Source organism: Eleutherodactylus coqui, chromosome 5 (assembly GCF_035609145.1).
Source record: "Eleutherodactylus coqui strain aEleCoq1 chromosome 5, aEleCoq1.hap1, whole genome shotgun sequence".
Taxonomy (NCBI): domain Eukaryota; kingdom Metazoa; phylum Chordata; class Amphibia; order Anura; family Eleutherodactylidae; genus Eleutherodactylus; species Eleutherodactylus coqui.
Genome location: NC_089841.1, coordinates 89499221 through 89631742, shown reverse-complemented (window position 1 = coordinate 89631742; position 132522 = coordinate 89499221). Strand labels below are relative to the sequence as shown.

General features: G+C 44.0%; 1 protein-coding gene across 1 annotated transcript; it reads left to right on the top strand.

The window, feature by feature from the left end:
- The first annotated feature begins 11086 nt into the window (after positions 1 to 11086).
- CMYA5 (cardiomyopathy associated 5) lies at positions 11087 to 74689 on the top strand. Its single transcript, XM_066602834.1, has 14 exons — positions 11087 to 11303; positions 14384 to 14979; positions 17271 to 19183; positions 22045 to 22140; positions 26686 to 26919; positions 27938 to 27960; positions 31837 to 31958; positions 40195 to 40344; positions 42943 to 43089; positions 62923 to 63070; positions 64173 to 64306; positions 66522 to 66621; positions 66762 to 66938; positions 68609 to 74689. The coding sequence occupies exons 1-14, from the start codon at positions 11185 to 11187 to the stop codon at positions 68859 to 68861; spliced, it is 4212 nt and encodes a 1403-aa protein (XP_066458931.1). The 5' UTR covers positions 11087 to 11184; the 3' UTR covers positions 68862 to 74689.
- The last annotated feature ends 57833 nt before the right edge of the window (positions 74690 to 132522 follow it).

Below are 132522 nucleotides of genomic sequence, written 5' to 3'. Positions count from 1 at the left end.
GCAGAGGGAAATATACCACGCCATAACCTGCTTATAAACCGCAGCCCCCCTCATGAAATGGCGCCAAGTATGTCACAAACCACCTATCCTGCTTCAAACAGCCCAGCCAAACAGGGGCAAAGTTTGCCTGATGATACAGGGGGAGAGCACTCTGATGTAGCCCCTTTCCAATTTGCACAAGACGGAGAAATCGTTAAATTACCAGCCTCAGATAAACCAGCCTCAGAATCATATATTAAAGAGGCGATACTTGCTTTGAGAAACACCTTACAAGTAGACCTAAAAAGCCTGTCTCATCATGTAGACAAATCAATCTTTGAAGTCAACACCAGATTAAAGAACACAGAAAGCAAAACAGAGGAGCTTGTGAAGTCGCATAATGAGCTTATTGACGCACATTACGAACTCGAAGGGACTGTTATTAAGCTCCAAAACAAATTAAATGACTTGGAAGATAGGAATAGACGTAACAACGTCAAGATTCGCGGCGTCTCCGAAAAAATCACCAACGACAAAATTCCTGAATATGTTATGCGATTGTTTCAAAAAGTGCTTCCAAACCTTCCTGAGCGCGACCTTAAGATTGATAGAGCCCATAGGTTGCCGCTACCGAGATTCCTGAAAGACAATAGTCCCAGAGACATTATAGTGAGAATTCACCATTTTAGCACGAAGGAGGCTCTTATGCAAGCTGCGAGAAAAATGCAAACTTTACCAAGCCCGTATGCCGACATTCGCCTATTCATCGACCTTTCTCAAGCAACTATGGAGGCCAGGCGAAATTTCGCCCCCATAACTTCAGCCTTGAGAGAGGCGAATATTCCCTACAGGTGGGGATTCCCCACGAAAATTATCATTAACAGAGAAAACAAAATGCATGTGTTTCATGATGTGGCCTCTGCCAGAGTAACGCTGTCTTCGTGGGGACTGGATATGGGGGACCCCCCATCTGCCTGCACGAAGGACTCCATAAGAAAACCTAGAGAAAGAAGGTCATAACTGCCTACCCCGTCAGACTCCGGAAGAGAGGAGTTTTGTCTACATCCCACCCGCATTTACTTCCGCTGCCATAGGACATGGCAGACTAGAGAACTCTGCTGATCACTCAAGTGAACTGTTTTCTACCCCCCAAATGTATCAGCAAGCGATAGCTTGCCACTCTTCTCTCATTCTTTTTTGCTGTTTTTTTTTTTTCTTCTTCTTCGCCTACAGCAAGCCTTTACTATGCAGTTTCATATCTTACAATTGTGTGGCTTTCTGTGTAACAAATTATTCTTTCTTACTCAGTTATGTTTTGTTAGGCATCACCTCCACTGTACGGTTCCTGTCTCTTAGCTCCAGAGTGCTTAGTCCAGTATTATGGCTTTGAAAATTTTATCGTTGAATGCCAACGGGTTGAATCTCCCACAGAAAAGAAACTACGTGTGGAAAGAGGCCAGTCGAAATAACATCAATATCGTATGTATACAAGAAACACACCTGATAGATTCAGACACACACCGCATGTCACACAAGAAGTTCCCGCACGCCACGTTTGCATGCGCTCCAAAGAAACGAGCGGGTGTGATGGTGGCGTTTGGAGAATCTACCCCATTCACTCTCACGAAACAAATATGTGACCCAGGTGGCCGATATATAGTCTTGGTGGGGAAATTGAGAGACGATCCAATCACCCTAATTAACGTCTATGCCCCTAATAAAAAACAAATAAGTTTTTTAAACAAGCTTATGAGAGTAATACGAAAGGTAGCGGAGGGCGCATTAATATTCTGCGTCGATTTTAACTCAACCCCCGAAAGTTCTATTGACTCCACTCACCCCTCCGGGAGAGCGGGTGGGGATCTAAACCACTGGCTGCGTAAACACGCGCTTTATGATACCTTCCGCTGTCTTAATGCTGCGACCAGGGAATATACGTACTTTTCTCCCCGCCATCGATCGTTCTCCCGTATCGATCTATGTTTGGTGGACAAGCACCTTATTACGGCAGTAACGAAAGCAGAGATAGGCACAGCTACGTGGTCGGACCACGCCCCAACAGTGACCTCAATTGCCCTGGGCGGGATTAGACAACCGAGAAGAACGTGGAGAAATAATGTACACTTAATGAAACTGCCAGATTATAAACCTGAAATTCTAAAAAATATGGAGGAGTTTTTTACTTTAAACGACACTCCTGGCGTAGACCCTCGCTCTGTGTGGAACGCCCATAAGGCATTCATGAGGGGGGTACTTATTAAACTGGGCGCCAGATACAAAAAAAAGAAAGCAGAAAGGACAGAAGCTTTGGTGTCGGAAATACAGCGACTAGAAAGAGAAGTACGGGATAACCCCGCCTCACAATCCCATAAAGAACTGTTCAAAGTAAGACTTGAATTACGCAAAATTCTTCAAAATGACTTTGACAGAGAGGTAGCATCCCGTAGGGCTAATATTTACTCGTCATTGAACAAACCATCTAAATGGATGGCCAACCTACTTAAAAAAAAGACGATTAGATCCTCCATACCTTTCGTGTGGAACTCAAAACACAAGGAGTCTAAGATTACCCACCCAAAGTCGATAGCGGATAAGTTTCGTTTGTACTATAGCGAACTATACAACCTAAAAGAGGACCCAGCCTCTACCCAACCTAGCAAATTAATGATAGACAACTTTCTAAATAAGCTAAACCTCCCGAAGATCACCGATGCTCAAGCGTCAGAGCTAGATAGAGAAATGTCGGTTTCAGAAGTGACCGAAACAATTGCAATTATGAAAAACCAAAAGGCTCCCGGGCCTGACGGATATTCGTCAGAATATTACAAATTATTTTCCGAGGTGCTGTCCCCGTACCTAACTAAATATTTTAACAATGCCATGAGTAGTGGAACCTTTCCAGAAGAAGCCCTCCAGGCTACTATTGTAGTCTTGCCTAAGGCGGGCAAGCCCCCGGATGACCCTTCTAATTTCCGCCCGATATCTTTGCTGAATTCGGACATAAAAATTTACTCCAAGATTCTTGCAACTAGACTGCTCGGGATTCTCCCCGAGATTGTACACTCCGACCAAGTCGGTTTTGTGAAGGGGAGGCAGGCCCCGGATGGCACCCGCAAAGCCCTCAACCTTCTACATTCCTTGAGACTCTCGCACTCCCCGGCGGTCATGTTGGCCCTTGACGCCGAAAAGGCTTTTGACCGTGTCCACTGGGATTACGCCTTTCAAACACTGGCCAGGTTTGGCTTTGGGGAAGGGTTGCGGCGTGCCATCCGGGCCCTGTACTCTAACCCGTCGGCGAGGGTTCTGGTGGACGGCATGCTCTCTGAGACTTTTAAAATATCTAATGGCACGAGGCAGGGCTGCCCCCTTTCTCCGATCCTATATGTTCTTTCAATAGAGCCCTTGGCGGAAGCAATTAGGCTATCCCCTGAGATAAGAGGTATCCCACTGAACCATCGACAACACAAGATTGGCTTGTTTGCGGATGATGTCATCCTCACTTTGACACGTCCTCTCAGCTCCCTGAGGGCAGCCCAACGTGTTCTCCAAACTTTCAGCGATATCTCGCAATATAAACTCAACATAAATAAATCAATAATATTGGGAGTTAACACTTCCAGGGAGCTAAAAAAGGCAATTATAAAAGAATTTCCCTACGTGTGGAAGGAGGGGGGTCTCCCATACCTAGGCATACACCTAACCCCCAACGCGGCTGATCTGGAAAAAATAAACTACCTCCCTTTGATAACCCAATTGCAGAAAGAGTTAGATTACATGGCAAAACTCAATCTCTCATGGTATGGCAGAATAATGTCTTACAAAATGAAGCTCCTCCCTAAAATTCTCTATTTTTTTAGAGTTCTGCCGATTACCCTATCCCAGAATATTCTAACTAAGCTACAAGGGCAGATGTCGAGCTTTGTTTGGGGCGGTAAGAAACCCCGTCTGGCACTCTCTATCTTATCCATGCGTCGGGATAAAGGGGGTGCAGATATCCCGAACCTGAGCAAATACTACAGAGCGTCACTTTTAAACCAGACCAGACACCTAATTGCGGGAGAGGATAGGACAGGGTGGGTAGGAATGGAAAGCAGCATCGCCAAAACCACATCGAGCAATTCGTTGCTTCTCGCAGCATCTCTGGAGGCTATGTCAGCGGCACTCCCAAATAATGCAAAACTAAAAATAAATACTCAAGTGCTTTCCCCTACCACACTCACATCTCTTACAGTATGGAGTGAACTGACAAAAAAAATGGCTACATCCAGCACCTTGAAGGCGCCCAACATTCCTCTTGAGACTTTGGGAGCGTTTGTTCCAGAGTTAGACCTGAAAGATTGGAAAGAGAAGGGGATATGTATGGTGTCCGACCTGATGTCAGAAAATGGTGTGAAGCCCTTTACAGCACTTAACACTACATACGGTCTGGATGGCCAAGATTTATTCAAATATTCTAGAGTCACCCATTTCATTAATAGATCATTAATACACACTGTAAAGATCCCATATGACATTATTAACAGACTTAATTCATCGCCTAATCTGAAAAAATCAGAAATTAGGCCCTTCTACGACATATTGACAGGCAATAACGATATCTCAAAGAAATCCCATATGTTGAGCTGGGAACAAGAGTTAAAATCGGACATCCCATTGGATCGCTGGAAAAATGCCCTTAAGCTGGTTGGAAAATCTACTAAGGGGTTAGGCATAATGGAAGTCCAAATAAAGGTTGTAATGAGGTGGTATTACTCCCCGGCGCTTCTACGCAATAGACTCAAGAGGGGCGACGGCCTGTGTTGGAGGGGGTGCGGACAGGTGGGCACTCTCTCACACATCTTCTGCTCATGCCCTAAATTATCTATTTTTTGGCAAGACATATTGAACCTACTTGATAAAATCTTGAGGATTCGTGTCCCGAGAGCGGCCAAACATATTTTACTTCTAGTGGGCTTGGAAGATATCCCCATTCCAGCTAGGTTTTTGGTGGGACACGCCTTCATGACCGCCAAGACTCTCATCGCACAACACTGGCGTGGCCCGGATCCACCAGGCATTCACGAATTTAAAAACCGAATGGCGGAGCAGAGGGTGTATGAGAGATGGTTGGCATTCAGAGAAGACTCTTTGGCAGGGCACGAGGAGATGTGGAGCGGATGGAGGGAACCATTATAAACTTTCTTGTAGTATAATTCACTTAACGATGCCAATGTTAAAGTTTTTATGTTACTTGGTTTGATGCTAACGAGTATCACGAGGAGGATATCAAGTGTTTGCAGGACTGCTTTCAAAGACTGTGTCCCAGGAAATGACTTGCCTACAGCTGGTCCCTTTTAGGGACTCATAACACTACTATAAACGGAACTCCTGAGAAGTGATACAGTCTACACTCTAGAGTTATCAAACTGCGCTCCTCTACTGTTTACTCTTTGTATGTATACAATGCGAGACATGTTGTTCCCTATGTACCATTTATTCATGTTCAAATGAAAAATGACAATAAAAAAAAAAAAACCAATGTTTAAAAAAAAAAAAAAAAAAAAAAAAAACTGCTTGGATTTCTGTATTGATTACTGGTAAATTTTGGTCTGATTATTATCAAATTCACAATTGTAGAGAAACGCAATCCCACTGAATTAACCCCTGGAGGACATGTCCTATTTTGGCAATGAGGATACAATGATTTTTTGGGGATTTTCATCTGCATTTTTGAATGCCATAACCCTTTTTTAAATTTCTTTTCCATTGACATGGCCATATTATGAGGGATTGTTTTTTGCATGGCGGAGACTATAATTTTTATTGGTACCATTTTTTGGGTGCATATAATGTATTGTAAAACTTCTTTCCATCCTTGCCCTCCAAAAAAAAAATTCTGCCTTTTTTTTTTTTTTACAGCGTAAGGGCTTGTTCACACAAGCGTATATTGGCCGCGGTTTCACGGCCACCCGATATACGCTCCCTATCTAAAACATTGAAAACCAATGCATTAGTTCAGATGGGCGTATTCCCAATGCTTAAAAGCAGCTGACTGGCAAGGATAGCGTATATGGTGCACATTTCCTCTGGCCAGGAAAGATGGTTCTGGAACTATGTTTTTGGAAGGGAATACAGCTGCTGCCATAGACTCCTGCCGGGGAAAAGCGTGTGAGAGGGAGATAAGCAGTGTGACTGCTAAACTCTCATCCCCTTCCCTCCTCCTCTCTGCCGCTTGCCGGCTGTCTGCAATGGGAGGGGGCGGAACTCTGCAGGAGCTAGTGTGCCCTCCCATTGCTGGCAGATGACAAGGTACAGAGAGGGGAGACAGTTTAGCAACCCCCCCCCCCCCCAAACGGTATTCCTGTTACAGCGTATAATCGCCGCACTCAGACGTCTGAACGGGCGTAACAACTAACGCCCGTTCACGCGATTTTCAGCTGTGCTGTGGCCGTGACACGCTTCATGCTCATGTGAAGCAGCACTAAATCATACAGCATAAGGGCTTATTTAGCTGACCGTATATCGGCTCGGTTTTCACGCCGAGCCGATATACGGTGTCCTTGTCTGCAGGGGGAGGAGGATGGAAGAGCCAGGAGCAGGAACTGAGCTCCCGCCCCTTGCCACTATTTGCAAAAGGAGGGGGTGAGATGGGGGAGGAGCTAAGTCCCAGTGCAGACCCCTCCCATTGCAAATTGGGGCGAGGAAGGGGTGGGAGCTCAGTTCCTGCTCCTGGCTCTTCCATCCCCCCCCCCCCTGCAGACAAGGACACCGTATATCGGCTCGGCGTAAAACAGAGCCGATATACGGTCGTCTAAATAAGCCCTAAATGACATGATACATTTTTTTCTGCCGGTCGGTACTATTACGACAATACAAAAAATAATATATATATTTTTTTTTTTTTTTCACTTTTGCACAATAACAATTTTTTCGGGGAAATTATTTTTACATTGCCTCATTCAAAGTCCTATAAATTCCCCCCCCCCCCCCCCCCCCCACCCACCCATGGTCGGAGCTTTGTTAGGGCTTGATTTTTGCAAGACAAGCTGTAGTTTTTATTTTGTACCCTTATGGAGTACACGCGGCATTTATGATCACTTTTATTGCATTTTTTTGGGGAGACGAAACAAGGAAAGTAAACATTTTGCCTCCCTTTTTTTTTTTTAGGGTTTTATTTTTAGGTTTTTTGTCGTGCAGGATAAATACTGTGTTCAATTTATTGTACAGGGAATTACTTATGCAACGATAACAAACGTGGCATTTAGAAAAAAGAAAATGCACAACCAGGGGTCAATGCGCAAAAAGGGTTTAAAAAAAAAAATTTTTTTTTTTAAACTTTCCACTTTTTTTTTTTGCTTTATTTATCGCTGCAGGAAATGTGAACCATAACAGCGATGATAATGCATTGCAGGACTTCTGTGCTACAATGCCTTATCGCTCACAATAGCAATCATGGGCAATGGCAAGGCGAGATGCTGGTATTTGGCATCGTGTTGCCATAGCAACCCATCGGCCCTCCGCGATTACATCACGTCAGAGGGGGAGCGTGTTCCCTCTATAAACCCTTTACATGCCACAATCTACATAGATTGTGGCATGTAGGGGGTTTACAGCGGGGATCGCTGTTTTTATGTACCCATGCTGTTGCAGAGGGAGACCGGTTATCGGTAACAGCTGGCTCCCGCTGCGGGCTCAGCTTCTGATCCCGTGCCATCTACATGACGTAATTTTAAATACCCCGCAGACAGGATGTAAACTTAACGACCTTTGATGTTAATACACAAACTGTTGTACAGTTCATGTCTTTTATTGAACACAGTGAGTAATCATCCGCAGCGCAAGGAGAAAAGTTAAGTGTGGCTTTGTATGGGATGAGTATCCAAATTATTGCTCAAAATGCAAATGACAGCTGTTGTGTGTAAACACGGCCACCAACAGGGCGATGAGCGATACATCGCTGACTAGTCATTTCATTTCAGCTCATTGGTTGATCAAAAGTCACCTGGTGTAAAGTCACAGCCATTCGTATTTGAATGACTTGTAAAAGATTTTGCATTGAAATCCTCGTACAATATGCACTTTGTGTAAAAGTCTTCAAACAACTGTTGTTTGTACGCTCCAGTGACATTTCTATCAACTATCTGAATAAGAGTTGTTCAGTATAAAGGTATGCTAAGTGAACTTCTGTGTTAATGACTTTTCAAAGTGCTAATTGGCAAAAGTGTGGGTTTTACAGGTGCCTCGCCCATTAAATAAAGGCAAACAAAGCCTGGTTACTGCTAAACTGTTCTTTTCAAGAAAGATCAATTAGTGTGAACCATGCAAACAACTTTCAGAAGATGTGCTATAGAGACACTTGAAACTGTACAATTCTTTAAAAGCATTGCTTAAAGACCTATGTGCATTCTAATAATCCACAAACAGAGAAAATTCAGGACTGTTGCTGCTCTCCCTCAGAGTGGACATCCTTTTAGCATCACTCCCATAGCACAACAGGCAATCATGAAAGAAGTGGGAAAAAAACCCAAAGGTAACAGCAAAAGACTTACAGAAGATGCTACATACTGCAAAAACCTCTGTTTGTGTTCACTATTAGAAAATAGTGAACAAGAATAGCGTTCATGGAAGAACACCGTGAAGGAAGCTGCTGCTGTCCAAAAAACATTTTGGATCTGTACTGAAGCTTGTGTATAATCACAGATTTAAAGGAGATGTCTCGAGGAAGCAGTGAGTTTTTTTTTTTGCCCAGTCCCCCTTATTCAGCATACAAAACTAAGCACCCGTTTAAATGACTTTTAAAGCCGGTTTCTACTCACTGTTCCAGCGTTTCAGCAACTTTTAAAAACTTTTCCAAAGATGGCCGCCGGTTCTTCTCCCAAAGTGTACAGCCCTTGCTTCAGCCCGACGTGCGCGCTCCCGAGACGCCAGTCACGTGATTCTGTTGATGACGTCATCTCTGGAGGCGGGGAATTCAAATGCTTGTAATCTCCATGGCAACCGGACGCCCCGCAGCCGCCGACCAGTCACCCACCGCCAGGCAGCAGGTAACCGGCGCTAGCCCCCGGCTCCCCAGCGCTAGACCCTCAGCCCAGGTGAAGGCCCCGGAGCCCAGCGCTAGGTTCCGGAGCCCAGGTGAAGGCCCCGGAGCCCAGCGCTAGTTTCCCCGGCCTAGCGACAGCCCCCCCGGCCTAGCGACAGCCCCCCCCCGGCCTAGCGCTAGTTCCCCCGGCCTAGCGACAGCCCCCCCATCGCAGCGACAGCCCCCCCCGGCCTAGCGCTAGTTCCCCCGGGCTAGCGACAGCCCCCCCATCGCAGCGGCAGCCCCCCCGGCCTAGCGACAGCCCCCCGATCGCAGCGACAGCCCCCCCCGGCCTAGCGCTAGTTCCCCCGGCCTAGCGACAGCCCCCCCAGCGCAGCGGCAGCGACGACAGCCCCCCCAGCGCAGCGGCAGCCCCCCCGGCCCATCACTTACCTGGACGGTAGGACAGCTGGACGGCAGGACAGCTGGGCGGCTTCTCCGGACAGCTGGGCAGCTCTGCACCTTCCTCTAACAGAGGATGGTACAGAATGGCCGCTCCAGCGCGCTCCCGAGCAGTGACAGCTCATCTGCGCATGCGCAGAAGAGCTGTAGCGGGGAGCACACTGAAGCGGCTCGTGCTGAAAGGAGAAGACCGGACTGCGCAAGCGCGTCTAAAAAAGCAAGCTGCCAGCGAATTTAGACGGAACCATGGAGACGAGGACGCTAGCAACGGAGCAGGTAAGTGGAATAACTTCTGTATGGCTCATATTTAATGCACGATGTACATTACAAAGTGCATTAATATGGCCATACGGAAGTGTATAACCCCACTTGGTTTCGCGAGACCACCCCTTTAAGGCCCGTTTACACACAACCATTGTTGCTCAAAATTCATTTAAATGAGCGAAAGTGAGCGATAATTCAATATGAAAGGGAAAAAAAATCACTCACTTGTTCGCAGTTGTTTAAGTTGACACTTCAGTCAGCTTCAAAAACCTTGTTGGCATTCGCTGGCTTGTCGTTCTGTGTGAATGCTTCAGGCTCAGCACTTCCCATAGAAGGCGGAAGCACTGAGCAGACGGTAAGTCTTTCTGTTTGAATGCGCTGATGACCTTAGCGTTTACATCAGCGCTCGTGCAGTGGTCCAAAAGACTGTCAGCATGTGTAAAAGGGCCTTTAAACCCTTAACCCTTAATGGGATTATCTGCTTTAGACAATACCTACTTGTGATAAATGGTGTGACCTATTGGTGGTGAAGATATCTTAACTGAAGATACCAGTGATAACCTAATAAGAGAACGCTTGTTGTTAACACCCAGCAGGTAATGCGTTCCAAGGCAAATACATTGTCTGTCTGTCTGAAAAACCGGTGTATCTGATAGTTGATCAATCCATCTGAAATGCATAAACAGTCTGAAATATAGGTTTGTGGCTTTTTAAATGCATTAAAATAAAGTTTTACATTTTCAACCTATCATCTGCATGATGGATCATTTTCAAGTACAGGAGTTGTGCCGTGGTCGGAACGGGATCCATGCCTGATCAGGCAGGTATTTCCTTAGCCCCTAGAAGCTGGCTTCCTCCCCCCCTTACAAAACCTGTAAGTAAATGTTAATTTTCCCTGCAGCGCCACCACAGAGAAAAATAAGTATTACACGATGTGCATGTGCTGTCTGTGTGATACAGGACAGGTCAGGTCCTCCAGTACAAGAGACGCTCTTTGTAAACTCTCTCTACTCTGGCCAACAAACTTGGATCCTATAAGCAGATCCCCCACATTTAACTAATACCTTTTTAGTAGAGTGTATGAAAATTCGACAACCCCTTTTAATGCGCTCTGTAAATATACTGAATGCTTTAGGACCCCTATAAACATTTTAGTGGAATGTATTATTTTTTATGAGAAATTCTTAATAGTTTTCCTTAAAAACAAAAAATGTGAAGTATTTTGCATTATACAACACCTCTAGCCCTAGGACCCAGCACAGGGACAGGAGGGGCAGGTCAAGCAGTACTTGGTGCTCATAGCATGTGTGCGTTTGACTCTGTTTTCTTGCTGTCTATTTTAAGACTCCCCTTAGTCAGGAGAATAGAAGCCACTGACTGCCCCTCTCGCTGCAATGACACCAGTCTCCCCAGTGAGATCAGGAGAGAATTGATCTTGGGGAAACAATCAGCACCCCAATTGAAGACGTGACCGCAGAAGAATGGAAAGTTTGTGCCCTCCTGAGTCTGATAAAGCTTCTGACGTCTCCTTCTGTTTTGAGGAGGATATTGTACCTGAAACTATCCTCAACAATGAAGAAGCCGAGGATCTCAAACAGAGGTATGCTGACGTAGGCCCCCGAAAAATGCCCTTGGGGAGCACTGCACCTGTTAGAGTAGTAGCACTGAACCTCGTAGATCCCCTTAACAAACAACTGGCTGAATGTGAACTGTGCTACTTCAGGGCTAGTACTGTCTGTAGAAAGGTTTTCTTCTATTTAAAGATGCATCAGAAGTGACAGCTGGGGAATATTTTCCTGCCCCTCCCCTGCCATTCTGGAAGCTGGTCACATAATGATCCTATGCTGTCATGTGTGATGTGCCAGTTGTGTGTACTGCTTGCAGATGAGATTTTGGTGACATAATGTATGCTACTCATATTTCCGGCATTGTGTCATAGCTATGCATTTGACTTTTCTGGTTTTCTAAAGCAAATGTGAAACTTAAAGAAATTGTCAGATAATACATAGAGTTAAAAAATTTGTATTTAGTTCTACAAGCACTCTATATTATTTCCTATCACTATAAGGTCCTTGAATATTTATTATAGGGTCTAATGACCAGTAAGAACTTATTCAGACAAATATGAAAAATGCACAGCTTTCAATCCGTGCGTATGCCCATTTGCATCTGCATGCATTGTGTGTGTCCTTTTTTTACTTTTGTGCATCATCTATTTCTTAGTCATGTCCAAAAAAAAAAAAAAGAGAAGGAGACCCAATTCTCTTTCTAGCATGGATCAGGAATAGAGATGAGCGAGCATACTCGCTAAGAACAATTGCTCGAGCGAGCATTGTCCTTAGCGAGTATCTCCCCGCTCGGAAGAAAAGGTTTGGCTGCCGACGCGGGTGACAGGTGAGTTGCGGCGGTGAGTGGGGGGGAGAGAGGGAGAGAGGGAGAGAGAGATCTTCCCTCCATTCCTCCCCACTCTCCCCAGCTGCTCCCCGCCTGCCGCCGGCAGCCGAATCTTTTCTTCCGAGCGGGCAGGTACTCGCTAAGGGCAATGCTCGATCGAGTAATTGCCCTTAGCGAGTATGCTCGCTCATCTCTAATCAGGAATGATCCAAAAAAATGGGTGACGGATGTGATTTGTGTGTGCTTTATTTTTTCATTTTGGTATACCCATTGGTAGGACATACCACTTTTTTTTTTTTCACATAGACTGTCAGTCCGTGTTAGAAAATGCATGTCTGCATAGCACCATTGACTGTACAACACATGGATGCTATTGGAGAGGGCATGTAAGCATTGTTGCACTACAACTGTAGACTCCTTGATCAGTATATCTCGGGCTCTGTTCACATCTGCACTGGAGACTGTTTGGATCCTCTGGTGCAAATCCGGGACAAAATTCCGGCCAGAGCAGTGCAGCACACTATGCTATTTTCTCTAGAAAAATATCGGAAAGCAGGATGGAGCGCATTGACTGTTTTTCCATTGCTCAGCTCCTAGCACAGAGCCGAACAATGGAAAGTAATAGCACTGGTGTGAACCTTACTATGAGATGACCATTGATTATTTACAAAAATTCACCTAGAACTGAATATATATGTAACACTCCAGGTGACATGTATAGAATAGGTTAGAATAAAAAAAAAACATTCTTGCCTGCTAATTTATTTCCAATCATTAAAAATGATAAAGCCATTCATTACAAAGCACATCTCTATCACAGTACTGTAAGAAGCTGTGCACTCGAGTGTCCATTACATGACCGGGACTGATTTGGATGCGCATGGAAGGAAACAATGAAGGTTTCTAGTGAATACCAGCTAGAACTGATTTTGAAATCTATGAGGAATTAAGAGAGAGTACACTGAGAAATTGTAGAAAGAATATCCTTTATTTGCTGCGACTGTCATACCCCTTTAAGGTAGTAAATTCTAAGTAACATGAGTGCATTGACGTTTACAAAGATGAAATATTACATGTTGACTAAGGCTGAGGGTACTGCGTGTTCCAATCAGTTTTGTGGATCTTGGCAGCCTTAGATCCTATTTGTTTTTGTCTATCTCAATCACCGTAATTAATGTTTGAACACCAATAAAGGAATTTGCCTTTATAACATGTATTACCGCAGACCAAATTTATATTGCTGTCTATACATCAACATGAGCAACTACTCCACTTTTCACTTGTACTTGTTTTGATAGTGACTTGGAAGCAACTTTAGTCGCACAACATCTTAACCAATTCTCAGAAAAGCCTCAAGAACAAGAGATCTCTGTGACATGTCTGCAACTCGCTGTCATATACTAACAGTTATAAAGCTGTGATTTAGCTGCTAAAAGACAGGCAAATTGCACGCAGGTTGCGGACACATGCGACTTGCATTGGAGTCTATGTTGATAAACTTGCATGCAACTTTGAAAAGTTTGGGATTTTTGTGACTGATGATGATTCGCAGTCACGTAAAATTGCAAGTGACCTCACTGATGATCATTAGATGCAATGTTGGAATAAGACATTGCGATCTTCATGTTGTATGACCAGAGTCGCTGTGTAGCTCTAGTCTAAATGATCAGATCATTGTCCATGTTGCTCGCTTGCTCCCAGAAATGGGTAGCTAATATATGGTATTAAAGGGTTTGTACTGAATTACAAGTTATTCCCTATCCATGAGATAGGAGATAACTTGCTGATTGCTGGGGGTCTCACTTCTGCGACCCCCACTGATCCTGAGAACAGGGGTCCTATGTCCCCCCTCTTCTCATCACTGTGGGGATGTTTCTCCCACCTGTAGTGTTGTCATAATGAATGGAGCGCTTGAGTGCTTGCTGCTTGGCTATCTCTGCAATCCAATTGAAAGTGAATGAAGCTGCAGCCCGCTTGCGCAAGCAGTACTACAATAATGCTTCTCCTCACTCTTGGTGTACAGTGAGCATACACTGTGGGGGACACATCTTGGGATCAGTGGGGGTCTTAGCAATGATATGCCTATCAATCAGCAAGTTATCTCCTATTCTTTGGATAGGGTATAAAATTGGTAATATTTGTACAACCCCTTTAATAACTATCAATGTACCCTACTGTTTCTCTAAGTATAACATATTTGGCTTCTTGATTAATTAGTATGACCGATTAATAATGCCTGTCTTCTTCTCATCACTGTCCTAAATTTTCACCTTGACTTTGATCCAGTTTAAAGGAAGCTGTAAACGCTGACGAAGTGAAACCCAAGCTCCAATGCCTCATGTCAAATCCAGCCTTCTCTATGGTCACAGTTCAGTGTGAAGACAGTGGGATACATTGGGAGACCGGCTCAAGTCGATGCTCTACACCATGGGCATCAGAAGCCAGCACCACCTCGGATGTCTACAGCATGGAAAGTTCATCAGCTGGAACCCCCCCTGGAAAGGTTATCTTCATTATGAACGAGGGCAAGCTACGGAGAAAGAGAATCAGACCTTCAACATCAGCAAAGTTTGCTCGGCAGTCATCACATCATAAAAAGAGCAGTGAAAATCCTAAAGCATCTGCTGATAATATGGGGGAATCTTTTAAGCAAGCCCTGGAAAAAGCAAAACGTCATCTGTCCACCCACACAGAAGAAGCTGGCAATCCGGATCCTTCTACAAAGGATACTAAAGACTGTAAAGGAGAAAACCCTAATGTACCAGAAAAGGACTCTAGTGCAGAAAATAAACCACCAGATGAGAAAGCAGGATCTTCTGCAGTCGAGGCCTCCAACACCTTACCAGACAAGGTAGCAGAAGAACCAACATGTGCTGTTCCAGGTAAGTAAAAGCCAACAGTGTTTGAGTTCAAAACTTGATATTCTGATATCATCCATTAATATCTGTTCTAGAAAAACAGATGGGATGAACATAATGTCCCCTTTAAATAACAGGGTAAATGACCTGTCAAAGCAGTAAGCCACTGTCTTGTCTTATCTCATTAATCAAGTGGAAAAGTAAACAGTTCAGCCTTTTTCATCAAAGACTGCAAATTGGGTGTCAAACCAAAAAAGGCTTCATTTTTCATATTTTTTTGCAGCATCAGACCAATAGGATGTCTATTCCATATGCCACATAAATCACCTACGGTATTATGTTATATGGGCAAAATGACGCTAGACCAAAAAACTGCGGCAAATAATGTATTTTTCATTTGTTTATACTGTTCATTTTAAAGTTCTGGAGTTATAAAGACTCTTCTGCCTAAAATAATGAAGCGATCACCTAAAAGAGCTAATGTGGGTTTATCTTGATTTTTGCATCAATTTTTTGCAGTTTTTCTCTGTTGTAGTTTTGCAAAAATTATGAAAAATAAAACTGACAGGTGTAATAGCGCTTTTCTATTTCAGGTCCCCATAGTGTGAAAAGAGCCGTAGCTACCTCCAATATGTTGCATTAGAGAGACTGTGTTCCTATTTTCTGGAAAAGAGCCAATTTGCATATCTTTACTTCCAGGAAGCATTGCCTGACCTGGCAATCTCCACAGCTACCAAACCTGTCAAGAGTCTGTAACCCAGACATCCAATGCCCTGATCTGCCCTGATAAAGGGCAAGAACCCTGAAACAACTTTCCGTGGAGCCATTACATGCATATGTAGAATCCACATCCGTTACATTAGCTGGAGGTCAATCCTCACCTGCAGCATACATAACACATACATAGAGTTATAGAGGTGCTCTATCTTTAACCAAAGGGAAGTACACATCAAATCTCTTCTATTGTTTCTGAACTTCATGGCAACTGCATGGTACAAGGGACACGTCCAAACTACCAGAAATGCTGTGAATTTGCTTTGCAAATTTGTCCACAGGGAAAACTCACAGTGAACTACAATAGCAGCAAAGTAGAAAAGATTTTAACAACTCTTGGTTGGCTTTTCATCCCCACTTTTCCAGAGCTATAACTTTTTTTTAAATTTCAGTAGTAATTTTTAATGGTACCATTTAATGCACCATGTAATATAATGATAAACTTATACATTTTTTTTAAGTGAGGCAGAATGGAGAATAAAAGGAATTCTGCCATTTGATTTTTACGGTTTTGCTTTTTGTTGTTAAATTTGGAGCCCCATTACTTTTTTACATTTTTTCTCAATGCAGTTTTTTGTAGTTATCTGTAGTTTTTATTTGTACAATTTGGGATACACACAGCTTTTGGGGGCTCTGAGGTCTCTTCCAGTGACCAAAAAATAGAAATTCTGTTTCTTGTTTGCATAATTCACATGAAAAGCTGCAGTGGCATATCCACACATTTACATGAAGATTTTTCTTCAGATTTCAGTAGTTTGCTGTGGAAAAATTTCACATCTAATCTAACCCAAGAGGCATTACCCTTATAAATTGTCAGGGTACCTAGTTCCTTAAATGCTTTATTTTCTCTGTGGAGATAAACACACGCGTGGCCATGTTGGAAATGGAAATGTTGTGAGGTACAAATAGGAGTGAGGGTGCCATTTATTCATGATCATTCACACCAACTATCAACTGATCATAATATATGAAGGATATCATGCAGTGGATGTGGACCCACTGTTATTCTGCCACTAACTGATTTGACTTTGGGCTCCTTCTGAGGGTTGTGCCTAGGGGACCAGAAGAGATGTAGTCAATATCATAGTCTGAGGTCAAGACAGACCGAGTTCTTGCAAAACAGAGAGATAGGCAGAGGGTTGGGTCAGGCAGCAATTGCGCAAATCATAGTAAAAAACAAGCCAAGGTCAGGATAGGGGAAGTCAGGAAAGCTGGGTGAATAAGGAAGAGTCAAAAACAAAAGTTAAGGAGGAATGAGCAACCCCACCTTCACAGAACCTATTGCTCAGGCAGGATCCACTGGGGAAAAAGGTGCCTTAAATAAACTGGGAAGCTATAGGATTGGTTAAAGACTGGAAAGCTGGGTGTGCATGCTGGCCCTTTAAGATGTGCATCAGCTTTACATGCATACCCTATGGGAGATACTGGATGCAGACAGAGCAGTATAGCAACACTGTAATTTAATAACATCCAAAAATATGTAAGAAATGTGTGATTTGCATTTACTCTTTTGATTTCTTTATTATTGATTTATCCTGCAGAACCGGACAAACCACCCCCGCCATCTGAATTAAACAGTAACAGTGGAGCTCCAGCCATGTGCCCAACAAAGAGTGTGCCAGAAATGCAAACAGTGGCAGAGACAGTGAAACAACATCCTCAGAATGACACCAAGAGTGCCACAAAACCAAAGGGACGTGTCCTACAATCATTGGATGAAAGTAGAAGTGAAATGACATCAAGTAAGAATGATATTGACAGCTACCCACCATTTGTACTTTTAGAATTAAGCAGTGTTTTAGAAAACATAGATAGATTATGCAATCCTCAAAAAGATGCCTCACAAAAAAACCTAAATGACCCTCCTAACACAAAATCAAACGTGTTTAGTATCGTTTCAGATGGGTCAGAAATATTAAACATCATGGCGCCAGATCTTATATCTTCTGTAGATCAGGAGGCAAGCAAAGAGATGGAAGATAAACTAGAGTACTTAGAAGAGAACCCTTTACTCATACCCAAGCAGCCCTGTATTGAGGATGAATCACTACCAGAAACTTATGAAGAACCTGACGAAAATGTTGATGAGATAATAAACGAAGAGATGTCTGTAATTCCTTTAGATATACAAATAGATAGAACTGTTAATGAGATAGATTACTTTGAAAAGTTTACTTTAGTTGACCCCAAGGTATCAATAGAGCCTTCTTCTGAAAGCTTGAATAAAGAACATGAAGCGGTCAAAGTTAAAGGAGAACAACAAGGTCCTTCCATTAAGAGTGAACCATCATTTGACAACGAAGACTCTTACCTACTGCAGCATCTAGATGAATCGTTTTATGGTGTATTTTTGGATGATAATGCAATCATATTACAGCAAGAGGCTCCTGATCCAGGAAAATCTAACATAGACGAAGATGCAGAAAAAAAAGTGAAAAATGGAGCATCCTTATTTAGTGCCGAAGATGGAGTATTGACAAAGTCATTTTTTTTCCCAACTTCTTATCCATTGAACCCTGAGCTCCTAGAAGAACCACCTGCCTTGGCTTTTCTTTATACAGATCTTTATGAACAAGCCAGAGGATGTAAATCCAAAGATGAACATGACCGATCAGATGCAGAAAGTACCACTTCTGTACAGACTTTCCATAGCAGAATTTCAGATGATGATGGCACAGGAGTATATTTTGAAAAATTTATCCTTAAGGATGAGATCCCAGCGGGAGGTGAAAATTCAGATGAGGACGACGAGTTCTACAGTGATGAAGGCAGTGAAGAGGAACAGTATTTAAGTTATGAAGCTTTGTCACAAGGGTCACTTGTTGAGAAAGACACAAACCAGAAAGAAGTATTCCTTGAAGACAAAAAATCACCTTCACTACTCGATAGTTTAGATCATGTGCAAAATGTTAATGTTGATTTAAAAAAATCAGTAGGTGATAAGCACAAAGTGAAGATGGGAAATCAGTCATTGCACAGGCAAGACGAGATTCAGCTGGATGATGACTCTGATTTGGTGAATAATACTTATAAGATACCACCAGCAGAAAACGGGCTTGTATCGGTGACTACGGAACAGAAAAGTATAGGACATGAGGAAAATGCTGAAGACTTAGATTATGTCATTGTGTCTCCTGATGACCTTGATGAAGATGACATTTCCATAAAAGAATTAACATTTGAAGATCAAGAGTCTTTGGGACAAGGGAGTGAACTGCTAATTGATGCCACCCAACGAGCCACACCTGAACATGAGCAATCTGGTTTTGTGATGGTGGAACATGAAAAGAAATCAGAAGATACATTAGAAACTTCCTTATCTGAGGAGAGAAAGGCTCAGATTGATACGTATTGCAATACTTGCAAAACTCCAATAGTTGCCATTGATAAGGTCTTTGGAGACCACAAGAACCACGATGTCACGGCATTAGACACCACAGTGAATGAAATGACGGTGAGTGTTCCATCTATTTATATATGTATTCTGATATAATTCACTCATTTCATACATATAATGTATGTACATAATGTGCTGTATTCTTAGAGTTGTACTTTTTAGGAAGATGGAGCCTGTACATCTATTCTAATTACATTAATTAGATTTCAGGTGTTTTTTCCTATTCTAGAGATGTACAGATATGCAGCTGAAGTTGTCATTTATTTTTAATTAAGTTATTACATTGTAATAACATACTGATTTAAAAGGGCTGTTCCAAGAAGAGAACCTATAATGGCATAAGGATGCCATTGAATGGGGTCCCCCATGAGCTGCAATAGGTGGACTTTTAGCTGTCCTTGTATTGCAAAGACAGCCTGAATGGCCATCATGTAATACTACATTTCTCCTGCAACAGCCATGACTTTTCCCCAGCTAAATCAGCATTCTGGAAGGGCTGGTCTATGATGGGATAACCTATTTAGAGTGGTATTTCGGGCTATTTGAACTGATGACCAATTCTCTGGATAGGTCATCAGTAGTTGATTGACAGGAGTCCGATGCTCAAGACGTGTCCACAGCCCATCATGCGGCCTGCTGCAGGCTGAGCGTCATCATTGGTGGTCCCAATAGGAAGTAGGAGTACAGGCTTCACTCCCATTGAAATCAATGAGAGCACCGCACTTCTCTTACACATCCTGCTTCTCTTATGGACAGGAAGCAATTACTACAAAAAGTATTTTGGAAAAATGTTTAACTTTTCATTATTCAATAACCAAGTTTTTTTGCTATAGCTATTTCCAGTTGCTTATATAGCACCAACTGGACAGAGATTGTCACCATTCACATCAGTTTGTGTGTCCAGTGGGGCTCACAATTTAATTTCTCTATCTTAGACGCGCACACACACACACTAGGAACTCATTCACATGGACGTATATGCGCTCTGTATTAAGCACTGAAACCCATTGATTTGCATTGGAGTATTCAAACATACAGCATGTCCTATTTCGGTCTGCATTATGCACCGAAATATCCTATTAAAGTCAATGGAATCACATTTTAGTCTGTGAAAATGTTGCTTATTTCATGGATTGAAACTGCATATGCCTGTGTGAATGAGTCCTAAAGGTACCTTTATCGGAGGTGACTGTTTTTACACAGGAACAATAGTCGTTCTGTGAATGGAGGTGGAGTGGCCGGAGATCTCCGCTGGCTGACTGCCTCCATTCACTGTAAATAGGAGTTGTTCATAGATTAAGTGACTCCTTTTTTTCACAGTGCCACCCAGGTATGTCGGCAGTGCCGTTGAAAGTGAATGGAGTGCTAGTGCGTCTGCATGCCCGGCACTCCATTCAGTCTCCTCTTCACTGCAGGGGGTGCAGTAACCCTGCAGTGAGGAGAATGGGGAACACTGGACTCCTGATCTCGAGATTGGTGTGGGTCTCAGCGATGAGACCCCACTGATCAGCAAGTTATTCCCTATCAGGTGGATAGGGGATAACTTGTAATCTTTGAGCACAGCACCCATTCCCATCACCTTGGATACCATCTTCAATAGTATCTCTCTCATTGTCACGTATGGAGAGCACCACATCACAGTACTTAAAAAGTAATTTTTACATTGCCTCTCACATTTCCCTACATGCCTTTCTATTACAATGTATGAGGGGTCTGGGATAGTGTTAGACAATATCAATATTGACAGACTCAATATTGATTGGATGCCACATCCTATACATGTGACACTAACAGGCAAGAGGATGACTTTTTGTTGCATGATAACCACTAGATTATCGTCTCCCATGTTCTGGCATGTTAGTCATCATTGAGTTATATGACTATATTACAGATAAGTGCCTTACCAAAAAAGGTACCGTATTTTCCGGACTATAAGGCGCACCGGATTATAAGGCGCACTTTCTATGAGCGCATTATAAGCAATCTTGTTTCATATATAAGGCGCACTGGATTATAAGGCGCAGCACATTAGTGCTGTGCAGGGGCCGGAGAGGCTTCTATCAAGCCTGATAGAAGCCTGTCCGGTCAGATCGCGGTTGCTAGGCAGCCAGGGGCCTTCTGAAAGGCCCTAGGGCTGTCTATGCAGAGCGCCTAGCAAGTCGTGCGCTAGATGGGCACTCTGCATAGACAGCCCTGGGGCCTTTCAGGAGGTCCCCGGCTGCCTAGCAACCGCACAGCGTCCCGCGATCTCATCGTGGGACGCTGTACGGGCCCCCTGAACATCGGTTGCAGGCTGTTCTTACAGCGGGCACCCGGCGGCAGCAGTTCTGATGAGCCGCGCCGCTCGTTAGAACTGTTAACACTTTAAATACCGCTGTCAGAGCAGTATTTAAAGTGTTAACAGTTCTGACAAGCGGCGCGGCTCGTCGGAACTGCTGCCGCCGGGTGCCCGCTGTAAGAACAGCCGGCACCCGACGTTGTATGGAGCAGGATCCACCCGCGATCCCGCTCCATACTACTACTTGTTTGACTTGCGAACAAAACGGACTTGCGAACGGGCTCCCGGAACGGAACCTGTTCGCAAGTCGGGGAGCACCTGTACTGTAAAAACCCAAGTGAAGAATAAATTCATAGGCGCACGGGGGGGGGGGGGGGGGGGAGGAGCATGGTGTGTGCTGTGGTATGCCGCCCACGATAGAGGTAAAGGATCCTGTATGAACCCCTTTCTTTACTGTCGGGTTCATATATAAGGCGCACCGGATTATAAGGCGCACTTTCTATTTCTGAGAAATTCTCAGCATTTTATGTGCGCCTTATAGTCCGGAAAATACGGTAAATGTAAGAGATTGTTCACCAATTTTTGTGAATGGTGGCAGGCATTATACAGTACTTACAATAAATGGTTGCTTTATTCGCAGAGTAACCTGGAAGGTCTCCTGGAGAAACTGCAGAAAAGTTCATTGAAAACAGAAGATTTTGTTACTAGAGTAGAAGCGTTATTTAATGAAGTTGAAGTAAGTAGTTTTCTTACATCATTTTCTTCTTTGTGGATAATCTAGTCACCATTTCATGAGCTTGTCGGATGGGTGTAGTCTTGTGTTCTCCAACATTGCCTAGTCATACAGTGTCATTGTGTAGTGAGACCATGGAGGGGTTTGAGAACAGAGAATCCAGAGGCATACTTTGCAGTATTTACAGTAGTATTCAATACTAAATAGATTCAAAGCAATAGGGTTTGACAGTGATACAATTAACCAAGTTATATAACAGTGTTACAGATCCTGAAGTTCTATTACAAGTATGATTCGCCCTAGCCGAAAGTGACCGCCATGCTGTAGACAACCTAACATTGTTAGCATAAGTTCTCTTTGAATAGTCTTTGGTTATTTACAATGTAACCAAATCTGAGTTTTCTCAATCCTAAGGGTATGTTCCCACGGCGGAATCGATTGCATAATTTTCTCATGGTGAATTCTGACTGAAAATTTTTTGGCAGAGATCCACATGTGGAATTTGCCCTGTCAATGGGCAAATTCTGCGAGCGGAATTCTGCCATGGAAACTGCTATTTCTGCAAGTTTCTGAGTCAAAAAGTGACAAGTCATCTTTCACAGCACACTGCTGGGGGACAGTAGCATATGAGCAGGGAGAGAAGTAAAACCCCAGGGGGTGATGGGACACAGGGCTAATAAAAATAAATTGTATATAATAAAAAACTGAAATATAGGAACAGTTGTGTCTGCAGCTGATCTATAGAGAAGAGGTGCAGACACAGCTGGATGGAGCACCCCCTACTGTTATGCCTTTTATGCAGTGAGGTGAAGATGGATTTCTCAGCCCGATCTGCAGGTACTTTTTAAGTGTGCACTTCTCTGCCCTCAGCAGCTCCCTCACCCAGCAGAGTCAGCTTGGAGGGGCCCATGCTCACTGCCTCTGTATCACTAAAACTTATCTGCGTCACACACTCATTCTCAGTAAGTTGCAGGACCTAAATCACGGGACCTGCAACTAACTAACTAATTAGAGAATATGCAATACTTTGCAATAATACACATTTGCTACTAGAGGTCATTATAACATCACATTTTACATTAGTCTCTATACATTTGCCAACTATGGCTTTGTGACATAACATTCATCAATATGAAGTGAATGTATAACTATTAGCTGTGCACTCTTTTTTTACGTCCCAACATAGTTCAGTATGAACTATGAAGATATACTACAGTAAGGGTACTTCACACTGTTGCAAATATTGCTAGGATATGCATTTACATGTTGATTGCTGGGATCCTCGCCGCATAGCTCAATTCAAATCAAAAGGGCTGTGCTTCAGTTCTCTGCATTCTGTAGTAACATGGTGCCGAACCTGTGATGCATGCCGACCGCTGCTCACCACGATAGTGATTACAAGCTGGGGTGCTGCAGCTCCCTGGTCAGTAATCACTCAGCAGCACTGCTATGGGTGCACACACTGACGTCAGTGTGTGCACCTGGGATCTTCATCCCCTGACCTCACCTCCTTAATTCCGCAGGAGGAGAAGTGAAGGGAGGAGGAGTTCAGGCGCACACACTGCCATCAGTGTGTGCATCCCGCAGCAGTGCCGAGAAGAGAGGCAGCGTTGCTCAGATAACAAGGAGGAGGTAAGTATATGATTCTCAGGGCAACACTATTACTTCTGGGGCCAATATAAGGGACACTATTATTACTGAGGCCACTGTACATGTGGCAGCATACCTCAGAAATTTCTGTGGCAAATTATGCAGCATTTCCACATCCAAAAACAGTCAAAATTTGCTCCGTTGGTACCCAGCGGCCTGGTTAAGTGTGGTGCCGCTGGTCAAAATCTGCACTAATGGTACCCCAGGGCTCCAGCTAGGGAAAAAAACACACGGCATTCCTCCCTGTCTATTTTGAAACAGCCTGTCCTTTTTATAATGACGGAGGTAAAATCATATGTTTGATAAGCCCCGCCCCCGATGTGTTGGTGCTTTGTGATAAATAAGTGAGTTTTGGGTTGCAGTTTGGGCACTCGGTCTCTAAAAGGTTCACTAGCACTAGTCCAACTGTGTTGTTGTACATGAAAAAATCCAAAGGACTTTGCTGCCCCTTCTTTCTTGTTGGGATTATCAGAGACTGGACCTATCATCTTAATATTATGACATATTCTAGCAATATGCCATAACATTATGTGATGGGAATACCCTTTCTGCTTTCACTGTATCAAAGATACATCTTGGCTCAGTTGAAGACACTGAAACACCATCTACAATTTTAGCACAATATCTTGATAGCTCGGGCAGATTAATGTATTCAGAACAGTCCTATTCTTGCCCCCCAGTCCACACAGTACAGTACTTTGTATATCTGCTTGTAGAGGCAGTTCTAAAAATTTTCCATACTTTACTAAAGGATGTTAGTTATCAGGAAAAGTTATTTTCAATTTGACATTTTGAATGCGGTCTATGACATCCTAAGTAGTGTTAAAGGGGTTGTCTCGCGAAAGCAAGTGGGTCTATACACTTCTGTATGGCCATATTAATGCACTTTGTAATATACATCGTGCATTAAATATGAGCCATACAGAAGTTATTCACTTACCTGCTCCGTTGCTAGCGTCCCCGTTGCCATGGTTCCGTCTAACTTCGGTGTCTTCTTGCTTTTTTAGACGCGCTTGCGCAGATGCATCTTCTTCCTTCGGCTGGTCTTGGAAGCATCGGCGTTTTGGCTCCGCCCCCTTTTCGCGTCATCGCGTAGCTCCGCCCCATGACGTGTGCCGGTTCCAGCCTCCTGATTGGCTGGAATCGGCACATGATGGGGGCGGAGCTACGCGATGACGCGAAAAGGGGGCGGAGCCAAAACGCCGATGCTTCCAAGACCAGCCGAAGGAAGAAGATGCATCTGCGCAAGCGCGTCTAAAAAAGCAAGAAGACACCGAAGTTAGACGGAACCATGGCAACGGGGACGCTAGCAACGGAGCAGGTAAGTGAATAACTTCTGTATGGCTCATATTTAATGCACGATGTATATTACAAAGTGCATTAATATGGCCATACAGAAGTGTATAACCCCACTTGCTGCCGCGAGACAACCCCTTTAACTACTGTTAAGAGAACCGAAACAGCAGAACCCTGTTTTGGTTCTAAATTTGCTAAACGTTCGGTTTGGGTAGTTCATCTCACCCGGACTCTCTAAAATGGCTTCATCTTCTTTTCCTTTCTCTTCCTACTCCTTTTCTCTTTCTCATTCCTTTTTCCCTCTTCCTCTTCCTTTTTATCTTCCCCTTCCTATTACCTATTACCTCTTCCACTTCTTCCTATTTTTTTGTTGTTCTGCTCCTTAAGCAGTAGAAAGCCTAGTGCAGATGTGAATTCACCTTTAGTTTTTATTCTGTAGAGTTCTTAAACAAGACATAACATTACCCATTTTCTTCTCCAAAAGACCACCTCTTTGAGAAGACTACCCCCCCCTAGATGACCACTTTTCATGGCAATTTCTGGTGGTTAGCTCAAAGACATTTCACAGTAATATTAATTTCTTTAGTATTTCCTGAATTAATTGAATTATTCTTACACTAACATCTCTACTTTAATATCTTTATTATATCAACCCTCTGGTCCCAGAAAAACCAAGATGGTTATATTGCCTTTCTGTCTACCTGATACACACTGTGAATTGGTAGTACTTCGGTAGTCTAAGACACTACATGCTGCTCTGATTGGCCACCTCTGCTCATGTGAGCAGTGCTAGCTAATCAGAGTAGCTTATAATGTTTTAGACTACCAATGTACATGTGAATCAGGTAGTCAGAGAAGCAGTATAGCCATCTTGGTTTGTCCAGGGAAAGGAGAGTCGCTTTAATTTTAATGGGTTTTTCTTTAGGCAAATGTTAATGTTTAGTTTAGTTTGAGTTAGCCTCTGTTTCATCAGGTTTCTGTTGTTTTGTGCTGGTCTGCTACACAATTCTACCTCCTAAACCCTGGTTGGTCTAATCAATTGTTCACACTACTGCTGAGTGGCTCTTTTTCCATTGTTTTCTCTGTCTTAAGAGCCATACAACAACAAAAGCGGAAGTATCAGATCCCATACATGTCTGATCTAAACTGTGCTTGACAGCACCCATTGACTGTAATGGCTTCTGTCCAGCTGCCGTTATGCAATCTGACATTCTCCCCAGACAAAACAGTGCTACATGCTGTGCTATTTTGTCCAGGACTTTTGTGAAAATGGGCAATGGAGTCTCTGACACTGATATCAACAAGGCCTTACTTTGCAATTGGGTTGCAGCGACCTGTGCAAGACACCTCTATCCAAATAAAGGGATGGGAATGGACCCAAGGATCATGAAAAGTTGGACTGAATGGGGAGTAAACGTTAGACTCTTCTGTCCAAGATGGGCTTTATTTGCATGATTTGCTAGATTTTCCGATATACATAATCCGTGCACATTCTCTTTGTTTTGTTTTTTATACTGTTTTGTTGATAAGTCGTGCACTGTCATTTATTTTTTTCCCCACTGAATTCTACTGCAATTAAGACAATCCATATTATATAAATAGAAAAACTGTTCAGAAGGTGAGAACTATTTGGCAGACGAGAATGAAAAAATGGTCCAAAAAGTGATTGACCAGCACAAACAGAAGAGAGAAAGTTTTGAGGATGTGAAGAAGATGAAGATGGATTACTTGTATGATCAGATGGTCAGCTTCCAGCAAAGTGTCGATTCAGCAAAAGAAACTCTGGAGAAAGTTGCTAAGGAGCTTGATGAGATTGATCCTGTCGTGTTTCTGAGTGTAAGTTCAGCACACTAGCTGTATACTTTACATGTAAGATGTCTGCTGCTGTATAGGAACTAGAGATGAGCGAGTATAGTCGCTAAGGCACATTACTCGAGCGAGTAGTGCCCTAGCCGAGTATCTCCCCGCTTGTCTCTAAAGATTCGGGGGGGGGGGGGGGGGGGGCGGGGAGCGGCAGGGGAGAGCAGGGAGGAACGGAGGTCTCTCTCTCCCTCTCTCTCTCTCCCTCCCCCCTGCAACTCAACTGTCACCGGCGCCGGCCCCCAAATCTATATAAATAATATCACCACATCCATAACAACCCGTACGATATAGTGAACATGTTTTTTATTCTGCATGGTGCAGTTACAAAAATAAATAGTGCTAGATTTGCCTTCTTTTTGCTCTCAAAAAAGCAGAATAAAAATATCATATATCTCACATGTACTAGTGACAACTACAAGCTCTCACACAGCTCCATTTGAGTGTTTGAATGCAGTAAAACAAAAGTAAAAACAAAAATTAAAAAATTATATTTTTGGTATCACAGTAATCACAATGACCCACAGATTAAAGATAACATGATATTTCTACTGCCCTGGAACCCCATAGGTTAAAAAAAATGGTAGATTTGCAGTTTTTTTCACCGCTCCGTCACCTTCAAAACGAATAAAAATGTTAAAATATAGTTTGTGCGATACAAAATGGGACATTAAAAAATATAATTTGTTCCGCAAAAAATAAGCACTCGTATGGCTACACTGATGGAGAAATAAAAAAGTTATGGTTTTTAAAATGTATTAATAAAAAAGCTAAAAATAAAATCACCACATCATTAAGTATTAAATTAGGCCACGTCCTGAAGAGGCCATCATCGAGTAGGTCAAGCACATAGTATTGATATTTACTAATGCAACAAATCTATACATTGTATATTTCACATTGTGCACAATGCCCCCCCCCTTCCCATGTGTAGATGATATGTGACAATTACGTATGCTTGTTCTATAAATCTTTTGCATTTTTCTCTTTCCAGACTCATAATGATATCAATAGCAGGTAAAGTGGCTCTTGCTTGTGTTTTGTGATTAACATCTTTTTATAGAACTGGAGACTAAACCTTTAGGCCGGCTTCACACGAGCGTGACGGGCTCCGCTGCGGAATATTCCGCAGTGAAGCCCGTCACAGCGCCCCCCAGAGACCCCATACTTACCAGCGGAAGATAGCGTGAAGACGCTTCCCCGACCACCGCCGTCGCGTCATGTGACACGCCCACCGCGGCGGCGGTAGGCGGGGAAGTGTTTTCACGCTATCTTCCGCTGTGTTACAGCGGGAGATAGCGTGAACGGATGGCTTCCATTGACTGCAATGGAAGCCGTCAGCGCGTACACCCGCGGCAAATAGAGCATGCTGCGGGTGAGGACGGGAGATTTCACGGTGCGAAATTCCGCGGTGGAATTCTGCATCGTGAGCATTGTGCTATTAGGTTCAATAGAACCTAATAGCAGGGGGCAACGCAGCGGATTTTTGCCGCGAATTTACACGGCGTAAATCCGTTCGTGGGAAGGAGGCCTTAGGGTATAATTTCTCCTGGTACATTTATATGACTGTTTCATACATTTGAAAAGGGTTTGTAATAATCTTTCTTGGTGTATACTGTACGGCAAAACCAACCCTACACATATGTATGGAGGAGATTATTGCAGAAATTTTGGCACAAATCTGCTGTGTGAACCCTGTCCCCCTTGTAGGTGTTGGCTCGATGAAGACAGTAAAAAGTTGTATACTACAATATTTGTTATACTCCCTCTATAGTAGTACTGAAACCTGTTAGAACTATTACATGTTGACTATATGATAACACTGTTGATTTAATTAAAGAGAGGCAACCCCGTTAAGAGTGCAGGTGATTGCCCCAGGCACCTCTCCTGGCACCCTAGAAAATCGTCTACAGCCAGAAAGTGTAGTATGACATGATGGCCATTCAGAAGGATGGGCATCCATGTAATAAAAGGCTCTCTGTTCTGGCCCATAGAGGGGAGTTCTGAGCAAGGGACTCCACTCTATGACATCCATATGCCCTAATAGGGTACAAAAACAGGTGTAGTCTTTAAAGGGGTTGTCTGGCTGCCTGACAACATTCCCCCTATACCACCAACTGTACTAAAATAACAAAATCAGCTGTACTTGCCCGTACTCTGCCACAGTGATCCAGCACTCCAGCCCTGCCAATCTACCAGTGTTTGTTCTTGAAGTTATCATCACCGGATATCACATGACTACTGCAGCCAATCATAGGCTGCAGTGTCACCATTCTGAACATCTGTCATCGTGGCATGCAGGATATAAGCCCCGATACCAGAAGAACTGGCGGTAATGCTGCAACCTCTGATAGGATGCCGCAATCACATGACATCTGGTGACATCATCTTCAATACAATACACTGGGAGAGTACGGGTATGTACAGCTGATATTGTTATTTTAGCACAGTTGGTGTTACAGGTGGAATGTTGTCTGGTAACCGGACACCCCCTTTAAGTACCATTTACAAATCATAAAATGCAATAGATTTCTATTATGTTATTGCAAATACAGGTAGATCATAAAGTAAAATTGTCTGGCCAAGTGAAGTGTAATTCATTAATGGTTGGGATATTATTTTGGATCAAGATAAATTGTATTAGTTTTGCTTCATAGTTGGTCTAAATTCCTGGTGGAAGTAGCCAGTGGTGGACATAATGTACCATTTGTCCAACCTGTGCTCCTGCACAAAGGCCCCATTAAGGCTCATGTACCAATCTGTATTACATTTGCAAAAAGATGTGATAAGGGAGCCTTGTATAGTTCCTCCTAATGGCTCTAAATACAAATGGCGGCATACGTTTTTTTTACCATTGGATTCTGTGCTAATAGGAGCACATGAACTGTACAGAGTTATTCCTTCTAGAAGTGTAGCTATTGGAGAACAAGGGCTTCGTTTACTAACTTTGTACAGAGCCCCTCTTCAGAGTTAGTCTGCATCAGTCCTAGACAAAAATTAGTTCACTGCAATCCCAGAATTGCTCCCCAGGTAACAGCAGCCAAATAAAATGCAACGGGGGAGCTGTATGAAACTGGAAATTTTAGTGAATGCCAGGCTCTTTTTCTTTTAAAGATTTCTTTGGCTGCTAAAAGAAGGAATTCCATTAAAATGAAGATATTTGTGTAAATTCATGGTAATATAAAGTACCAACAACACAGAGGAATACATCAGCTTTCAGAAACATGACATTTCCGGTAACTTCTCTATAACAGTCACCAATGAGCAAGTCTGCATGCATCATTAATTGAGTATGCACTAGTGTTTTAGAGTTTTGGATACCATTTTTTATTTCAACATACAGAGTGTTTTGTTCAAACCTCCCACGGTTCTCGCTGATTATGTAGCACCAAAGTTGTATGAAGCAAAATGGTGATACGACAGATGCGTGCACAAGCAGTAGTGTGGTATGCCGACACAAAATCAATCATTTCAGTGCAAAGTAATGACCAATGGGTGTACAGAGCAGTGTGGTTCGAAAAGTTTCTCGCCACTGGAAGTGTTCTGAAACAGTTTGGGGGAGTTCGACAAAGTGTTTTCAATGAGTAAGTGGAAGTAATTCGAATGGGGTTTCTGAGAGGTCTGGGGAAATCAATTTGCTAAGCAGCAAGACAATTCAACATAATGCCAACAACAGCGTATGAAGTACTGCATGAGTGGCTTCATATGTATCCTTGTAAAGTGCAAATTGTCCAACAGTTGAAGTTAGACGAGAAGCTGCGTAAACAGGAGTTTGCAACCAAATGCTTGATTGTATCAACACTGACAGTCACTTTCTTGGAAACCTCTTGTTCTCAGAAGAGGTCATACTTCATCCGTTAGAATATGTCAATCAGCATAATGAGTTCATATTGGGAATCGAAAATCCCTATGTCTACAGAGAACATGTCCGAGATAGATCTAAATTGAATGTTTGATGTGGTGTTATGAAGGACAGAATTAGAGATCCATTTTTTTTTTCTGGTAAATATATCTCCAAGTAGCTGATTTGCAACCTGAAATCAGTATCCAGGAAGATGGGGCTCCTCCACATTGGAATATGGATGTTTGGAGTTCCCAAAATAACACTTTTCCAAATTGCTGGATTGGACGCGGTGGACCAATTTAGTGGACCCCAGTGGATTTCTTTCTCATTGGTTACATGAAGGACTGTGTATTTACAACTAGAGTGAAATATCTCCCAGATTTGTGAGCCTGCATCCTTAACAGATTGCTACTTAACAGTGGGCAGGTTATAGAAAATGTGGCAAGAAATTGATTCCAAACTGGATATTCTTCATCCTACCAATGGGGCACATGTAGGGTTTTTTAGTGTGTGCCAAAAACATTTTGAGTTATTACATTTCCTGTAATTCCATTTTCATTCCCCCCCCCATTCATACTTTCTGTTCTGTAAAATGGTAAAAGGTTTGAACAGAACACCCTGCATATGGCTTTGATCATAGTCCTGTAAAATTCTTTTAATCTGGTAGCAACAGGTCTTATAGGTGGAAGATGTTCTGGATGATTAGATGCTCCTAGAAATTATATACAGTATATAGTACTTTATTTGTGAAGCTTAAAAACTAAAAGAAAGTCCAAAATAATATGCTAATATCGAATATTATACTATCCCTCCAATTTGGTTATCTTGAAGTATCCAGCATTTCTAGACTATTGGACACCAGATCAAAGAAAATTTACCATGTTGGTCTTGTTCTAGAGCAATCCCACTAATGTCATTTAAGAATCACCATAAATGTTTAAGTTCCTGAAATACTTCACCATTGTAATCCATCTCGTATAGTATAAATGAATGTGGCATCTTGGCCATAGTATCTCTACTTATAAAGGTATCTCTGTTTAATTGTATAGGTTACTTAAAGCAATAGAGAATACAGTGTCACTAGACAAGATGCCCAGCGCATTCTCTCTCTTCAATCATATTGCTGCAAAGTCTTCTAAGGCTGATCAGAAGACAGTCAAACAGTTGCCAGGTACGAGAAATACTTAACTTATCATACATTGAATGTAAATGGCTATTTTGTATGGATCTTATATGAAATGGGGTGAACATCCTATGGTGTCCAGGAAAGTATATTTTAACAGCTACGAAGCACATCTGTCAGTTGTGACATGACTCCAGGATGACTTATCATTTATCATCTTAGAAGACAGCACATGCTAATTCTAGAAGATTGATATGTAAGATAACCTGTTTGGAGTCACAAGATATTGGCTGCTGCATCTAAAACACATTTATCAAGCACATGTTGTTCAGTGTGTTTGTGGTGTAGATTTGTTAGGAGCGGAATATAAGAATTATGTTCTACTGTTAATTCGGTTTCCATGAATCCATCATGACAATACACATGGAGGTTGCCCTCTGACTTCTGTAGGGACAGGAAGATGGGGAGTTTAAAAGCACTTCTCCCCACTAAGTGACTTCAAATAACTACAATGGATATAGACTTAATTATTTATTACCAGAAATAATATTACATCAGATGAATTAATATTACTACAAAAACAGTTATAATGTAAGAGTGGGTAAGTAGAGACGCTATCATGATGGACTTGTGGAAACCGAATTATTGGTAGGACATCATTCTTATATTCTGCATCGTCTAGTCATGACAGCACAAATGGAGCAGTACCAAATTACTATCTCTAGTGGGGAACTACAGCCTGAAGGACTTTTCATCCAAAACTTAGATCTCTATTGGAATATATGTCCAGTAGGTAAGGTTTTGTGAAGGTATGAATGTTAGACGAGGCAGTTGCCTGGCATATTTGCTCCATTGAAACCTCTGCACGTGTGGGCCAAGAAGATGAGAGCCCTCGTAGTATGAGATCTAAGACCCTCTGGAGGGGGTATGTTCTGAGCCTTGTAAACCTCTTGGACTGTCATCCGAATCCATCTAGCGATGGAGTCCTTTGAGGTCGCCTTTCCCCTATTTGAAATTGAACAAAGAGATTATTATCTTTCCTAGTAGTCTCTACAGCCTGTAAGTAGGTAAGCACTGCTTGTCTTACATCTACTTTATGCAAGTATTCCTCTCTATCATTTTTAGGGTTGTGGCAAAATGAAGGTAGAATTCTTTCCTGTTTCCAGTGGAACATGGAAACCACCTTGCGAAGAAAGGAAGGATCGAGTCTGAGAATTATTCTATCATCTAATATTGAGAGATAGGGCATCTGGCAGAAAGGGCCTGGATCTCACCAATTCTTCTAGCTGATGTATTTGCTATCAATTATATAACTTTCAGGATGATTAATTTTAGACAGTGTCTCTATGGGTTCAAGGGTAGAACTGCAGAGACTGTTTAGAACTATGTTGAGATCTCAGGTAAAAACAGATTTCTTAAAAAAGGGCTGAAGCCTATTTGCTCCCTTGATGAATCTCGGAATCCATCAATGTTCTGTTAAATGGACATCAAAAAAGGCACTCTGAGGGAAAACCTTACTTTATGGGATCTAGGATTCAGCCGTTTATCTAGACCTGCTTGAAGAAAATCTAGTATCCTAGGCAGGTTAGGGTCATGCATATTGGGCTGATCTGAGCTGCATTGGGTAAAAAAAATGCCTTCCATACTCTAGTATATATGGTGGAAGTAATGAATTTACAACTTTCGAAGAGGGTGGTTATTACCTTGTTAGAGAGACCCTGATGTAGAAGTCTTTGTTTTTCAGTATCCAAACCATCAGTTTTAATATTCCAGATCCCTGGTACCAAATTGGACCCTGAGTTAGAAGGTCCTGTCCTGGAGATACAGGTATATAGGGTCTCAGATTGAGAACAACTTCAATAGAGGGAACCAAGGTCGCTTTGTCCATGATTGCGTAATCAATATTACTGTTGCACTGCCCTCCTGTATCTTCCGCAGGACTCGGGAAATAAGGGTAATTAGGAGGAGAGCATATGCTAGGTCCATGCCCCACTGTTGAGAGAGGTCATCCAGGCCTGCCAGGTTGTCTCTGTGATTTACCAAGAAAAAATCTTTGGCATTTGGTATTGTCCTTTGTGGCACCTGACATTTTCCCCATTGGTCTATTATGGAGCTGAAGATCTCGTGGTTTAGTGCCCACTCTCCTGGGTCCAACTTCTGTCGGCTCAAGTAGTCCACTATCATGTTCTGGGATCCTTTCAGATGGACTGCTGAGAGGGATAACAATTTTGTTTCTGCCAAGGAGAAAATTATTTTCATGGATTTTTGTAGTTGTGGATTACTGGTGCCTCCCTGATGGCAAATAAAGGACACTGCAGTTATATTATCCAAGAAGATTTTGACATGCCTTCCACTAAGTAACTCCTCTGCCTGATAGAGTGTTTCCCATATTGCTCTTAACTGTCTGAAATTTGATGATTGGGAACTAGCATTAGATCCCCAGAAGCCCTGAAAAATGTGGTCTGCTACTTGCACTCCCCAGCCTGTCTAGCTTGCATCTGTAGATACTGATGGGACCACTGCAACCCCTTATTGAGGTTAGAAGGTGACATCCACCAAGCAAGGGATCTCTTTACGTAATGTGATAGCCTGATTTTCCTATTTATGGAGGATGGATCTCTATCCCATGTTGACAGAATACATTTTTGTAAAGGTCTAGAATGGAACTGTGCCCAGAGGACTATTTGGATACATGATGCCACCTTGAAATGGAATTGAGCAAAGTTTGTTTTAGGAGGCTGTGTCTCCAGACCAAGACCATAGTGCTCATCTTGCTGAGTTGCCTAGTACAGCATTGAAGCATCTAGTAGAAAGCCTGCAGCCATTTTAAGTAACAGGAGGCACTTGATTATGTCCTCTCTAAGGGTTTTCTGCCTCAGATGGTTATTCAGCTGGGTATGCCAGATATACATTGAGTGTGTGACAGAGGTTGCAACAATATTTGCTTCCAGGGTGTAGGAAGTTTTCTCCCAGTAGTTGCTTAGCTAACACACAAAAAGTAATACACACAAAAAACAACAACCCTGTACTGCGCATGACTGCTGGTGAGCCGCTGTGGTCATTCGCAATACAGTGAAAACAGGTACACCGGGTCGCCATCCTGGCTCACAGCTGGAATCCACTGTGGGACTCCCGCATGAGGAATCTAGTCTGCCCATGTGAGCCCTGCCTTGGTGTTTCATTTACAGGAAACACAATTTTGCGCCAAGATCTTAGGCCCCCAAACATTTCCTCCTGAATGGACCTAGGCTGTTGTATTTCCTCCACCTACATTGTATCTCTGACTGCTTTGGGGAGTTCTTCTATATTGTTTGCGACAGTCATTTTGGTGACATAGTCTAATGGTTTCCCCCTTCCCCTGCAGCTTGTATACAAAATTGGATAACAGTCTGTCAAACACAGTCTTTATTCTATATATTGGTGTTTCCACACTTTTGAGACACCATGTATAGTAATTTTACAAATTAAAAAGCTCACATAATGTGCAAATATGGATCCTACAGGGAATAAACTTTACAGAGAGCCTGTCCAACAGCGTTTAGACCCTTAACCCCTTAGTGACCACCCATACATTAAGGGGTGTATCTTTTTAAATGGAGTCATTTGTGGGGGTATCTATCATTATGACACCTATGAGCCTTTGCAGTCTTGGCTTGGTGTAAGAAAACCAAATGTTCCTCAAAATGTTAACAAATAATGTTAAATTTGTACATCTCCAAAATGGTTAAAAAAACCTAAAGTTTTTCAAATCTGCTTCCAGAATAATGTAAACAGATGGAAATATAAATCTTATCAAAGGTTTGTGCCGTATGTTTGTGCATATTTTTTTGTAAACTTTTTTTTTTTTTCATTGTCATTTCCAAATTATGTTTGCACATATTTGACATATTGCAGTTTTTTTCTATCAGTCTTTTTCTACCACCTAAATGAAGTACAATATGTGGCTAAAAACAATGTCAGAATCACTTGGATATGCAAAACCTTTATGGAGTTATTCTATGTTAAAGTGATACATGTCAGATTTACAAAATTTGGCCTAGTCAGTAAGGCACAAACCGGCTTGGTCACTAAGGGGTTAAATGGACAGTGCACAGATACAGCACTTGAATCTTTTATTGCACATATTTTTTTTAAATCGACATTATGTGTATTAAGGCCCATTTACATTGAACGAGTGTCGGGCAGACGATGCCCAACACTCATTCCTGTATCCCCGCGCTCCTGTGCTCCTGCATGGGAACTAGCACAGCTGGCTCGCACACAGACCCGCCAGCAGGGGGGCGGGGCAGTGCAGGAGATTTCTCTCCTCTCGCTTCCCCGCCCCTCTCTTTTGGGCTACTAAAAGATGAGCGATGACGATCATATGCTCATAGTGCAGTTTAAACAGCCGCTGTTCCATAGCGAACGTCGCCTGTGTTATGTGAATGGAGAGGGGCGGGGGAGCGAGAGGAGAGAAATCTCCTGCACTGCCCCGCCTCCCTGCTGGCCGCTCCGTGTGCGAGCCAGCTGTGCTAGCTCCATGGGAGCACGGGGATACAGGGACGAGTGTCGGGCATCGGGCATCGTTTGCCCGACACTCGTCCAATGTAAATGGGCCTTTAGTCATAAAACATACTTTAATTGTAGCGTGTTCTGTTTGCTAGTTACATGCTAGAGTCACCTGGGCATTTCTCACAGCATCTTGAGTAATGAAGTTACTCCTCTGAACACGCCGCCTCCCCTTGGCAGACATCCCCTAAGGTGGACAGACTGATGTACTACCAGATTTCAGTGATGCTTATGCTGATATAAGTAGCTCTGCCAAGAGGAGAGGAGTGTGTTCAAAAGTAACTCTTGACTTTTAACTCATGACTTAAGGTATGGATCATCCAGGTGACTTTGGATGTGTAATTAGAATAGATGTATGAGTGTACTACAATAAAAGTTTTATGACTAATAAAGACATTGTCGATTTCAAGAAAATCATGTGCAATGAAAGTTTCAAGTACTGTAGTACCATGCTGTCAGTTTAAAGTGCCAAACACTGCTGGCAGGTTGCCTTGACATAACAATGACAATGTTTGGGGAGAGTAGCCAATGAAATGTACGGCATAGCTACTTTCTTAAAAATATTTTCTTCACTGAGTAGCTACCTAGACTGATAGGAATTTTTAATGATGAATAATGGAATAATCCAGCGTAGCTACATTATTTTCCCTTGGACTCACACTGATGGCTTCTCATCTAGCCAACCAGAATCCTACTATACACTGATATGGGGTAAGGACCCTGAAAGAGCTATACAGTGATACTCTGGTTTGGCTTACTTCCCTAGTCTAATTGCTAGGCCTGTTAAAAGATCGGATATAGAATCATAGGGCGGACAACTTCCAACAGGCAGCAGTATGGAGGATTATTCCATCACTCATTTGCATGATCAGTCAAGAACCTTCAGAAACTGCTATGTATATTTTACACAGAACTGACCCAAGAGGTGTATATGATTCCTTGGGTGTAATAGTGGGCTCTCTGCCTACCATACGCTAAGCTTGAGAACTACTTAGAAAGTGTACCCAGATTGCCTTGGGCCCACCAAGCCCAGAGGTCCTTAGCACCAGCCGAGGTTTGCAGCCCTGATTTTACACATGGTGTCAAGATGATATTATAGATGGGATTTTCTTTAGTTTGACTCCTAATGTGATGTGATATCATGCTGTGCTGTGCTATCAGGGTGGTTTATTTATACTTTGAATTACTTTGCAATGGGTTTTGTTGTATTAAGATAAGAAAACAATATGTTTTTAATGGGTTAAGATAAAACAACTTTCTGCTCTGTGCAATCACAATGGCGGTAAAATATGTTGCATCTGTATATTTAAATAGCTGCTGTTTTGTACTGCACTATAGTGCAGAAAATACAGGGTTTATCACCAGATATAATAGTGGACATGAAAACTTCAAATTGTTCAAGTAATTATATACCATAAATAATGTAGTGGATTTCATTATTACCTTAGCAGTAATATATTTGGGAGTTACTATTAATGGGGGCTCTTTTGTAGAAGTTGCTCCACAAAGGGCCATATTGCACCCAAGTAGTGCAAAAAATCCCAAGAACAGTTTAGGCCGATTGAGTTATCCTAAAACAGTGTGGGACATCTTTTATTTTTTTCTAATATTGGGAGGGAGGGGGGGGGGGTTACTATATTTTACTCATGATGACTATACAGTAACATGAAGGATGACTGCAGATTCTGAAGCTTCTTGAACTCCTTTTATTGCTCTCTTACAAGGGCCCATGAATACCCCCAGCTCGTCTTGCTGGGTTATGGCTTGTGCGGGCTCATTAATGGAGGTCTCAGTGTTACTGCTCATATTTTCCTGTGCGTTTTACCTGTTTACTCAGCAATTACCCACAAGTGTAATAGATATTATCCATATTACTTGTACGTCGTGGCTCTGTATTGCTGACCGCTTGAGTTTTTAAGCTGCATTCCATGTATCACAGGTCCCCAGACTATTAGCTTATTGAGCTATCCTGGTCCTGAACACTTTTATATATCCCCGCTGTGATGTGACATTTCTTAAATAATCGTATATATGAATTTTACTACACTTTCTTAAGAGCTGAGGCATCGACACAATCAATTTATCCCATCTTCTTTCATCATTGCTAGACAACTATAAAGCTTTTATCTTCCCTAATTACTAAGATTTTTGGGCTAAGGGTACCCCTGTGCCCAGTTCTAGTGTTGTGATAAGCAGAATACAACTTGTATGTTTAGAATAACTAATATCCAACCTGGCTTCTATCATGGATGTGAGGTAATATGGAATACAAAATACAAATAAAAGAAGCAATCATTTCAGAATGATTTGTATAATCTATAATATCAGAGGCGTAACCTGAAGCTTCTGGGCCCCAATTCAAAAATCTGTAATAGGGGCCCCCAACTATAATGTTTTATTCATAGTACTGGGCTCTCTATATGGAGAAGAGAGACATTATGCGCCCCCTAAAGCTCATAGGCCCTGGTGCAACCGCATCCCCTATAGTTACACCCATGATATATATATATATATATATATATATATATATATATATATATATATATATAATACACACACACACAAACTACCTTTCATATAGTTGTCTCTTATTCATGGATGTACGCAGAGGCGTAACTTGAAGCTTCTGGGCCCATGTGTGACTGCACCCTCTGTACCCCCTATGCCTACACCCCTGGATGTACGTACCATAGAGGCAAACCATGCTGCCTCTGGTAGCCCCTTTTAGAGGTCCTAAGACCAAAAAGGCGGTATTAATCCATCATATGAGGTGCATTCAAGTTTTAAGGTCTCCTAATTTTTCTCTTAGGAATATAGCGGATAGCAAGATGGGTAAAAAGACGTAGGCAATCCTTAGGGATGAGTGAAAGTCAGTATCGTCCAGTGCATAGAACACACGTGACAGCAAATTGAGTTACAAGCATCTTCAATACTTAAAATGGCGATGCTCACGTTCCAAGAAACAAGTTTCTTTACTTGCATTCATTGTCAGTTGAAAAAAATATATATCAGGAATAGCGCTCAAGGTATATGATTTTCAATATATTCAAAAATTATTCAAAAAGTAGAGGAGACTCACCTAGTGCTCGCGGTCTCATCTCCCAACTGAAGGGGAAACTGACCGCTGCACCTCAGAAGTCGATCCTCCACAACGAAGATTTCCAAGCAGATCCCTTCCTTTAACCAGATAGAACCCTCTGGTGAGCTGCAAACACCTAAAGCACCAGGTTCAATAGCAGGAACCCAGGAGATACAACCAGAGAAAAAACAGACAATGTGTGTGTTCTGCGCTCCTTAGTGGATGGGATATGTATGAATTTTCTTCTTTATTAATTCGTAAGAAAAAGCGCTTATTTCGTGGGGAATTCCCCTCCCTGGAGACCCCCCTTATGGATGAAACAGCCTTGAAATTATCCCTCAAGCAAGAAGTCCAAATCACGATCTTCCAAGATGTACAAGCACTTAATCCATATGCAAATCAGTAATCGGCCATAATTGGCAGGAGGAACACAGAGACGTCATGCATTTTAGCAAGCTTGACCTAGTCAAAAAATTAGGAGACCTTAGAACTTGAATGCAGCTGGTATAAAAAACATATACATCCATTGGGATTGACATGACTAGAATAGTTGCATGGGCCCCAGGGATTCCTTGATGCCTCCTTCATGTAGATGCCATTCTATGCTACTGTAAGAATGATGTTTTCCTTAATATCATTGTTTTATTTTCACTGCAGTTCCTCAGACACCAAAGTTAAAGCCACAAGAGCACAACTCTGCAACCAGCACTTCAATTACTGTGTACTGGACAATCAGCGAGGATGACGTCATTGACTGTTTTCAGGTGTACTGCATGGAGGAACCTCAAGGGAAAGGTGATGATAATGGTAAGCATGGGAACATGAGTGCAACCAGAGCCCAGTCATTGTTGATATTACATGGTTATCTAATCTTTCTCTCTATACCAGTCAGCCATAACACTAAAGGCCCTTTTACCCAGGCCGACAGTCTTTTGGACAACTGCACGAACAGTGATGTCACCGCTAAGGTCGTCAGCGCTCCTGCAGAACATTCAAACAGAAAGACGTGGCATTGGCTCGCTGGCTTCTCACTCAGTTCTTCACCTCCTATGGGACGTGCTGAGTAGGGAACATTACATGGACCGGCAAGCCAGCGAGCTAACAAGGTTTTTTAAGCTGACTGAAAAGTCAGCTTAAGCAACCGCTAACGACATGTGAGCAATTTTCTTTTCTTTTTTTGCATACACACTGAACGGTTATCACTAAAGTTCATTCGTTTGAGCTAATTTTGAGCAATAATAGTTACTTTTAAATGGGCCTTTAAACCCTGACAGGTAACATTGACTATCTTGTGACAACCAAAAACTGGTCACAGTGCTCATGTTGGCCCTTGTCCATCGCCTACATTGGGTATGGGCACATGAGCGTTAGAACTCAACTATGAACCTTATGAGTGCAAGTTCAAGGTACTGAATTGCCCTCCAAATTCCCCAGTTCTTAATCTATTTGAACAACTGTGGGATGTGCTGGAATAATATTAGATCCATAGAGATCCCACCTCACAACTTACAGGATTGAAAGGGTACTTGCCATCACCTTTGTCCCCTATAAACTATGTTATGGGGGCTCAAAGATGAGGGAACGGGGAGTCCAGGGAAATGTGTTTCATACACACAGGGTGCCCCATTCCTGCATTGTGTAAACAAGACGTTGGCACACAGGATGACTGTTTTCAGACAGCTTTGTGCATGTGCTCTCCCATTCATCTCTATGGTAGAGCGAGCACACAGAGCCATCTGAAGAGAGTCACTCTGTGGGCGAGTACCAACTTCAAGTGGGACCCGGTTAGTATGAAACACGTCTTTTCGTACTCCCCTTTCCCTCACCTTTGAGCCCCATAACATAGTTTATGGAGCCCAAAGATGACGACAGATTCCCTTTAACCCCTTTAGTGGCATGCCCGGAATATCTCAGGGGCTTGCTGCACTGAAATATACTGAAGACTACCTAAACCTGCCACAGAAGGGGTTAAAGAAGTTGTTACTAACATCTTGAGCCAGATACCACAGGTCACCTTCAGAGGTCTTGTGGAGTCCATGCCTCAACAAGTCAGAGCTTTAGTGGCACGAAGGGGATCTACACAATCAGTCTACCTACATATTTATCTCTTTTAGGTCTGGCCATGCAAAGCAAACATGCAGCCTTTCATCATTTAAACCTGTTCAATAGATCAATTAAAGAGCCATTCTGATGATTTCTGTTTCCCATTCATTATATAACTAGCTCCCCAGTATATATGTCAGCTAGTATTATCTTGGTTAGTTATTACTTCCTATCTGAAACATCCTGGAGTCCTTCTCTTCAGTTGAGTCATATCATCTCATTCTTACCACCTGAGATATACTTGGCTTTATCTCTCAAAAAGGCAGTTTTTCAGTCCGCATAATACCTGTGTGATGAACCCTACCATACAAGCTCTTTAGAGGGGGGCACAGAAATTCCCATCACAGTTATAGAGGATGATTAGAGACTCCTGTTACACAGTTAGAATGAAGGAGGTCACAGTTCGCCCTTCTGACGGTATTCTTATGGTCTGTAGTTTATTTAGGTGAATATACAGAGTTGTGATAATCATGCGGTTGTTCCAGCAGGCAGAGATGGTACAGGTTCTATTTTCTCATTTGATGCTGTACTGATGCATCATGGGATTGATAGCAAAGGATATTAAAAGAGAAAGCAGGGACAAATCTTAACACGAAGATGCTGCCTGATAAGCATCAGTCAGGAGGCTGCACTGCATGGAAGAGAATGCAATATACAGAGGGGACCTGTGACAGACAATCAGGTGAGGGGTGCAGTGATGGAAAAAAATTGTTCTAGATGGAATGGCCCTTTAATTACATCTTAATGTATAGTAAAATACTGGATATGCCCGATTCAACATTAACTTAGAGGCCAGTGCACGGTGGCTCATTGACTAGCAATATTGTTGTGCAGGTAGAAATAAGCAAATCAATCCTCCACATCCACATATCAACAATTTGTAAATCAATGCATACCTTTAGAATACATGAAATTGAGTGAGTTGCCTTTTCCTGTTTTGTATTCTCTGGTCGGCAGATTGCAAAATCGATCATATGACTTGGTAATCTTTTCTTGCAGTACTATGTACACACACACCAACACAGTACTGGCTTCATATGAAATCATCCCTAGGAAAATGAGGTGACTGAATAGATTTTATGCCCAGGCCAGCAGAACATATTGGTACTTTATTATTTTTCCAGAGTTCCAGCCTGCATCTGCACACAGAGAAAAATACACAATATATAACCGCCACATATAGTCTATATATGTAATATTCGCCTGCAATCTTGTGAAACACAATCCATTGGCTTGTGCTGTCATTCTGTATTAATAGCAATGAGATTTATAGTTGCCTGTTGAATTATGTTATTACTCTAGGTCTCTTGGAGGAATACAGAGTCACAGTGAAGGAAAGTTTCTGCATCTTGGAGGACCTTGAGCCAGATAAATGTTACAGTGTCTGGGTCATGGCTGTAAACTACACCGGCTGCAGCCTACCCAGCGACAAGTCAATATTCAGGACTGGTAGGTGCATTACTGAGCATAATTAACACCTAGAAACTTTGGTTAAGCAGCTGGAATACCAATTAGGTCTGTAGAGAAATCACTCTTAAAAAATGTTAACAATTTTGCTGACTTAATTTTTAGAGCTGTGTTTATTTTGTATGGTCTGAAGATAGGTTGCATGGTCAAAAAAAGACAATTATGTGAATAGGCATAGGAAAAAATCAGTAATCTAACACCTTGGTCAGTCTGTGCTCCTGGACTTGGACCATTACCTAAGTAGCAGAAGCATAACATAAACCTCGTGGGCTCTGGTGTAAATTACCTTTTGTTCTACCAGCCAGCAATAACTTTGTTCCACCATATGTGATACTGCATGAAGCATACCGTTTGTATGGTGGGGCAACACCATTAATAGCAAGATCTTATACTATGCCAACTTCTAGTTGATGCTGTGACTCACTCAACCACTAAAGTTTCATGGCCTTTCTAATTTGTTCACTTGCTTATAGGCAGCAGCATTGCTGTATGGCATACAGAGGCAGCAGTCAATGCTAACCCTGGAGCTGGTATTATTGTATCTTGTCGCCACCAGAAACACTGGTGGAGACAAGACTGACAGGCTGCTCATGCCCCCTGCATCTGACTGGGTGGAGAGCTGGGTGCCGTACAGGTCCTGGCAGGGCACTAAAGGTGTCCTACATCGTGAAGCCCGCTAGCGCCAGCGCCTGCAGGAGATCGACAGGATCCAGAGCCGGCAGAAGGAGGCGATAGCGGCCTGGGACCCGTGGCCGCGGCAGCACATCCACATACACCGGCGCCCAGTAAGGGTGTCCTACAGGGTGAAGGCTAGGAGCACTGGCAGGACATCTTGACCATCCAGAGGCAGTGGCGCAAGGGTCAGTGCCTGCAGATGCACAGACAGCAGCAGCTGCAGCTAGGAGATCCACAGGCAGGGGAGCGGTGGCAGCAGATGCAGAGGAAGCAAAAATCGCCCAACTGCAGCGCTAAGGTTAGGTGTGTGGGGGCAGCAAACACACCGGCAGCAGCAGTGCAGAAGCAGTAAAGGGGATTGCTCCCGCGGACCCTGGATGACACACTAAGCGGAGGTGGCGGCTATCGGTAGGGCAGGGGACATGGAAGGGGGACGGCAGCGTGTCTATACATTCAAGCAAGGAGAGGCGGGTTAGGGTTCATTTTCATGTTAAGTTTAGATTATTAACTATTAATACTTTGATGTTACACCTGTATGATGGAAGTTGTTACAGCTAATAATGTACGCCTCACATGAAAAATAACACTAACCCTGCAGCCATGGCAAAAATCTTTACAGACGCTGCTGCTAGGACTTTACTGAAGTCTACCAATCAGGAGCTAGCGGTGTGACAGGGGCGTTCCTCCGTGCAAGCCCTGTCAAACCACTAGCTTCCGGTGGTGTCAAGGTACAGTAATACCCCTGAAGCCTTAGGGCCCCTTTAACAAATACGAAGACACCAGTATTATAAGTGGGACATGGGCCTATTATACATTTTTCATTGGGACACAAGAGCTTCTAGTTATGTCTCTGCTTATAAGAATCCATCCTGGTGACATATTCCCTTTAAAGGGGAAATTAGGGGAAGGCTGTTATCTTAGATCCCTACTGACTTTTAGAATGAGAGAGCCCTATAGTACTCTTTAAATTAGTGTAATCAAAGTGGTAATAATAATCTTTGTTTAGCACCAACTCATTCCGCAGCGCTTTTAAGGCACAGGGGAACACAAACAGTACAACAATTACATGCAGTATCCAATTAGTTGGAAACAAAGTGGCGGGGGTAATACAGGAGGTTCCCGGGTGCAGGAGATGAAGCACGGGGGAGTGCACAAAATACAACAAATTGATATTTACAGACTGTTAAAACTGCTCCATGACAGCCATGTACTAATATGAATTTATAGGACACTGCTTTGCGTCTTGGTATAATATTCCTTTTTGCTGCTATGATTTTTGCACATCTACATTGGTGCTTGTTAGATAATAGTGTCTCCAATATCGACTCCTGGATAATTTCCTTACCGCTACTTATTGCATTACTCCAAAATATTTAACTGTGACATGCAAGTGTCCAAGCGGTGGCATATGTCCCATGACATCTTCACATCTAAACTATAGGATTCATTTATATATTTACATTTACTGTCTCTTCATACTTAGAACATAAAAACAGCTTACGGTGAGGATACTGTGAGTAATTCAAGGCAGTGGGTCTCAAATAGCAGACAAGTGTGGGGTGGCTGGTTATGTGACCGTAGAGCTATTCCTAGGGAGGTGCTGAGTGAGAATATATGGCAGACACAGTGTGTATTTTGGCTTACGATCTATCATGGATTATACATTAGAATCTACTTTGACTATTACAATACTCAAAACACAAGCTACATTATATCCAACTAGCAAATGTTTTACTTTGGTAAGGAGAAGCCTAATGCAAGTCATGTTATAATCTGCTGGAGGCCAAAGATAAAAAGAATGAAGAAGGGATCAAATAAGGGCCATTTCACACTGGAGTTTTGCTTTTCTTCTAGCTCTTCCATCGTGGGAGCAGCAAAATGGAAAGAAAACATTTCCGTTATGCTGCCCATAGAAATGTATTGAAAGTGAAGACCTTCAGTATTAATCCATTTCCTGGTTTTTATCCTCATTCCATTTTTTACACAGGAACAAAAGTGCAGACTGCTGCGCTATTGTTTCCAGTTCAAGAAAAAGAACAAAAACAGTTTTTTCTTTTACATTGTAGTCAATGGGAGACAAAGAAGAATCAAGCGTGTTAATGCTAGAACTAAGTTAATTACATAACTACAATACTAGAACCAAACTCGATACAGAGATAAATTGCAAAATCCATTTAGCGTCTGCTTTATGCCGAGGTTCCTTAAAAAAATAAGACCTACCACTACCATGATAGTGTTTTGGGGTTTTTTTTGGATCGGGGGGGGGGGGTCCAAAATATAAGCCCTCCCCCAAAGTAAGCTCTAGCTAGACTACATGAAAAAAAATAAAATACTCACTTCACAGACCGCGTCCCTCTCACTGCTCTCCAGGCGGGCTGGCATTCTCTGCGCTGAAAGAGCATTCTCTTTCTGGTAACGTGGGCTGAATACCCTGCCTCCAGCAAGAGAATGCTGTGATTGGCCGAGGGCCGCTGCCTGAGCCGGCGTTCGATGAGCCAATCACTGCCATTCAGTAATGTCATTCACTGAATGGCTGTGATTGGCTCATCAAGTGCCGGCTGTGATTAGCTCAGGCTGCGGTCCTGAGCCAATCACAGCATTCTCTTGCTGGAGGCGGGTATTCAACTCACATTACCAGGAAGAGAATGCTCTTTCAGCGCTGAGGACAACAAGGAAGAATGCCAGCGCATCTGGAGAGCAGCGACAGGGACGGGGACAACGCCTGCAAGGGAAGTATTAAGACACCCCCCGAAAATAAGACACTGTGCCTCTTTTGGGGCAAAAATTAATATAAGACAGTGTGTTAATTTTTGGGGAAACACGGTATGTTTGTGCCATGTGAAATTAGGACCTGAACAACGTTAAGGGTGTGCTGGGAATTGTTACTTCACAAACCAGAATGATATCACTCATAATCTCTTTCCAGACAATACAGTATATTGAGTTCTGATACAACACAGAGAGAGAAAACAATTACATTGTCAGCTGACATCTTCTCGAATTGCTTTGCTAACTCAAACCTCAATGACTACTTTTCTGGGCCACAACTCGTTTCTGCAGGATTTGACAAAAAAATGTCTTTGGCTTCCTTACCTTACCCTCTGCGCCCTGAATATAACAATGCCATACACCGTGTCCACTGAATATAACAGTGCCACACACTGTTCCCCCCTGAAAATAGTGCAATAGTGCCCCCTCAAAATAATTGTGCTACACACTGAGCCCTCTGAAAAATAAAAGTGGCACACGTTATACTGCTTCCTGAAAATAAGTGTCATACATAAGGCTCCTGAAAGACAATAGTGCTTTTGCATAGTGCCCCTTAAAATTAAATGCAACCCACCAATGTGCCATCCCCTAAACAAGAGAATTGCTCACCTGTTCCTATTCCTGCGCTGAACAATACAGGCAGTGCAATGACATCATTGTGCCACTAGCATCACAAAAAGGGAACTTGGCATGCCTCCCCTGCATCCACCAGTGTCTGGCGTAGTGTATACTAAGGGTGCAGATACATTTAAAACCAGTGGGGACCCGGGTTGGAATACCGCTTCTCAAACAGCATTGCTACTCACCACTTCACACTCCAGCACTGTCCTTTCATTTCCTTGCAGCAGTTTCCCTAGCCATATGATGGTAATGCTACAATCTATTAGCATTTTTTGAACCAGTGTTTCATCCAGTTTGAACATTGTTTTGCTCATTTTCCCTCAAACAATGTAAAGATTGCCTACATCATTTTCATGTTCTCTAGAAATGCCCTGTCCTGGGCATCACCTTTCTAAGAACTTGGTGATCCTGTGGTCATGTCATTTTAGTGCTTTCTGTTGACCTTCTGAAAAGTTTTTGAGGAACCAGGTCGCATTTCCTTCACCATGTCAGCTTTCACATGCCTGAGACAAGGAGCATCCACTATCAGCCAATATGCTATCAAATTTTGTACTCTGGCTTTTGATATATCTTGGAACATCGGATTTCTGTGCACTACCTTCTGAGAGAAACTGGAAGCTCATACCAAAGATGAACTGGCTAGGTGTAAAATTCCCACTTCCTTGTATGAAATAATTTCTCTAGCTACTTGGATAGATCTTCGATTCAGAGAAACAACTACAGAGAATGGGTGATATCCACTTTTATCACCTTAGATTCCTATTCTGGTCAGTCCAGAGATGATCTTCGTCTGATGAGCCACTTCTTCCTGATGAGCCTATGCAGCTTAGTTGTGTTACTCTCTTCCCAGAGGAGAGGCTTAGGAGATTGTCCTAGGGCCTATGTCTTTACTTCAGTCAGGGGGTTATCTAGGTCACAAGTGCCCTACACATCCTCTCAAGCCAGAAGAATGGTCTGGCCAAAGTTTGAGAGGTAAAGTTTTGTTAGACTAGTTTGATTGGAGTAAAAGAAATGAAAAAGAAGGGTGGAGCAAGACCCAGTGAGGGTAGTGGAATATTTATGGAGTACAAAGAGTTTTCAATGATTGAGTATTTAAAATGGTGGAGGTGCTGCCAACCAGATGACGCTCCACCAGTGTGGGCGTAAGTGTAGCGAAAAGGATGTGAAAAGAACTGGTATGGAGGCGCAACACTCTAAGCTACTAGAAGATGTAGATCAAAGTCCAATGTGTGATGGTGAAAGCACTTCTTTTTTATTATTATTTTTTCAGAAATTAAAAACCAGCAATGGAATACGCGTTTCAGGGAAGAACCCCTTCGTCAGTTCGGCTGGATAGGACACCAGGATGCCTAGGGGTGACACGATTCCAAAGAAAAAAATTGCTTTAACGTTAAGCACTTTTTTCTCCCCTGTCCTCCTGCACACAGGACCTGCGACACATCCGATACATCTTTGGAATCGTGTCACCCCTAGGCATCCTGGTGTCCTATCCAGCCGAACTGACGAAGGGGTTCTTCCCCGAAACGCGTATTCCATTGCTGGTTAATTTCTGAAAAAATAATAATAAAAAAGAAGTGCTTTCACCATCACACATTGAACTTTGATCTACATCTTCTAGTAGCTTAGAGTGTTGCGCCTCCATACCAGTTCTTTTCACATCCTTTTCGCTAGTTTGATTGGAGACTCCTTTCTGCAATTCTAAATATTGGTGCAATCTTCATCTCCCTGAACAGTCCTGTCAAATTTCTGAACTTGCTTTACTACCAGCTCGGCGGTGCTTCAATGGATATCTTCAACCCTGCCATATAGATGTTTGCTATGGGAATAGCACTCAGGACAACATTCTTGTCACTCCTCACGTGTGGCAGCAGTTCTCAGTAATTTATTAACATCTTCTGAGCCAACTATCTACAGCAAGCCTTGCCAGTCTCAGCAAGAAGAGTATGACTCTCTGGTCCTACCATCAACTTATTTTCCAGCAAACTGAGGCACTAGCTCAATCCTGAGATTAGTTGGTCTACCGATCAACTGCCTCAACAGGATTCTTCCAACTCTGTGACATGTATGCAAGTTGTTGGCTCACCTATGGCACTGACCTCTGTCAATAAAGATTATGATACCAATTTCTCTTCCTACATCTCTGATTATTCAGATTTCAGCCCGGAGAATCATGTTTGTTTTTCTTGTTCGTGTCATGCTTGATCTGTTTCCCTTCAGCCAAGCTCTGTCCTGCATAACCTTTATCTGAGCAAGAAGGATTCCAAGTCTTCCGTTGGAGTGCTCTTGGGAGGGGCCCTCCGAGTGTGGGGGTTATTTTCACAAGCAGCATTGTACTTGCCACTTTGCATTCCAGCATTGCCCTTTGGTGTCCTTGCAGAGGTCACACCATGCCGTTAGGTGATCGATGCATGCCACTGATGTCACTGACAAAAATAATTCAGTTGGCATCCTCATATACCTCACTCATTGCCTTGGATATGTGACCATACCTTTCCGCAGGCTGTCTGTTCTTTGCTCAGTGACCATGCAAGACTATACTTCCTAGACTGTTTCCAATTGCGTTGCCACCAAGACATGCTATAAAATTACCATATTTCCTGGTTTGTCATTCACTGTTTGACTCTCAGTGCAATATTCTTTGGTTTCTTCACAGTTCCTAACTTGTATATTGCCCCAAGCCATCTAGCACCTATTGAACTACCTCTAGTCCGCTTCTGTGCCCTAGCCCAGTGCTACTAGCCACATTCAAGTTCCAGCTTTTCCCAACGATTCTATCTGCAAGCGACCCAAGCCACCAAACCTAAAGTGGTCTCAAACATCCACTATCGCACCACGAGAGCCGATACACTTTTGTTTAAAACTGTTGCCATGCAATAGCTAATGACATTTTACCTTCTTCTGATGCCCTAAGGCTTTATTTACAACTATGTTGGAGCCTCTATAGCAGATACTCGGTGCTGTTCTTCCCATCCATGATAATGTCCTCTCATTGTCATTGTGCCTCAGTGTAGATATTCTGAAGGTTGTGCTTCTATAGTTTCTTTACACTTTATCAGAGATTAAGTTTCTCAGATGGCTTTCTGACTGTCCTTCATACGTCCTCTTTTTTAGTACAGCATTTTAGCACCCAGTTCTGGACATCTCCACTTGAAAATCACCTTTGAAACAGTGCAGTCAGACATTCAGGATTTAACTGTTGCCAGTTTCATGTGTCGTTAAGTGAGAGGAAAGCAACTGTTTTGGTAGAAATATTGTGGAGTCAATCTATTTGCTAAGGGATTGGCAGCAAGTAAAGATAAAGGATTTTCATGTAAGCCCTAAGCACAAAATCAGATTTCCTTGGATTAGGGAAGAACTTTCTCAGGTTCCATAGATGAAAACTCCAAATATTGAGATATTTGATAGCAAAAGCCAGGGGTGGTTTGGGAACATAATGTGACCCTGGCGATCTGAAAGAGGCTTCATGTTGTCAGTGCCTGTCAGGAGAGTAAACCTCAGAGCCAGGATCTGCAAGTATGTCAATGGTATTTATGAGATTTGATTTCCATGATTCAAATCAAATCCAATAATTTACAGTCCAGTCAAAATAAAGAAGAAAAAAAAAGAAAATCTTTAGGGCATCTGGGGGAATACAGACCGGTTGGGCCTTTACCCTCGTGTGCATCACTGACCCGTAAGGTGAGGGAAGCAGCATGATAGAAGGAGGTAAAGGGAGACGCTAAGTGGCAGAATGGATATGCAAGAGGAAGAGGGAAGAATAGTTTTTATATAAAGACAAGTTGTGTAAAAGTATTTATGCATGCAATATTGTCGTTGACACCTTTATCTACTGCAGCACATAAGACACATCTAAAATGTTTTGGTTTTTTTTACACATAAGGATTTTGAGACTATATAAGACATCTAATCATTCTTTTAAATGGACTGATTATCAGGCCTGAGCATTCTGCTCATTCATCACAATATTGGGACATGTAATAAGACCAACTTGGTCCGCTAGCTTGTTGGCTTACTTATGCTCACTGCTTAGCTGCACATCTTCCAGTATAAGCGAAGATTGATAGCAAAAGCTGGTGGTGAGGGATTAGGGTGGGTACTAGCCGCTGGAGTCTATGGCGACAGTCCTCTGGTGTGGCTGCCATTCATATGATTAATAATACATTTATTGTAGCGGGAGCAGGGGTTGTTGGAGGCGGTTGTTAGATGTGCTGAAAGGAACTGATATCACTAGACATTTCAAGAGCATTGGCTTGTGGTTCTTAGCCATGACGCCACCCCTCAAATGCAGCCTTGAACCTTATCGACCTACTGAAAATTGCCCTGATAGAGCCAAGACCAAATCGGGCTCTGGGGAAAAGCAATGGTCAAAAAATACGCTGTATAGTAACAATAGTTATTCCAGGTGTTATTGGGCATTTATGTGGTCAGTGTATTATGTTCCAAAGTTTTCTGGTTTTATCTAAATGTAGCTATTGTATCACAAACAGTTTTTCAAGTTTGCAATATATTTTGTTTTTTGATTCCCCATCACTTACGAGATCTTTGCTTGCTACCTGCCAGGGGCCTGGAAGTCTTTCTTTAGCGATACAATATTATAATCATTAATAATTTCAGAGGGGTGGTTAATCCAGGGTTTATTCCAGTTGCCAGATTGGAGTTGGGATAGAATTTTTTTCCCTTAAATTGGGAAAATTGGCTTCTACCTCATTGTTCTTTTTTTTTTTGCCTTACTCTGGATAAACATTGGTGGGTAATAGGCTAAATTAGATGGACGTGTCTTTTTTAAGCCTTACATATTATGTTACTATACACAGCTTTTTATAAAAGAAAGACCTAATACACTATTACAAAATGTGGATCTATGTTCATGATGGATTTTTAGCTTCTGGACACATAGTTGGGTTGTCCTACTAGTATACCAGAGAATCATTCATTGGACTCACTCTCTGATATAGTTATATACTCCAAAGGTCTACCAAAAGACAATCGCATTTTAAGCTACCTTTGGAGCCAATCACTTGCCAATAAGGTCTATTTCTTATGGGTTGGTTTGCTAATAACCTATTAGACGTTATTGATGATATGTCCTATGTGTGCAATAACAAAGTTTATAATGCAATGGCAGGTGAATCAGCCCTCAGAATCATTTCCTTAGTTGGACCCTATATATCCAAGTAGGGATAACGTAGGGCAGCTGTTCACTCTTACTTCATTAGTCTTGCAATATCAAATAAATATAAGGCTGTATACGAGACCCCCGTGTCTGTCTAGACATAACTTTACATCCTTACAGTTGTTTGTTGTTGTTGCCTTGAGACATAATCCGGCTCTGTGATGGGAACCCCCTTTAACTCTATGCCAGCATCTGTTCCGTAATTAAAAGTGAGGTCTCCATAACTTCCCCTACAATGGTGCTGTACCTGAATCAGTGAAATATTCTATTCAACTTTCTTCAACCTTATACCAGCACATGAGAGGCAAATGTCCCCTGTTGTTGACTCACTCGACACATCTGATACTGTTGTTTATCAGATACTGTAGTTGTGGTGTCAGGGCTTAGCACATCTACTTGGCCAACGGATGAACATTCCCCAGAGCATCTCGACTGACATGTAGTAGAGTACTGGACAACAGACTTAGTATTCATCTTTTCTTATTTTCAAGGAGGTCTTGACGATTTCTGTAACATAGAATTTTGATGATCATTAATAGAGATGAGCGAGCGTGTTCTTCCGAGCTTGATATTCGTGCGAATATTAGGGTGTTCGGGATGTTCGTTATTCGTAACGAACACCATGCGGTGTTCTGGTTATTTTCACTTCCTTCCCTGAGACGTTAGCGCGCTTTTCTGGCCAATTGAAAGACAGGGAAGGCATTACAACTTCCCCCTGTGACGTTCAAGCCCTATACCACCCCCCTGCTGTGAGTGGCTGGGAAGATCAGGTGTCACCCGAACATAAAAGTCGGCCCCTCCCGCGGTTCGCCTCAGATGCGGTGTGAGTTAGATGAGGGACAGTGCTGTTTGTACCGGAGCTGCTGTAGGGAAAGAATTGGTAGTTAGTGTAGGCTTCAAGACCCCCCAAAGGTCCTTATTAGGGCCACTGATAGCTGTGTGTTGGCTGCTGTTAGCAGTGGCAAATTTTTTTTTCTCAAAATCGCCTCTGCAGACCGTTGCACCTGGCATTAGGGACAGAAGTGCTGCATAGGCAGGGAGAGTGTTAGGAGTGAGTGTAGCCTTCAAGAACCTCAACGGTCCTTTCTAGGGCCATATTTATCCGTGTGCAGTACTGTCCAGGCTGCTGTTAGCTGTGCTGCATTTTTTTTTGCTTCTCAAAATCGCCTCTGCAGACCATTGCACCCTCCATTGATACTGCAGGGAAAGAATTGTATAGGCAGGGCGACAACACAGTTGTTATTCATTGAATATACGCAGTGCTGCCTTTTGGTGCCAAAAAACTGAAAACAAATCTATTTGTCCAGCCTCTGTCCGTCCTAAGGGCTGTGGACACGTGTGAGCTGCGTGAACAACATTGCTAAATCAGACGCACCCAGCTACGCTTTACTGCTGGCTTCGCCATTTGCTTTCCTTAATTGGGAAAAAAATACCTGCTCTCCAAGAGTTATAATAACTCTGCTACCCTCACGTTCTGTGACACATAAGCAGGGACACAGCACAGTTATTAAACTTCTCATGTTCATTGAATATACGCAGTGCTGCCTTTTGGTGGAAAAAAACTGAAAACAAATCTATTTGTCCAGCCTCTGTCCGTCCTAAGGGCGGTGGAGACGTGTGAGCTGCGTGAAGAACAGTGCTAAATCATACGCACCCAGCTACGCTTTACTGCTGGCTTCGCCATTTGCTTTCCTTGATTGGGAAAAAAATACCTGCTCTCCAAGAGTTATAATAACTCTGCTACCCTCACGTTCTGTGACACATAAGCAGGGACACAGCACAGTTATTAAACTTCTCATGTTCATTGAATATACGCAGTGCTGCCTTTTGGTGGAAAAAAACTGAAAACAAATCTATTTGTCCAGCCTCTGTCCGTCCTAAGGGCGGTGGACACGTGTGAGCTGCGTGAACAACATTGCTAAATCAGACGCACCCAGCTACGCTTTACTGCTGGCTTCGCCATTTGCTTTCCTTAATTGGGAAAAAAATACCTGCTCTCCAAGAGTTATAATAACTCTGCTACCCTCACGTTCTGTGACACATTAGCAGGGACACAGCACAGTTATTAAACTTAGATAATTCATTCACTAGAGGCAGTGGGGCCTTTCGTTTTCAAAAAGGGCAAAAATTATATTTGGCCTGCAGTCTTGCGCCAATTTATTTCCTGCCTGTGAAATCAAATCACTGGTAATACAGCATGCTGAGGGGTAGGGGTAGGCCTAGAGGACGTGGACGCGGCCGAGGACGCGGAGGGCCAAGTCAGGGTGTGGGCACAGCCCGAGCTCCTGATCCCGGTGTGTCGCAGCCGACTGCTGCGCGATTAGGAGAGAGGCACGTTTCTGGCGTCCCCACATTCATCGCCCAATTAATGGGTCCACGCGGGAGACGGTTATTAGAAAATGAGCAGTGTGAGCAGGTCCTGTCCTGGATGGCAGAAAGTGCTTCGAGCAACCTATCGTCTACCCGCAGTTCTGCGCCGTCCACTGCTGCCAATCCGAATCCTCTGTCTGCTGCTCCTCCTTCCTCCCAGCCTCCTCACTCCACTACAATAACACCTGCTCAGGAGCGGGAACACTCCCAGGAACTGTTCTCGGGCCCCTGCTTAGATTGGGCAGCAGCGGTTCCTCTCCCACCAGAGGAGTTTATCGTCACTGATGCCCAACCATTCGAAAGTTCCGGGGGTCCGGGGGAAGAGGCTGGGGACTTCCGCCAACTGTCTCAACAACTTTCTGTGGGTGAGGAGGACGATGACGATCAGACACAGTTGTCTTGCAGTGAGGTAGTAGTAAGGGCAGTAAGTCCGAGGGAGCAGCGCACAGAGGATTCGGAGGAAGAGCAGCAGGACGATGAGGTGACTGACCCCACCTGGTGTGCAACGCTTACTCAGGAGGACAGGTCTTCAGAGGGGGAGTCAAGGGCATCAGCAGGGCAGGTTGCAAGAGGCAGTGCGGTGGCCAGGGGTAGAGGCAGGGCCAGACCGAATAATCCACCAAGTGTTTCCCAAAGCGCCCCCTCGCGCCATGCCACCCTGCAGAGGCCGAGGTGCTCTAAGGTCTGGCAGTTTTTCACAGAGACGCCTGACGACCGACGAACAGTGGTGTGCAACCTTTGTTGCGCAAAGCTCAGCCGGGGAGCCAACACCAACAGCCTCACCACCACCACCATGCGCAGACATATGATGGCCAAGCACCCCACAAGGTGGGACGAAGGCCGTTCACCGCCTCCGGTTTGCACCCCTGCCTCTCCCCCTGTGCCCCAACCTGCCACTGAGATGCAACCCCCCTCTCAGGACACAGGCACTACCGCCTCATGGCCTGCACCCACACCCTCATCTCCGCTGTCCTCGGCCCCATCCAGCAGTGTAGTTCAGCGCACCGTTCAGCCGTCGCTTGCGCAAGTGTTCGAGCGCAAGCGCAAGTACTTCGCCACGCACCCGCACGCTCAAACGTTAACCGTCCGCATAGCAAAATTCATCAGCCTTGAGATGCTGCCGTATAGGGTTGTGGAAACTGAGTCCTTCAAAAGTATCATGGAGGCGGTGGCCCCGCGCTACTCAGTTCCCAGTCGCCACTACTTTTCCCGATGTGCCGTCCCAGCCCTGCACGACCACGTCTCCCGCAACATTGTGCGCGCCCTCACCAACGCGGTTACTGCCACGGTCCACTTAACTACGGACACGTGGACAAGCACAGGCGGGCAGGGCCACTACATCTCCCTGACGGCACATTGGGTGAATTTAGTGGAGGCTGGGACAGAGTCAGAGCCTGGGACCGCTCACGTCCTACCCACCCCCAGAATTGCGGGCCCCAGCTCGGTGCTGGTATCTGCGGAGGTGTATGCTTCCTCCACTAAAGCACCCTCCTCCTCCTCCTCCTCTGTCTCGCAATCAAGATGTGTTAGCAGCAGCATGTCGCCAGCAGTCGGTGTCGCGCGGTGTGGCAGCACAGCGGTGGGCAAGCGTCAGCAGGCCGTGCTGAAACTACTCAGCTTAGGAGATAAGAGGCACACGGCCCACGAACTGCTGCAGGGTCTGACAGAGCAGACCGACCGCTGGCTTGCGCCGCTGAGCCTCCAACCGGGCATGGTCGTGTGTGACAACGGGCGTAACCTGGTGGCGGCTCTGCAGCTCGGCAGCCTCACGCACGTGCCATGCCTGGCCCACGTCTTTAATTTGGTGGTTCAGCGGTTTCTGAAAAGCTACCCACGCTTGTCAGACCTGCTCGTAAAGGCGCGCCGGCTCTGCGCACATTTCCGCAAGTCCCACACGGACGCTGCCACCCTGCGCACCCTGCAACATCACTTTAAGCTGCCAGTGCACCGACTGCTGTGCGACGTGCCCACACGGTGGAACTCTACGCTCCACATGTTGGCCAGGCTCTATGAACAACGTAGAGCTATAGTCGAATACCAACTCCAACATGGGCGGCGCAGTGGGAGTCAGCCTCCTCAATTCCTTTCAGAAGAGTGGGCCTGGTTGGCAGACATCTGCCATGTCCTTGGTAATTTTGAGGAGTCTACCCAGGTGGTGAGCGGCGATGCTACAATCATTAGCGTCACCATTCCTCTGCTATGCATCTTGAGAAATTCCCTGCAAACCATAAAGGCAGCTGCTTTGCGCTCGGAAACGGGGGCGGGGGAAGACAGTATGCCGCTGGATAGTCAGGGCACCCTCCTGTCTATTTCTCAGCGCGTACAGGAGGAGCAGGAGGAGGATGAGGAGGAGGGGGAAGAGACAGCTTGGGCCGCTGCTGACGGTACACCGGCTGATTGCCTGTCATCCTTTCAGCGTGTATGGCCTGAGGAGGAGGAGGAGGAGGAGGAGGAGGATCCTGAAAGTGATCTTCCTAGTGAAGACAGCCATGTGTTGCGTACAGGTACCCTGGCACACATGGCTGACTTCATGTTAGGATGCCTTTCTCGTGACCCTCGCGTTGCACGCATTCTGGCCACGACGGATTACTGGGTGTACACACTGCTCGATCCACGGTATAAGGAGAACCTGCCCACTCTGATTCCCGAAGAGGAAAGGGGTTCGAGAGTGTTGCTATACCACAGGACCCTTGCGGACAAGCTGATGGTAAAATTCCCAGCCGACAGCGCTAGTGGCAGAAGGCGCAGTACCGAGGGCAAGGTAGCAGGGGATGTGCGTAGATCGAGCAGCATGTACATCCCAGGCAGTGCAACAGTCTTTAAGGGCCTGGCCAGCTTTATGGCTCCCCACCAAGACTGTGTCACCGCTCCCCAGTCACGGCTGAGTCGGCGGGAGCACTGTAAAAGGATGGTGAGGGAGTACGTAGCGGATCGCACGACCATCCTTGGTGACGCCTCTGCCCCCTACAACTACTGGGTGTCGAAGCTGGACATGTGGCCTGAACTAGCGCTGTATGCCCTGGAGGTGCTTGCTTGTCCTGCGGCTAGCGTCTTGTCGGAGAGGGTGTTTAGTGCGGCTGGGGGAATCATCACAGATAAGCGTAGCCGCTTGTCAACCGACAGTGCCGACAGGCTAACACTCATCAAGATGAACAAAGGCTGGATTTCCCCAGACTTCTGTTCTCCACCAGCGGACAGCAGCGATACGTAAGCAATACGTAGGCTGCACCCGCGGATGGAAGCTACGTTCTCTCTCACCATCCAAAACGGGGACATTTCTGCTTCATCAATCTGTATCTAATATTCCTCCTCCTCCTCCTCCTCCTGCTCCTCCTCCTGAAACCTCACGTAATCACGCTGAACGGGCAATTTTTCTTAGGGCCACAAGGCTCACTCAAATAATTTTTCAGAACAATTTTTATAAGTTTCAATGCGCTTAAAAGCATTGGAACTTTAACTTGAACCAATTTTTCGTTACACTGGGCTGCCTCCAGGCCTAGTTACCACTTAAGCCACATTAACCAAAGCGATTAATGGGTTTCACCTGCCCTCTTGGCTGGCCATGGCCAATTTTTGGGATGTACATTAGTACTGTTGATACAGCAATTTTTGTGGGCCCTCGCCTACAGTGTAATCAAATTAATTTTTAGGCCACCTGCATTACAGCTGACGTTACCTCAGCTGTGTTGGGCAATGCAATGGGATATTTTTATGTACCGCCGGTGGGTTCCAGGGAGCCACCCATGCTGTAGGTGCACACTGAGTTTTTAATACATCTGTACACTTCTAAAGAACCCGTCTGACTGGGGCATGCAGTGTGGGCCGAAGCCCACCTGTATTACGCACGACATTACTACCTCAGCTGTGTTGGGCAATGCAATGGGATATTTCTATGTACCGCCGGTGGCTTCCTGGCACCCACCCAGGCAGTGGGTCCACAGGGAGTTTAACCTACATGTGTCCACTTGTAAAGAACCCCAGTCTGACTGGGGCATGCAGTGTGGGCCGAAACCCACCTGCATTAACCCTTTCCAGTCCACTGTGTGACCTGTGAAGACATTAGGGTTTAAGGCTGTACAGCTCCGTTGTTGGTAGACGTCCGTCGGGGTTCTCTTACTGTATATTGCCAGCCTCTCTGCTGTCGGAGCCTATCCTACGTGTCAGCTCATGCAGTACTGGCTTTAGCCAGCATATAGCGCCGTTGTATAACAGCAGAAAAAGAGTAAGCCCCCTAGGAAAACCTATACAAATTGGATTGGAAAGGGTTAAGCACAACATTACTACCTCAGCTGTGTTGGGCAATGCAATGGGATATTTCTATGTACCGCCGGTGGCTTCCTGGCACCCACCCATGCTGTAGGTGCACACTGAGTTTTTACTACATCTGTACACTTATAAAGAACCCCAGTCAGACTGGGGCATGCAGTGTGGGCCGAAGCCCACCTGCATTAAGCACGACATTACTACCTCAGCTGTGTTGGGCAATGCAATGGGATATTTCTGTGTACCGCCGGTGGGTTCCAGGGAGCCACCCATGCTGTGGGTCGACAGGGACTTCACAATAGGGAGTTGTACCTGCCTGTGTCTATGAATTAAAAAGCCCGGTCTGACTGGGGCATGCAGACACCTTGACAGAATGAATAGTGTGTGGCACATAGGTTCCCCATTGCTATGTCCACGTGTGCAGCTCCTGATGGCGGTGGCACAGGATTCTATTTCTCATTGCTTCTGTACAGCATTGTGGGCTATCGCTCCGCCACTTTTAAAGAGGGTCGCTGCCTAGCCGTGCCAACCTCTGCAGTGTGTGCCTGCGGTCCCTCGTCATGGCAGACGCAATTCTAAATAGACATGAGCGTGGTGTGGCATGAGGGCAGCTGAAGGCTGCCCAGGGACACTTTGGTGTGCGCTGTGGGGGGGAGGGGGGGCGGTTGGGCAGCATGTAACCCAGGAGAAGTGTCAGTGGAGTGTCATGCAGGCAGTGATTGTGCTTTGTTGGAGGTAGTGTGGTGCTTAGCAAAGGTATGCCATGCTAATGAGGGCTTTTCAGAAGTAAAAGTTGTTGGGAGGGGGGGGGGGGCCCACTCTTGCCGGTATTGTGGCTTAATAGTGGGACCTGGGAACTTGAGATGCAGCCCAACATGTAGCCCCTCGCCTGCCCTATCCGTTTCTGTGTCGTTCCCATCACTTTGTTGAATTGCCCAGATTTTCACACATGAAAACCTTAGCGAGCATCGGCGAAATACAAAAATGCTCTGGTCGCCCATTGACTTCAATGGGGTTCGTTGTTCGAAACGAACCCTCGAGCATCACGGGAAGTTCGTTCCGAATAACGAACACCCGAACATTTTGGTGTTCGCTCATCTCTAATCATTAATTAAAATTTCTAGATGTGAGAACATTTTCCAAAATGAATCTGTATGTAAGGAAACATCCAACTTGGCATAAGTGATAGGTTTCCAGGGCAAGATTTACATGAGGCTTGGATTCTCTCAAAATATTTTTTCACATGTTAAACAAGGCCACTTTAACCATCGGGCAAACAGTTCATCTGCACTGGGCCCTCTGGCAGCAGCAACAGCTGCATTCTTATTCTCAGGACACAGATATAGTATAATAGTGTTGAGGAGGTTAAAAAAATAATATAAATCTAGACTCTCCTATGGCATGTCTCTTCCGCTTCTGTTACCGCTCACTCCTGGGTGCAGTGGTCACATGCCTATTGAAGCACATGACCACTTTGGCCAATCGCTGGTCTCGGTACCTGTTGAGGCCGGTGCTTGGCTACAGCTGTCATGTGCTCAGATGTGCACGAGACTGCTGGACCTGGAGGGATCAGAAAAGACGGGACAGCCTGCTGGCTTAGGTGAGTATGACTGATTCTTTTTTTCTTTCTTTTGCAACCAAAAATGTTTGGGGTTGGAAGGATGACTTGGTACTGGGCTGACTTGGTGTTAAACTGGCACTGATCTTAGAGTGTAGGTTCATCTTTGTGTCAGTGATATAACTAAGGCGAAGTCCCGCGGCGAATCTCAACCGCGGAAGCCGCCACCCGGGAGCAGGAGCCGGCAGACAGTTCTCCGCAGGTCAGCCTATCTGACAGATAGGCTGACCGCAGAGAATCAGGGCAATTCGCAGCATGCTGCGAATTGCCGGCCGTGAGCGCAGAATCGCAATGATTCTCCGCTCGTGGACACGGGGCCAGCGCTTTTCACAGCAACGCTATGGAAAGCTTCAGCTGGTGTGACTCGCCTTACCACCGGCGAAATCACGCCTGTGGACAGGGGGCCTAAAACAACTTTGCAGTCTACTGTGGAACCCATACTATATGTGTCTCCAAAGTTAAAGGCTGTAAACAAACCATATGTAGTCTGTTCCTCCCTTCTATTTGGTAGGTTTTTAAGCAACCGGAAGTTCACTAAAACCCCTAAAACTAGTGTGCAGCTCTGTCTAAGGGCGCCTACCCACTACTGTTACGTTTTCACTGCGAAATTCACGTTTTTTTTCTCCAGGTGGCTATATGACTTGTTAATGTTAAAATCGTCGCGATTTTAACATTAACAAGTCCCATAGACACTGAGAAAAAAAACGCTGCAAATTTCGCAGTGAAAAAGAACTGTAGTGGGTAGGCGCCCTAAGGGTGGTTTCACACGGGTAAGAAAATCGTGCAATTTTTAGCTACTGCGATAGTCAGTAAAAAACCAGAATATGAAACCAATGATTTACAATGTTGAGGATAAAAAATCGTGTCCTGTTCTATCTTTCTGTGCGATGTGCGATTTATTTTTTTTTATTTGCCATGTATTCCTAGCTTCTTTTTATCGCATTGTAATGCTACAAATGCAGATTGCAATGCGATTTTAACATTGCAAAGTCCCATTGACTTTTGTGATAAAATATTGCGCAATTTTATCACGGGTGGTAGTGATGCGGTGCGAGATTATTCTCCAAAAAAAGCATCGCTGATGCTCACAAATCGCAGTGAATCAAGATATGATTTTGCCACGATCGCCCATGTGGAATTAGCCTAAGAGCCATCCATAACACACTCAGATTTATGTAGGGCTTTTAGACAGTATTATTCACCAGTGTTCAGGACTAATGCCCAGTGAACCAAATCAGTAGAACCAAATAAAACTTTGCTAAAAGTTCGGTTTGGCATGAACCCAAACTGAGTTAAACCTGAAACAGAGTTCCACTGGTTCGGTTCATGCAACACTGCTAATGGGCCATAATGGGTCTGTATGCTGATTGTGAAATACATGGACAGCACATGGACATAAAATACACCCAAACTAATAGAGCATTATATAGCATGTGATGGAGCATGCCATGATTTTTTCCCCACATGGATTCACATAGAATCAGTGAGTAAAATCCTGCATGCCACCAAGCAAAATCAGAGACACCCAGAAATACAGGACAAGTCTATAAACTATTGTTCTATTATAGATCTGTATCACATGGATCCATAAAGGTGTGCCGTTGCATTCCTGTCTGCATCGCAATTACAAGTCCGACACACTAGCGTATTTGCAGGCCATGGGCTGTCCACGGATAGCTCACGGACCCATTATCGCTTATGGGGCTGTACACATGGATGTTTTTTCATGCAGACCGATGCTCTGTGTGAAAAAAACATGGTATATCCTATTCCTGTCCATTTCACAGACAAGAAATAGGTCATGCCAATGCATGTCAATGTGATATGTCCATGTATATCAGTCAGCACATAGAAAGGTACAAAAACATTTCCCTTTGCATTGAATCTATTGATTGGAAGTGCTGACTTTGGGGAAGTGAGGGGTTGTATTACTTTTCTGGAGCACAAAATGGGCATTATTACTTTGCAGGGAACACGGAAGAGAATTATTTCTATGTGGGGCATAAAAAAGTGTTATTACAGTGTGAGGGTACAAAGTAGGTATTATATATTGTGGTGGTCAATATGGGTGAATTATTACTGTGTGCAAGCAGTATTACTTTGTGGGGCACTTTTACTGTGGGAGACACTGTGAGGGGCATTGGGGGTAGTCGCCGGATGGAAAGTGTGCAGAAATTAGTTGTAGACAAACGGAAATCTTCATGGCTGTCTGGACCGAATAGAGAAGGAGGTGGAAGCTGAACTCTTACACCGGGACCCAGGAGCCTTTAGTTACGCCTCTGTATATTGCTGTCATGTTGATGTTTGATACACATTTCTTTTCCAGCTCCTTCCATCCCATTGATTAAAGCAGAGGAATGTACAGTGTGCTGGGACACGGCGGTCATCAGATGGAGCACACCACATTTAGAGTCCACAGAGTCCTTTACACTGGAATGGTGCAAACAGTACTCTTCAGAAGGAGAAGGACTCAGGTAAATGTTAATACATCTACTATTGGGGGATCATTAGGTAAAGGCAGCGATTTTTCAGAAGCCTACGAACGACTGTTCATTACTTTTACACACAGTGATGATTGCTCATTAGTTGTTCACTGAGATATTCATAGAGGGGATCTCCATGCCAATTCATTCGCAAGTCATTCAAGTACCTACAACTGTGACTTTTGATCATCCAGTGACTATTTTTTGCTAAGCTGAAACAAAACGACAAGCGACTTATCGCGGGTCACCCCGTCGGCGCCATATTTTACACTGAACCAATATTATTTCAATTCGCTCTTTTGAGTGATTAGTCATACAGTGTTATAGGTTAGTTGTACCTTGCAAGCCTATGGGTATATTCATACTGATAAGAAATGCTGTGGATTTTCCACAATGGAATTAGCTGCAGAAAATCTTTAGCATTTACAGTACATGATTGTTGGTGGGATTTTAGAAACCCCCATCCACACATTGTACAGAAAATCTTCTGGGTCAGATTGACCTGTTCTGTGGATTTTAAATCGATATCATGTTAAATTATTCTGCGGATTTTCACAGCAGATTTCACTCCTTGAAATGAAGGAGTGAAATCCGTGGTGCATCTGCATCAAAAGCTGCACCATTTAGTGCTGTTTTACTGCTACAGGAAATCCACAGCATGTGAACATTTCATAAGCCACTGAATCCACATGGAATCTGCATCAAATCCATTGCAAATCTGGATCAGTAAATTATCCCATGCATTTGAATGGGAATCTGTGCCTTAGTTAATATTGCACAGGCTTTTTTCCATGCGTGGATTTCAAATCCATGCACGGAAAAAGGAAGTAACATTTCTTGATGCAGATCCTGTGCTGAATCCACATTGGGAATTTTGGACACAGATTTGCCCATTGGAAAGGGCTAATTCCACTTACAGATCTAGGGTTACAGAAGTTTTTAGCCATGGCAGAAAACCAAGGCTCAGCTGTGGATTTCTGCCGTGGTTTTTGGGGTGGAATCCACGCAGAAAAATCTTGACACAGAATCCGCCTGTATGGACATACCAAAAGCGCACCTGTATGTTTTTCTGTTAACTCCTTATTCCTTCCAGGTCTGTTGCTGGAATCAAAGATCAACAACTGAGGGTCTCGCTACAACCAGGAGAGAACTATTTTTTCTATGTAAAAGCCGCCAACACCTTTGGATCAAGTGAGCAAAGTGAAGCTGCCCTCATATCTACCAAAGGTAGGAACATCTGCTCTTGAAATTCGACTCGATGAATGTTACATCATTGCTCTATGTTTGGTATATATGCCAAGAAAAGCTCTGGCATTTACACCAAGCATATTTATGGGATTCCATTCACTTGACGGAGGCCAAAAAAATGTCTTTTGGCCTCTGTATGGGTGGTATGCATCAGCTTACCAATCAGCTGTATAGGAAGCGGACTGCACTTTCCTATATAGAGGTTCAACCCAATAAAGACATACTGTGTGGTTAACCTGTTTTTCACAGTGGGAGTCTATGGGCATCTTATGCCATTCTACTATATACCTAAACAGTGGCATATGTCGGAGTCTTCAGAAAGAAAACTTTGTGTTTTAGACACTTGATGAATGAGATTCATTGTGCTTGCAAACTAATTTTGTGATTTTTACCTATTAGTATAGGAATGTGATATCACATCACTTTTTAGAAAGTTCACATGGACAACCAGTACTACTGTAGTAGTTTGCTAATCCGGTAATCTGCTTCTCAATTACTACCTCAGTTTATATCTCTGTGCCAAAGATCTGCAGTTGTTACACACAGCCCTAACACCAGTAAGGGCAAAGCTGCATGGCAAGTTACAGTATACGGGCTCATGTACTAATGACAACACTTGGGGGAAACGTCACAAAACTGCTGCTGAGGAAAAGTGGAGCAGTTGTTCTTGGCAACCAATCAGATTTTCCTTTTCAATTTTCCAAGTCTTTGGGATATTGTCAGTGATCTGATTGGTTATGAGGAGCAACGCACTAGTTTTGATATTGTACAGCTCTCCCATTGTTTGCTAATTATATTGCTAGAGATGTAGATTCATAATGGGAATATAGAATTAAGTCATTTTTGCATATTGATATGTGATGAATCAAAATCACATTATTGTGGGTACAACATGTTTGTATTGTTTATGGACAGTATTGACTTCGGCAATAGTTTCTCGGCCGTTTGAATTTTACTAAAAAATGGTTGTAGGAGGTTAGGAAAAAGGGTCTATTTTATATTCCATAAACAGCACAGCGCTCCTAGTGTCCATTAGCAGGTATTGCAACTCAGTCATTTTCGAATGGCACAGTCCACAAAGCAATAGTTGCGTTGTTTCTGGGAAAGTAAAGACAGACATTTTTTCTACTCTCATTCAAACCCTTCTACATCTGGATATAAAATAATTAACTATAACGAATAATAACTATTTTTTAACCCCTTGGCCACAATCACCGTACATGTATTGTGCATGTCAGGTGTCATTGTATGGAGCGTACTCTGGAGCTGAATCTGCTCCATTGTGGTGGGATTCAGCTGTCTTTGACAGCCAACACCTGCCCACAACAACTGCTATCAGAGATAGCTCCGATCATTTCTGTTAACCAATTAAATGCTGCTGTCACTTATGACAATGGCATTTAGGTTTCTGATTGGGATTGAGATGTCCTAAATGGCCCCACACAATGAGATCATGGGATTCCACCCAGGTGTCATGGCAGCTTGGGGCCTTCTGAAGGCCCCACAGGACTGCCATGAATGTTTGTCTATTAAGGTGTGCCTGTGTCACATCTTAATTGAATGCCTGTCAGAATACAGTATACTGCAATACTATAGTATTGCAGTATACTGCTAAAGTGATCAAACAATCGCATGTTCAAGTCAATTATGGGGACTAAAAGCAAAGTAAAAATAAGTCAAAGGTTTTTTAATGATTACAAAACTAAGTTTTTTAAACTTGAATATATTTTATTTTCCCCAATCATACCATCAAAGAATAAAAGAATGTAAAAATTTGTATTTCTGCATCCATAAAATTCAGTGCCCAAATTGCATCACCCTATTTTCAAGAAAAGAAAAGATTAAAAGTGGTCAAAAAGTTGCACGTACCTCAAAATGGTACCAATAAAAACTACAAGTCACCTAGCAAAAAACATTGCTTTTTTTTCCATTTTGACCCACTTAGTAATTTTACTGTTATACAGTGGGTTAAATGGTACCACTGAAATTAAACAACTTGTCCCGCAAAAAAGAGCTCTCGTGTATATATGTCGCTGGAAAAATAAAAAAGTTCTGATTTTTTCAAAGTGATGATCAAAAAATAAACATGAAATAAGCAATAAGAGCTGCTGCTGCTGATTTGAAAAGAGCTGGCCACATTACAAGCACTTCAAGAAGAATAAACTTGTCAAAAAATGTATGTTTATTTTTGCAGGTACGAGATTTCATTTACTAAGAGATACAGCCCACCCAGCCCTGGACTTGTCACCTGATGGGACTGTGATTAATATTGGAGAGCACAGTGAGATTAATGGGTTGGTAGCCACTTACACATTTCATATTGTTGAATATATTAAATTATTATATTTTATCTGGGTCCCATCTGCTAGATTTCTTTAGACTAGTTACTGCGGCTGTGGAAACTGCCATGTCCTTTCTTTTTTCATCTTTGTAGAATACCCTTAGTTCTTGGGGAGCTGCTGCCAGCTAAAGGATGGCATTACTGGGAGATGATGGTTGCAGAATGCAGTTCATATAGTGTTGGTGCAACATTTCATCCTTCTCCAGAAGAATCTGCCATAACACAGGACAGTACATCATGGTGTATGCAGTGCTCCAGTTCCGGCACAAGGTAATTTTCTGCTTTGTGACTCAGGATCTAGCGATACACTCAACATCCGTCCCACTGAAAATTTCACTTTTAATGAAAATATATTAACTTATGTGCTTCTATTTTAGAAAAAAAGTTGTAACCGTTCCTAAAGTTTGCGAAGATTTACCCTTTTTGCCCTCTAAAATGCTTTCATACAAGCAGAACCTCATTAGAGAGAACCTCTAGCAGTACAGGCACAGGAGAGGCAGTAGATTGTCCTCGGTGCAGCAGCATGCATGTCACAGGCAGTGAGCAAACTACATTCTGCCAAAGAGAGGAGTAGTGATGACTGGTTGAGAAAAGTCAACATCATCTAGAGGGAATATGTGGGGGTAATTCAGTGACAAAAACAAAATACACAGTACTATATAAAATTTCAGTATACCCAGTGCAGTCCTGGATTGCTGCTTTAAAATATTCCAAATTAAAATCACAGAGGTGAGAGAAACAAAATGTACAACAACATAACTCACAGAAAAAGAAGCCAAATATGCTTTACCTGATAAACTGCAGGGCAGGCTCAATCGCCATATCCCCTAGTAGCATGCAGAAAGCCAGATTGCAATATGAGGGAGCTAAATGTTCATGTGCCGACTAATGTGCAGCCACTTACTTCAACCCAGATTGGGGAAGGGGTGAGTGGCTACACATTAATTGGCGCATGAACATTTATAGCTCTCTAATATTGCAGTTGGGCTTTCTGCATGCTGCTAGCGGATATTGTGATTGAGCCTGCATTGCAGTATCAGGTGATGCATATTTGGCTTCTTTTTAAAACATCCCAGGCTCATTCAGCCTGATACATTTAGTGTGTGTAGACCACAGTTCAGGTAAAGTGTTATTTGCTGCATACTATAGATTAAAGTTGTGTCTAGAAATGCAGCCTTGGGAAAAGGCTGTCCCGGTGATGTCATGTACATACAGCTGTAATGAACTGGAGTTGTAAAGCTCCAGTTAGTGGCCACAATAGTAACAGTGTGCCCCTTAGTGGTCCCAATGGTAATAAGTGTGCGCTTCTTACCCCTGACCTATCATCATGGCAGCAAGTAATTTACTCATTGAAGCATGTCCAGTCTGCCCACCATGGCTTCTATATGCAGATACACTGCTTCCCCCCAGTGCCTGCATTCCTGTACTGTATTGTATAGTGCGCAGTGCAGGTGCTGTAGGAGGAAACAGGGTCTTTGATTACAGCTGCCTCTGTGAGTAAATTGCTTGCTGCCATGGTAGTTGTTCAGGGATATGATGGACACACTATTGCCATTAGGGCCATGAACACGGGCACACTATGGAGACACGATTACTATTGGGATCGGGAGGCAGACTATTACTACTAGGTCCCCTGAGAGAGGGCACTATAACTACTGGGACCATTGAGAGGGGGTACTATTACTATGGGGGGCGCAATTAGTATAGGGGCCACTGGAATAACAGAGATAAAATTGAATGTTGTAATAAGCCACACCTCCTCTTACATTGGCCGGTATCTTTTGGTGGGCCAGTTGAAGTCTGTATGTAGTGATAGCACAAGAACGATCTTCACCGTAAACACCCAATGCGCATGCGTTTTGTGCACTGCCTGGTTAGGACATACACGATCTTCGGTCAGACACTGCTATAACCATACATTCATACATTTTCCTTTCTAGCTTTTCTTACAGATTCCTCCACAATGAAATATGGAGTGAAGTTCATTTGACGGAGCCTCCAGTCCAGGTGGGGATTCTCCTAGACTACAGAAAGGGAAGACTGTCTTTCTACAATGTCCAGAAGGGCCAGTTGCTGTTCACCTTTAGACACAGGTTTACAGGCGCAGCTCACCCCACATTTGCCTTGGAGACTGCTGGAGAAATTCACCTTCATACTGGAATTGAACTGCCTCATTTTATCAAACAGAGCTAGCACACAACCCCAGAGGTATTCCAAATGCTAAAAGCCATAAGTCGTGTTTACTAGCCTCTGCTTGATAGCAGAGTCACCGTGTGCCGGGATATTTGGCAGTAGAAGAAATACTGTTATTAAATGTAGCATAAACCTGATTTTTATGCAAACGTGGTCTCTCAGGGGGTTGTTTTTATTTTGGATTGGTTTTCTCAGTTTTTCTTCCAGGTTTATGTAGGACAAGCCGGAGATTATCAGTAATGGTGGTAGGATCAGTGAGAGTGGGTAGGATATCTGATAACTGTATAGAGAATTGAGAGTAGTTCAGATCAATACAGCCTTAGCAAAACTCTTTGAAGAGAGTAGATTCATGTAATTATATGTCTTAATGTCAATATCTTCTGTTATCCTAAGGAGAAGATCATTAACACTTAGCAAGGTTAAAATGAACTCTGCAGAAATTCTGGTTCAACTCAAACTTATAAACAAACCTGACAATGAGGGAAAAGGATATTTTCTGAATAATAGGAAAAGCTTAAAGGGAATGTCCACCCTTTAACACCATGTAATTTTAGGAGCTCTATTTTTCTTTTTCTTGTAGAGCTCCAAATTCCTGCATAGACAGAGGGGAAATGATAAAATTCTGACTGCCCAAATCCACCGCTAGAACATACTGCATACACTTTATTGAATTTAACCATATGAAATATTGCGTTGGAATGAATGGCTGTACTGCAGCTTGAGCTTTGATTAAACAAGAATGGATCAGGTCTCTAGTCTTAATACAGCCTGAGACAAAGCAGGCTAGATTGCAGGTAGAGCTGTGATCTGGGTTTTACTCAGCTCTATCTAGCCTGATACACAAAGTTGCCTAAAGGTGGCAGACTGTTAAAATTATTCAGTTGTATTTTTATGTATGGAATTCTGTGTGCTCAAATTTTTTTTGGTAGCATAGTAGCTGTTTGTTGTGTGCAGTATATATCATCTTTGTGGATGAAAGTCAACTATTGCATGGCCTTAGTTTAAACATTTTTGAGAACATAGACTATTGTTGAAGTTGATGATTGTGGTATATATGAATTCTCCACACTTTGTTTTATTATGTTTACATAGCTTTTATGCGTACACCTCGGTTTATAAGAGTGCAAATGTATGCATTAGGGCTCATTCACATGTGCGGACTTATGCATGGTATTCCATGTAGAATATGGGAGTGAATTGAACCTATTGTTTCATAGGTTTATGCACGTGTTTATTTTCGTTTACATGAAAAAAAATGCAACATGTCCTATTTTGGTCCATAATAAGGACAAAAATAATCGATTGAAATGCATGGGAAATGCGCAAATGCACAGTAAATACGCATGAATACGCTGAATACACACAGTTTAGGTGCGTAAGTACGCTGTGTATTTACATGACCAAAACTGCATACGCCTGTGTGAGTGAGCCTTTAATGAATTTTTTTTTAATTCTGGTTTGACACAGTTATGTGAAAGTGGATATAGCTGTCAACCGCCCATCAAGACAACTGCAGTCTACAGGTTGTCTGCTTTCAGGAAATATACAGGATTTAGAACTTCACTTACTTTTAAAGGAGTTTACCATATTTTATGGGTTTTTGCTTTTGAAAGATTTACAGCTTAAAGAGGTTTTCCGGGACTTAAGAAAAACATACTATGGCTGTAGAACTGTAAAAAATAATGAAATATGCAAAACTCTCCTCCTTCAGTCACTTCCCATCCAGCACTGCATTTGCCAGTCTCCTCCGCTATGAACCCAGAAGAAATCTACTGCCGTTCATCGACCACGTGACCACTCAGTAAATCACAAGCTTCAATGATTTCATGCCATTCATAGCAGAATGGGTGTTGAAGCCGGTGATTGGTTGAATGGTCGCCTGCAAGAATCAACAGCACGTGACCACAGATGGCTTTTTTTGGTTTCGGAGCAGTAAAGTCCATGGCTCCAGTGATGCATGGGGAGCTGCTGAAGGAGAGTATTCTTATTTATTTAATACGTCTCCACAGCCATAGTTTGTTTTTTTTAGTTCCACAAATCTTTTTTTTTTTTCTTTTTTAAAACCAGATATTTGACCTTTCCAGATCTGGTGATTTTGTGATGATATGACGTGCACACGCGCACGAAGTCTAGCTGCAGTATATGAACTCTGCACATGTTGAAGTTTTATTTTTGGGATGTACTGTGCATCTTGTTTTTCGCTAGGGTGACAATTGTAGCCACTAATATAGTTTTTAAGCATCTTTATAATTACACTTCCACATAAACGCGACTGAAGGTGTCTGTGTGTATAAAGTGCTGTGTGGAAATTTGTCAATGTCATACTGGTGTATCTTGTCTCCACTAGAAATATGAGTGGAGACCTAGTGAGTAACTGTAGTCACCCATTTAATGCCCCCAAGCTCCTGATTGGCTACGGTGGCTGTTTGCTGTGGCTAGAGGGTTAAGGTTAGGCTACAGACTGCTGCAGCCTCAATTTGCTGCGGCCCCATGGAGTTTGAGAGCGGTGTTGCCGTCGGCGGCACTGCAAGCTGGGGAAGGGACCGCAGGGTCCCTGCGTGGCTTAGAAGAAAGGGCTGACAGCCGCCACATAAATGGCAGGACAGACAGCGGGGCCACCTTCTGGGAAAGGCGGGTACGGCATTATATATTGCAGAGAGTCGGCCGGTAGCACTTACAGCGGGCCACTTGCACTAAAGCCGCCTGTGAAAGTCACTTGGAAGAACAGCCGCTGTGAGTATAACTGAAGCCTCTGCTGCTGCTTGGCGGCACATTGAGTTTTACATAGCACCGCCATACAAGCTGAGCTCCGACTGTGCTGCACACCGCCATATCATCTTCCCTGTCAGCGCCGCGTGAACCGACCCGCCATCCCCGATGGCTTAGTAATCATTGGCAGACAAAGAATGGCAGTTTGTTTCCCCCCAGGATTATTTGGTCAGGTCTCAGACCCTGTTACACTCCGGCAAGTGTGGGCACTAAACACCTGGGGAAACGGGACAGTCAATCGGAAGCTAGGGGCTTGACAGGAGGCGTTACCTCCAACAAAGCCAGGTCTGCCCCTAGCTTCCAGTGTCGACAAGGTACAACAGTAACTGTCAATGTGCCAAGTATCTGCGTTCATAAAGTTTGAATTATGGAGCTTTAGTTTGACAGTGCAAAGGTTAATGTATGTATTGTAGCGGTGGCTACAGGATCTTGGAATTTTATAATTTCATACCATGTCTATGCAGGAAATTTGGAGCTGTGTATCAGAAAAATGGAGCTCCAGCCAACAAGGTTTCTCTTTTCCCAGTTCCCAGAGCTGTAAATGTGTCAATTGGGCGGTCCCCACTGTTCTCTGTTTATGCGTCATGTCAGTCTTCATTGACAGAGCCGTGGGAACAGTCCACACCAAAAATAAGAATAGTTTATATGAGTGAAGTCAGAAGTTAAGAACTTTCAGAATTTTGTACCTATTTATATTGAACAACAGAATGATGTTGAAGGATGGACATTCATTAGCTGAGGCTGATATATTACCAGCGTGTTAGTTTTTATGAATAGATGATATTAAATTGTAGGGGCTGCAAACTTAATCTAGAGCTTCATCAATAATGATAATATATAAATATATTTAATGTATAGTTTTTTTTGCATTTGAAAACCAAACCTGATTATTTTTATATGTTGTTCCACACTTAAAGCGGTTGTGCCAGGATGTAGTTATCCCTGTTTTACACGATAGGGAATAACTTTATAATTGCTGGGACTCACACAATCCCGAAAACGGGAGTCTGGAAGGTTCCTGCCTGAATGGAGCGGAGGTAACACTTGTCCGTTCAATTCATCTCAATCGGAGCTCCAGAAATTGCTTTGCACAAGACCTGAGATTGAATGAATGGAATGACCTTTGGGACCTCCTCCTTAGTATTGCTGAGGTCCCCATAGTCAGACCGCCATCGATTATATAGTACATAGGGGATAACTTTATATCTTGGCACAACCCCTTTAAAAAAATTATTTAATTACAATTTATGAGCAGTGGGAAAAAACAATATACATTTTTTTAAATAATCACAAAGAATAAAATATATTTTTAAATATTTTCAAAAGAATTTTATTGAAAAAATATATATAAATCTGTTCCAGCTTGTAATCTATAGAAATTGATTGCAGCCATTTTGAATAGGTAAAGGAGAACTAGCTCTATATTTTAGTGCGGATCACGCGTGCGGGAGCTCATATCTCAACTGATCTCCCTTATGAAAAAAAAGACAATTTCAGTGCATCCACAGCAGAAACCTGCACAGGTCTGATTTTCCCGTGGACAGGAGTCCAGGGGTGTTGCGGTATCCTGCGGCAGAGCTCTGCCACGGGAGCCGCTGCCCGGGAGCAGGAGCCGCAGACGAATCTCCGCCGGTCAGCCTAATCTGATAGATAGGCTGACCGCGGAGAATCGGGGCAATTCGCAGCATGCTGCGACTTGCCGGACGCAAGTGGAGAATCGCAATGATTCTCCACTCGTGGACAGGGGGTCGGTGCTTTCCATACTAATGCTATGGAAAGTTTCAGACGGCGTGATTTGCAGGCAGTTTACCGCCGGTGAAATCAATGCCGTGGACAGGGGGCCTAAGGGTGGTTTCACATCTGTTAGGACTTCCGTCACAGATCCGGCTCAAGATACCGAAAGATAAAGCACTGCATGCAGCACTTATTCTCCCATCCAAAAGCTGGGAAACGGAGCAGGAAAGTGGAAGCCCGAGGACAGGTGTGAAACCACCCTTAACCTGCTTAGCATTATTTTTGTGGGTTACTTTTAGTTGTTGTTTGCTTTGTTTCTAATAATTAGTCTAAACAAAGGGTCTTATAACATTTTGGTCTGGGTTGAGCACCCTGGCTTGGGAAATTGGGGAAAAAGTTTGGTTACCACTTTTACGTGAATGTGTCTTTGCCTATTACCACTATAAACTAAGTTATGGTGTTTGTAGGACAGTTCCCGCTGGGTCTGGAAGTGTAATTTTCATGCATACTGGGCTCTCCATTCCCATGCTGTTAGCCCGGGAAGTCAATGTGCAGTCAGTATGGTTTCTTTCATACAATTCTCTGTTCTCTATGGGAGGGCATGTGCACTGACTGAATGAAAAGAGTAATACTTACTGACCGATCACCAAATGTCTGGGTTGACAGCGCAGGAATGGGGAGCCTGGTAAGTATCAAAATTACATCCCAGACTTAGTTTATGGTGCCTATAGGAGGTGACTGCTCCCATTTAAAGTAAAGCTCCAATTCTGAACAACAAAATGTGTTACTGAAGGTGATAACATTGATGACCTGACTGCACACAACTTCCTTCCTTTTAACTCCTTCTCCTGTACATGTACGGTGCAGCGGGCCAGTGTTTCCTGCATGGTGCCGAGCATGTACAGCGCTCAGCAATCAGAGCAGGATTCTGGCTGTAACTTAAGCCGTGGTCCCGCTGCAACCACTAGGATGGAGCTTAGGTGATTTAATCCTTTAAATGCCACTATCAATGCAGACAGTGGCATCTAGCAGGTTTGTAGAGGAAGAGGACTCCCTTCTTCTCCCCATCGGCACTTCCGTGATGAGATCATGGGAAATCAAGACCTCTGGGTCTGCCATTTACAGTGACCTGTGAAGGTCAGTGTTCATTACTGACAATAACAGGCTGTACTGTCAGTGATGAATGTGACAGTGCAGATAATATATTGTACTACTTAAGTAGTGCAGTGTATTAAATAAGCGATCCAACTATCGCATCTTGTAGCCGAACAAATGAGTAAAAAATAAATATTTTAACCACTCCTCCCCAAAAATAGATCCAAAAGAAAAAGCCATTTAAAAAAAATAAAACACTGTTTATTATTAAAAGCAAATTTATAAAGAAAAAAAACCTGAAATCTGGTATTGATGCGTTTGTAATGATTGGTAGTAAAAATTGTTGTTCATCCTATATAGCAAATACCGTTAAATGAAAAACCATGCCAAAATGATTGATTTGGATCCACCTGTCTTCCAAACAATTAAATAAAAAACGATCAAAAAGTCCTATGCAGCCCAAAATGGTACAAATAAAAATATCAACTCATCCTGCAAAAATCAAACCCTTATACAGCTCAGTAAATGGAGAAAAAAATAATTTAGGAGTCTCTGAATACAGCAACAGCAAAAAAAATTCTATGAAAAAAGCTTCTATTGTTCAAAAGCAGTAAAATCTTTAAAATATATATAAATGTGGTATCTCTGGAATCGTAATGACCCAACAAATGATAGGTATTAGTGTATCTTGACGCCACCAGGAACTCCTTGTGGGGCCAAAATTGACGGGGGTGACGCCCCCTGAACCTGATTGGCTGCACACATGGCTGGTCTGCAGGTCCTGGCAGCCCACTAACTATGTATGAGACATGCATACCACAGCCCTCACTGCTGCTGCACATCCCCAGGTGAAAGTGCCCTCCCTGCTGGTGTCCCACAATGCTGCAAACCCCTCACTGGGAAAGCGGTGAGTGGCCTCGGAAGCAGGGAGCCCACAGCGGGCTAAAGCGTGTTTAATTGCGGACGGCCGCAAGGCATCGTGCCCGGCAGCATGGACAACACAGCACTGGTGCCACAGACACTGACAGGCGGCGCCCTGAGACTGAAGGGATTGGGAAACTAGGATGACTGCAGCAGCGGACGGCCACAACGCGCAGCAACCCCCACGTATGTTGCACATCGCGGCCACCAGCATGGAGCCCACAGTGCCGGAGGAAACAACTGTCACAGCCGGCGGCCGCACACTGCTGGCATCCCACAGCGGCACAGAACAGTGAGTAGAGTGAAGCGGGTGCAGGAAAAATCACTGACAGCCAGTGCCCGCACACTGTAGGGATCCCACAGCGCTGCGGGACACTCGGTACTGTCATACATAGATGGCTTTCAGCGGTGTATCAGCATGTAACTAACACACAAGGAGTGCAGCACCTTCCAGGACCTTGCCCTATTACGCCAATCGGGAGCTAGGGGTGTGACAGTGGCGTTTTCTCCATGGAAGCCCTGTCAAACCCCTAGCTTCCGAAGGCGTCAAGATACACTAATACCAGAATGATAACATATCAATTATACTGCATGGTCAACGGCATGTATAAAAAGCAAACATGTCAGAATTACATTTTTTGTATGCCTCAGCTCCCAAGACACAATAAAAAAATGACCAAAAGTCACATGCGACCCAAAATGGTACCAACTCATCCCACAAAAATTAAGCCCTCAAGCAGCTCCACAGATGAAAAAAAAGTGTCTCTTTGAATATGGGGGTGCAAGGAACAACATTATGTGAAAGTACTAAAAAAAATAATAATTAGGATAACACCACTCATAACGCAGGGTAAATTGAATCCAAAAATAAATTTTAAAAAACATGAAAGAATGCAATTGTTTCTTAACAGCTCATCACCTAAAATCGCAATAAAAACCGATCAGAAATATTGTCTGCACCCCAAAAAAGTAACAGTGAAAAAGTCATTTTAGCCTGCAAAAAACAAGCCCTCACACAACATCGTAGATGGAAACATAAAAAAATATAGTTCTACGAATATGGCAATAAAAATTTGGCCCAATAAGAGGAAGACTCCAAAATCCACAATGTGCTCCTTTATTTCTGAAGCCGGTGTTGGAGCCATATTACGCACTACAGTGTTAAAAATATGAAATATCCAGCAGCACTCACTTAATTCCACCATATAGTGGGGGGGGGGGGGTATAAACCACGAATAAATGCAAAGCCAATACAAGTACAAGGTTTGTGGACTGTCAACCCGGAAAGTCACTCAAATATATGATATAGATTACGGCAGCATAAATGGTGCAGACTGCTTCCTAAAAAAAGGAGCCTTTATTGTTCCATTGATAGATGTACAGGCAACGGAGCATGGATCTACTGCTCTGTTTCTATAGATGGCGGCTTGAGAAAGACCTAAATGGTCGAAATGTTGACTGTACATCTATCAATGGAACAATAAAGGCTCTTTTTACGAAGCCGTCTGCACCATTTATGCTGCCATAATTTATATCATATATTACGCACTACAGCCACATGTAAGATATTTATTAAAACTACAGACTCAGGGTAATAAATATTATGTTTTGTTTGCAAACTTCTCTTCTGTTACAGAAAAGTGATTAAACTCAAAAATCTGCAAGAGAAATTACAATTTTAAATGTTATCCTCTACTTTGCTCTAGTTCCTTTGAAACACCTAAAAAGAGTTAATAGAATTTGTAAATGTCATTTTGAAAACTATGAGGGTGCACTTTCTAAAAACAGGGTGACTTTTGGAGGTTTCTAATATATAAAGCCTTATAAGCCTCTCAGTCACTTCTGAGCTGAATTGGTCCATTAAAAAAGTAGATTTGGGATATTTTCATCAAAATTAGAAAACTTGCTGCTATAATTACACAGTTTCTGACATTCAAAATAAATAAAAGGACACTTTCAGAATGTTATAGACATACAGTGCACATGTGACAAATGTTATTTATTAGCTATTTTGCATGGCATAATTATCTGTCTTACAAGCAGAACAATTCAAAAAGTTTGTAAATAAAATCCTAAATTTATAGAAAATTTTGTAAAATTTGAAATTTTCAAATAAACACAAAACATATCGATTCACCAGTAGCATAAAGTACAATGTGTCACGAAAAAACAGCCTCAGAGGCTCTAGCATAAGTAAAAGCATTCCAAAGTTATTGCCAGTGACACGCCAGATTTGAAAACTGGGGCCTTGGGAAGAAGGCCTGCCGGGGGAAGTGGTCAATATAGATGATGTGGTCAGACTATAGCAATAAGTGAATTGTTTCACCAAATTCACCACTCCATAAAATACAGTTGGAGGACTGATTTGCCTAACATTGGACATTCAATTTTGGAGAATTTAATACAATGGGGAGAATTGATTCACCAATGTATCCTAATGTCCAGCAAATTGGCAAAACTTGAATCCAGTCAAGAATCTGTACCTCTCTAATAGAGTACGATTACATCCATGCCCTTTACCACAGGGCATTTATTTATAGAGGGGCAATCTGTTCATGACCAGTCCTTCAGCCCAGGTGTCAACAGTTTTGACTTACAGGAGAACTAGTCAATAGTGATAATTTACTACCTAAAATCAAGAACATTTGGACAATGGGCTTTTGGGCTTGTTGAGGGAATAGATCAAGACAGCCATTTCCTTGGCTTGTTTGGATATAAAGCATGCTGAAGTGAAATACTCCTAATTTATAAAGAGGTACATGTATCTCTGGCCATTTGGTGCGCCCAACTGTAAAATCTATGGCAGCTAGTGTGGATTTGCACTATAATTTATGCCACTTTCTGGCATACATTATAGTACATTTGCTGGGTCACATGAGGCTACTGTCTCTCGCAAAGTTCTGACCATTTCTTACATTTTTTAAACCAACAGATGCGACATAAGACATCAAAAAGTCACAATATTTTGCGCAAAATCCCTGGCGGAAGTGAAATTATAAATTCTGCCTTTTTTTGTCATCAGCATCAGAGTCAATGAGGCCAGAAAATAAATAAAAAGCCCTTGATTTAATGTTCTATACAAGTTGTGCAGAAGCGGAGCTCCACTTTAAATACATAACCTAATGTTGGTCTGTAATTACTAAAAGTCGTAACCTCGCCAGGTATGTCACCTACAAATGTTAGAAAGTTAGGTGACTATTATATACTGAAATTTATAATGCCCTCTTTACGTGTTCAGCATTCTTCAATATTAGGGTAGTTCACATCTATATGGGGTCAGTTCTCTTTGAATTTTGCTATAAAACGTTGGAGAACAACTGATAATTAAAACCTATCTTCTCTGCGGCTCTACATAGGAACTTCTGGTTACCCACGAGGGGAACTGAATGTGGCTTTGTAGCCTTAGTTTTAATGGCAGAGTGAACTGATCCCCTATCTGAAATGTGTGAACAAAGCCGACTCTGCATATCCACCCCACTGCCATAACAGCAGAGTAACAAATGAATGTATGCATAAATAAATAACATTTTAGGTGAACGTGATGTGTCCTGTTTTTTATTTCTTGCTCTCAATGGGATCTTCATATTGTTTTAGCCAATGTATCAGCCACAACCTAAAAAAAGGAGAGAACATTCTTTTCTACAAAAAATACAGAGACCTTCACAATTTTATTTCCTGCGTGTCATTGTGCAAGAAGTAAGTTTTACTGAGCCTCGTTTCTAGCTAGTAAATTTAGAAGCTGTCCTGATTTTTCTGAATACTTTATACAGACTTTGCACCTTAGTAACATGGGCTCATATAACAGAGCACAAAACGTTATGGGACCTTTCAAGATGTTAGTCTAAGGCAGCAGATATAGAACAGTTGTGACACTGAATCATTTGACTTTGGGCTATTCCTGAGGGCTACACTAAGGGACACCCCTGGTTTTCACCCTTTAATCCCTTTTTGAGGGATCTAGTTTTCACGGCAGGGTGGTACCAAAGGGACAGGCCAAGGATAAAGTCCGTATAACTGGGTGAGATAAGGATAGGCAGAATTCATGCAAAATGGTTAATCAGTCAGGGTACATGGAAAATAGACAAATCATAGTTAGCAATTAAGCTGAGGTTAGGACAGTCAGAGTTCAAGAAAGTTGGCTACGCAGGCAAGACTAAAGACAGAGAATCAAGCAGGATACAGATACAACTTAACAGAATCACTAGGAAACTATGGCTCAGAAACCCTCCAATTGGAGAGGGTGCCTTGAATAACCCCAGAAGTATCTAAGTAGGTTAGGCCAGGCAAAGTAGGAACACAGAAAGTAATACACATCGTAGACATCATTTAGTTCTTGTCACGTTAATGGCTTTCACTTCTGAGTTACATCACTCTATTTAAGTCCATATTGCACACTATACTTTGAGTCATGTGCCTCCCTGCACCATTCCATATACTGCGTTATCATAAACATCACATATCTACGTGAACACTTTAAATTACACTTTATGCAAACACTTTCTTGGCATTACTATATCACTCAAATCCATTAATCTTTGCAAGTCTTTGCTGGACTGGAACTATGGCACCTTTATTACATTCCCGTGAGTTCATTTATCCCCACCTTGGCTTGGGATCTAACTTTATACAGTATCAGGGGTAGCAGTACACTTATTGTCCTCGGATTCCTCCATTTTTTTCAGGAAAATACAATACGTTTCTATCTCTTAACATAGGTCGTCACACTGAAGAAAACATTTTAACAGCTGGCCAATAGCTAAAACAATAAAAGCAGAAAAAGCTCTCTTCTTCCCCAGGTAAGCAGTGCATAGACTCCAGTGGTGACCACTACAGCCAATCAGAGGCCACAACGTGATTGTCCATTCTTTGGCAACAGCGCTCACCTTCTGGGCACCATAATGCCAGAAGTTGATCATAGAACTCCAAGAGCTGAACTCCATACAAAACTAAGTGCATTTTTTCTGTAATACTGCAGTGGTTCAGGCTGTCCTAGTTTTGGTATCATAAACCTGGTGACAAGTTCCCATTAAGGTGACAACTTGGCCTCCAAATTCCACAGCTCTCATTCAGAGTGAGCATTTGTGAGATGTGCTGGAAAAAAATAAGTCCGATCCATGGAGATCACATCTCACGGCTTACAAAACAAAGGATCTGCTCCTAATGCTCGAGACCAGAGTGCCAAGAAGCTAATTTGCATATTCCCTGTGCATTCTGGGAAGAGTGAAGAGTCGCTGTCAGCAAAAAGATTGCTGGGTTTAGCTGCCCGGAGGACATCGCCAGATGGTATGCAGAGTTGTACTCTTAGTAGCATCTCATAGGTTATATATCTTCACTACATCTCTTGACTTTAAGAAGTTTATATGTGAGATCGACTGACAACATGGAGAGGGGGAGTAGCCATATGTTGAGCTGCAACGTATGCTATACATTTACAGACCTACCAGAGAAAAAGCCAAACGTCACCTGCCAGAAACGCAAGGTTGTGTCTCTACTGGAGAAAAAGGTGCAGAGTCTTCAGGAGAAAATAGCTACATTGAAACTTATTAAAGAAGGTGAGGATTTCCTTGACAAAGCAGAAGAAAGTCTTCAGAATGTTGAAGGAAAAGAAATGTTCAGTGTACCTGCAGAAGCAGAGGGATAGAAGCATGTAACCCAAATAAGTAGGAGGATCAGGAGTCAGCCAGCACCCATACTGCTCAGGAACCACTACCAGGTTCTCATGCAGAAGAACAATAAAGAGATACAGCAAGAAATGACTCTACCCACAAAGAACTGTGTAGTAAGCACTCAGAATCCCATTGGATGTAGAAAAAGAAGTGTTATTGTGAAGAAGAAAAGGAGAGTGGTGGTCGTGAGGAATTCTCTATTGAGAGGAACAGAAGCCGCCGTCTGCAGACCTAACACCCCTAGAGAGGTGTGTTGTCTTCCAGATGCACAAATCAAAAGATGTGTCTGATAGGCTGTGAAGACTCTTCACTGATACAGACTACAACCCATTCCAACTAACACATGGAGGGACAAATGACATCACAAAAAAAGGACCTTGCAACTATCTGCAGAGACTTTGAAGACCTCGGAAAGAGGTCAGGCAGTCTTTTCATCCATCCTCCCAGAGTATGGCTATGGAATAAGGAGATAGAACAGGATTCTAGAGGTGAACAACTGGCTACGTTGATGGTGCCTTCAGCAAAGATTTGGATTTCTGGACCAAGGAGTGAATTATCTATATGATGGACTGCTTGCTAGAGACTGGTTGTGTCTTACAAAAATAGGTAAGCATATATTTGGCAGGCACCTTGCTACACTCATCAGAAGAGCTTTCAACTAGAACAATATATAGCAAGGGAAGTGAAAGGCCAGGTAAAAATATACAGCTAATTAATACATTTGAGAACCTCGCTATTAGAAGTGGAAAGAAAGAACAAAGACAACAAATTCAGAAGGAAAGTAGAGGAGCAAGAGACAACGATCACAAACTAAAATGTTTTTACACAAATGCACAGAGCATGGGAAACAAACAAGGAGAATTGTAGGTCCTAACACAGGAAAATAAATATGATGTAATCACGGAAACTTGGTGGGATGATACACATGATTGAAATACAAGGCTTGAAGGATACAACTTATTTATAAGAAACAGACCTAAAAACGGGGAGATGGTATTGCGTTGTATGTTAGGAAAACATTCATCTCCACAGAGATTTGAGCTGCAGAGCATGGGAGTTCTGTAGAAACTGTTTGGGTAAGAATACAAGGAGAGAACAACAGAAATGACACCATTGTAGGCATTTACTATAGGCTGCATGGATAAGCAGAAGATATTGATGAACTCTTTCTACATCAGATTGCAAAGCTCACAAAAAGGATGACATAGTGATCATGGGAGATTTTACCTATCCAGACATTTGTTGGGAATCTCTCTCAGATGAAAGTAATGGATCCAACAAATTCTTATTCATTTTTACTGACAACTGTATCTTTCAAAAGGTAGAAGATAAGGGGATCTGGTAAGATAAGGTAAAACAAGGGAATCTGCTATCTTAAACCTAATTCTTACCAACAGGGAGGGAATGGTTGAGGAAATAAGGGTGGCTGGGACCTTAGGAGGCAGTGATGATGCTATCCTTGAATTTTGGATAAAAAGGGGAGGAAGACCTGAGAAAACTCAGACCTCAAGGTTGGATTTCAGAAAGGCAGATTTTAATGGACTCAGAAAGAGAGTAGGAAGAATCCAATGGCTGGATGTTCTTAAAGACGGAAATGTCCAAGAAGGTTGGGAAATATGGCAAAATGAGATTCTAAAAGCACAATCGTTAACAATCCCTAGAGGAAGCAAGAATGTGAAGCATTTAAAGAGACCAGGACTTAAATATATGTTAAAAACGAAGAAAAATATGTTTATCAAATGGAAAGAGGGGGGAAATATCTAACAAAGAATATAATGTGGTCTGCAGAAACTGTTGGGCAAGTATCAGAAGAGCTAAAGTTAATCAATTGAAGCTTGCAACAGAGGCCAAAAGCAATATAAAAGGATTTGAGAGGTATGTCAAAAGCAAAAGAAAAGTCAAAGATGCTAGAGGATGTTTACAGGGTGAAAATGGTGAATTGGTTAAAAATGATGTTGAGAAGGCCGAGCTTTTAAATTTCTACTTTGTATCCGTTTTCTCTCAGAAAGTAGATGGAACATTAACTGATCTTCCCTGTGCTATTGGGCGAATAAAAGAATGTGGGCTATCTATAAACAGAGGGACGAGGGAACACTTAACTTAAATGAATACAAGTCTCCAGGTCCAGATGAATTACATCCTAGGATACTAAAGAAGCAGCAGAGGTAATTGCTGAATCACTTGCTGTAATCTTTGAAAATTCCTGGAGAACAGGAAAAGTCCCAAAAGATTGAAAAAAGGCAAATGTCCCCATCTTTAAAAAAGGGAAGAAGGTAGATCCAGGAAACTACAGGCCTGTGAGCCTGATTTCTATACGAGGAAAGATCTTTGAACAAATTATTAAACAGCATGTATGCAAGTACTTGGATGAGAATGGAGTAATGAACCAGAGCGAGCATGGATTTGTAACAAACAAGTCATGCCAGGCAAATCTAATTTCCTTCTATGACAGAATCACTGACTGAGTTGATCAGGAAAATGCGGTGGATATAGTATATCTTGAGTTTAGTAAAGCATTTGACAAAGTATCTGATACCATACTTATTGAATAAATGACCAAATATGGGATTGACAAGGCAACTGTTAGGTGGATTCACAACTGGTTGAATGATCATACTCAAAGAGTGGTCATAAATGACTGCACATCCAAGTGGAAAAATGTATCAAGTGGGGTACCACAAGGCTCTGTCCTGGGCCCAGCATTGTTCAACATTTTTATAAATGATCTGGAGGAGGGAATTGATGGGAAACTGATCAAATTTGCAGACGACACAAAGTTAGGAGGGATAGCTAACACTAGAGAAGAGTATTCAAAAAGATCTAGAAAAGCTTGAACATTGGGCGGCAACTAACAGAATGGTATTTAACAAAAAGAAATGCAAAGTCTTACATCTGGGTAAGAAAAAGAAAAAAGCACAGAAGGAATATACAGCACATACAGTGGGAGGAATTTAGCTAAGCAGCAGCACATGGGTGTAACTAATAGATCACAGACTGCCTTTTTTGCTGCTGCATTACATTATTGACTCATGTTCAAACACAATTCTGGGATATATTAAGAGAAGCATAGAGCCTAGATCACGTGAGGTAGTTATATACCGTATATCGGCCTGCCGTTTTCATGATCGGCCGATACACGCTGTGATCTGGTGCATTGGATTCCAATGCATCAGATCACATGGCCATGTTCCCCCGACATAAAAGCGCCCGGCCGGCGAATATAGCACCAGGTGTTTTTACGTTGGGCCCAAAAGATAGTCCTGGAATTATCTTTTGGGCCGGAATACATCGGCCACTGCATGGGCTCCTATGGGAGCCATTGAGAGCGACTGGAGAAGGGAGGTGGGAGGTAGTATAGCAGCGTGACTGCTAAACTCCCTCCCTCTTCTCTCCTCCCCTCCGGCTGATTGCAATGGGAGGGGGCATAACGGGGGCGGAGCTGAGCACCGCCGAGCACCGCCCAAGACAGCGCCTCACATTGCTGTCTGTGTAGCCTCGCCCCCTTCCATTGCAAACAGCCAGAGAGAAGGTGAGCTGGCGAGGGGGAGGGAAAGGGAAGGAGCAACGGCATGGTGGCCTCGGTGTATATGCGCTGGGGCCCATGCCGTCTAAACGGGGGCGTACAAACGTTAGATTTGTGCGCCTGTTCACGAGCTTGTACGCCTCAGATGGTAGCGTAGCATGAAAGAGCCCTTAGTCAGACCTCATCTAGAATACTGTGTCCAGTTCTGGACACCCCGATTTAAAAAAAGGCATAGACAAACTGCAGCAAGTTCAGAGAAGAGTTACCAAGATGGTGAGCGGTCTGCAAATCATGTCCTATGAGGAACGGTTAAAGGATCTGGGAATGTTTAGCTTGTAAAAAAGAAGGCTGACAGGAGACTTAATAGCTGTCTACAAATATCTGGGTTATAAGGGCTGTCACAGTGCAGAGGGATCAGCCCTATTCTCATTTGCACAAGGAAAGACTAGAAGCAATGGGGTGAAACTGAGGAGACACAGATTAGATATTAGAGAAAAAAAACTTTCTGACAGTGAGGTGATCAATGAGTGGAACAGGTTGCCACAGGAAGTGGTTCTCCTTCAATGGAAGTTTTCAAGCAAAGGCTGGACAAATATCAGTCTGGGATGATTTAGTGAATCCTGCAGTGAGCAGTGGGGTTGGACCTGATAACCCTGGAGGTTTCTTCCAAATCTACCATTCTATGATTAATGTCTTGGTGCCTAATACCACAGAACACTTTAAGGGATTTAATAGAGGTCATGCCTCTACAGGTCAGAGCTTTTTTGGAGGCATAAGAGGCCTTAAAGTGGCATTCCGGACATTTAACCCCTTGCAATACTGATGGCCTGTCCCCAGGTCTGCTGCTTAGGATCCCCGCGATCTCAGCCCCAAAAATTACTTAAAGGGGTTGTCTCGCGGCAGCAAGTGGGGTTATACACTTCTGTATGGCCATATTAATGCACTTTGTAATATACATCGTGCATTAAATATGAGCCATACAGAAGTTATTCACTTACCTGCTCCGTTGCTGGCATCCCCGTCTCCATGGCTCCATCTAATTCTGATGTCTTCTGGCGTTTTTAGAAGCGCTTGCGCTGTGCGGTCTTCTGCCTGGTGAATGGGGCCGCTCGTGCTGGAGAGCTGGTCACCGCGTCGTCATCGTAGCTCCGCCCCGTCACGTGTGCCGATTCCAGCCAACCAGGAGGCTGGAATCGGCAATGGAACGCACAGAGCCCATGGTGCACCATGGGAGAAGACCCGCGGTGCACCATGGGAGAAAACCGCAGTGCATCCCTGGGAAAGGACCGGCGGCCATTTTTGGGAGAAGATTTTTATAACTTCATATTTCGTCAGATCGGTGAGTAGCAAGCGGTTTAAAAAACGCTTTAAATTGCTATTTTATGCCAGGGGGTGACAGGGGGAATGGAGTAATGTAAAATGTTGATGTTTGCCTTGGGACAACCCCTTTAATTGGACTGGATGTTGACAGCTCTGTCAACACTGAGGTTGAAGCGCAATGTGCTATAAAAGGTATAGCTCCCGTTGATTTAAATGGGAGTGATGCCTTCTATTAAATTTCCGTCTCTGACTCCAGGGTTGGAGCCGGAGGTGTAATAAAAGGCTTCACATCTATTGAAATCAATAGGAGATATACTTTCTATAGCACTTCTTACTCTAACTATAATGTGGACATCTGGTCACGCTGCAGTGAATGCAGGGGCTGAGAGCCGGTGATTAACAGTGTTCATGAGTGACAGATACCCACCCATCAATTATTGATGCCCAATCCTGAGGATAGGTCATCAGTACTGCATGGGGTTAAATGCCTGGAATAGCCCTTTAATGGTTTTAATGTTATGGTGGAGGGATGCCTTTGTTCCAGTTCACAGATGTGACACTTTTAAGCATGAACTTTCTTTGTCTCATAGAAGCGGAGGGTCAATAACACACTGTACTATTAGAGACAATCATCATGAATCATAAGAAGCTTTAAAAAAAACAAGTCACAGACAACAAGGCACAGAGTATTTCAAGTAATCCAACCTTGTGACATCGCTGACTAACAGATCATGTTCTGTAATGGATTTCTGTACATTTCATACTTCTACCACTAGATGTCAGTATTACAGCATTATACCTTTTTTTTATTACTTTAGCACTTAGAAGTCTAGTTTCTTTGTAAGTGCTTAATAATGTGCTATGTCAAACTGTGCAGAGTCTTTGGCTTCCATCTAGGTGCATGTATCACTTGCCGGAGATAGCTATACATAGGCGCTTCATTTGCCACCACTTATTTAAAGTGGCTGCCTAACTCTTAAAGATTGATGACTTGTCCACAGGATAGGTCATCAATAGCTGATCGATGGAGGTCAGCTGCCCAGCAGCCAATCAGCTCTTCCCTAGGCAACTGTTTTAGTGTATGGATCTGGAAGCAGATAGCATTGTAGATTGTACAGTGGCCAGCAGGGTATTGCAGGCACAACTCTCATTCACATCAATGAGATCTGTGCCAGCAATGCCATGCTGTGCTACCTCAAAGTGTAAGGAGATGTCTGCTTTGTGCTCCATATACTCAAACAGCTGATCAGTTGGGGTCCCAAGCAGCGGACCCCCTCCGATCTGCTATTGATGATTTATCCTAAAAATAGAGGTAGTCAATCTTTCAGAGCTGGACATCCCCTTTAAAACTCTTAACTTTATCATTATTCATTTTCTTTTCTGGTACTTTTGTTGAAAAGAATAACAGTGCTATTCTTATTGCCAAAAAATACCCCACTCCTGCTGGAGATCTGATAGAAATCCATGTGGCAATTGGATCCATCAGGCAAATGTGATCAGAACCTAAATGATTATATTCTGTTACAATGAGCGGGACTTCACTGCACATGGATTGATCATTGAGTTTAAAGGGAACCTGTCACTGGATCCATGCTACCTGAGGCCTCTTTCACGCGGGCCACAGCAATATTGGCACTACAAAATTGCAGCAATATTGCAGCTGGAAAGTTAAGCCCTTCCCCTAAAATAAGCCCTAACTGAATTCCCTCAAAGAAAAAAAAAGGGAATAATTACCTAAAAGGCTTAGTCCAGGTCCTCAGCTGCTCTCTGGAGCTCCGCTGGGCATCCTGCAGTCCTTGTTCGGCCACAAAAGATCACTTCCTGGTTGCGGGATTTAAAAATCCCGCCTCCAGGAACTGATGGCTACGACTGGTTCATCCAGCGCTACTCAGCCAATCAATGCAGCGATCGATAAACCAATGCAAGGGCTGTGATTGCTCAGCCAATCACTACAGAGCTGGATGAACCAGAGTTTGAAGACCCAATCACATTGTGGAGGCGGGATTTATGAATTGGTTGAGCCGTGGCATTGATTAGCCTATTCATAAATCCTGCCTCCACAACATGATTGGTTCTTTGAATCTTTAGATTTCCTCTAATAGTGGCTGGATAAATACCAATGCAGTGAGGCCATGCTTCATGGAGGCAACTGCAGGAAAACAGGATTTTATCAGTTAACTCTGCTGCAGTAGTGTGAAGGCTATCTGAATTCAGACCTCTGACCTTTACGCAGAATTCTGGACTAATTATATGATGTTATAGTGTACTTTCTTACCCCAGAACACCACCATTAATCCTTTTACTATTCTCTACCAAGAATATAAAATATTAACTACTAAACCACCATACACCTCTAGAGATATTAGATGTCAATCCATGATCCACCCTTTTAGACTACAATGGTTAAAGGGGCACTGACTTTTTAGACAACTTATGCTGATCTAATAACCTGTTTGCATCTCATCAATCTTGTAAATATAGAGATGTAGGTTGTGTTAACCCTGTAAATCAAGCGCGAAGAGGCTCCCTGCCAGCCCCTCTGCAATCCACTGCCTGTTGCTAGGTATTGAGCTTCTGTAGTTACTAGGATGTGAAGGAGCCATCTTCACAGGCTGCCTGAATCATCCTGGGAAAACAGATACTGCCTTCCTGTTGACTGGACCACAGACAATGCAATGCAGCAATGGGAAGTCATGGAAAGGAAGTACTGGACAGTGAACTATTGGCAGAATGTTAGGCTTGCTACACGCCCCTTGCCTAAAAGCTGATCGCAAGCAGCAAGACAACAGAAAAATAGGGAAGACCACCTGAGGATCAGAACTTACAGACATGAAATAGTGCAAACAGCAGCAGATGAGCAAGTAAGGAGTAACCTGCTATATTTTAGAAAATTTGTTAAAAACTCAGGCCCATTTAAGGGCTAATGTCCATGTTGTTTTTTTTTCACCATACCCATGTGTGATACGCAGTGAATGGAGGCAATGAAAGTCAATGGACTTTCATTCTTCCATGCACACCAGCGTGTGGACCCAATGTTTTCACATGGCAGAGAAATAAATCACAGCATGGACTATTTCTCTGCGTATGGCATGGAGCCCTTTTATGGGCACCATATCGAAACGCTGCCCCTATGCAGGCATTGCGAGAGGCCAACGTATCCCCGCTTTGAACAGAGTGGGGAATTTGAAAAGAAAAAAAAAATTAAAAATCACACTGTGCATTTCCGTGACGTCAGATTCCAGTGCATACCCAGCCGATATGTGGTCCCTGCCGGTTGAGTGAAAGGGCTCTGGATGTGTAAAATGGCGCCGGAGACCGGCACCATTTTACACATATGCCCATAGACATGAGCCCTGAATGTATATCGGCATAAATCCCTTTATCACCCTAGACTACCAGAGATACTGGGTGTTACCGTTAACACTACCAACAATATTTTAGTAAAACTAAAGGCCCATTTACATGGAGCAATGATCGCTCAAAGATCGCTCAAACGACAGTTTCAGTGACAGCTTTGAGTGAACATTTTGCATAAACTATTAGGTAGCTACTCAGCTACTTAATAGCTATTTAAGCGTGCAAATGAAGCCTTTAGCTGAAAGCAGTTAATAGCCCGAGGGCCCTTATCAGCTTTCAGTTCCTTTTGTTCTCCGATGGGAAACAATGCTATCAGCACTACCCATGGAGAACTGCTGATAAGGCTGAATGACAATTTTTAGGTTGGACTGAATTTAACGATCAGCTAGCAGTGTACGAAAAGTGCACGATGGCCATGCGTTTAGATGCAACGATGATCGCTCAAACGATCGATTTTTAGCGATTTTTGAGCCTTAACACCAACCTTTGCCCACCCTAAGCAAAAGATGTGCAATTTATTACATTTAGGGTTCTTTCACACGAGCGCATATCGGACGGCCATTTTCACGGCCGGCCAATATATGCTACGTTGGGGGCGAAAAACCTGGTGAACGGGCGCACAAATCAAACGTTTGTGCACCCAGTCATATGGCCTTGTGAGGCTGGCACAAATGCGTCGACCTCACCAGGCCATCTCCCATTTCCCCTCCCTCCCCATCGCAGGCTTACCTGTCTTCCTCTTAGCTCGGTCTGTGCAATGGGAGGGGGCGGGATGGGGACGGAGCTAAGCGGTGGTCTGCCTTGCCTCCTCCCATTGATGGCTATGAACAAGGGGCAGGGTAAAGGCGGGCGCTCAGCTCCGCCCACATCCCGCTCCTTGTCCATAGCCATCAATGGGAGGAGGTGGGATGAATTAGCACTTAGCTCCACCCCCGCCCCCTCCCATTGCAGAGACCAAGCGGGGAGGAGAGACAAGCCTGCACGAGGAAGGGGAGGTGAACAAAGGGAGGTAGTTTAGCAGCCATGCTGCTAAACTTCCTCCCACCTACGGCGGTTGCCATGGACTCCCATAGGAGCCCATGCAGCGGCCTGATGTATTTCGGCCCAAACAGTCCCAGAACTATGTTTTGGCCTCGATATAAAAACGCCCGGCGCTATATTGGCCGTCTGGGCATTTTTATGTCTCGCAAATACGCCCATGTGATCTGATGCATTGGAATCCATTGCATCAGATCACAGCGCATATCGGCCGGCTGATATGCGCTCATGTGAAAGAAGCCTTAGGAAGTTAGCAAAAGGAGTATAATTTGGAGACAGTTTGGCATCTCTATAATGGGCACCAGCATGCTTGGACACTCCCCCACCTTTAAAAATCCCTGACCTGTCTGCCATCATAGGGAAGTACTCCACTTTTCAGCCAATACAATTGAGCTACAAAGGTCCACATTATCCTGTTCAATGGCCTCTTGCCCTGAAACAGATTGTTTTTTCCTATTCTCTATTACTTTAACATCTTGTTTTCATATCTACAACTTTTACTTCTTGAAACAAGATACACTGACCTCTAGAACACCCGGCCCTATGTAAAACAGATTATAGATACTTATTAGGCCTGTGAGATGAACCGATACCAAACTAGTCTGCTATACCGCTTAAAAGACTGCTGCTGGGAAGATATGAGCTAAAGCAGAACTTGTCATTTCTGGAAACTTTGTTCAAAACTTGTTGTTTTGCAGACAAAAAAAAGGTAAAATTGACATAATGTATCATTTAAAATATCTTTCTGTAAAGTCCAGTTTATTGGACACTTGGAGTCAATGAGAACTCTGTAAGATAGGACTAATAATGGAATATGAGCCAAGAGATAAAATGATCCATGAAGAAGAAATAGTAGCAATATAGTATATGGGAAATGTTTTTGCATATAGTAAGTAGAAAGTTTTAAAAATTTTAGTGTATTTATAATTCGCAAATCATGTGTTATGTCCTGCTGTAGTTGCCACACCAAATAATTTGTCCCATCATAAATGGTTACCGTACTCTGTACATCCAAGTATAGAGATGAGCGAACGTGCTCGTTTAGGACAATTACTCGATCAAGCATCGCTTTTTTTGAGTAACTGCCTACTTGGGCGAAAAGATTCAGGAGGCGCCGGGGAAGAGCAGGGGGGAACAGGGGGGAGCTCTCTCTCTCTCCCCCCCCCCCCCCACTCCCCACCGCAACCCCCCGCTCACCCCCCGCGCCCCCCGAATCTTTTCGCCCGATTAGGCAAAAAAAGCGATGCTCGATCGAGTAATTGCTCTAAACGAGCACGTTCACTTATTTCTATCCAAGTATAAGTAGTTCCACCATAACAATGCACACAGCCCAAATACTCCCTTTCTTGCATAAACCCAGCCTGCACCCACTTCATCTCTATATCGGTATCTTCAACTAATCTTAATAAATGTGATGCATTTCTCACCTGTCCATGGTTCAGAAAATCAAATCTATGCTAGCTCTGTTTTATTGCAGTTTTCACTGTTATTTACACAAGCTTTTGGCATAAACGATAATAAATCTGTTGAGAGGTCATGTATCTCCCACTAAGCACCACCCACTTAATTCAACATGGCGAGCACGGTGTAATATTGAAAAAGTCACACTTTTTTGTACAAAAGTTGTGCAACAAAAATTATGACTTGTTTGTTTTTGTTTTTTGCCAGAAAACAGGTTTCCAGGGCTGAACTATTGAAGACCTATCCTCAGAATAGGTTGTCAATAGTTGATCGACTTTGTATTGCAGGCGCTGCTACCAATGACTTCAAGAATAGGTCTTCAATAGTTCAGACCTGGACAACCCCTTTAATGCTAGGAACCGTTTTTTCTAAATGCTTTTATTGATAGCAGCCAATTGAGACTCTTATGAGATGTCTAACTTGTCATGAAAGCCAATGCATGGGAAATAATTTTAAGACTAATTCAGTTCAAGGAATCTTCTCAGTTCATTGATCACCTTCAATAAGATGATTTTCAAATAAACTCAATTTTATCAGTTGAACAAAATTGCTCTCCTGAAAAGATACACATATTAATTAAAGGGCAAGATAACCCCTATTCAATATGCCCTATAATGGGCAAATGGATGTCATAGAGGGAGTCTCCTGCTCAGAGTCCTACACTGCTGGATTCGGTCTGACTGTATTACGTGACCGCACATCTATTTCAATGGTTGCCATTAGAGATGAGTGAGTATACTCGCTAAGGCTAACTACTTGAGCGAATAGTGCCTTAGGCGAATATCCTCCCACTCGTCTGTAAAGATTCGGCTGCCGGCGCGGGTGACAGGTGAGTTGCGGCGGTGAGCAGGGGGGAGCGGGGGGGAGAGAGGGAGAGAGAGATCTCCCCTCCGTTCCTCCCCGCTCTCCCCCGCCACTCCCCACCTCCCGCTGGCCCCTGAATCTTTAGAGATGAGCTGGAGGATACTCGGCTAAGGCACTATTCGCTCAAGTAGTTAGCCTTAGCGAGTATACTCACTCATCTCTAGTTGCCATTTATACATTCCCCTTGTAGTCACTGCTGCAATTTTACCTGTTAATGTCATTTGTTTGTTTTAGCCTTCAGAAACTGGAACTTGTGACAATCTTGTTACAGTGAGGAATCCCATTTAGTAAGGGCTCATTCACATGGGCGTATGAGCACAATGTTGCAGCGAGCTGGCAGAGATCGCTTATTGGCTGCGATTGGCGCTGTACATGCCCAGGATTCTGACATCACAGATACATGCAATGTGACTTTTTTTTTTCTTCAAATTCCATGCAGAGCGGGGCTCTGTATTAAACTCTGTTGCTAATGTGAGCGATAATGCATTGCAGTACAAAAGTACTGCAATGCATTATCCTATCGATCATAGATTTTATTTTTCAAGTCCCCTACAGGGATATAAAAACAATGTAAAAAGAACAACAAATTTTTTTGTCCAATTTCTCATTTATATTAAAAAAGACAAAAATCTTGTTAAAAACCCACTTATTTAGTATCAACACATCTATAAACTACAAATTGAACACACTATTTATCCTGCATGGCAAAAAATGTAAAAAAAAAAATTCTAAATGCTTCATTTGTTCATTTTGCCTCCCAAAAAACACAATAAAAGTGATCAAAAACGTTGTATGTACACCATAGTGGTAGAAATAAAAACTGCATCTGGCCCTCACAGAGCTCTATGGAAACATAAAAAAAAGTTACAGGATTTAAAATGCAATTATGTATTATGCTGAATGAATAACGCTGAAAGAAAAACTGGCAGAACTGATGTGTTTTTTCTCTCAGTCCTCCTAAAAAAAATGTATAAAAGTTTTACAATACATTCTATGTGTCCCAAAATGGTAACAATAAAAACTAGAGTTTATCACACAAAAAGCAAGCCCTGATATGGCTATAAGCCATGGCAAAAGCAAGCCCTCAATGAAAAAAGTTATGGCTTTTGGAACATGGAGATGAAAGTCCCCAAATAAATCGTCACGTCCTTCACGGCCATATCCTTTAGGGGTTAAAAAAATCCCTCCCAATTGAGGTCCTGAGAGTTCTCTTGCAACAAGCTAAATGCACCTGTATGTAACGTTAAACACATCCCATTATATTATGGACATTCATATTCCTATATAAGATTTATGGTGAAAACATCTGGGAATCTCAGTGTCAGTCTGCTCCTTTTCTTCAGCCTAGGTCTCACACCTATGGAATTACATTGGCCATACATTGTCATTCAGATGAAAGAACTTAATATTTATAGGACCTTCACACAATAACACTTCTAATATGGCTGTGAAAACAGACCTCAGGCAATGTTCAGGCTGGTTTACAGCTTTCTATGTGAGCATTTGATACCAATTAACTATGGAGTACTCTAAAGTTACACCAAGGCATCTGTATGAGACATAGAGTCCATCAATCACACACTGATTAACAAGATAGTATGACATCTACAGCCAGGTTCTCCGACTCGTACATCAGCTAGTTATTTACTATCTACAGGTTATTTAGGTTTTAACAATAGTTGCGATTCCAGGGCGAGACAATCAGCTACGCTTCTATACCCAGATGGATGTGCTCCCCAGATGTGTGCAGCGCTTCCGCTCCGATGAATGTAAATGTAAAACAGCAAGAGAGTTCCCAGCTCAGCTCAGACTCGCCATGAGGCAGAATACATTTATTCTATGGAAAACAGTTGTTTTCTGTCTCCGAACCACTTCCACGTAACTGAAAATTGTGCTTGAGATTTAGACTTTGCCTTTAATCATGATTTACAAGTCGAAACCAAACGCTATGTAGAGATGACTATTTGCTAGTATAACAGGTACGGTCGATCTGTTTGACCTCTTCAGACCACATCTACAGAAGACATTGATAAAATAGAATGAGTTCAAAGACGGGCTACAAAAATGTGGAGGGTCTCAAAAGCAAAATTATCAGGAAAGACTGAGGCCCAATGCACATGGCGTATTTGGACTGTGGGATCCGGAGCGGGTGTTCGCCTCCGGATCCTGCAGCAAATACTGCCCCTAGACCTGCTATGCAAAACACTCTTCCATGCCCATGAGCGGAAATGGACAGCGGTTTTCCGCTCGCGTAGGGAGGGGGAAAATGGCAGCATGTCCTATTCTAGTGCGGGCCTTGCACAGACAGCTTGCATTGCAGTCAATGGAAGAAGTCCATCCTGTGGCGACTCAGAAATGTCAATTTGAAATCGCTGCCGATCCAAGTCATCGCCAGCGCGTCATTCTCTGCACTGCACATGTGCGCCAATGCACCAGCCAGCACATTCGCAGAACAGAGAAAAAGACATTGAACAGGTACACAGGGGTTACTGCCATGGCTCAGGGTCTGATTCCTCTGCAAGATCTCGCAGTCAGAAACCGACCCAGCCATGTGCATTCAACCTAAGGCTGGCTCCACATGGGCTATCGTAATTTTGCTGTGAGAAAATCGCGGCAAAATCGCATCTTTATTCACTGGGATTTGTGAGGGTCAGTGATGCATTTTTTGGAGATTAATCTTGCATTGCACCGCTGCCACACGCGATAAAATCGTGCAACACATTTCCGCGGTTTCTATCACATAAGTCAATGGAACTTGGTAATGTTAAAATCGCATTGCAATGCCCGTTTATAGTGTTGTGATGCGATAAAAAGAAGCCTATATAGAAGATAAAAAACGGACAGCGCAGAAAGATAGAGCAAGCCACGATTTTTTTCATCTCCTCAACATCGCATCAGTGAAAACATCGCAGATGGGAATGAAACCATTATAAATCATTGGTTTCATATTCTGCTTTTTTACTGTCACAGCAGATTTAAGAAGAAAAAACAAAAACACAATTTTCTCACCCGTGTGGCGCCTTAAGGCCTCATGTCCACTGCTAAATTGTAATTTAAAATCCGCAGCGTTTTTCCCGCAGCGAGATCCGCGCCCCATAGGGATGCATTGGACACCCGCAGGTAGTTAAATACCTGCAGATGTCATTTTCCCCTGAGGAGTGGATTGTATCTGCGGGAAAACACCCACGGCATGCCCCATTTTTAGTGCGGGTCTCCCTGCCTATGGAAGCTGTCCGGATCCGCAGCACACCCGTACCTGAATTTCTGCTCTCCGGTGCGGTAGCGCGGGAGAGCAGGAGTTAAAAAAATAAATGGAGTGCCCGGCGCATGCACGCAGCACGCTGCCGGCGTGCCGAGCACATCTGCCAGGCCGAAGAAAAAAGATCCGGCCGCGACGGAGGGAAGATCCGCAGCGTCCGGACAGGTAAGTTTAATCATCTTTTTAGCCTCAGGTTCTCGGGAAAGGAGGGACCCGCTGCGGGATTCTGCATGAAGAATCCGCGGCCGGCCTGATTTTCCCCATGGACATGAGGCCTAAAGAACTTAATTTGTATAGCCTCGAGAAAATAAGGTAAAAGGGAGACATGATGGAAACCTTTATATATGTTACAGGAGGAGAGAAAGGAGAGGGGGGACATGATAGAAACCTCTATATATGTTACAGGAGGAGAGAGGGGGGGACATGATAGAAACCTTTATGTTACAGGAGGAGAGGGGGGGGGGACATGATGGAAACCTTTATATATGTTACAGGAGGTTAAAAGAGAGAGGGGGGACATGATGGAAACCTTTATATATGTTACAGGAGGTGAGGAGGGGGACATGATGGAAACCTTTATATATATTACACGAGGAAAGAAGGGAGAGGTGGGACATGATAGAAACCTTTATATATGTTACACGAGGAAAGAAGGGAGAGGTGGGACATGATAGAAACCTTTATATATGTTACAGGAGGAGAGAGGGGGGGCATGATGGAAACCTTTGTATATGTTACAGGAGGAGAGGAGGACATGATGGAAACTTTTATATATGTTACAGGAGGAGAGAAGGGAGAGGGGGGACATGATGGAAACCTTTATATATGTTACAAGAGGTTAGAAGGGAGAGGGGGGACATGATGGAAACCTTTATATATGTTACAGGAGGTTGGAAGGGAGAGGGGGGACATGATGGAAACCTTTATATATGTTATAGGGGGAGAGGGGGGACATGATGGAAACCTTTATATATGTTATAGGGGGAGAGGGGGGACATGATGGAAACCTTTATATATGTTACAGGAGGTGAGGAGGGAGAGGGGGACATGATGGAAACCTTTATATATGTTACAGGAGGTGAGGAGGGAGAGGGGGACATGATGGAAACCTTTATATATGTTACAGGAAGAGAGAAGGGAGAGGGGGACATGATGGAAACCTTTATATATGTTACAGGAGGAGAGAAGGGAGAGGGGGGATAGGATGGAAACTTTTATGTATGGTATAAATAAGGTTCTGGAGGTTTTTTTTTTTTTATCAGGACGCTAAAGGGGCACAACCTTAGATTAGTTAGGGGGGGGAATCAGTAGCAATGTCAAAAACTAGTTTACTAAAATAGTAGATGTTTGGAACAAACATCAATAAGAAGTGGTTGGGTACAGAGGCGCAACTTGAAGCTTCTGGGCCCCAATGTAAAATTTTTAACAGGGCCCCCAACTATAATGGTTTGTTCATAGTACTGGGCTCCCTATATGGAGAGGAGAGGCCTGGGTGCAACCGCATCCTCTGCATCCCCTATAGTTACGGCAGTGGTTGGGATTCAAGCTCCCTGGGATAAGCATAGATCCATGTACTTCTATTGAAGGATTGATATAATGAAGTATAAAGTCATAGGAGGGGCTGCCAAAACTTTTAGGATAGTCATGATAAGGTGTGAAAATCCAGGTCACTTCAACTCGTTAATGAAACAAATTATCCAACAGTGGTAAATGCACAAGAGTTGCTCAGTCCGGCCACTTAGAGACAGTCTTTATGCTCATTTGATATCAACAGGAATGGATAACAATCTTCTCCAGCAGGAGAGGTACAGAGCTCATTTTACAAATGTGAACCAATAGGAGCAACAGTGGTTAGTGCAACCTCCATAAAGCCTGCAAACTGGTGCTATGTCTGTTACCTCCCCTCTCCATACTGTTGTAGACATGATGACTGCAGCTCCAGTCACAGTCTCAATTGATTGTCCCCTGGCTGTTGCAGACTCAATACCTGGTGGTTACAGCCTTTCCTGACCCGTTTGCAGCACCACACGTTCTCTGGGCACTCGGATGGATCACTATGCCCAACAAGGTTCCTTCCGGGTTTGCTGTGCCAGGACAACTACAGTTATTACTGATCTCCTTCACTGGCACATACAGCACCTTGCCTGTCCACAGGTTCTGTGTGCCATTACAGTTCAGTTCCTTTCGAGTCTATGGAGCTAAGCTGTAATACAAACCCATTGACAAATGTGGTGCTCTTTTTAGAAGAAAGTAGCCATTGTTCTTCTATAATTCTAAACATCCCCTTTTAAAGGATCCCTGGTGCCCACAACTACTTTTCTAAGTGAGTGTGACAAACTAAAAAACTTTATTATTCAAAATGTTATTGAAATGATGTAGTGTCATTACTTCAACCCAATAGAAAGATGAAAATCGTATGCAGGATATAACTTTTTGCCTTCTGTGTCAGGGGCTCCACATTATGTCATACCTTATGCTAAGCCAATTAATCCTGTTTTATAGACGTACTGAAACATAATAAGGCTTTATAAAGAACTGAACTTCTCAAGAAACTCTGGTATTTTATTACCAGTAACTAGCAGATGACAGACAAATGAGTCAATCGGAAGTAAATGCACAAGGCATAACTAATGTACGTGTACTGAAATACCAGCAGGGCTGCCAACCGGCCAGAAATTCTTGCACGGGCTGTAAAAATGCATGTACGACCATTACTCGATCTCTGAGATAAGCATAACCACTAATACACTGCCAACCAGTTTGATCAAACCAATTGTGATACAACGGTATTAGAAGAATTCCATGAGCTGGGCTGTTTTTTTTTATTTTACCTTTTTCCCCTTTATTCTTCTTTCTATTCTGTTTGTTGGTGTCCAAGCATAGTGTTATGTACAGGTATCCATAGAACACTTAACAATTGTCCCTTAGGTTTTTCTACTTATAGAGCCTCCAGAGCCTCTACCATGCAATACGATTAGAGATGAGCGAACGTACTCGTCCGAGCTTGATATTCGTGCGAATATCAGGGTGTTCGGGATGCTCGTTACTCGTAACGAGTACCACGCGGTGTTCCGGTTACTTTCAGTTTTCTCTCTGAGACGTTAGCGCGCTTTTCTGGCCAATTGAAAGACAGGGAAGGCATTACAACTTCCCCCTGTGACGTTCAAGCTCTATACCACCCCCCTGCTGTGAGTGGCTGGGGCGATCAGATGTCACCCGAGTATAAAAATCGTCCCCTCCCGCGGCTCGGCTCAGATGCCTTGTGAGTTAGCTGAGGGACAGTGGTATCGTGCTGGAGCTGCTGTAGGGAGAGCGTTAGGAGTTAGTGTAGGCTTCAAGAACCCCAACGGTCCTTCTCAGGGCCACATCTAATAGTGTGCAGTACTGTGTTAGCACTGTAATTTTTTTTTTTTTTCAAAATTGGATCTGCAGAGCATTGCGCCCTGCAATAGGGACAGAAGTGGTGGTTAGGCAGGGAGAGTGTTAGCAGTGAGTGTAGGCTTCAAGAACCCCAACGGTCCTTTCTAGGGCCACATCTATCCGTGTGCAGTACTGTCCAGGCTGCTGTTAGCAGTGTTGCATATTTTATTTTTTTTTCTCAAAACCGGCTGTGCAGACCATTGCACCCGGCATTAATACTACAGGGATAGAATTGTGTAGGCAGGGCCAGAAGACATACATTATTCATTGAATAGATGCAGTGTGGCTTGTCCTTTGAAAAACAAGGGAAAAAATTCTATTTCGCCTGCCTCTGACAGTCCTCAGGGCTCTGGGTACGTGTGTGCTGCATGCAGAACGTTAAAAAAAATCAGACGCAGCCAGCTACGTTTTACTGCAGGCTTGCGCCAATTTTTTTCCTGCATGGGAAATCCCTGATCTGCTGGAGCGAATAACTTTGCATCACTGCAGTTCTCTGACACATTTGCAGGGCCACAACACAGTTATTACACTTAGTTGTATTCATTGAATACATGCAGTGTGGCTTGTCCTTTGAAAAACAAGGGAAAAAATTCTATTTTGGCTGCAGGCTTGCGCCAATTTCTTTCCTGGCTTGGAAATCACTGGTAATACAGCATGCTGAGGGGTAGGGGTAGGCCTAGAGGACGTGGACGCGGCCGAGGACGCGTAGGCCCAAGTGAGGGTGTGGGCACAGGCCGAGCTCCTGATCCAGGTGTGTCGCAGCCGACTGCTGCGCGATTAGGAGAGAGGCACGTTTCTGGCGTCCCCACATTCATCGCCCAATTAATGGATCCACGCGGGAGACCTTTATTAGAAAATGAGCAGTGTGAGCAGGTCCTGTCGTGGATGGCAGAAAGTGCTTCGAGCAAGCTATCATCCACCCAGAGTTCTGCGCCGTCCAGTGCTGCAAATCCGAATCCTCTGTCTGCTGCTCCTCCTTCCTCCCAGCCTCCTCACTCCACTACAATGACACATGCTCAGGAGCGGGAACACTCCCAGGAACTGTTCTCGGGCCCCTGCTCAGATTGGGCAGCAGTGGTTCCTCTCCCACCAGAGGAGTTTATCATCACTGATGCACAACCATTGGAAAGTTCCCGGGGTCCGGGGGATGAGGCTGGGGACTTCCGGCAACTGTCTCAAGACCTTTCAGTGGGTGAGGAGGACGATGACGATGAGACAGTTGTCTTGCAGTGAGGTAGTAGTAAGGGCAGTAAGTGCGAGGGAGGAGCGCACAGAGGATTCGGAGGAAGAGCAGCAGGACGATGAGGTGACTGACCCCACCTGGTGTGCAACGCCTACACAGGACAGGTCTTCAGAGGGGGAGGCACGGGCAGCAGCAGGGCAGGTTGCAAGAGGCAGTGCGGTGTCCAGGGGTAGAGGCAGGGCCAGACCGAATAATCCACCAACTGTTTCCCAAAGTGCCCCCTTGCGCCATGCCACCCTGCAGAGGCCGAGGTGCTCTAAGGTCTGGCAGTTTTTCACAGAGACGCCTGACGACCGACGAACAGTGGTGTGCAACCTTTGTCGCGCCAAGATCAGCCGGGGAGCCACCACCAACAGCCTCACCACCACCAGCATGCGCAGACATATGATGGCCAAGCACCCCACAAGGTGGGACGAAGGCCGTTCACCGCCTCCGGTTTGCACCGCTGCCTCTCCCCCTGTGCCCCAACCTGCCACTGAGATCCAACCCCCCTCTCAGGACACAGGCACTACCGTCTCCTGGCCTGCACCCACACCCTTACCTCCGCTGTCCTCGGCCCCATCCACCAATGTCTCGCACCGCACCGTCCAGCCGTCGCTAGCGCAAGTGTTGGAGCGCAAGCGCAAGTACGCCGCCACGCACCTGCACGCTCAATCGTTAACCGTCAACATAGCCAAATTTATCAGCCTTGAGATGCTGCCGTATAGGGTTATGGAAACGGAGGCTTTCAAAGCTATGATGGCGGCGGCGGCCCCGCGCTACTCAGTTCCCAGTCGCCACTACTTTTCCCGATGTGCAGTCCCAGCCCTGCACGACCACGTCTCCCGCAACATTGTACGCGCCCTCACCAATGCGGTTAGTGGCAAGGTCCACTTAACTACGGACACGTGGACAAGCACAGGCGGGCAGGGCCACTACATCTCCCTGACGGCACATTGGGTGAATTTAGTGGAGGCTGGGACAGAGTCAGAGCCTGGGACTGCTCACGTCCTACCCACCCCCAGAATTGCGGGCCCCAGCTCGGTGGTGGTATCTGCGGCGGTGTATGCTTCCTCCACTAAAGCACCCTCCTCCTCCTCCTCCTCCTCAACCTCTGTCTCGCAATCTAGATGTGTCAGCAGCAGCAGGACGTCGCCAGCAGTCGGTGTCGCGCGGCGTGGCAGCACAGCGGTGGGCAAGCGTCAGCAGGCCGTGCTGAAACTACTCAGCTTAGGAGATAGGAGGCACACGGCCCACGAACTGCTGCAGGGTCTGACAGAGCAGACCGACCGTTGGCTTGCGCCGCTGAGCCTCCAACCGGGCATGGTCGTGTGTGACAACGGCCGTAACCTGGTGGCGGCTCTGCAGCTCGGCAGCCTCACGCACGTGCCATGCCTGGCCCACGTCTTTAATTTGGTGGTTCAGCGCTTTCTGAAAAGCTACCCACGCTTGTCAGACCTGCTCGTAAAGGTGCGCCAGCTCTGCGCACATTTCCGCAAGTCCCACACGGACGCTGCCACCCTGCGCACCCTGCAACATCGGTTTAATCTGCCAGTGCACCGACTGCTGTGCGACGTGCCCACACGGTGGAACTCTACGCTCCACATGTTGGCTAGGCTCTATGAGCAGCGTAGAGCTATAGTGGAATACCAACTCCAACATGGGCGGCGCAGTGGGAGTCAGCCTCCTCAATTATTTTCAGAAGAGTGGGCCTGGTTGGCAGACATCTGCCAGGTCCTTCAAAACTTTGAGCAGTCTACCCAGGTGGTGAGCGGCGATGCTGCAATCATTAGCGTCACCATTCCTCTGCTATGCATCTTGAGAAGTTCCCTGCAAACCATAAAGGCAGCTGCTTTGCGCTCGGAAACAGAGCCGGGGGAAGACAGTATGTCGCTGGATAGTCAGAGCACCCTCCTGTCTATATCTCAGCGCGTTCAGGAGGAGGAGCATGAGGAGGATGAGGAGGAGGGGGAAGAGACAGCTTGGCCCACTGCTGACAGTACCCATGCTGCTTGCCTGTCATCATTTCAGGGTTTATGGCCTGAGGAGGAGGAGGAGGAGGAGGAGGAGGAGGAGGATCCTGAAAGTGATCTTCCTAGTGCGGACAGCCATGTGTTGCGTACAGGTACCCTGGCACACATGGCTGACTTCATGTTAGGATGCCTTTCTCGTGACCCTCGCGTTACACGCATTCTGGCCACTACGGATTACTGGGTGTACACACTGCTCGACCCACGCTATAAGGAGAACCTTCCCACTCTCATTCTTGAAGAGGAAAGGGGTTCGAGAGTGTTGCTATACCACAGGACCCTGGCGGACAAGCTGATGGTAAAATTCCCATCCGACAGCGCTAGTGGCAGAAGGCGAAGTTCCGAGGGCCAGGTAGCAGGGGAGGTGCGGAGATCGAGCAGCATGTACAGCCCAGGCAGTGCAACAGTCTTTAAGGGCCTGGACAGCTTTATGGCTCCCCAGCAAGACTGTGTCACCGCTCCCCAGTCAAGGCTGAGTCGGCGGGAGCACTGTAAAAGGATGCTGAGGGAGTACGTAGCCGATCGCACGACCGTCCTCCGTGACGCCTCTGCCACCTACAACTACTGGGTGTCGAAGCTGGACACGTGGCCTGAACTAGCGCTGTATGCCCTGGAGGTGCTTGCTTGTCCTGCGGCTAGCGTCTTGTCGGAAAGGGTGTTTAGTGCGGCTGGGGGAATCATCACAGATAAGCGTACCCGCCTGTCAACCGACAGTGCCGACAGGATAACACTCATCAAGATGAACAAAGCCTGGATTTCCCCAGACTTCTCTTCTCCACCAGCGGACAGCAGCGATACGTAAGCAATACGTAGGCTGCACCCGCGGATGGAAGCTACGTTCTCTCTCACCATCCAAAACGGGGACATTTCTGCTTCATCAATATGTGTCTAATATTCCTCCTCCTGCTCCTCCTCCTGAAACCTCACGTAATCACGCTGAACGGGCAATTTTTCTTAGGGCCACAAGGCTCACTCATCTAATTTGTCTAAACAATTTTTATATGTTTCAATGCTCTTAAAAGCGTTGAAACTTTAACTTGAACCAATTTTTAGTTAAACTGGGCTGCCTCCAGGCCTAGTTACCACTTAAGCCACATTAACCAAAGCGATTAATGGGTTTCACCTGCCATCTTGGTTGGGCATGGCCAATTTTTACTGAGGTACATTAGTACTGTTGGTACACCAATGTTTTGGGGCCCTCACCTACAGTGTAATCATAGCAATTTGTATGTTCTTCGCCTGCACTCATGGTACAGAAGTGTGTGCGGGGTTGGCCTACACTTTAGCTACATAAATGTAACTTGGGCCTTGGCTATACTGCAGCTACTGAAATGGAAATAAGACTGCGCTCCCACTATACTGCTGCTTCGGAATTGTTCCTGGGGCCTGTGTAGGCTGCTACAATGACTTAAATGGAACTAAGACTATGCTCCTCCTATACTGCTGCTTCGGAATTGTTCCTGGGGCCTGTGTAGGCTGCTACAATGACTTAAATGGAACTAAGACTGTGCTCCCCCTATAATGCTGCTAGTGATATGTTAGTGGGGCCTGTCGCTAATGCTACGGCTGAAATGTTACTAATTCTGGGCTCTGCCTATACCGCTGCTAATGGTATGTCTCTGGGGTGTGGAAACAGAGGCTTCCCAAAGACATGATGGCGGTGAGGCCATTTCCCACCAACGCTGTTACTGTTAAGGTGCATATAACCACGGACATGTGGAGAGGACACGTAGTGCCTCCAAAACATCCCCCGCCACGGCCCACTTAATCCTGGCCACATTCCGAAAACCAACAAAATAAAACCGCGCTACTAGGTCCGCAGTCACCACCACATTACCACCAACGCGGTTACTGTTAAGGTACATATTACCAGTCTGACTGGGGCATGCAGTGTTGGCCGGAGCCCACCTGCATTAAGCATGACATTACTACCTCAGCTGTGTTGGGCAATGCAATGGGATATTTCTATGTACCGCCGGTGGGTTCCAGGGAGCCACCCATGCTGTGGGTCCACAGGGAATTATAAATGCATCTGTTTCCACTTGTAAAGAACCACAGTCTGACTGGGGCATGCAGTGTGGGCCGAAGCCCACCTGCATTAAGCACGACCTTACTACCTCAGCTGTGTTGGGCAATGCAATGGGATATTTCTATGTACCGCCGGTGGCTTCCTGGCACCCACCCATGCTGTGGGTCCACAGGGAATTATAAATGCATCTGTTTCCACTTGTAAAGAACCCCAGTCTGACTGGGGCATGCAGTGTGGGCCGAAGCCCACCTGCATTAAGCACGACATTACTACCTCAGCTGTGTTGGGCAATGCAATGGGATATTTTTGTGTATCGCCGGTGGGTTCCAGGGAGCCACCCATGCTGTAGGTGCACACGGAGTTTAACCTACATGTGTCCACTTGTAAAGAACCCCAGTCTGACTGGGGCATGCAGTGTGGGCCGAAGCCCACCTGCATTAAGCACGACATTACTACCTCAGGTGTGTTGGGCAATGCAATGGGATATTTTTGTGTATCGCCGGTGGGTTCCAGGGAGCCACCCATGCTGTTGGTAGACAGGGACTTCACAATAGGGAGTTGGACATGCCTGTGTCTATGAATTAAAAAGCCCGGTCTGACTGGGGCATGCAGAGACACCTTGACAGAATGAATAGTGTGTGGCACATAGGTTCCCCGTTGCTATGCCCACGTGTGCAGCTCCTGATGGAGGTGGCACAGGATTGGATTTCTCATTGCTTCTGTACAGCATTGTGGGCTATCGCCCCGCCCCTTTTAAAGAGGGTCGCTGCCTAGCCGTGCCAACCCTCTGCAGTGTGTGCCTGCGGTTCCTCCTCATGGCAGACGCACTTCTAAATAGACAAGAGAGTGGTGTGGCATGAGGGCAGCTGAAGGCTGCGCAGGGACACTTTGGTGTGCGCTGTGGGGGGGAGGGGGGCGGTTGGGCAGCATGTAACCCAGGAGAAGTGGCAGTGGAGTGTCATGCAGGCAGTGATTGTGCTTTGTTGGAGGTAGTGTGGTGCTTAGCAAAGGTATGCCATGCTAATGAGGCCTTTTCAGAAGTAAAAGTTTTTGGGAGGGGGGGGGCCCACTCTTGCCGCTATTGTGGCTTAATAGTGGGACCTGTGAACTTGAGATGCAGCCCAACATGTAGCCCCTCGCCTGCCCTATCCGTTGCTGTGTCGTTCCCATCACTTTCTTGAATTGCCCAGATTTTCACACAAGGAAACCTTAGCGAGCATCGGCGAAATACAAAAATGCTCTTATCGCCCATTGACTTCAATGGGGTTCGTTACTCGAAACGAACCCTCGAGCATCGCGAAAAGTTCGTCCCGAGTAACGAGCACCCGAGCATTTTGGTGCTCGCTCATCTCTAAATACGATACATTTAGTTTGGCTGCACCAGTCTCTCTACAACACGTGTCAATCTCAAGGCCTGCAGACCAAATTCAGCCAGCCAGTCCCTTTTATGTGGCCCACAAAAAAGGCTCGGCCCTCCTCTTCCCCTTGAGGAGACGTGGCCTAACCTCTGTGGCTGGACCAGCCACATGGAAGCTGAGCTCCGTACCCATTGTAGTTAATCCTGCTGCAGTGGTGGTGGAGAGCCCAACCCTGCTGATCTGTTGCTGCTGGCATCCAGAGAGGAGCCTTTTCTAAATCATAGGGCCCTGAGCTGAGCTGGGAAGACCCTCTAGTGCGCTGTGGATTCCAAGGCAGCCTGCCACTGGATACCGCGACCACAGCTGCAGTCTTGGGCTGCCATCTTGGGTCTGGACATTGGGTGCTGCATCTTCCACTGAACCTATCCTGCGCTGCTAGCTGGGGCTCAGACCATGAGGCAGCTTGTGCATCCCTACTGGTTCTTGCTACCATTTTGCAGAGGACAGTCTGTTCCAAGCTGCTTGCCCATATCTTGTGAGCCTGCTGCATGGAATTTTCCTTTTCTCTGACCTAGCAGTCAGTCAAGTGTCTGGGTTGGAGGACGTGTGTCCCAATTTTTCTGGACTAGAACCTTTTCTGGACCTTCTCACCACTAGATTGTAGTATTTCCTCATCAGTGGTTAACGGAGGTGGTTTTCCAACAAATGAAGTTTAGAAAAATAGAACATATTGATTTTTTTCCTGCGTGTAAATACACGCATGAAGAAGGCATGTCTGAATACCCCAATGCAAAACAATGGGGTTTAAGCTCTGTGTTACATTTGTAATGTAATGGGCGGGTGGCATTGTCCGGTGTTGCAAATCAAGTTAAGGTATTTTGCTCCACAGGAGGGTTTGTGTACTTTAATCATTCAACTTAAAGCTACAGTATTCTCAATATGCATTGTGACAGAAAATGTACTTTTGCGTCAAACGTCATCTCTCACCGTCACATATACATCACCTGCTACGTAACCCTCGTGGCTGCCGCAAGGCACATGACTCCCCACATCAATATCTGGTACCTCTAGTCTGCGGCATAACTGCTACTTGCCCCATACTTTAGCCATAGGGCCCGATCTCAAATGCTCCATAGGAGTAGCGTCTTTACACACAGGACGTTTAGCCATGTTTTAGAGGTCACTTCATATCTAGAGGTAATCATACATTACTTGAATCCATATTACCGCTTTTCACCCTTGTGCCTTACCGCACCATTACATCCCTCATCACAGCCACTTCACATGACATGAGATACATTGTGTTATAACTATACACATAAGTATTACACACATTATTCCAACCATGGTCTATGCAAGGCCTTGCATTACCCGAACCATGGCACCATAACTATATGACACTAACGCTATCACAATGCTGCGAGTCCATCACCCCCACCCTCACCAGGGATTTTACATGACATAACATGGGGGTCATAGTATACTCACACTTTCTTGAAACCTCTTTAACTGTCTGTTTTCGCTTCCTTCAGACTCAGTGTCATTTCCGTCACGCAGGGCTCTTGAAGCATCCAGTGCACGTCTTAGTCACTGCTGCCGCGGTGTCAGACACTACAGGGCGGGAGACTCCCTCTCCTCCAACACACTGTGGAACGCTTCACCCCAGGTGTCCGGCTACTTCTGCATTGCTACTTCTTCTCTTTTGGCCCCCAGGTCATCAGAGGCCTTTGTGGTTGGCTTTACTGGCTGGTCTGCTGCTGATAAAGGTCACTGCCACGTGGACTGTAAGAGTCTCGTGGCTCTTACTCTTGCTGCAAAGATGCATGGAAAATCAGTTAATGAATCTGGATCAGGATATAGTACTGGGCAAGAATTCTAGAATGTTTTACGTCCCCATACATACGTTTTTTTAAGGGTTTGAATAGAAGTGAGAGTTTCTCCATGGCAATAGGGTTGGAAATCCCTACTTTAGGGTTTCCGTTCATGTCAATGATATGCACAGGCTGAGAGTAAATCGGCTATAAAGTATAGTAAGGCATGTACATTGCACACATCGCTACTAGAGATTCACAAATTGTAAATATATTTTGATATAATACATTACAATGTTGATATATTTTATTAGTGTCATGCATCTATTTCTATTAAATGCATTAATAAAAGTATCTAATGTTGTAAAATAACTGCTCTATCTTTGGTTAATTCAAGATCTTTTTTCATTTCCTGTTTTCCATGTTATTTGATCATCACAGCTGACAGTTTTTGCCTTTGAAGATAGAACAGCAAATCCCAGAATGTTAAATTTCAATGATTGGCACGTTTACAGAAGGAATGTATTTTACAGAGCACATTCCAACCAGAAAGCCTGATATTAATAGGACCGCATTGGCATACGCACGCTCCATATGTTATCGGACAGCACAGAAGCTATTCACTCTAATAAGGACTTGTTTATATATGCCATATGATATTTCTTAGTTGCAGAGAAGTATAATACTCACCTACCTGTTAGTATATGAATACTATAGATTATCTGGGGGTTTCCCTTATTATGTTGCCCCAGGACAAGTAGCTATAAACACAAGTTGCACTCTAGATGGCCATCCAAGACAAAACTATAGGATTTAGAAGTAAGGAAATAGAGAAGTTAAAGAGATTTGCTGGGACTTTGGCACTGATTGCCTATGCTTAGAATAAGCCAGGGGGTCTGACTTTCCATAAGCGGCTCCATTTGATATTAGAGATTGTCCTATTTGATTGAATGGGTTGACCTGCACTAACTGGCACAAAAATCATACCCCCACTGAGTATGCTTCTGTACCCAATACCCTCTCAAGCAAGGGTGAATGGGTTGACCTGCACTAACTGGTACAGCATTGTACCCCACTGATTATGCTCCCGAGTCAAAACCCTTCCACATATTGAAAGCCTATCCTAAGGTTAGGCCATCAATATTAAAGTCCCAGAAAATTATTTTAAATAATGTACAAGTGAAAAATCTACATGACCGATGAACGATCTTATCACCTGAGGCCCTAAAAGTGGTTCCACCCTTGGCCTATAAAAGGGCTCTCAGAGGCTACTTGTGTGTAGTGGCCTCTTCTTCTGCTTGTGTAGAGCTTGTTGACCATTAGACTCCTTTATGATGCATCAAAGAGATTTCGCCCAGTTAGAGTTTGAGAGGGGCGCATTTTTGGAATGCAAGAAGCTGGATGATTGTATCGACCATCTTGTCTGCCACCTGGGCCGTTCTGACCAGACTGTTAGGAGGTATTGGGACCAATGGATGTGTGAGCACACAAAAAGTGACCAGGCTCTAGCCACCCTTGACAGACCACCAGTAGAGAGGATCGTCTGATGGACTGACAAGCATGAGCTGCTCCAACTGTTTTGTTGTCCGCCATCCAGAGACACCATCGTTACAAGCCCTGTGTCTGTCAGAACCATTTCCAGATGCTTGGCTGAGGGACATTTGTTTCATAGCACTCATTAGGTGTACTGCCTTTGACACCCATCCACCATCACCTCCGTATGCAGTGGTGTCGTAAACAAGAAAACTGGACTGCTACAGAGTAGAACCGGGTTGACGTTAGCAACGAATCCAGGTTTTTGGCAAAGTGGCTATTTGTAATGGATGTTGGATTAGCAGACATTCCAGACCATTGGCTTTGGATTAGAGCGTTATGTAATAATTATCTTGTAGAGGTATAACAGGTATCTTTAGCAATTATTACAGATCCAGCTAGCCAAGAATAAATTAAACTGATCTAATGAGTTCAGTCCACGAATGAACTGCCCTTTGTGAATATTATGTTACCCGGATTTCTTTGGCACTCACTCATTAGGCGATACACAAAATCCTTTTGTTCAGGAGAAACGCTGATGACATAACCAGACTTCACCGAAGAAAAACATTTGAAGAATCACAGAAGTCTGACACCTTCGACTGATTAACTCGTCATTGAGACAACTGGGACTGTTATAGACCTTTTTAAGCAATCTCATGTTTTTCTGTTCAAGTTAATACAAGGGCGAGACATTTTCCGGGGTCTGCAAAACAAAAGACAAACGGAACCGAACAGAAGAGTAAAAAATTTTGTCCCTGGCAGGAGGGAGAAGAGACATCTTATACCTTGTATCACCCTCTGCAGTAACAAGTTTGGCATACGGTAACAGTCACAATCGTAAACCAATTATCTGCGATCAGGGCCTGGAAAATATAGGTTTTCCCATTTAAGCCATATGACTTGAACTCTACAAAGCAGATGTTAGTGACAGAAGACCTAGGACTGAAATAAATGGCAGGTTATTGGTGTTGTGCGATAATCCAGTCTGAATGTACTACAAAATACAACAGAAACTCAAGGCATCAAATAACTATAAATATATCTGTACTGTTCTCTTGTCATATACACTTCCAGGAAAGTTGTATACTCAAGCAACAGTATACTAAATGGGTTATATGACTGCAGTAAATATCAGTTCTTCCAGTTTGTCACTTTATGATCTAAAATACAAGATGGTGCAGTAAGTAGACGAGTCATCTAATCTTACAATGATCGAAAACATTCATACCCCCCAAAAAGGTGTAGTCTACCCTCTTGGGGACCGGAAGTGATGCAGTAAAACACAGGTGCTTGACAATAAGGCAGGTTCAGATGAGAATATGGGTGCATTTACACTCTTACTATATGACACCAACAAATCTCAGCTAAACCACAGGTCTAATTACCATTGTTAAAAGCTACAGTACTCATCAATTATATGTGTGTGTCAAAAATGTCCCATTATTTTCTAAAAGCTTCAGATTTCATGGTAGGAGGTTTCTGTAGCAATGAGCAGTAAACAGTCCCCTCCACTATGGAGTGGAGATGGCTGGCACTTGTGCACTTCTCACTCAGTACATGATGATCTGCTGGCTGGCAGGGATCTCTAGAGTGCATGCATAATAGCTCCTGGCCCAGCCAGTCAGAGCAACATGTGGAGTCTTAGACTAATGATGTATACTAATCCATAGTGTGCATCAGGAAGTCAGAGAAGTTGTGTGGCTATATTTGTTTGTCCAGAACTTTTTACTCCCCCCCCCCCCCCCCCCCACACACAGTATCAAATATGGCTTTTTGCAACAAACTGGTAAGGGGTCTGTTTCTTACACAGGCTCTAATGTACACTTGGACAGCAGTGTAGGTTTCCTTCACTTCTTTGAAGACCTGAATAGCAGATGTTTGGATGAGGGGCACCTTAATGATGCGCTAGGAGGGGCATTGCGAACATCTTGACTCTGTGCATCACTTTGCCCAAAAACGAGAGGTGGTGACAGCAAGAAAGCACAGTCTCTTTGGCTATGGAGGAGCTGCTGAAAGCAGTGCAGAAACTGTCTGAGCAGGTTGGCATGGACAGACTGGAGCCTTGTATCCAGGAGTGGCAGGAGGAGGTTGGCGGCTGGGCACTGCAATGGGATTTATTTATGTACCGCCGGTGGGTTCCAGGGAGCCACCCATGCTGTGGGTGCACACGGAATTCCCATAGGGGAGTTGTACCTGCCTGTGAGTATTTATAAAAAAAACCCAGTCTGACTGGGGCATGCAGTGTGGGCCAAACGCCACCTGTATTTAATTTGATGTTAGCTCTGCTGTCCACGGCACTGCAATGGGATTTATTTATGTTCCGCCGGTGGGTTGCAGGGAGCCACCCATGCTGTGGGTCCACACGGAATTCCCATAGGGGAGTTGTACCTGCCTGTGAGTATTTATAAAAAAAACCCAGTCTGACTGGGGCATGCAGTGTGGGCCAAACGCCACCTGTATTTAATTTGATGTTAGCTCTGCTGTCCACGGCACTGCAATGGGATTTATTTATGTTCCGCCGGTGGGTTGCAGGGAGCCACCCATGCTGTGGGTCCACACGGACTTCCCATAGGGGAGTTGTACTTGCCTGTGTCTATTTATAAAAAACCCCAGTCTGACTGGGGCATGCAGTGTGGGCCGAAGCCCACCTGTATTTTATGTGACGTTAGCTCAACTATCCGGGGCACTGCATTGGGACAAACTACAGGAGCAATACAGCGCTAATGAGACGTTCACAGCTACGCTAGCATTGGAGTCTGCTCTAGGCCCACGATTGCTGAGGGTTTGTGCAGAGGCCTATGTCCTGGGTTCCTGCCTACGATTGCTGAAGCTGTGGGCCGAGGCCTATGTCGTGGGCGCGGTGCAAGTCTGCCATGTTTGGCCGCTCAAATTTATTAATTGTTCATGTCTTGGGTTGCCTAGGACCCACCTATGCTGTTGGTTCCCATTTAGTTCCCATCGCCGTGTTTGATCTGCCTGGCACAAAGACACTGACTGACTTCGGTAGGGGGCAGAGTGCAGATGGCTTTCCCCTTGCGGTGTCGATTGAGCTATGTGACACCTTGACAGATTGAATACTGTGTGGGCACATGGATTCCCCATTGCTATGCCCACGTTTGCAGCTCCTGACGGAGGCGGCACAGGCTTGGATGTCTCATTGCTTCTGTACAGCATTGTGGGCTATCGCCCCGCCCCTTTTAAAGAGGGTCGCTGCCTGGCCCTGCCAACCCTCTGCAGTGTGTGCCTCCAGTTCCTCCTCATCGCAGACACACTTATAAATAGATAAGAGGGTGGTGTGGCTATGCAGCCAGCGTGTGGCATGAGGGCAGCTGAAGGCTGCGCAGGGACACTTTGGTGTGCGCTGTGGACGCTGGGTCGTGCAGGGGGATTGGGCAGCATGTTACCCAGGAGAAGTGGCAGTGGAGTGTCATGCAGGCAGTGATTGTGCTTTGTTGGAGGTAGTGTGGTGCTTAGCTAAGGTATGCCTTGCTAATGAAGGTTTGTCCGAAGTAAAAATTCTTAGGGGGGGGGCACTCTTGCCTCTATTGTGGCTTAATAGTGGGACCTGGGAACCTGAAATGCAGCCCAGCATGTTGCCCCTCGCCTGCCCTATCTGTTTCTGTGTCGTTTCCATCACTTTCTTGGGTTTTGCAGATTTTCACAAATGAAAGCCTTAGCGGAGCATCGGCGATATACAAAAATGCTCGAGTCGCCCATTGACTTCAATGGGGTTCGTTACTCGAAACGAACTCTCGAGCATCGCGGAAAGTTCGACTCGAGCAACGAGCACCCGAGCATTTTGGTGCTCGCTCATCTCTAATTCTTACCCAAACAGTTTCTACAGAATTACCATGCTCTGAAGCTTGAATCTCTGTGGAGATGTATTCTTTCCTAACCTACAATACAACACCTCCCCTTTTGTTAGGTCTTTTTCTTTTAAATAAGTTGTATCCTTCAAGCCTTGTATTCCAATCATGTGTATCATTCCACCAGGTTTCTGTGATGCCTATGATATTTTTTTTCTCTTCCTGTATTAGTATCTCCAATTCCCCTTGTTTGTTTCCCATACCCTGCGCATTTGTGTAGAAACATTTTAGTTTGTGAGCAGTGTCTATTGCTCTTCTACTTCTGTCATTAACCAGGCTTTGCGTACTAATCTCATTCCTTTAATGAAATACATTTCGCCAATTAGCTCTTTGAGAAGTCAAACACAGAGGCTAACTTACTTTTTCACATAGAATTGTTTGCCTAATGTACTCAGTTAAAAACATGAACAGTAAAACTTTTCGCATCTTATTAGTTTAGTTAGATTGTCTTTGCCTATGAGGACAGTGTTACACAAGCGCCATTAAGGGTGCTATTATACAAGTGCTAGGGGCACACGCTAACGCTCTTTTTTTCCTGACAATTCCCGGGCACAACCTATGGGGAAACATGAGCACTAGCGGCTGCCACTAACTCCTATGTGATAGCGCCCTAACACTCACAATTCAGTTCTTATTGCTCAGTTCCACCTGGACTGGCAAGTGCAGCTTGGCAATTAGCTCTAATTTGCAAGTGCTAGCAGAAACCACTAGCTGTCATGTACCAGTGCCCTAATTGTGACATGTGTATATATCAGATCACAATTTATTAGTAATCAATTCGGAAACCCAGGAAATTTCAAAAATTTAGCTTTTTCTTGCAACTACGAGTATACAATGAGCCAAGGAACACCATAACTTTATATAAGATCCATTATAGGAATACTGTCCTATAATGGAGCACTATTACACATTGTGAAATATGGCGCACCACAGTTTTATGTACAGTCCTAAAGTGATATATAGAGCACAGTAATTAGATATATAGTTCTACAGTGAGATATGCACCACCACTATCGTACATATAGCCCTGATGCTACATATTGTTAGCATGAAAGGAGGCAGGATGGGGGTGGGGCTCTGTGAATTATCCCCGCCCCCATTCCGCCTCTCCCCATTGCAAATAGTGCAGAGCGGTGGAGAGGAGGCAGAGAGGGGTAGGGAGCTCAGTTCCTGCTCCTGGCTCTTCCATCCTCCCCTCCCCCCCCCCCCCCCTGCACATGAGGCCGACGTATATCGGCTCGGCGTGAAAACCGAGCCGATATACGTTCGTCTGAATGCAGCCTAAGGGTTCTTTTAGACGAGCCAATTATTGTTTGAATGAGCGAGTGATGTAATCGCTAGCTTGTTTGCTTTCGTGCAGCCACATACACACAGATATATTGTTGGCTCGTTCAAACAAGAATCGTTCAGTCTTTCACATTCACTGTATAAGCGAAGGAGAAACACTGAACGAAAACTGTTTAAACGAACGATAAGTAATCAATCCAACGATTATTTTTATGCCTGCATAAAATGCAGGACGAATGATATATGAATGATTATCGTATAGTCGTTGGTTCGTATTTAGACCAAACGATTATCATTTACTTTTCACTCATTCAATTGATTTTTTGGACAATAATCATTCCGTCTAAAAGCAAAATGAAGGTAGCAAATGAAATGTGACTAGGGGTGACTATAGATTAGATTTTAATAGAGTTTTAGTGGTGCTGATTTATTAATCTCTACATAGGCTTTTGTAAGTTGCCAACCAGGCCTATGTTTTAATATATATATGCATGTTTGTCTGTTTAAGACTAGAGATGAGCGAGCAAAGCGATGTGTTGCATACTGGGACTCTGGCACACATGGCTGACTTCATGTTAAGCTGCCTTTCCCGTGACCCTCGCGTTAGACGCATTCTGGCCAACACGGATTACTGGGTGTTCACCCTTCTCGACCCACGGTATAAGGAGAACCTTTTCACTCTAATTCCCAAAGAGGAAAGGAGTACAAGAGTGATGCAATACCACAAGGCCCTGGTGGAAAAGCTAATACTAAAGTTCCCATCTGACAACGCTAGCGGTAGAGGACGTACTTCAGTGGGCCAACTAGCAGGGGAGACGCGGGGAACAGGCAGCATGTCCAGCGCAGGCAGGGGAACACTCTCCAAGGCCTTTGCCAGTTTTATGCCTCCCCAGCCAGACTGTGTCACCACTCCCCAGTCTAGGCTGAGTAGGAGGGAACACTGTAAAAAGATAGTAAGGGAGTACATAGCTGACCATACCAATGTCCTCCGTGATCCCAGCAGCACTAAACCCCCTCTCTGATAAGACACTAGCGGCAGGGCAGGCCAGCACCTCCAAGGCGTACAGTGCAAGTTTGTGCCACATGCCCAGCTTTGACACCCAATAGTTGTATAGACCAGACTTGTGCTGTACGCCTTGGAGGTGCTAGCCTGCCCTGCCACTAGCGTCTTATCAGAGAGGGTGTTTAGTGCTGCTGGAGGAGTTATCACGGATAAGCGTACACCTATACTCTTGGTACACAAATTTTTCCCGCTCTCGCCGATACTCTTAGCAAACAAATCTTTCAGGGGTTCGCCTATACTCTTAGTACACAAATGTTTCAGGGGTTCCCCTATTCTTTGAAAGCACAAATGTTTCAGGGGTTCGTTTATAGTCCTGGTACACAAATTTTTAAGGGGTTTGCCTATACTCTTGGTACTCAAATGTTTCAGTGGTTCACCTATACTCTTGGTACACACGTTTCAGGGATTCACCTATTCTCTTGGTCAACCAATTTTTCAGGGGTACACATATACTCTTGGTCAACAAATCTATCAGGGGTTTGCCTATACTCTTGGAACCCAAATGCTTCAGGGGTTCACCTATACTTTTGGTACAAAAATGTTTCAGGGGTTCACCTATACTCTTGGTACACAAATGTTTCAGGGGTTCGCCTAAACTCTTGGCAAAGCAATTGTTTCAGGGGTTCACCTATACTCTTGGTACACAAATGTTTCAGGGGTTCACCTATACTTTTGGTACACAAATGTTTCAGGGGTTCACCTATACTTTTGGTACACAAATTTTTCAGGGGTTCACCTATACTTTTGGTACACAAATGTTTCAGGGGTTCACCTATACTTTTGGTACACAAATGTTTCAGGGCTTCACCTATACTTTTGGTACACAAATGTTTCAGGGCTTCACCTATACTTTTGGTACACAAATGTTTCAGGGCTTCACCTGTACTCTGCGTACAAAAATCTTTGGTTATAGAAGGAGTGGTTGAATTGTGCAGATGTGTAGAAGTACTGGCATCTAAGTCCCCTTTATGCCCACGTTTGTGGCTCCTGACAATTTTGTGACGGAGGTGGCATGGGATTGGAATTATTGGAACCCAAATTTTTCTGGCCTTCGCCTATACTCTTAGCAAACAAATCTTCAGGGGTTCAACTATACTCTTGGTACACAAATGTTTCAGAGGTTTGCCTATTCTCTTGGAACACAAATGTTTCAGGGGTTTGCCTATACTCTTGGTACACAAATTTTTCAGGGGTTCACCTATACTCTTGGTAAGGCAATTGTTGCAGAGTTTCGCCTATACACTTGGTCAACCAATTTTTCAGGGGTACACCTATACTCTTGGTCAACAAATCTATCAGGGGTTCGCCTATACTCTTGGTACCCAAATGTTTCAGGGGTTCGCCTATACTCTTGGTAAAGCAATTGTTTTAGGGGTTTGCCTATACTCTTGGTCAACAAATGTTTCAGGGGTTCGCCTATACTCTTGGTAAACAAATGTTTCAGGGGTTCACCTGTACTCTGCGTACAAAAATCTTTGGTTATAGAAGGAGTGGTTAAATTGTGCAGATGTGTAGAAGTACTGGCATCTGAGTCCCCTTTATGCCCACGTTTGTGGCTCCTGACAATTTTGTGACGGAGGTGGCATGGGATTGGAATTATTGGAACCCAAATTTTTCTGGCCTTCGCCTATACTCTTAGCAAACAAATCTTCAGGGGTTCACCTATATTCTTGGTACACAAATGTTTCAGAGGTTTGCCTATTCTCTTGAAACACAAATGTTTCAGGGGTTTGCCTATACTCCTGGTATACAAATTTTTCAGGGGTTCACCTATACTCTTGGTAAGGCAATTGTTGCAGAGTTTCGCCTATACACTTGGTCAACCAATTTTTCAGGGGTACACCTATACTCTTGGTCAACAAATCTATCAGGGGTTCGCCTATACTCTTGGTACCCAAATGTTTCAGGGGTTCATCTATACTCTTGGTAAAGCAATTGTTTTAGGGGTTTGCCTATACTCTTGGTCAACAAATGTTTCAGGGGTTCGCCTATACTCTTGGTAAAGCAATTGTTTTAGGGGTTTGCCTATACTCTTGGTCAACAAATGTTTCAGGGGTTCGCCTATACTCTTGGTAAAGCAATTGTTTTAGGGGTTTGCCTATACTCTTGGTCAACAAATGTTTCAGGGGTTCGCCTATACTCTTGGTACACATCTTTCTAGGGTTCGCCTATACTCTTGGTAAACAAATGTTTCAGGGGTTCACCTGTACTCTGGGTACAAAAATGCAGATGTGTAGAAATACTGGCATCTGAGTCCCTTTTATGCCCACGTTTGTGGCTCTTGACAATTTTGTTTTGGCATGTGATTGGAATTATTGGAACCCAACAGTCCTTTCTAGGACTACAACTCCTCTCATTGTGTGCATCATCAGTTTGGCTGCCTGGGATCAGTAGTGCGCACAAAGCATTCGCAAAAATCCTGGCTGTATACTGCATACTGTTACTACTTCTATACAGCCACTCAAATTTCTTCATGTGTCCCACTGTCCATGTAGTGATCAAAGGAAGCGTAACTGATTTCATGAGACAATGGCAGTTTCACTGTATGCCTGTGGTGGCAACTTTTGTGACACCTCCTGCTTGAAACCAATCTTTGAAGTGATAATAAAGATTGTCTCACCTTCTTAGTTGCCTGTGGTGTTTGTAGTCTGTAGATGCAAAGATAAACATACTCACGTCCCCTGTGCCATTCGGTCCTATGGCTTTGTAAAGGATAGTGAATACATGGGAATACGGACACATGAGATGATTTTTCTTTGCTTTTATTTCAATTTGATGCTTGTATAATCAGGTACATAATCCAAAAAACACGTTTCGGCATAATGCCTTGTTCACCTCAATCTGCATTATGTTACTTCCTGACTAGAGAAGAGCGAATATACTCGTTTCGAGTAATTACTTGATCGAGCACCGCGATTTTCGAGTACTTCCGTACTCGGGTGAAAAGATTTGGGGGGCGACGGGGAACAGGGGGGAGCCCTCTCTCTCTCCCTCTCCCCCCCACTCCCCGCTACAACCCCCCACTCATCCACGGCGCCCCCCGAATCTTTTCCCCCGAGTATGAAAGTACTCGAAAATCGCGGCACTCGGGCGAAAAAGGGGCGTGGCCGAGTAGGTTCGCTCATCTCTAATCCTGACTTATGTTAAAAACAATTATCCTTAATCACAAACTACCTGATATGTTAACCCCTTAATGGTATATGGGTTGTTCCTTGTTCTCTTCCCTCAGAACATGTCAATTAACCCTTTCTGTTCTATAGATCTCTATAGATCATTATGCATTTAATTTAAACTCCTTACATACAATTATGCATTTTCCCTTTATGCATTATTCTTTAACATCCAAAAAACATTTGCTTGCTTCATAATGGCTCTATATGCATTACATATTCCATATACAGACGTGAAAAACAGGGAACGTGAATATTAAATACCCGCATATATGTACTATTCTTAATATAATTCATTGCTTTATGCAATATTATTTGCTCCTTGAAGGTTATCTGGAGTAAAACATTCACTCGACTCTTGCAAGGACCTCTGTATTTTAATTTATCATAAAAAGCAACTATTGATCTACTAATTTCTTATAAACTGTATATGAACCGCATTATTTAACGCTTTGATTATAAGTTAAATGGGAGTCAGTGTCAAAAAATACTGCTGACGTATATTTTCCATTTATCGCATAAAAATCGCATGGAAATCGTACAGAAATCGCCTAAAAAGCGCATCAACTAGTGTTCTACTTGCTAACAAACAGAAATCCATGCCACTTGAATCAATGATGTCTCCACACTCATTTCATTCATACTGACGTCCATTTTCCATTTATCGCATAGGAATCGCATAGAAATCGCATCAACTAGCGCTTTACCTGCTACCAAACAGAGATCCGTGTCGCTTAAATTGATGTTATCTCCACACCCATTTATTCATACTGACGTACACTCTCCATTTGTCGCATAGAAATCGTATAGAAATCGCATAAAAATCGCATCAACTAGCGCTCTACTTGTTACCAGACAGAAATTCATGTCGCTTGAATTGATGCGGTTTCCACACTCATTACGTTCATACACCTCCATTGCAACCTTCAATATGATTTAGTGGTCTACAAAGCAGCACTAACAACTGAGCCACAACAATTGTCTGTCAACCCCAGAACAGGAGAACAGAATATAAAAACCCCATCCAGATGTTGCCCTTGAATAGATCTGAACCTAGAATTCCAGCACTGTAAGGCAACACATGAATGTTTTATTCTCTTAGCATTTATTCTTCCTTTTGTTCTCCTCCTCTGAAGCAGAAATGACGGTTGTGGTGGCTCAGTTGTTGGCACTGCTGCTTTGCAGTGCTGGAGTTGTAGGTTCAAATCTAAGGACAGTTCAGGGACAACATCTGCATGGAGTTTTTAAAAGTCTATGCAGATGTTATCTTTGGTGGTATTTGACCCTCGGACGCCTGCACAAATTTTTACCTGGGGGTAAGCACACAGCAGTGGTTCATCCTTATGCCAATTTAAAACAGGCCGGTGCGAAGTCATGCTGAGAAACTCTGCCCGATATCGTGATCGCATCACTTCAGAGTAGTAGCGAACCCCTGGCGCAGCTGTCCGCCGCACTTGAGGGTTGGCAAGTGTTTGCTATTGATTTCAATGGGAAACATTGCATCACATGCACCTCGCACGCCTTGTGATGCTTTTCCCAGCCCTATTAAAAACAATGGGCGATGAGTTTCGAGGAAACGCCCAAAGATAGGACATGCCTCGATTTTATTCCCGCAGCACACAAATCTCGCGCAATTTTATAAGTTACCAACAGCTATTTTTCTTCTGCATATGGCAAGTTTCAAAATAGCGTGTTAAGGGTGCACTTTAGGTGGCATTCATAGGACCGGTAACCCTGTGCGAGTTCTATCCATGTCCGATGTGGTCAAGACTTGCATGAAAAATAAACCCATTCACATGTGCGATTTTTGAACCGATGGTCTTAGGGCGGCTTCACTCAAATATTTGTACAAATATGCTCAGGGCAGCGCAGTGTGTTTGCGGATGAATTAGCTTTAGAGAGGACTATAATCAGGGTTTTACTTGCGTTGATGCATTGTACTGTAATGTTTGCGCCTGCAGGGCCAGTTCACATGCGCACGTCACACACCCTTACTGTAGAATTGAATGGCTATTAAAGCCTAATAAGGACCAGCTGTCTTTTCCTGCATTTTGCGCAGTGTTTCATTCTTCGCCTTGAATATTTGCGCATCTCCCATAGACTTCTATGGAAATTCCGCTGCACATAATGCTGAATAATAGAGCAGGACCGATTATTGTCTGTGCACAAAACATGCTTATGGGAATAAACCCATTGAAATCAATGGGATCTATTCTTTGTATTTAGCGCACACAGTTTTTGCACTTAGTTCACGCGGGTGAGTGCGGTATGGGCCGTGAATCCCACCCTCATATCGTGCTCCCCACCATGTGAATTCCCCAGGGATGTGAGGTATTTTCATGTGACAGCCACTGCAAACGATCGCAGAGTTTCTTCCAATGCTTTTAATGGGGCCTGCGCTGCTGCCACCGACGCCACTGAAAACAATGGGGCTACAATGCGAGAGCATGCAGCAAGATAGAGGATGCAGAGATTTGTTTCCTACACAGCATCGCGGGGCTATGTAGGAAAACATCGATCATATGTATGACCCCATTCAAAAGAATGGGGTTCATATTCGTGCGTCTTGTAACGCAGAAATCTCACACGATTTTGACACCCGTATGAAGCCAGCCTTAGATTTAAAAAAATGCCACATGTCCGATTTTCTTGTGAGTCTCACATAATAATAGGACATATAATGGACACCTTGCACAGCACACAGCTGGGGTGTCCATGTGCTGTGCAATGCAAGCTGCTCCAGAGAATCTCAGGCAATCCTTGCTCTCGGCTGTGTGAACGCAGACTTACAGATGAGTGTTCCAGCCAGACTGTCGGCTTTCTTGCTGATTTCAACGGCTGATAGAGTCCTACAGCATCTCCACTGCATGCATGCACAACGGTCTGACGTCCTACGCTGCGCCGCCCTATATAGCATAACCTCGCTCCTCCTCCCTTCGGCTCAGTCACTCTAAGCTGGAGCTGGGAAGGAGTAGTGGGATTATGCTGTATAGTGTGGAGCGGCAATGGCAGTCAGACCTTTGTGCATGCATGTATTGGAAATGCTGTAGGGCTCTAATTGTAGGAAGGAAGGCATGGCAGCCCTAGACATCTGCAGGGGGCACATGCTTTCAGCCCCCCAGCCCACCCCTGCTGACAGCAGCACTGCCAGGAGCCGAGTGCTTCCTGTTCCTCTGCCTTGCGCCTTCTCTGTTACACAGGGGGATAATGATATCATCAAGCAGCCAGTATCATTCTGCAGAATCTTGGCCAAAAGAGTCCAAAGCAGAGGACAGAGGATGCCGTGGGAACATGGTGGTGAGCAAGTTTATTTTATTGCCGAGGCACAGCGGGGTCCATAAATGACTTGGAGGGGACAATGGGGTCTTAGCAGTGACTCAGGTGGTACAACTAGGCTAATAAGTTACTGAGAGGGCAGAGTGGGGTCTATAGTTGCTAAGGCGGTGTGTAGTGGGCCAGGAGTGCTTTCCTTGCCCCCTCTATAATGTCATACATGTATGTCTTATGTAGATTCTCTGTGCAAAACGGTCTGCTGGTTACCGGTACTTCTACTACTGAGCCTTGGGTCCAGCTGCTCTGCAGGATCTGATCGACCTCTTCATCACATTCAGACAGAGCGATACTGGTGGTGGAAGGAGAGGCCTGCATTGAGTCTCCTTCTGAAGAGGAAGAGTCCTGGATAGTCAGCAGGGACGTAGCTGATCTACGTTGAGGTAGCCGCAGAGGTGGGTTAGGCACCATTGAACGCCTTCCCACAAAATGGAACTCAAAGTTATCATGATAAAAAGGGGATAACAAAAGATCTCAACAGTTCTGGGTTATAGTCTCTCACCACAGCATTGCGTCAGTGAACAAGTATCCACGGAGGGTATTCCGCCTGGGCTGTAACATTGTCTCTCTGGAAAGTGTATAGAGGACAAGAAGGTTCAACAGCATCTCTGGATTCTGCCCCTCCAGTGGCAACATTAGGTAGCGAAGAGGTGGGAGTGCTGGAAGGCAAACATATCAGCTGAGGATTTACTTTCCAATAAAGGGATTGTCTTCTGGGAGACGCTCCAGCAGCAGCACCTCTGGCATGGTGTAGCCGCAGGTGTGTGCCCAATGGATCCATCTCGCCAAGGTGGAGGTTGCTGAAAGTCTCAAGTAAAGAGTCCGCAGCCACAGGTAACTCCTCCTCTTGAGGGTTGCTTTGAGTCTATTTGATGGGGGTGGGGTCCTCCCCAATACTTTATGCCTGGCCAGGCCATGGTCTTTATGTCCTTTAACGTGGTATGAGAGAGGTTATATAAGTGAGTGTTTGAGAGCGGGAAAACAAGTCCATGTCTTCTGGAGTGGTAGTCAGGGTGTACAGCTACAAGGTGGTACCTTTAGCCCTCATTTAGTAAAGCATGGAGGAGGAGGAGAGGTTTTCCCCAACTTGGATGTGCATGTGAGGAGGAAGGTGTGAGCCCCACTTAAGCAGAGCGAGAGCAACCGTGACTGAGTGCTTGTCAAGGCCCAGTGCAGAAGTACTGTCTATGTTATCCTTTCCTATGCGGCCTTCCGCAGCTAGTGGATCACCGCGTGGAGGTACACCCATTTTGTCTGTCACACACGGGTGTTCTGATGTCTGGATCACCATGTGGAGGTACTACTGTTCAAGTCTACTAATTTCCTGCTCTATCATTTCTCCAAATTGTGCCTTGTATTTTGAAATTTGCCACATAAAGTTTATTTCAGGCCCTCCCCATTCCCAGGGACCTGAGGTACTTCATATCTGTCTGTGGCTCATTTTATTCTGCACCGGGGTTCATTCCGGTGTGTACCAGAATGGTGGCGCCACCCATGACAAACTCTTTTTCTGTTCCACCATCTATTGGGCATCCCTATCCTAAGGGTGTCCAGAAGAGGCCCAGTGGTGCCCTGGCTGTGTGCATCCCTCCAGGTGGGAGTGTGGTAAGTGCCACTATGACAAGCCAGCATCTTGCCCTCCCAGCTCCTCAGCGTATGCCATGTGTCCAGGATCACCTTATGGGATGCTGCAGGGGGCACTTTGACTTTGTTGCCCAAAGGCCCATGTACATCTGAAACTGGTCATGACCAAGGGTCTGGTTCACTCCTTCCTTTGGCACTCATGTCGCCAACCCAGTGGAGAGTCCTGTACAAGTTCATCCATTTTTTTATTCTTTGGGGATAGGAGGGGGATTGTGGAGTGGAGAGAGTTATGTGGGGAGGGAGGAGGAGAAAGATTGGGGAGGGAAAAGTTTTCATCCATGGTCATCCGGCATCCCGTAGATGCAGGTGGAAAGTACTTTTCTGAAGTTTTTTAAATAAGGAAGAAACAGAAACTAATGATGCCAAGTGTTGAATGAATGAAAGTTTATTCAAGTATAAGGAATGCTGGAACTGACGTTCGCAGGGTGATAAGTGGAAGCCAGACATGACAGGGTTAACAGGAAGGGAATAGTTAACCTGGCCAGGGGTAGGGGAAAGGGTTGGAGGGATTTTTTGAGAAACTTGTCATAGCAGCAATGAGGGGGAGGGATCCTTGGAGTCAGCATAAAAGTATGGTGGGGGGGAACGCAGAGGCTGGATAGCTACCTTCCCCCTTTTGATTGATTAGTAAGTGGGTCTGTCACCTCTTGGTTTTGACAGGCAGTTCCCCTGCAAAGATGGTGAAGTGGCTAGCCAGGGTATGCCTAACCGGCCTCGGTGTCGGGAGGTCAGCGACTACAGGCTAGTTGATGAGTGGTGGATCTCCTGAGTCAGTTGGCTTGTGGCGGGAGGCGTGGTTTGAGAAATAGTGTCACCCGAGTTGGTTTGTATGCGACGGGTGGCAGTTACAACTATTTCCCATGTTGGTGAGGCGACAGTTTTTGTGGCTCCAAGGATCTCTCCCTAGGTTTCCCATTGGGTTAGAATGTTTCATATGTTTAATGTTATCTTTGTTAATTAATATGACTGCTGTGGCCAAATTAATCCAAAGAAAAAGGTGTATGTGGTTAATTAGGTAAGATGGGGTTTGAAGGGGGGGCAGCAATGGAGATGACTCCGTTATTTACAGTCATGGTCTCTCATAAGTGATTATCTGATGGGTGTGGGGAGGGGAGAGGGTTTGGGGACAGGGTTATGGGAGTGGGGAGAGGAGAGGGTTATGGGAGAAGGGAAGGGGGATTGGGGAGGTAAAAGCTTCTAGCCGTTGTCATGGCATTTGTTTGGTCTGCAGCATGAGAAAAGTCCTCGGAAAGCTCTAAATAAAGAAGAAAACAAGTGTGAGACTTGGGGGTTCAGGTGGTGCTTGGTTATCCTTCTCTACACGGACTAGATGTACCTATCCTTGTCTCAGCAAGTTGTGGTTTTAGCTACTGAACATAAATCTGGACATAAGTGATGAGCACACTGAAACAGTCAAACCCTGTTTTGGGTTAAATGTCACTAAAAAGTTCAGTTCAGCGTGAACCCGAATCTCGGGCGGTTTGTCTCAGCTAACCCACCACCACTGTTATACACTAGTTTTAGGGGTATTGGTGAAGTTCCTGTTCAGTTTAAACTAATCTGGAATGAACCAAACTTTATGCTGAAATTCAGTGAACCAGCCAAACCAAACTTTTGAGAAGTTCACTCATCACTACTGGTCATTATATGTTCATATACCCACACAATGTATAACTCCCCGTATACAGTAGTATACACTGTGTACAATTCAGGTATTCAGTAACCATAGGATCACCATTACCTCTAATCTATACATAGACAAATGTAGGGAGAAAATAAAGATATAAAGCTTTGTTCACATCAGTGGCTATTACCGAAGCCGCTGACGCAAATCACACTTAAAACAGTGAACAAAAGATGTTGCATGTCCGGTAAAGTGCTGTGGGATGACAGCAACTGAACAGACCCCATTATAGTCAATGGGGTCAGCTCACCGCCATAAGGTTCTATTGTAAAAGGGAACCGTTTGGCCGAGGATTCTGTTTTCCTGTTCTCATAATAGAGCAAGAAAACAAAATCCCCAATGCAAATGTAATAACCTAAGTTTAATTTCCCTGCCTCCATGAACCTCACAGAAAAAATACCGTCAGACATGAAGAATGAATGAATTTGTATTCACCTGGTGAATCTAGCCCATCTTCCGGTCTTCCTTCTGCTGCTGGAAAAAAAATGGACAAGATGAGAAACTAAATGTCACAAAGAAAAACACATTATACTCTGTGTCCGTCCATGACATACCATGAACCAATGATAGAATGCTTCAATATGCCCATGGGAGATCATTCTGTACTTACCTATTGATGTTCTCTGCCTTATCAATTATTTGACATTTGCTAATAAGGTTGCCTTCTTCAATATCTTTAGACTATGATAATTAGACTTTTCCTTCCCGTCTTCTTCCCTATTAGATAACACATAATATATAAATTTGTATATTTAATGTGCTGTAAAATTAGCCATTTTTTCCCAGCAGAAAACTGTCCAAAGACTCTAAGTAAATTCTTGCCCTTGTAATGTGTGGATATCCATGACTGAACTAATGGCGCCATGCCTTGTAATGTGCAGCACAAGAGCGCAACCCAATCGCAATGCTAATCCATATACGAACATAAGTCCTATCCAGTCATCCCGTGAATGTGTCCTGTGTACCGAGCCGACTCATCATCTATGTGATATCCAGTGTGTACTGCCATGTTGTATATTACTGTCAGTCTGGATAATACAAGTCATTATCAATGAACTACGTGTAATGTGTCATATACGGTGTGTACAATAAGCCCATCGTAGAGGATGCAGTACTTACAGAATGATGTTGGCAGATTCATCCCAGAGGGGGTCACTAGGACAGGCAGTGATGTTTACAGGTTCTGCCTTGTCCTCTTCGCTATTAAACAATACATAAATATTATATATATATATATATATATATATATATATATATATATATATATATATATATATATATATATAATGTTGTGTAATATATGATATATTTATACAATAAGCCGACTGGAAATGATTCTGTACTTACACAGTAATGCTGTCGGATGTGTCTATCATGCTGGTATCCTCGAGGCCGGAAGATGTCTCATTATCCTCGTCATCTTCTTCTCTGTTGAACAACACATAACATATATATACACATTTAGATCTAGCAGTTAATGGGTCCAGAGGATAATATAACCGTACATATAAAAAGAAAATCTACAGGTGGTAGGGTTAACTGTTTCAGGACTGGTGTATTTTAGGCTTTAAGCAAGCAGTGACTTGATATTTTTGCACCTCCATGTTCTAATAGCCATAGCTTTGTAATTTTGCCATCAGAGGTCCCATATGGGGTTTATTATAGTGGGATAATTTAAATAAGTTAAGTCCACCATTTTAGGGTAGATGGGGGTTACTTATGAACTGTCACTCCTTTCTGTACTTTTAGCAGGAGGATAATTAAGGCCCATTTAAACCAAATGATTACCGATCAAAAATCGCTCAAAGCCATCTTTGAAGCAAGTAACATTGGGTCTAACTGCACAGACTTCATACATTTTGCATTAACAAGTTGTTCATTGATCTCTTTCAGCAAACTTAAAGGGGTTGTCCCGCGAAACAAAGTGGGGTTATACACTTCTGTATGGCCATATTAATGCACTTTGTAATGTACATTGTGCATTAATTATGAGCCATACAGAAGTTATTCACTTACCTGCTCCGTTGCTAGCGTCCTCGTCTCCATGGTGCCGTCTAATTTTCAGCGTCTAATCGCCCGATTAGATGCGCTTGCGCAGTCCGGTCTTCTCCCTTCTGAATGGGGCCGCTCGTGCCAGAGAGCTGCTCCTCGTAGCTCCGCCCCGTCACGTGTGCCGATTCCAGCCAACCAGGAGGCTGGAATCGGCAATGGACCGCACAGAAGACCTGCGGTCCACCGAGGGTGAAGATCCCGGCGGCCATCTTCGCAAGGTAAGTAAGCAGTCACCGGAGCGCGGGGATTTGGGTAAGTACTATCCGTTTTTTTTTTTTTAAACCCCTGCATCGGGTTTGTCTCGCGCCGAACGGGGGGGCTATTGAAAAAAAACAAAACCCGTTTCGGCGCGGGACAACCCCTCTAAAGACAATGATGAGCCTTATCAGTGCCGCGCACTTAGTTCTCAGTGGGATGCCGCTGATACTATTGTTTCAGCTGGTGTACCGCTCAGAGAACACAGCAGGAGTATGAAGAAGACAGCAGTCCAGCTCAGCTATATACTTGCTGAGCACTCCATGAAAACAGCAGGTGTATGCAAAAGATAGCGGTCCCACTTGTATTCTGCATATAGCATGAAACTTCATTTACACTCTTTTGCAAAGTGAACGTTCAAAACCGTCACCTAAACTGCTGTATGAGCGAATTTTGAGCGATCATCTTGCCATGTAAATGCACACAACGATGTCGCTCAAGAAATGTCTGAGCGAGAATCAATGCATCTAAAAGGGCCTTTAGGAAGAAAAAACAGCAATTCCAATAACCCTAGAACACGGTTTTTACCATCGCTCAGGTTTTCCGTGATGTCGTCCCTAATTATTAGGATGACACCTGAGCAACAACGTTAATTACCTTTCTGTAAATCCCAGGACAAAGATTACATAATAGTTGAGTGCAAATTTTTGTCATTCGACCTGGCTGGTCTTTATTTCCTTGAAAAAAGTGGCATCAGGTCATACTATTGCTCAGACATTGGCAAGGTCACCCCCTATTAGGATGACACCTGTGCAATAATTTTTCTCCATCTTATTGACTCAGGACCATCATTACAGAACAGTTGAGTGCAAAGAAAAACTTTTTTGCTACCACACTTGATTGGTCCACATCCACTTATAAGTGGCACCGATCAGAATTTATATAAATTTTTTTCTGATACGTCCTCATCTTATATTATATATGTATGTGTGTTTGTTCTTCTTTATTTTAAAGGGGTTGTCCCGCGAAACAAAGTGGGTCTATACACTTCTGTATGGCCATATTAATGCACTTTGTAATGTACATTGTGCATTAATTATGAGCCATACAGAAGTTATTCACTTACCTGTTCCATTGCTAGCGTCCTCGTCTCCATGGTGCCGACTAATTTTCAGCGTCTAATCGCCCGATTAGACGCGCTTGCGCAGTCCGGTCTTCTTCCTTTCTGAATGGGGCCGCTCGTGCCGGAGAGCGGCTCCTCGTAGCTCCGCCCCATCACGTGTGCCGATTCCAGCCAATCAGGAGGCTGGAATCGGCAATGGACCGCACGGTGCACCGTGGGTGAAGATCCCGGCGGCCATCTTACTTAGGTAAGTAAGAAGTCGCCGGAGCGCGGGGATTCGGGTAAGTACTGGACCGGTTTTTTTTTTAACTCCTGCATCGGGTTTGTCTCACGCCGAACGGGGGGGCTATTGAAAAATAAAAAATCCGTTTCGGCGCGGGACAACCCCAGTATTGCGAATAAAAGTTATATTTTAAATTTATTCGTTTGTGGGTCCACGCAGTAAGTTTTGCTAAATCTTTGCTCTGGACTGATACTGCCTCTGTAAAATTCTCTCCCCTTGCAAAAGCGCAATGAAGAAAAGTAACATGATAATAGGGTCTCCACGGTGATTGCTAATATTTGTGTTAAATTTCCTTCTACATTCCCGCTGTTATCATTGTGTTATCTATGGCTCCTTGTCCCTTATGTGTGATTATATGAGTGTGGGGCTGTGTCTGTGAAGAATAGCACCATGTATTGTGGTAACAGTCACTATCATGGGGATCCTACAGTGAAATACTTACTGTTTTTGCAAAAAGATTCTAAGATTCTTTTGCGGCAACTCATTAGCACAGTTGTTGTAATATGTTGGGAAAACTGAGTATGTCGCTGCTTCCTCCTCCTGGGTCCTATTGGAGAGTAAAGAAGATGGTGGTAATCTAGGACATTGTCTCCCTACTACAGGGTGTAGAATTCAGGAACATCAGCGCCCGCCATCATTTTCCTAAACAAGCAGCACTTTGGTAAATGATGGATGGGTAGATGTCTATCAAAGCCGTTCGCACCCCGCGCCATCACCACAAGACGGACAACCCTCCATCAGAATCATCCCAACACATCCTGTCTGTGATACATAGTTCTACATGGAACTAGTCACACACACATTTGGGGAAATGTATGTAGCTGTATATGGCAGTCTGAATCTAAAATGCGCCAAATCTATTAAGAGGCGATCATTTCTTACTAAATTTGGCATATCTCTAGCCAATCTGTGCGCCAGAATGTGGAGTCTATGCCAGCTGTCAGCTGCTGCAGATTTGTTCCATAACTCACGCCAGGTATTGGCATAAATCATAGTAAATCTCTCAGGCAGTTGAACTTCCCTTTTGCTAGTCTCATTTTTTTCACCAAAAGTGGTGATTCAGGTAAAAAACAAAAACATCTCAATTTTTGCCCAAATTTAGTGTGCTATAAAATTACCTTTTTTGCCTAGCAGAAAACTGTCCAAAGACTCTAAGTAAATTCTCTGCCTTGTAATGTGTGGATATCCATGACTGAACTAATGGCGCCATGCCTTGTACTGTGCAGCACAAGAGCGCAACCCAACCGCAATACTAATCCATATACTGACATAAGTCCTATCCAGTCATCCCGTGAATAAGTCCTGTGTACCGAGCCGACTCATCATTTATGCGATATCCAGTGTGTACCGCCATGTTGTATATTACTGTCTGTCTGGATAATACAAGTAATTATCAATGAACTACGTGTAATGTGTCATATACGGTGTGTACAATAAGCCCATCGTAGAGGATGCAGTACTTACAGAATGATGTTGGCAGATTCGTCCAGGAGGGGGTCACTAGGACAGGCATTGATGGTTTCTTGTTCTGCCTTGTCCTCTTCGCTATTAAACAATACATAAATATTATATATATAGTGTTGTATGATATATGATATATTTATACAATAAGCCCATTGGAGATGATTCAGTACTTACACAGTGATGCTGTCGGACGTGTCCATATTGTTGGAACCTTCTAGGCCGGACGGTGTCCCATTATCCTCCTCTTCGTCATCTTCTTCTCTGTTAAATAACACATAACATATATATACATTTAGTTCTGGCAGTTAATGGGTCCAGAGGATAATATAACCGTACATAGAAATAGAAAATCTCCAGGTGATAGAGTTAACCCTTTCAGGACTGGTGTACTTTAGGCTTTAAGGAAGCAGTGACTTAATATTTATGCATCTCCATGTTCTGATAGTCATAACTTTGTTATTTTGCCATCAGAGGTCCCATAAGGGGTTTATTATAGTGGGATAATTTAAATAAGTTAAGTGCCCCATTTTAGAGTAGAGTAATGAACTGTCACTCCTTGCTGTCCTTTTATTAGGAGGAGAATTAAGGCCCATTTAAACCCCAAAATTCTCAATATAAAAATCGCTCAAAGCCATCTTTTGAGCAAGGATCTTTGGGTCTGACTGCACGGACTTTGTGCATTTTTCATTAACAAGTTGTTCATTGATCTCTTTCAGCAAGCTGAAAGAGAACAATGAGCCTTATCAATGCTGAGTTCTCAGCGGAATACCGCTGATACTATTGTTTCAGCTGGTGTCCCACTCTGAGAACACAGCAGTAGTATGCAGAAGACATGGGTCCAGCTATGTTCTGCATACCCTGCTCGGAGCGCTCAGCTGGTATACCAGCTAAGCGCTCCGAAAAGACAACAGCTGTATGCGGAAGATAGCGGTCCCACTTGTATTCTGCATACAGCGTGAGCCTTCATTTACACACTTATGCAGAGTGAACGCTCAAAATTCTCAACCAAACTGCCATTTGAGCGAATTTTGAGCGATCATCTTGCCATGTAAATGCACACAATGAGTATCGCTCAAAAGATGTTGTTTGAGCGACAATCATTGTGTCTAAAAGGGCCTTTAGAAAGAAAAAACAGCAATTCCTATAACACTAGAACAATAGGGTCATCATGCTAGGAGATACTTACCGATAATACACCACGCTGTTGTTGGTGGTCTCCCGCCACCTGTGGGGGAAGAAAAGGAAAGAATTATAAGCAAGGAATTTTCAGTAACAACTAGGGATGAGCGAGTATACTCGCTAAGGCACTACTCGCTCGAGTAATGTGCCTTAGCCGAGTATCTCCCCGCTCGTCCCTAAAGATTCGGGGGCCGGCGCGGGGCGGGGAGCTGCGGGGGAGAGTGGGAAGGAATGGAGGGGAGATCTCTCTCTCCCTCCCGCTCTCCCCTGCTCCCCGCCGCAACTCACCTGTCAGCTGCGGCGGCCCCTGAATCTTTAAGGACGAGCAGGGAGATACTCGGCTAAGGCACATTACTCGAGCGAGTAGTGCCTTAGCGAGTATACTCGCTCATCCCTAGTAACAACCAATCAGATTGCAGCTGCCATTTTTTGGTGACTGTATGAAGGTCTACTTTGTATGATTGGCTTGCCATGGCCAGTCGGTGATATCAGCTTCTCTCCCCTTGCAAGAGAGCAATGAAGAAGAGTAACATGATAATAGGGGCTTCTCGGTGATTGCTGATATTTGTGTTAAATTTCCTTCTACATTCTCGCTTTTATCATTGTGTTATCTATGGGTATTGTTCGTTATGTGTGATTATATGATGATTGTGCGTCTATGTCTGTGAAGAACAATGTCTTTTCCGCCATGTCCCCGTGTAGTTAGTTTGCGCCACTTCCCTAGTGCTCCTCACAGGACTGGTGGGACTCGGACACTGTGGAGTAGAGGTTTCTGTGACTGCCGTGTCCGGCCGCCAACCTCCTCCTGCCACTCCTGGATACAAAGCTCCAGTCTGTCCATGCCAACCTGCTCAAACAGTTTCTGCACTGCTTTCAGCAGCTCCTCCATAGCCAAAGAGACTGTGCTT

What these genes read in the sequence shown, in the direction of transcription:
- CMYA5 (XM_066602834.1), top strand. Translation starts at nt 11,185, where the DNA reads ATGGAAAGTTTGTGCCCTCCTGAGTCTGATAAAGCTTCTGACGTCTCC. An exon ending in CAAGTCAATATTCAGGACTG is followed by an intron (nt 43,090 to 62,922) that starts GTAGGTGCATTA and finishes TTTCTTTTCCAG; the next exon opens with CTCCTTCCATCCCATTGATT. An exon ending in TGCCCTCATATCTACCAAAG is followed by an intron (nt 64,307 to 66,521) that starts GTAGGAACATCT and finishes TTATTTTTGCAG; the next exon opens with GTACGAGATTTCATTTACTA.